Consider the following 124387-nt stretch of genomic DNA (forward strand, 5'->3'; position numbering starts at 1 on the left):
GTTAAACTTGTGATGGAGTTGTGATGCCTACATATATAACTTGTGACCGTTCTAGCGTCCCGGAATTCGGGCATTTGCAGTTTTTGGGCCTGTGAGCGTTATCAGGCAACTTCTGGAACTTCGTGCCATAGCATCTGACATCTCGTTTGCACATCTCTAGCTTTCATTGCTCCGCTCTTTATAATATTGTCGACCATCGCTATTTCTTATCATAACGCGCTACATTGTCCTTTGTTGTGCATCAAATTAAGCGACGTCTTAATTTTTACTTTGAAAATGAAATTATTCAGTTTATATGTAAGAATTTCCTTAATATTCATTGAAATAGTTTTTTTCACTCCCCAACCAGATTAGTAAACCTTTATGATGGCCAATTTCACTATTTTAGACATACAATGAAATTCAAATTCTCTCCATCATCCTTCTTGAACTCTGGACCGTTTTAAAATGCATCTATGGAGATAATCCTCCCTACTTTTTCAATTTCTGAATTATTTTAGGATGCCATTCTCCTATCGGCCTATTTTACTCGGTGATATTATTGCCCCTCATTCCTACTTTTATTATAGTTGCCCCTCCTTGATTCTTCCAGACAGATGTTTTTGGGGAATCGTTTCCAAGAGACATTGACCTCTATCTCTCTCCTCTCTCTAATTGCACCTCGCCAATAAATGGCATTTCTGGAAATTTTCCATTTCCATTTTTTCATCCTTCCCACTTTTCTTCCCAAGTTGTCTCTATAATTTGTTCTACTCCTCATCGGACTTCTTCAATGTAATTGTATTTGTTATAAAATAAATTCAATATTCAACAGAATCGTGAGTGTGATTAACCCCCTTATTAAAAACAGCTACACAAAGAATACTTCGGAGTGTAGCAGATGTGAAAATACTACTCTGTGTAGGTCAGAACTCTAGAGCTTACAACTCTAGAGTGTTCAATCGAACACAGTAGTCAATCAACTCAACACATACTTCGACAGGCTCTTTTTCATCCCGGCAATTTTATATTTATTTTTAATAAAAAAGTGACTTTAGTTGACCATCAACTACCACGTGCAGTAATTTTACGACCATCGGACTATCCTCCCGTAATCCACTTTTAGCGTGGCCATCTCGAAATAATACTCCCCAAACCCGATCTAACCCGCATCTAACAGTCAGTCTATAGCTATTAATGACGATTAAAAGTTTTGAAGAGGTTATTTCTTCTTCAGAAAATATCAGGTGTGTGAATAAGTCTTTCCCATTTTTTTCAAATTTTGAGCCTTTATTGTGAAAAAATGCTTACAAATGAATTATTGAAAGTATTGGCCATCGCTAGCTACAACTTTTTCCCATCTTTCTGGCAACATACGAATCCCGTTGCGAAAAAATTCGACCGGTTTGGCCTCTATCCAGTCATCCACCCATTTTTTGGCTTCCTCGTAGGAATGGAAGTGCTGGTCAGCCAGGCCCTGCGTCATCGATCTGAAGAGATGGTAATCAGACGGAGCAATGTCTGGACTATACGGCGGGTGGGGTAGGACTTCCCATTTGAGCGTTTCTAAGTATGTTTTCACCGGCTGTGCAACATGTGGGCGAGCATTGTCATGTTGCAAAATAACTTTGTCGTGCCTGTCGGAGTATTGTGGCCGTTTTTCTCGCAGTGCGCGGCTCAAACGCATCAATTGGCGTCGATAGACCTCGCCTGTGATCCTTTCATTCGGTTTCAGAAGCTCATAGTAAACCACACCTAGCTGGTCCCACCATATACGGAGCATGAGCATGGCGCCAACGCCATGAATATTTGGCTTGGCCGTCGATGATGATGCATGGCCGGGTAGTCCCCATGATTTTCTTCGCTTCGGATTATCGTAACGGATCCCCTTTTCATCGCCAGTCACGATACGATGCAGAAAACCCTTTCTTTTATGTCGCTGAAGCAGCTGTTCGCAAGTGAAAAAAATATGTGTATAAAATTTATGCACGACAGAAGTGCAACTTCTTAGCCATGGATTGTTAAAAAATTTTGTCTGAATTTTTTGTGATAATTTTCGGAAATTTTTATTGAGCCACACAGGAAGATTTCAGAACATTTTGTCATTGAAAATTCGGGGAAATCTCGTGGAGGAACCAAATAGAATAGTCAATTTCTGTTCCATATTTCCCTGAAAATGAACAGAAAACAAGAAAATTGCTGTCAATGCATTTTGGAATTCGGGGAACAGTGACACCGAAGCCCATTTAGGACAAAAAATTTACGATTTCATTGAAAAATCAAGGAAATTGATCTCCAATATTCATATTAGAGTATATATTTAAATAAATTACGAAATTCTCGTTTTCGTACCGCTTAAAATTCGGGAATTTTACTGAAGGATAAGTTAGACCGGAGATTTCATGATTTTCAAATGTGTAAAAAGCATTTGATGCTACTGGATTGGTCATTCTCAGTGAACTATTCCGATATTAATAAAAAGATTTTATTAGTATTGTTCATCATATTAACAAAATGAGTCATTTTCTTACTCCGAATCTATCGCGTTTTCGTTTCTCTCCCATGTCTCTTTCCGCCCCACTGCCCCGCCACGCGAGCCATCCCGTCCCTTTTCCTGTCGCTTTTTCGTTACATACGATATTGGATTTACAGCCCAACGAGCGCAAAGAAGTTTCACTTCAAAAACGCCGTTCGACGTCTCTCAGCTTCAGTTCGTACGGCACCCAATTTCCTTGCTTTTGGATCATTCCCATGGCTTTCAAACGCTTGGAAATGGTTGTTCGGTCAACTCCCAATGCTTCAGCAAGTTCTTCTTGCGTTTGACACGAATCTTCATCAAGCAAAGTCGCCAATTCTTGATCTTCAAAGATTTGCGGCCGCCCGGAATGCTCCTTGTCTTCCACGTCGAAATCACCACTTTTGAAGCGTCGAAACCATCCGCGAACACTTGAATCATCGACACAACCTTCTCCATAAGCTTCCTGAAGCAATCGATGCGCCGCGGCAGCAGATTTCTTCAAATTGAACCAATAAAGTGAAACTTCCCGCAAATGACGTCGACTCGGCTCAAATTTCGACATTTTCACGATATCAAAAATTTATGATGCGAAAAAATTTCAACTAATGTGTTAGTGTGGAATTGTTGACAGATGGATAAGCTTTGATTATGACATATGTAACCATTGAATACTCGCACAGTATTGGTGGCGGCATCTCTTACAAAAAATGGGAAAGACTTATTCACACACCTGATATTATGTTTCACGTTTATGTGAATTCATAAAACGGAAGGAATTTTCGCATCGGAAAATATGGGCTACCTTATCTCATCGCTCTCAAGGCCACCAATAAGTCATTGGAGAGAATTATTTACTTTAATAGAATTTTGTCACAACGTTCACAACGTTCACAATACATCCGACGAATATAAATGCATAAACATTATAGTATCGATTTTAATTTAAAGAAAAATGTAATTAATTTATTAATTATTATTTATTTCTTTGATGTTACAAATTCTTTTGTTTTACATTCTCCCCAGCCTCTCTTAACAATCTCTTCTATTTCAACTGATATTCACATATACAGGGTGCTCTGAAGATTGAGGCGGATGGTGAACAGGCATGTTTTGGGGATGATTCTGAACAGAAAAGTCCTTTTCCACTTTTTGCTCAGACGCACTCCTATCGAGATATGGGGGTGAAAAGAACGGCCAATGGGGCGCGAGCATTGCGCGGCTCTACGTCCGTGTGCCGCAGGTAAGCGGTGTGCGTGCTTGCCCTTCTCCTCGGGCGGACGTTCCATTCGGCTAGTGAGTGAGAGTGAGAGAGAGAGAGAGAGAGGGGAAACCAATTTCAAGACAATCCTGGGGGGGGGGGGTAGAGGGGGTGATTAGATTACATAATTAATGTTTAAAATCGTCGAAATAATAATAAACGCGTTTTCTTGATTATCAACTAAACAAATGGATTTACGGCCTTTTGTCATGAGAGATTTGTTGCAGAGAATCAAATTGTCTACAACAAATGTCTTATGGCGGGCCCCGTAAATCCATTTGTTTATTTAATAAATTGATTTGAAATTGAAACAAAAAACCGCGATTAATTAATAAAAGAAGACGATTTCGCGATTTTTATCTTAGATAATTAATATTTATAATTGAATTCCTGGCAAAAGAACCGTCTTGAGAAAATGTTGTAAACCCATTTGTTTACAAGATAATTGTCAAAACGTCTTTTTTGATGGAAAAATCCCGAAAACCACGGGCATCCCCCTTGGCATTCCGCAGCTAATTCTTTAAATGTTAATTATCTCATGATGCAGGAGGCCTACAGTATTTTGTTAAGAGATCTTGTTTAAAAGAAAGAGAAAAATCACCCAATTCTCCAGTGAAGATTTCTCGAACATTCCAGAAACCGTAATTCAAATAGTTTTTCTAATCACCCTATTGAGGGATGAGAAACCCACCACGCGCTAAGATTCGTCCACTCAACGGACGTTTCTGACCACCAGTTCTGCTACAACGTTAACGAGCAACAGACGTGCAAGTGGTGGTAGATATTCTCAGTTTAAAATCTCAAAAACCCTCTGATTTTCAATCGCATAATTTAAAAACTCTATAATTATTAGTACATCACCAGAAGTGCGTGAATTAAAATCATTAAACTCTATTGTAACAAGATTTTCTCGAAAGACGCGAGGTTACGCCTCAAATTGTTTCACAATAAATTATACAGTGCATCTCCTATCAGTCTAAAGTGTCTCGTGTATTTTCTTAATTTTCTCATTGATCCCAAATCGGCACCGCATCCTCGTCTACAATTCAAACAGATCTTTTTTATTGCAAATTAAATTTACAACAAGAAAGGTCTCTTGACAAAATCTTGTAAAAGAGCCTCTTATCAGGATAATTAATAATAAACAATGCATCTCTACATTCCCAGGGGATGGCTCGCGATTTTCCCGCGAATGGGGTGCAATAAAGGTAAACGAGGCCTACTGTGACCCCTCAAAATTTTTTTTTATTACAAATTTCTTTTTGTCAAGGATGGGGAAAGGGAAAAAGAGAGTACTCTCACGTTAGATTATTGTGGTGCCCCGAAAAGGGCCGATTTTTTTTTGATGATGGCTCGCGATTTTCCCGGAATGGGGGGCAATAAATGCAAAAAAAGCAGCAAACAGCTACTGACCCTTTTGAATATGAGTTTCTTAAGTGATTTGGCTACGTAGCTGTTGTAAAGGCCGATGTGGAAGGGACGCTGTGTCGCACAGCTTTACGACTTGATCCTTTGGCGTGACCAAAAAAAAGGGATTTCCCACCACCGGTATGGGTTGTAGCTCAAATGTGGGAGGTTGAAGTCCAAATTTCCCATATGCTGACATTGGAACAATGGAACGAGAGGAACAGGCCAATGGAAAGGAACAGGCCATTTTCAGCAATAAAAATTATTATTTTTCTATTGGACAACGAAGCTTCTCCATCAATTTTTCCAAAGCGTCAGTATCCCGAAAATCCTCTTTGAAGACAGAGTTGGATCTGACGTATTCTTGCTCTGTACTCGAATTAGTGTTCTTCCATTGGTGAGAAAAAAGTGCAGTGTGGTGAAAGTGATTCATAGCGTTATTATAATGGTAAAGGACACTGCTGCGTATGGTGTCAATTTATGGTGTTGCGAGGGGTAATGGCGCCCAAGCAGCACGGTTGTACGCGGAACAGTACCCTCAACGAGCGGTACCTGATCCACGTACTTTCCGAGACGCTCTCCAACATCTTCGAGAGGGAAATATTCTCCCGCGATATGGGGGGGAAGGGCGTCGAAGACGTGCTGCTGGGGTTCGCGTGGAGGAGGCGATCCTGGAGGCCGTAGAGGAGGATCCCGAACAATCAATTAGCAGCATCGCGGCTTCATTGGGAGTTGCACAGAGCAGGGTACAACGAGTTTTACGGGAGGAAGGCTTTCGCCCCTGGAAATTCACCCCGGTCCAGGACTTGAAGCCGGAGGACCTCTCGAAGCGTTTGGCCTTCTGTCGATGGCTCCTCGACAGAAGTGAAGAGCCAAACTTCCTCACGAACATTTTATGGACGGACGAGAAACTTTTTGCAAAGAAGGGGATCGTCAACCAGCACAATGAGCATCATTGGGTGGTTGAAAACCCTCGACTCGCAAGAAGTTCCAAGTTCCAATACCGCTGGGGAACGTTAAATATCTGGGGAGGAATCCTTGGCGATGAAGTCCACATTCATCATCTTCCAGGACGTCTCGACATAAATATGCCCCATTGCCAATACTGCTTTTCTTGTTGGACTTCGATGTCTAACCCGATATCATAGGTTTCTGCCAATATTTACCTTCTTTTTATTGCACGGTGGGAACTATTTGGGGTTCCTCCAGGAGCATCTTCCAGGGATAGTTGGTGATGGTCCGGATTCCAGAGATCTATGGTTCCAGCATGACGGAGCACCAGCCCATACCTGTGTTCCGGTGGTCCAGCAGCTCAATCAATGGTTTCCCCAGCGTTGGATCGGGAACCGGAACGACCAGGACAGGGCCGGACAACGCCAACCACCCGTTGCGTGGCCCCCGCGTTCTCCAGATCTTACCCCACTCGATTTTTTCTTGTGGGGTACTCTAGAGTCCCGCGTACACGCTCATCACCCCGCGAATCAGGAGGAAATGGTTGCACTGCTGCACGCCGCAGTTGCAACTATCACTCCTGGTGAACTGCAGCGAATGAGGAGCAATTTGCTTCAACGGGCCCGAATCTCCATCGCCGCTGGAGGTGGACATTTCGAGAACCTCTTATAGTTCACCAAAAAAAAAATCGGCCCTTTTCAGGGCCACCACAATAATCTAACGTGAGAGTACTTTCTTTTTCCCTTTCCCGATCCTTGACAAAAAGAAATTTATAATAAAAAAAAAATTTGAGGGGTCACAGTAGGCCTCGTTTACCTTTATTGCACCTCATTCGCGGGAAAATCGCGAGCCATCCCCAGGGAATGTAGAGATGCATTGTTTATTATTAATTAACCTGATAAGAGGCTCTTTTACAAGATTTTGTCAAGAGACCTTTCTTGTTGTAAATTTAATTTGCAATAAAAAAGATCTCTTAACAAAATACTGTAGGCCTCCTGCATCATGAGATAATTAACATTTAAAGAATTAGCTGCGGAATGCCAAGGGGGATGCCCGTGGTTTACGGGATTTTTCCATCAAAAAAGACGTTCTGACAATTATCTTGTAAACAAATGGGTTTACAACATTTAGTCAAGATGGTTCTTTTGCCAGGAATTCAATTATAAATATTAATTATCTAGGATAAAAATCGCGAAATCGTCTTCTTTTATTAATTAATCGCGGTTTTTTGTTTCAATTTCAAATCGATTTATTAAATAAACAAATGGATTTACGGGACCCGCCATAAGACATTTGTTGTAGACAATTTGATTCTCTGCAACAAATCTCTTATGACAAAAGGCCGTAAATCCATTTGTTTAGTTGATAATCATGAAAACGCGTTTATTATTGTTTCGACGATTTTAGACATTAATTATGTAATCTAATCACCCCCTCTACCCCCCCCCCCCCAGGATTGTCTTGAAATTGGCAATGAGTGAGAGAGAAATATCTTTCCCCCTCTCTCTTCCTCTCATTAGCGGAATGGAACGTCCGTCTGTGGAGAAGGGCAAGCACGCACACCGCTTACCTGCGGCACACGGACGTAGAGCCGCGCAATGCTCGCGCCCCATTGGCCGTTCTTTTCACCCCCATATCTCGATAGGGGTGCGTCCGAGCGAAAAGTGGAAAAGGACTTTTCGGTTCCAAATCACCCCCCAAACATGCCGGTGCACCCCCAACAAAGTCTTATGAATGACCCTGTATAGAACCTATAGTTAAAGCATAAGAATATATTTTAAATCTATAAACAATTTAAATTATTTTAATGACAATTTTTTCGTAAAACACTTGACGTCCTACGATTGAGTGGCTCATGGTCTACGGGTCCTTAATTTTCCCTATTCCCATTGACATCTTGAATGGCATTGTTGTTGTTAGGACGTTTCTTGGAAGACTTGTAATTATTCTTGGCCATGCTCAAAGCTGAATTTAATTCCTTTTCCTTTATTTCAAGCTTCCCCTAATGTCGAGCTTCTTCTGCTAATTGAGCTGAAAATTATTCCAAAAATCATTACAAAATATTACATTATCATTAAAAAAAAGTACCTTTTATACACTTCCACAACTGTAAATCAGTTATCAGTTGTTGGAATATGAGGAACAAAATAATGGGAAAACACACAGTTGATTTTTAATAGTAAACTTTAATATATTATTTAGACCCTAGTTGTCAAGAGGACACTGTGCACTCTATTAAATCCTAGAAGAGACTGAGAACTAAATTATTCGTCAGGCCCCGATTCACCTCTACTTATAGAGGGCAATAAACTTTGCACCCCCTGAATCTCCATTAAGAGATTGCACTTTGACCAGGTCTGGTCACCACATGGTTTTTGGGTAAATCCCTTTGGAAAAGTGCAGTAATAAAAAGTCCCAAAGAAAAGGTTCTGACAATTAATCGATAAAACATTTTCTCTAGTATTCAATATAAAAACTCTGGGACGAGTGAATTTTCTATTTAGGGAAAACCCCAAAATTCAACATCAGTCCTTTCTGTTCCGTTTTCTTCTGGGCAGTGTAATGTTCGAGAATATTTTTATTCATCAAACTTCTCAGTATCTTTCCAATGCTGTATTTTAGTTTAGCACTGAGGTTGATTTGGGCTTTTAAGCCATAGCACTGTAAGAGAAATAAACAATAATGTACATAATATGGGCATATATTTAAATTATCAATGATTTGGGCATAGCCAATATTATTTTCAATATAATACTTACCATCAAATTGCGGTATTCTGGATCATCTCGAAGCATATCATTGTAGGTCGCGAATTCTTCCAGAGTCTCACAGAAGTATTGATGAAGATCTACGATTGGACCTCGATTCGCCGGCATAATAACGGCCTCAGCATTCTGTTGTTTTATTTCATTAATCTCCGCAAGACCTCGGACTAGCTGTGATTGAATCTGATCAACTGCTGCTGTCAAAGATCGCACATGTTTGTCGATACATTGTATACGAGGATCCTCCATCTTCTTGATGTCCTCATCACGAACCAGCGTGGTTGGACTACTCATGGAATGAGATGCACGTGAGAAATCACGCATGCTATGCCTCCATGACGGAATAGAGCTGCTATCTTTTATCAGTTTACTAGTTGTTGCTGTCCTATACTTATTTTTTCAGTGATTGGTGGTCTTCGAACAGTTGGAATTTTTCTTAGGAGGTTGGAATGTAGTATTTGGAGTCCTCAAGTTTTTTTCTGGAAAATGGGACATAGAGGAGGAGCTTCTTGGACAAGTCTCAAAAGTGGAGGGCTCCTTCAATTTGCTTGTGCCCCGAACTGGAACTAGAAATTCCAAAAATGCTAAATTTGTCGAGATGAAGGCAAAGATTCTACCGTTTTAATATTATTGTGCTTTTTTTGCAATACTGAAGAAGTCCAGTACTTTGAAATTAATGACAGTGACCATCCAATTGAAAAAAAATCGATCAACTCCCGTGCATTTTTCTTCCTTAATGACGAACGATGGCCATCGTCATCGAGCTTAGAGTTGAAATTTTGGAAAGGAGAAGTAGATCTGGATCGTCGCAGCTCTTTGTTATTTAACCTTGAGCGGGACTCGAGCTTTCCCTTTGAACGAAAGCCAAGGGAAACTAGGAGGTAAAACAACAGAGAACTTATGAAGTAATAATCCTAATTTTTCCATAAATGACATAATTATTATTCTCACCATAACTATCAGAATCAATCCCTGACGATAAGCCGGTGAAAGATTCGTCAGCGTCTGTAATGACAGAAAAAAGTTCTTCAATTTCGTCATGGTTCGAGATTACTCTTCTTGCCTGGAATCTTTTTCGCAGGCCAGCAATCTGTGTTTGTTCATATGATTCGTTTGAGGTACTGAAACCGTAAGGATCGTCCTTCAAATGAATCAATCATTCCAGTGCTGCTGCATGTGTGTCTGTTCCCAAATGGTTAATAAAATAGCAATATAAATATTTTGATAAATTATTGAAAATAAATATTGACCTAAATATTTTTCTCACTTGCTCCTCCTCTAATTTTCACTGGATATTTTTTCCAATGTTTGGGAGGTCATTGAGCCCGTTTCAATAAGGAAGTGGTCTGTTGTTTTTCATTCTCACTGTCCCCTGCGTGAAATTTACAGTAGAATATGTTGTCTTCATCATTCCAGGGCATTCATTTCTAAAGAGCTGCGTTAAAAATTCCCTCAATTCCGTCTTCATAAAAATGGACTAAATAATGCTCGTAATCCTTTCCTGGGACCCCCTTCGAGATAATTTACAAAAATCGAATTTATTATATTATAACATAATAGGACATATCCCGCAGTCTGAACTCATTACAAATAGGAAAAAAGTTGATTCATCGATTTGGAAATGCTATAATTCATCATAAATACCATTGACATATCACGTATGTTTTGGTGGCGATAGAAATTACCATCGTGTTAGTTTGATGGATTAATGAATATTTATCTTCATCTTCGTTGCATTCAATATTATTGTCTTCCTCTTCCCTCAGTGTAGCATCATTGTAATCCATTTCATTTCCCCAAAATTACCCGATGGATCACTCCGATTCGATTTCATTGAGTCTTCCAACTGCGAAAACTCAGCAGAAAGATCCAGCCTTACATCTCCAGCTGTAGAGTATCGGTTCATCTCATCGGATTTGTAAATATCTGATGCGATATGTTCACCCACATCCATCGCAATGTTTGCGCAGCTGTCAATGCTAACAGATGATGAAGTTCCAGCAGGACTCCTTTCATCAATTTTAATTTCAGATCGAAATTTTCGGAATCGTTTTACACATAACCTGGTCGCGTCCCGGTCATGTGCAACCCTTCCCGTATCATCACTCATTGTCAATAATATATTCTTAATTTAAAAAACTCCAGTTAAATTCAATCAATTCCCTTCACACAACACGTGTATGCTTGGAAAGTTGAGGTTTTGGATAACTATCATCTCGGTGATTCAGGCATATAATAATTTAATATATTTATAGAATTGAGAGGTAAATAAATAAAAGTAAGTAATTTGTCTGGAATGATAAAAATAATTGTATACTGAAACATTCAGATTTGTGATATTCCCTGAAACCATTTACCAAATTATACAGGGTGTCCCAAAACTGAACGTCCAAACTTTAAACTTAAGTTGTGGGTGAAATTCGGAATCGAAAAGTTCTGAGCGACTTTTTGATCAGACGCACCCTCTTCAACTTATTCAGGGTTGAAATTGGACGAATCAGGGGCGTGGGCTAACCGGTCGCACGACGGTGAGGAAAACGTGCGAGTGTGGTGGTGTCCCCACCATACGGCACTACTCCCCTGCGGCGGCAGAAAGAGATGACTGGCGGCGGTGGGCAAGAGGAAGGGGAGTGAAATGAAAAAAATGAACACCCAAAAAAAAAATGATTCACATTTTCCATCGAATGACGTTGGTTTTATTTCTTCCTCTCACTTAGAGGGGGAGAAATGATTTTTGAAATCATGAGTAGTTACTGGATATTTTCGCTCGCCACCATCCAGAACTGATGCGCATCCAGCTGCATTTTTGAAAATTAATACCTCCCCCCCTAATTCGGACTAACAAACGAAACCATCCTCATTCATCAGATATTTAATAAGGAATCCAATGACGTTGGTGTCATCCCTTGATCTCAATTAGAGCGGGCAATATCAATTTTTAAATTGAGGGCGAATCTGCTGTAATCGGCGCTTGAAGGGAAAAGCTTCCCTCAACGCCGTTCGGATATTAAGAACGCCTGCCCAGTCGTTTAATTTCCCCTAACTACTTCTACTCCCCCGCCCCACGCTATCTGCGTAACCGGCTTTTCCCTCTGCTCCGATTTTGCAGCCGGAACGGTCGGTACCGTACCGACAAATCCGGCTGCAAAATTAGTTCCGGTGCTACCGCTAGGACATTTCGTCGTTGATCTCTCGGGGGGCTCCGTTTGTACAGAGACCATGGGGGAGATCAGCAGGGCCAGTCCTGGGAGATCAACCACGAAATGTCCTAGCGGTAGCGCTGGAACTAATTTTGCAGCCGGATTTGTTGGTAAGGTACCGAACATTACGGCTGCAAAGTCGGAGCAGAGAGAAAAGTCGGTAACGGAGATAGCGTGGGGTGGGGGAATGCAAGTAAAGAGGGGAAATTAAACGGCTGGGCAGGCGTTCTGGATATCCGAACGGCGTTGAGGGAAGCTTTTCCCTCATTAGAGGGGGGGGGGGGAATAATTGTCAAAAATGCAGCTTGACGCGCATCAGTTCTCGGCGACGGCAAGCGAGAATACCCAATAACCCCCCACGATTCAAAAAGTAATTACTGCCCTTCTACTGGAGATGAAGAAATGAAACTAACGTCATTCAATTGCTCATTAACTTGTTCATTAATGACGGTAGTTTTGTTTCTTAATCCGAGTTAAGAAGGGAGGGAATAATTTTGAAAAGGTAGCTTGACGCACATCACTTCTCGGCGGCGTCAAGCGAGAATACCCAATAACCCCCCACGGTTCAAATTTCATTTCCCCCTCTGTAATTGTGTGCGGGGTAGTTACCGTGATGATAAACTCAAAGAAAAAATAGAGTCTTCCAGCTTGATCCTTCCCTACGGTTGTAAGTCGCAGGTATACACCTTGGTGCGGCAACACTGTCTCCTGCACTACTACTCACGAAAAGTAATTCGCAAGCAGCAATGTTCTTGTTTATGTGAAGGGAATAATTAATCTCAATCACATAAATTGATGTTCACAAATAGTTAGAAAATCATTAATTATTAGATTAGATTATTTATTCCCTTCACATAAACAAAAACATCGCTGCTTGCGAATTACTTTTCGTGAGTAGCAGTGCAGGAGACAGTGTTGCCGCACCAAGTTGTATACCTGCGACTTACAACCGTAGGGAAGGATCAAGCTGGAAGACTCTATTTTTTCTTTGAGTTTATCATCACGGTAACTACCCCGCACACAATTACAGAGGGAGAAATTAATTTTTGAATCGTGGGGGGTTTATTGGGTATTCTCGCTTGACGCCGTCGAGAACTGATGTGCGTCAAGCTGCATTTTTCAAAATTGATCCCTCCCCTCCTCATTCGAATAAGGATCGAAACCACCATCATTAATGAAGAATTTAATGAGCAATCGAATGACGTTGGTTTCATCCCTTGATCTCAATGACAGCGGACAATATCAATTTTTAAATTTTTAAAAATGGATATTGCCCGCTCTAATTTTTAAATTAAAACAATGGATCTATTGTTTAAATTAAAAAAATGGATATTGCCCGGTCTAATTGAGATCAAGTGATGAAACCAACGTCATTTGATTGCTCATGAAATCTCGGATGAATGACGATGGTTTCGTTTCTTAAGCCGAATTAGGGGGGGAGCGATTAATTTTGAAAAATGCAGCTTGACGCGCATCAGTTCTCAGCGGCGGCAAGCGAGAATACCCAATAACCCCCCACGATTCAAAACTTAATTTCTCCCTCTCTAATTGTGTGCGGGTAGTTACCGTGATGATCAAAGGAAAAATAGTCTTCCAATTTGATCCTTCCCTACGGTTGTAAGTCGCAGGTATACAACTTGGTGCGGCAACACTGTCTCCTGCACTGCTACTCACGAAAAGTAATTCGCAAGCAGCGATGTTCTTGTTTATGTGAAGGGAATAAATAATCTAATCCAATAATTAAAGATTTTTTAATTATTTGTGAACATCAATTTATGTGATTGAGATTAATTATTCCCTTCACATAAACAAGAACATCGCTACTTGCGAATTACTTTTCGTGAGTAGCAGTGCAGGAGACAGTGTTGCCGCACCAAGGTATATACCTGCGACTTACAACCGTAGGGAAGGATCAAGCTGGAAGACTCTATTTTTTCTTTGAGTTTATCATCACAGTAACTACCCCGCACACAATTACAGAGGGGGAAATGAATTTTTGAATCGTGGGGGGTTATTGGGTATTCTCGCTTGCCGTCGCCGAGAACTGATGCGCGTCAAGCTGCATTTTTCAAAATTAACCCCCCCCCCCCTCTAATGAGGGAAAAGCTTCCCTCAACGCCGTTCGGATATCCAGAACGCCTGCCCAGCCGTTTAATTTCCCCTCTTTACTTGCATTCCCCCACCCCACGCTATCTCCGTTACCGACTTTTCCCTCTGCTCCGACTTTGCAGCCGTAATGTTCGGTACCTTACCAACAAATCCGGCTGCAAAATTAGTTCCAGCACTACCGCTAGGACATTTCGTGGTTGAACTCCCAGGACTGGCCCTGCTGATCTCCCCTATGGTCTCTGGTTTGTACTTGCTCAACTGTACAAATGATCAACTGTACAGAAAATTTTCAAACGGTGAGAGCACCACTGTGCAGGGATTCAACCAAAGAGGATAGACCAAAGTAGAGGCCAAAGAGAATAGACCAAAGTAGGGGCTCAGTTCTGGGGGTTTGGCTGACGCCAGTTTCTCCACGTTACCGACATGCTTTCACCCCCGAGGAGACAGGGCGCCACGAGTCCTACTGGGGTATCTGCATATCGGCCAAGCGGGGGGGCTCCGTTCGTACTTGTTCAACTGTACAAATGATCAACTGTACACAGAATTTTCAGACGCTGAGAGCACTACTGTGCAGGGATTCTGTGTACAGTTGAACAAGTACGAACGGAGCCCCTTCGGGATTGCTCCTGCATATCTCCCTTATGATCTCTGTTTAGAGTCGCGTAATCTATTCATCGGCAAATCGAATGAGCTAATGGACCGCCAGCGCCATCTTAATGAATATTAGAGAACCTGGGAAGTTATATGCTCCGAGAACTGAACGCCATCTAAAACTATATATAAAAACATCGTTATGGATCTCAGTCGATTGAATAGATTTCCTCGATTATCAGTTGTTTTTTTTTATTTGAACGAGAGTGAAGAGAAGATATTGTTAATCTTTCGCGAACGTTCAGTTGTATAATGTCAGATACTGATAGTTCGTCAATTCATTAATGAAATATTACGGATAATAAATAAACGTACACGTAATGGCGTTCTTTCAACTGGTACTGAGTGCGAGAAAGCTGGCAAAGGCGCAGGAAGATTATCACGATGAGAAACTCAAATCAATTGAAATATCAAAGGGTGGAAAAGTGCATTATACCCTGATGCAGCGGATACGCATAAAAAAAATCATGTCCGTCCATAAGAAATATATGAAACTACGTTCAAGCAGGCCAGAAACCGAAAAAAAACCTTTTTTTTTAATTTTTCAGGTTGAGAATAAAAATTCGAGAATTTTGGAAAAATTGTCTTTCTGTCGATGACGATACGTGGCTTTACAGAAAGATCGAACTCTTCAAAACCGACGGAACATTTGAGAATTTTCTAATGACGAGTATGATCGGCTTCCTAGGGGGTATATTTTTAACCTATATATTTTTCATGTTCTTCGTATTTCAATTGAACTTCACTCTTTCCTCCGCTACTCTACTGTGTTCAATATTTGGGATAATACTGACGATTGGTCTCGCTTTTTCACATCGCGTAAGGTGAGGAGAATGAAAGAATTGAAAAGAGCAAAGATAAAAAGTAGTCACCCACCAGAATGATCTAGCCGTCTCAATATTATTGTCCTCCAGATGTGTCGTATTCCTTCTTCTGCCGCAATTCTTCTCAAAGCGAGGTCGCCAAGCACTGATGGCATATGCTTTCATATTAGCATTGACGGGTCCAGCCAAAAATACGTTGCACAACATTGGAGTCTTGTCGGAATCGCTAGCCTGTGGACAAGTATGACGAATAAAATCTATTAGTAATCGAGAGTAGGTTGTATATTATGTTATAAAAGGAAAAAACGGACAATGTTAATGCGAGTGAGGTCATTACTTCGTGTGTTTAAAAGCGATCGCAGGACAATTCTCATCTGAGTGGTAAACAAGAGGGGACAACCGAGGTGGCCCCTTGCCCACACCGCTGTTCCTTGTTGTATTGCTGTCAAGCCAATTCTCGTGCAACTGCTCATCAATAGATCAACAAATGAATTGAACGTATCCAAACAAGTCTATGCCTTTTATCCCAGATATAACAGTTGTGTGAAGGTGGCACTCCACTTTCACCGATTGAAGAATTTGACTGCATATTCGAAGCTGATTGACGCGCAGAGGAGTGTGGTAACAATTTTTTCGTATGTAGTTAAAACATTAGGCCAGAAAGTAATTTTTTAAATACCCTAAGGACAAAAGTAATCCATAAGTTACCGGAGACGTGGTTTTCTAAGACGAAATGGTGTGTAGTTGAGTGTAGTTGAAAGAAAAGTTCAATTGGCGGTATGTACATATATTCATAGATTGTTGCATGTCAAACACGCGAAATAGATTTTTGATTTGATATTTTTCATTCCCGTCTTCTATAGGACACGTTAAATTTCTACCTATTGGAATATGGGTGTAAATGAACAAATTATTTAAAAGACACAGTGAAAATACTTTATAGACTATTCTTTATTAGCACGAGGAAGGCACGGCTTAGCTAGAGGACCGTTGTCCAGAAACTAAAAACTATATCAAAGGAAAAACTCTCTCAGGGAAAAGAAAAACAGTTTTTATGACTTAAAGGAACACAGTCCTATGTTGAAATTTCAGCATATGTTTAGGATTAAACCGTCTCGAAAGCGGAATACAACCGATCGTAAATTAGTCCCTTAGTAGAGCTGTTTCCCAGAAAGTAAAAGAGGTGTCGAGTAATTTTTGTGGGACAATGAAAGAACTGTACTCAAATATTCCAACACTACCTTGAGCAAATTCCCCAATAAATCCATAAAAAATTTAAAATTTTCAGGCGCATTGCTTTGAATCTAATAAAACTATAGAATTCTTTCGAATGTTTTCGGAATATTGCTCATTTTATCTTTCAGTACTTTTTTCTTTAAAAATTTCATCGTTTCGTTAAAATAACTCTCAATTCCCCGCACCTATAAGGAACCGCTCTAATCCCTTTATGGACGGTAAACTGCGCGTGGAATTACTTCCTAGATTCTTTTCCCCAAATATTATCTTGTGCACTGCAATAATCATTTTTCGGCTTACTACAAAATTGTTTATTAGCAGGATTATTGCTTTTTTCTCGACTGTAAAACATTTCAATATCATTTTCCCACTTCTATAATTTTTCATCGGCAGTATTGTTGCGACCATCATTGTAGGAACATCTCGACGAAGATGCTTCTCTTTTTTGTATACCCCTGTATTTTACTTCATATTTTACATTAATACTTCTGCTTCCCATTCACCTTTCCTAGAAGATCCCCAATTATTGCTCAGGGTTTCCCCCAATCGCAAACCTCATTTCCAAACTTCCGAAATAATCACCATTCCTTTCTTCATTTCGTTCCTCAAACACGACCCTTGGGTTATACCCAAACTACGTCTGGCCCAAACTCCATAATCTTATCCAAACTCTTAATCCCACCATAAACCCGACGCCACTACGAATTTTCCACATTTCCATCCCCTTCATTTTGTTCTTGCGTCCTCAGGTGAGGAACTGAGGACTCTGACATTATTTTTTGCTAATCAGATTCATTCTGAACTTCACCGAGAACACTCAGTCCACTCGGAGACCAGAGTTATGGTTCACGGTTTAAAAAAAAAATATATGTGAAATTGTGAATTAAAAGTGTTGTGTGTCAATGAAATCAATTTCCATTTTCCTCAAAAGAACATTAAAACAACTACACAAGGAAAACCTCGGGGTAGAGTATGTAGAGTACGCAGTATACGATATATATATCTATATATGTGAGTACGGCGTATAGGACATGTATATATGTATAAACATTGCATATTAGATTGCACGTTAGACCTGTGATATGATAAAATACGGATAATTTATTAGGAAAACCCTACAATTTGGTTTCGCCGGGGACTGTACCGATCAAAATCGCACAATGCCGTTCAAACTCCGTTTCACTGGTGACGATTTATTTGACAAATTTAAAACATGGCATTTTCTACAAGATGGGAAATATTCACCCTACATCCATGAAATATGGGAAGCTGCTTCTCTTGCTACTGAAAAACAAATGTCCAAAGCATACATTTATCAATGTATTACCCAGAATCGATGAATGATAAATAAGGATCCCACAGCAGGCTTGTCGTATCGAACTTACGGCGATGCCATTCTCAAAATTTCCAGGTAGTCAAAAAACTTGAAGAGAGATGTTGACATGAACTGGTCCATGAAGAATCCGAAACCTAATCAACTAGAGTCGAAAGAATTGAGAAAAACAACTCATCTAAGCAATACTGATTGTGACAAACTTAGAGTTCACCTGAAGGAGTACAAAAACAGGACGTATGAAGACTTAGAAGTTGGTTGGTCAGATAAAATTTATTATAACCTATACAGTCACTAGAAACTTCCGTGCCCTTATAATTTAAAGAACACAAAAATTAATCGAACCGAAGGAGGAATTTTCTTGAAGATTTTCGGTCACTGCTCCGAGTGTAAATCAGAGATCAATATATATTGCCTACACGAACCGACCGATGATGGAGCTGACTTTTATGTTTCAACTATGGATGCACGACGTATAAACCACAAAAAAAATCGCAGGTTGCGAAGTACAGCGCGAAGCAACATCAGTAAGGAGTTAAAGGGAAAATCGGTCTATTCATGGGAACAAGAGGTTGCTTATCAGCGTATGAATTTTGGTGACGACAAACCCACAGACCTGTATTCCTCCAATGTTCTACGCAAAGCTGTTCAAGAAACGATAGAGAAAGAACTTGGTGTGAATCCAAGTAAAGACCCAATGGTGTCCCTACAGAAAGCTGCACAATCACCAACATATGCAGGTAGCATCCCAGAGTTAAAGTTAATAGGGCACGAGGTGAAATGATACTCGGGCTCAAAGTGCCAAATAATAATTTAGTTAACTTTGACTCCAATATTAGTAGCGTAGCAAACGAAATTTTGAAGAACGTACCCTCCCTCACTACAATTAGGACGTGTCATGGCTGCAACAAGCAACCGTCGCGAAATTCAACAGCTGTGAATATGAATCTGATTCTGTTGTACAAAAATGGTATTGCAGGCCTTCAAGAATCGCTCAGTGAATTTAATCAGGAATATACAGAACCGTGTAAAACTTACAGCGCAGAGAGAACTACCTCATTCAAACGTGGGAATCATCTTTTCATTGACCTCGAAGCCTGACAATAGGACAGTCTTGCTAAGAAACAAAATTACCACGAAGACTATGAAAAACAATTGTCACTCACACATTTAACAACCTGTTTGAACTTTGATGGTAAAGCCTACAAATGAAGCGGAGCTATTGAATTTATTCCTGGGTACTATCGACCACTAATTTTGAGAAATAACAAACTTCCCAATTTGTGGAAATTACATGATGGCATTTCCAGTTCGTCGCAAATTCGAAAATTGAACAAAGTAGAAATAAAAACAAAAAGATTCATTCATTTGCTTTTTTATATTTGATGTCAATTAAACTAATGACTCAATAATCGATTTTTCTAGTGAAATGATAAATGATTTTATTGCAATAATTATTTTCTCCTCAACTCAATCCTGAAAACTTTTAAATTTCTCCTTCCCGGGGCATTAACAAAACATTGAACTATAAAACACAATGTAATTCGCGAAGTTATTCGTTAAAAAATATTTGTTCCTCACAAACTATGAAAATGTGTTTACTAGAATGCATTACATTCCATTCTTGATACTTAGGGTATTTAAAAAATGAATTCTGGCCTAATGATTTGACTACACACGAAAAAAATGTTACTACACTCCTCTGGGCGTCAATCTGCTTCGAATATGCAGTCAAATTCTTCAGTCGATCAAATCTAGCCTATAGTTAATCATTGTCAGTGATTGATTGATAAATAAAGATGTTGGTCTTCTGAAAACTATGAAAATGGTTGCACTACAATCAAGTATTTTTCATTTTCGATACGCTAGGATGCCGACCGAAGCTCTCGGTAATAATTCTTGCATCGTTTAAAAGTTAATGATGATCCATAAATTTATATAGCGTCAATTGAAATTTTGTTTCAACTACACTTAATTACACACCATTTCGTATTAGAAAACCAAGTGTCCGGCGACTTATTAATTAATTTTGTCCTTAGGGTCTTAAAAAATGAATTCTGGCCTAATGGTCTAACTACACACTTGACAAAAACATTACTACACTTCTCTGTGCGTCAATCTGCTTCGAATATGCAGTCAAATTCTTCAATCGGTGAAAGTGGGGTGCCAACTTCACACAACTACATATAACGTATCACACGTATCACACATACAACGTATATGGTTCGTGGAAAGCAGTGTTTGGGAATATTCTCAGAATTTTTTGGCGCAAGTAACGACAAAATCTTACCAAATCTCCCAATATGCGATGCAGGGCCAAATGAATGACCATTTTTATGCACTAGACGTTATATGCAATTACACTTAACCTTTTATATCACGTCAACTAATAGAATTCACACAATTAGTGCGGAAAATAATTAAATTATTGGCGAGAGAGAATTCAGAACTGTCGAGCATAATGATGTGACGAAGCGTAATGGCGACCCAATGGCGGCAGTGCCCCCGTGGCGGTGGGAGAGGCTGCAGCCAACATGCGAACTAGTGGCGCTACATAGCATGACCGATGTTATTTACACCACACATAGTTACAGGAGTACGGTTGCATTGAAATCAACGAACTGTTGTAGCTTAATTTTTTTAATGATGCGGGAGCCTATGTGAAGGCTCTGAAGGCTTATGGGAATTATGAAAATGAATAAAAAAAACAAAGCAGAAAATTTGTTCGATATTAACCACAATTTTACAATGAATCATGAGCGAGAGGCAACGTTTATCGTGAATAAATCGATCAATAATCACTCGATCACAGGAACAATTGAAGGAAGCTGTGAAAACAATAGTAGACCTGGTGAAGCAACCGTTCTACGCCCTGCGGGACGCACTTGCCGGAGTAATAAAGACCATAAAAATAGTCGCCCAGAGGATAAAACAGGCACTCATGGCGATCAAACGAATGGTTCTTAGCATAAGTAAGTTTAATGAATGTTCATGCCCCATTAAATTCCGAATAACTGTGGAAAACTGAATTAATTTCCCATTAAAGTTAAGGTAATTACCGCGGTGTTCGAGTGGCTGGGTAGTGTTGTGAATATCTGCAATAAAAAACTTGGTACACCGTTCGAGAGATGTCAAAAAGTATTCGACGGTGCTGTTGCTGATTGTTTTGCCAAGCTTGGGCCTTTGTTCGGAGGAGTATGCAATCTGGCTTACGTCGTTGGTACATTGTGTTACATCGTCAAGCCTCTCGACTTTATTTGCATTCTCGTTTCATTTGTCTCAGATGCTATTGTCGGGGCCATACGAAAAAGTAATTTCATTTAATTTCTGAAAAAATTTGTGATATGAATTGTCATAAATTTACTCTTTCACAGAGATACAGAAATTCGCAAAGCACATGAGAGCCATGTTCTATGTTAAAGTCGATTTTTCTCATTCATTTCACTTCGAGACAAATAAGAGTAAAACGCTGGAGGAGGTGGCAACTGGAATTGTCACAGAAATTAGATCCAGAACTGATAAATTTCTTACTCTCTTCGATTGGATGAGCTTTGCCACAAGCTTTTTCGTTCTGTTTATGCTTCTGAGGTAATTCAAATGAACAATTAAATAGAATACAATTTATCAATTGTTTTCAATAGCATTTGTTCTGCTTATTAAACATCAGTGGCATGTCCTTCAAAATTATAATTTTTTTTCTTCATTTAAATAACAAAATCATTACTCTTTTGTTAGGGTGATTCATTACCGTCATAAGTGGCTGACAAACGAACGCTTTGACAATCAATATCTGACCCAAGACCTCCGTCACATTGATTTGGTTCGAGCGAAGCAAGACAAAGAGACAGTACTCCCTCTGAACCCCCGAGAAAAGAGTAAATACATTCCATTGACATCCATCACCCTCATCACAGCGGAGAAGATCCACTTGACAAAATCAGCTGTTTTTCTGAGCCTAACAACCTTCAAACTCTGTATCCACATGATGGTGGACTACAGCCTCTACTGGATCCTCAGTACGATTCGCTACCATGGCAGGTTTGAGACGAAGGTTCAACAAGTGAATTCAGTGGGAATGTATGTCTCTGGGGATGGATATCTAGCTCAGCTCTACAGAAGTATCGTCCGAGCTTTCTCTCCCTCGGATGCCAATATCGAGATAGACACACTGCCTTGCCTGCCCGATCCAATTCCGCCCGATTATGATAGATATGCGCAAATCGGTTCGCTCATTCTCATCTGCTGGATCATGACTATTTTTGAGCCTTACGGGCTGAGGTTGAGGCAGGTTGTAATGGGTTATTATCATCCGGAGAGGGCAAAGCAAAGAGCTGTCTGGTTGTACAATCACATCATTCGGTATTACACTTAAATTTGTCAGATGTAAATGAATTTAATTAACAAATCTGTACTTCTCTTAAAGTCTTATCAGAGTTTTAATGGGGAGTTTTGTGCCTTTTCCCGTCAATTGAATTTATGAATAAATTATTCTGTTCGATTTTTTCTTCAGAAAAAAAATGAAGAATTGAAGACTAAAAACTCCAATAGATCAATCAAAATCTGTTAACTCTTGTTGCCCTGAAGATATTTTACAAGGGACACTGCGAAAATCCCATTGAATGCTGATAGAATTTTAATAGAAAAAAAATTATGAATTTCTAAGAAACGATGCACGGTTTTCTGATAAAATTGCTGATATAATTAAACAATTAATTAACCTTCAGTTCTCGAGGAGGTTTCATAAAATTCGCCAGAAGACAGCTGCGAAGAAAATTCGGGATGAATGGAGACAAGAATATTGAGAAAATCACCTTCAAGGAGCGGATCATGGCGATGTGCCCCATCCTACATAAATTTTTCCCCCAAGACCAGAAGATATGTCTCCTCTGTGGAGCCCCTGAGAGAGATGAGCAAACCCCTCACATTAAATGCCCAACACCGGGCTGCATGGGGATATTCTGCCCTCAGTGTTTCGCTGACCTTCAGAACCTTTGTACCATCTGCAAATCCCCCATGGAGTACGGAGACATGTCTGATATGAGTGAAGAATGGGATTCCTCTGAGGATGAGCCACCTCGAACGTTCAAGAAGATTCACAGGATGGAGGAGACCGAAGAAGAGACTGAAGGCTTGTCAACCGAATTTGAGACCCCGGATGTTGAGAAGACATCTATGGATGAGGAGACGGAGGAGGTGAGGGAGGACATCTCAGATTCATCAGAGTACAGCCAATCCTATCAAGATGAGCCTCCTGGGAGACTGATTCCACTAGAGAAAGCAGGTTACAGAGACGTTGAGGCGCAGAGAATCAGAGACGACGTTACGATTCAGATTTTTAATGAACCATTGATTGGTGACTCCTGTGATAGTAGTGCAGAACCGACGTCTTGTTTTGTCCTTAGGGCCTACCGAAAGCAAAGATCGAGAGTGAGAGCCTCGTGCCCCTGCGACGAAGAGTCTTCATCATCTTCACAAGTAAATGAAGACTCTGATTCGTCCTGCGAGTCAACTCAAGAGATAGAAGAAGAGGAAGTCCTACACATTGAGGTGGAAGATGATGGAACTAGGGCGTTGGTGGGAGCTGGAGGGAGTGAACTACTGAGGAAGAAACGTGGACGAGTGCAGAGAATTGTGGATGCTCTGAACCGAGTATCCTTCATCAAAAACAGAGAAGGGAGAGGAGCTGATGGTACCATAGCTGGTAAACGTGGATCTCTCACTCAAAGAGTCATCAAGATGCTGCAGTCTCGGAACTCTACTGCTTGTCTGCCCTGTCAACGAGGCAGGAGGAGGTCTTGTAGTGATGGAGAGTATCTGGAAGATTCATGTGATCGCCCTGCGAGGAAGAAGAGAGGCAAGAGATCGAAAAGCCATCCGGAGGGTAAACACTGCTGTCCGGATATTTATTCATTGAACTGGGAGTCTCATAGGGAACGAGGGGGAACAGATGAGGCTTCGGTATCACATCCTTTAGCAGGAGATACGAGGTATTACGAAGTTGATGAGACTTCTACTTCACCTGATCGCAAAGAAGATCCTGAAGTGCAGATGGCAAGATCTGCTAAGGCTGTAGATGTTAAGAAGACTGGAAATGTGAGAAGAAACGAGAGAAGACAGGTTCCTTCCAGAGAAGAATATGATCCCCTCGCCGGTCTCGAAATTTACGGGGCAGGATCGAGAAAACCAAAGAGAATTTTCAAAGAATTTCCCTTGATCAGAGAAGAGACAGAAGTCACGTCTAAAGAAAATATCGATGCCGAGGCGGAATTCCCGCTTAATGACAATCGAGAGCCCGATGAAGACCTGGAACCGAGTGAAGGACTGGAAGAGCAACAAGTGGAAGAGGCCACAAGTCTTGAAAGCATCACCCTGGAGTCTGCTCCGAAAAGACAAAGCAGGGGAATCTTCAGCGAATACTCGAGGAAATTCCGAAAAAAGAAGAAGAAATGCAAGAAATGCAAAAAGAGCAAGGATAAAAATGAGCAAACAGAGCCTAAGGAAAAGACCCCGTTGGCTACTCAAACTTCCTGTGAGAGACACGTCTGTCTCTCGTGTGGTCATCATGTTCCAGTATGTCCTGGTCCTAGGTACAGCGTTGAAGGCTGGCTCCAGTGCGATGCCTTTGACGATGGGGGTGATTACTCATCTTTTGATGATGATGAAGGGGGAGAGTGTACTTGCAGAGATGTCCGCTGGGATGATGAAGAGTTCAGGCGAGTACCTCCTCAATGCTATTATCGAGAAGACACACCTCCTGTTATGGGAAGATTTCGACCTGAATGCCAGTGCCATGCCTTCGTGACAGAATCTGAAGTGAAAGAAATCATACCTAGGTTTGTGGCTTGTCAGGAGATTCAGACAGATCCCACATCTATTCCAAAACTTCCAAATCAACAACAACCTCCAAAGATTGTAAGTAAATAATCATTTGGTTTATATTTTTTTGCTTAAAGATAGTAATGATAAGAGTTTATAATTCATCTATTATTTCCGATTACGTTCAGCCAAGAGGAATCGATGCCCTTCCCTATCAAAGTACTGAAGTTTTCCCTAGATTAGTAGCTGAATACAAAAATAAAACACAACCTGAGATTAAACCTCCACTAGCCGAAGCTCCATTGCATGATGAAAGCGATGAAGAAACTCCTCTAATACTCCCCAATAACAAAGAATTGATTCAACTCTACCCACCACCAACTGCAGGCCCTTCCCGTCTCGCTCAAAAGTTCAAAGATAGGGTTATCAGCAAACTCAAAGTAATCAACTATCAATTGTTTTCCGATACATATTTTTATCATGAAAATTTTAGTGTATTTCGTGTCTCTGACAGTTTGGTTAATGGGATAATATTTTTGTAGACAACTAATCTCAGAAAACGAAAGGATAATCGACAATGGAGTGACTCATCATCGCCGTTGGCATCTCATAAGAATACGTCTGAAGTTGACTCTGATGACGAAAGCACACGTTGAAATAACAAATTAGCTCTCATGTGACATAATAACATTGATGAAAATATAGTGATATTAATTGGATTTGAATCGAAAACCCTGTCATTAATGGAATGTCTCCTTCGATACCCAACCACTGAACCGCTGTGAATATTACAATAATAAATGAAAAAATGTCTGAAAGCCGAGATGAATCTCCTGGAGGTTCTCCGAGATCTCGCATTTGTCGGTTTTTCTGTTCAGAGAAACAGAAAAAAGAAAAGGATAAGTCCAGTGATAGAAAGAAAAACGAAGCATCCCAGACGCAAGATGAAACCGACAGAAAAAAGGAAGAAGATCAACCAGATGAATCCCCTATAAAAACCGAACTTGACTCAAACAAATTAACGACATTGATTAATAATTCCATAAAGGAGGCTGTTAAGAGCATCGTGAAGGATGGGGTTTGTGATTTTATAGAGAATGTCCCCTCAATCCCTCAAAAGCCTAAAGATAAACAAAAGAAGAGGTCTTCGGAATTACCTGAGGATTTGATTCCCACGAGGGACACGGCTAAAGAGAAATCCCTTCTCAATTCAGAGGAAAAAAAGACATTCGACTCTCACTCAAAGTGTCCGCGATCTCCGAGGTCTCCCAAAATTCCTAAAACCTTGACGCCACCGAAATTATCAGAAAAGCCACCAGTATCTCAATGTAATAGTTCCATCTGCCCTGCGTACACAGTCCTTGACTGCTCAAAGCGATCTAAACACAAAAAATCAAAGCCCCAGCAGAATGTCTCCACCGACAATCGTCGAATGACAGGCAATGTAAACATCTACATCTGTTCAGAGGCAAATGAGAACGTGAAACGTAAGCCACCGGAGAAGAACAAGTGTTGCGAGGAGTCTGCATCTGAATCCGAGATGAATTCAAGCACAAGTGCATCAAGTCTATCAACAAACAAGCTTATGGAAGCATTGAAGAAGAAGAGAAAGAAGAGAAACGAGGCCCAGGATCTCGAATGTCTTTGTGAGGAGCCTGAAGACATTATTGCAACGGAAAAATCCACGAAAAGGATATCTGAATGTCCCGATGAGATGTCATCCTTCAGTAGATCGAATTCGTCGAACGATAATGTCTCCAGTGAAGATTATCTCGATGGTTGCAGTCTGGAGAACTGTCCAGCACTGTCCAACGACGATTTTGGTGGTCACACGACATACGATAATGATAATCCCTGGGATACTCGGAGAACTGCGACGAAGAATTATACGTTTCTACCAGCTGAAAGGGACATACCTGTTCGGGACACCTCGAAAGAGGACACCTGCTGCCCTTGTCAACAATCAAAGTCGCCTAGAGTGCCTTGTGTCTGCGTGTCTCAACAGAAAGTTCAGTCTGTAGCGACTAATTATCCTGAAAACGGTCTAGTGCGTTGTGACGAACAGCCGAAGGAAGTGAACGAAAAACAGTGCTGTAGGACGAAGAATGATCCTGAAGAATTCACAGTTTGTACTAATGAACCTGTGGAGGAGTTCACGGTCTGCGGTCCTCCTGACATGACAAATGAGGAAACTAATCCAACTGAACACTCGAATGAAGCCCTGAAAACGGAAGGATTATCAACCGAAGGGGAAGATACCACCGAGAAAAAAGAAAGCGATACTTCCCAGGTTCTACCGACAGAGCCGACAGATTCTGGTGATACAAAACGAGAATCCTTCCTCGTTCGATCCTGGAAAAGAGCCATGACGATAGTTAAAAGACCCAGAACGTCCGGGCCCGAAGCTAATGAATCAGATAAAAGTAAGACCTCTCAAGAATCCAAGAGTGCTGAGTTCAAAAACAATGCACCTGGGACAACCAATCAGTCCCTTACAATTGAGCCGAAAAGTAACTCGTCGAGCACTCTTTCTCAGTCAAGTGCAAAACGTCGAGGGAAGTCGAAAATTGTGGCCAAGATATCTGACAAACAGCAGCAGAAGCGTGGTTCCCAGAGTGATTCAATGCTCTCGCATTCGAGTAATCAAAAAATAGAAGTTGCCCCAAGTCCTGACAGCTTGGAAAACCCCCAAGAAGAGGATCCACCGAAAATAGATTGCGAATGTGCTCCTGAAGAGCCAAAAATCGTCCCCTGCACGTTCATCCAAGCGGAGGAACCCCAATCTGAGCAGTGCTGTCCATCTTGCAACAACAAACCGATAAACTGTCTGTGTTGTAAGATGTGCTGCAAACCGCAGGAAGCAGGAGAGTGTGGATGTCGCGAGACTCAAGACGAAATGAAATGCTGCGAATGTCGGCGAGAGACGTCTTATTGCATTTGTAGACAACCGGCTTTTAAGGTACCGAGGCTCCGTAAAATAGCTTGTGAATCCTGCTGCAATCCTATAAACTACTGCACGTGTCGAGCTCCAGCCAGGAAGTGCTCTTGCTGTGGAATGCCCAGCGATTTCTGCACTTGCCAGCCTCCATGCGCAAAAGGTCGACCAATGCTGGACCAAAACAAGTTGGTGACTGCTTTGTTTGAAGTCAATAGTTTTCTAACTCACGTCATTATAAATATTTACTATTTAAATAAGTAAATAATTTAATAACTCTTAAATCGAATTGACACAATGGACTAGATGGAGATAATGAATGGATTTTAGTTGAAGATTAGGGTTCATTCGGCTTCACCACAGGAAAAATTAAATCCTACAAATTATTATAAATTAGACCTCACCTAATTATGATTTCAAATTCAAATAATTTCAATCCTTTCATTTGCCAGCAACAATGGAATCCAAAGTAATTGGAAACCGAGACCTGGCATTCCATCACGTTTTCTAAGAGAACGTCTCAATCGAGAGAATCCAGATAATTGCCACTGCGATCAGTCGAAACCGTACGGCTCAGAGGAGCTACCGTACCAGAAGCTTAACGTCTTCTCGAATGTTATGACTGAGCTACAGCAAAAGATCAGTGACTCAGTCACCTGCGATGAGTGTAACAACACTTCATGCTGTTGTCCAAAAACCACGAGATATTTGAAGTAAATTCTCGACCCTCTCTTCCATACGTGCACTGAAAATGAGACAACAGATACACGCACCCTTGTTTAATTTTCAGTACGATAGCAGAGAGGCCAAGTTCACCGCATCGTAACGACTCCGCCCTTGATTACAAGTGCCCCCGGGCAAAAAGGAAAACGACATTTGCTGTGTGCGACAATTGTCGAACAAGTCCTTGCCGTTGTCGCCGAGATAAGAGGCCTCAAGCTAAATGTTTCTACTGCAAAACCATGCCCTGCCGGTAAGTATTTGCTATAATGTTATATTGTCAACATACGTTTATCAACTAAGCTAACAAAAAATGCCTAGAAATTACTGCGTTGAAAATTCACGCTTTAAATTGAATTTGAAAAAATCATTTCTTCATTTTCGATTGAATTATTTTACGAAATCGGGCTTTCGAGCTAGAAAACAAGACTTAATGAGTTATTCCAATTGCATAATTTGATTGAGACATAAACGATTGAAGACCTTTAATAGACCTTTAATCCTGATGAATTCTCTATCATTTTTAATAATCAAGTTAAAATTATGAATTCTGATCAGATGCAATTGGAAGTACGGACAATCTCGTGCCCAATTTGACGAAGATTTCGGAAAGAGAAAGAGTAGGGGATGCAGGTGTCTGTCCCCAAAAAGAATGGGCCAAGGGAAAGACTTCGTGCCCCAAAAACATAGATCCCGTAAGAACTGGATGGATTGACTAATCCAGGGCATGTGATCTTATGGTGATGCAATCTATGTACGTACTTCAACACATTCTTTCGAAATTGGGGTAATAGGAGATTGGAACAATTGAAGATTTTGGGAAGAGGAAGGCCAGGCGTCGCAGGTGTTCAACCCCGAACAGATCAAACAAAAAGAAAGACTTCATGAGGCTTATGCCGCACAAATCCGAAAAAAAACTGGCTCAATTAATCAATGTCAAAGTATCAATCAATTTTACGATGAGCCATTCTTCTACATAATTTAATACATTATTAGGAAATTCCAATGATACAGTTACAGCTATCACCCAGAAACACGTGTGTTACTACAAACTTGGCTTATCAGTTCCTCGAACATCCACAAAACTCGTGAGAAGAAATAAAATGAAAAGTTATCGGTACTTTTGTGGATTGAGAACCTCTGTTGCATGTTTCTCAGAAGAAATTACCAAAGATCTTGGAGGCTGAGGGAGGCATGCAGGGCTCTCCTGCACCATCAGGTGCGAGCACCACTGAGTGGCAATGTTAAAACCTTTGAACATGCACCTGCACTGTGCAGTCTCGAAGGTAAAAAAAAAACTGCGCCAAATAGTTTACACAGTAACTCGTCGCACATAGGAACGTAGTGTACCATGTGTCGACCTACAATCTACCGGACCATGAGGACTTCCCTCAGGTGTTCATTAGTTAGCTCAATCATACTTTAACGATTCATTTGTTCTTGTTTAAATGTAAAAGCAGAACAATTCTTGGACGTCGAAAGAACAATAAAGCCAGTGATTGTTTCTTTTATTGTTCATTCCCTTAGATATGGTGGTTACCATTCTTTTAAAAGTGCGGATAACAAGGAGTAGGGGATAACTTTTAGTTGTCCACATATAAGATGCTGTGCCCCGACCTCTGTTAGTCTTGAATAAACCGACCACTTGGGTGAACAATCGCTCTCTCGATTTCTCCCTAAGTTTTTATTTAATTACAATTTGTGGCTTGAGGTGTTAGTGGTGTGAAAAATTAATGATGGAAGTGAGTAGTCGTGAGGCAAGAGTGTACAGCCAAGTACTCAATAAATCAAGAAGTGATTCGCCGGATAAGGGTTTAACCCTTGAAGAACTCATTAAAGAACTTCATAATGCATTCAACACCGATATTGTTGACATTGATAATGTTCAGAAATTACTCTCATTGTACAGGAGTAATCCCCACGACTGGAAGAAGTACGCAAAGTTCGATCGGTACAGGTGAGTGGGGAACTGGGGATATTTGAATTCTGATCACGATTTCCATGGATTATAACGGGTTGAGGGTGGATAGTTAGAATGTCACGTGAAGAGAAATAACTTTATTCTCGTTGAATAGAGAAATTAAAAAATTCTTCGTAAATAGTAAACGTAAAAAAATCTAGAAAACCTTCATAAAAATATTGAAATTACTGCGGGAATGCTTAAATTTTATTTCTAATATTTTCAATAATTTTTTTTTCAAATTCTTCTCGTTTAGAAAAGTGAACTCAATTCGTATTTTTTTCGGGTGTTATCAATATAAAGTCAACTCTATCATCATCAACCCTGCTATCACGTCAACACCAGAATAATCCAGAAGCCTCATACAAACAGATCATGGTTCTTATCGTTCCTTAGTAATTCTATTGTTAATGCTGATCAATACACAACTTCGAAATAGTAATTAATTCACGTTCATCAGTAAGTTATTGTTAATCTTTATTTCAAAGCATAATTATTCCTGTGGATGATAACAAACAAGCCAGTAAAAAACCTGCTTATCACAGAAGGTTATCCATTTCCCCTGTATTGTGCAAAGCGATTGAGACAGAAAATCAAATGAAAAAAAAAATTTTAAAACAAGTATAGCATTAAGACAGTTGTGTACCACTTATGAAGCAACATGGCTAGTCACAAATAAACGTATTGAGTAGTCTTACTTTCGTAAACAATTGCGCCCCACCCCCCTCTCCATCCCCCAGGCACATTGAAAAGTGGTGTAATTATCTGCACTCAGTGAATGTCCCAAGTATTTAAGCCTATCATTTCCTTTACGATATATTCCCCTGTCGAGATATGTTCGAAGAAACAGGTGAAACTAGGCAATCACGCTAGTCCCTGGACATGGCTGATAGTTAAGACTAGGATATATGTATTTTCATGTTAAATATAAATGATAATTTATCAAGTGGATGATGTCAATCGGCAGGTACACGAGGAATTTAGTGGACGAGGGCAATGGAAGATTTAACCTGATGGTATTGTGTTGGGGAGAGGGCCATGGATCAGCTATTCACGACCACGCTGATGCCCATTGTGTTATGAAAATCCTACAGGGAGAACTACGTGAGGTAAATTCGATGGAATAATAAGAGAAATTGATGGGAACAATATTTTCGAAATAATTTTGATATTCTTGAGTTTAGGAACAAGAATTAATCCTAGATTGGCCACCCTGGGAGGGAAATGTCGTAACTGATCGTTTTTCATGAATAGACATATTTTCTTTTATTTACCCTTCCCCTTCCAGTGCCTAGAAAATTATAGTAGTTTTGAGACAACATAAATTTTGGAATTACTGAAGAGAAAAAAAATATTTTGAAGATTTTCAGGATTTTTTTCCCCATGCAAAGCGGAAAATTATAGTAATCTAGCAATTGTGGGTTCTTCAACCAATTAAAACAAATTTTGTTATAATAATTTAGACGCGATATGCATGGCCATCAACCGAATTTACCGACTGTCCAGGAGGTCAAGAATTGCAGGAGATCGAGAAGAACGTTCTCCATCTCAACGACATATGCTACATAAACGACTCAATGGGTCTTCACAGAGTGGAAAATCCTAGTGCAATTAACCCCGCGGTCTCCCTCCACCTCTACTCACCACCATTCTCAACGTGTTCGATCTTCAACCAGAAGACTGGCCAGAGAATGCCTAGCAAAGTGACCTTCTGGTCCAAGTATGGCGAACGTCGTAATCGGGTGAGTTTCAGAAATTCTTGGACTAAAATTGTCAATTCCAAGGTGATTTACAATTTTTTTTTTGTTACATTCTTTCAGGAGATACAGGAAAACAGATGTCCAGAGGACAACTGATCCGATTATGCCACGAGGACAAGAGACAAATTGGTTTATGCACCAGCTGTTTCGAATAAAAAGATGAAATGCGAAATTCTCATTTTTTATTTTGACTTTTCAAAGTTATCAAAAACGAAGAAGCTACGGCTGATGAAATTTTTTTTTGCATTCTGTTATCGTATTTGGAGAAATTAAAACAGAAATGATTTTTTAATACCTTTTTATGACTCGGAGAAAGCAATATTGTATAAGATAATATGCGAAACAAAACGACAGCAAATGAACGAAACGTTCGTAATGTAACATAATACTGTTTCTTTTCAGCATTTATCGAAAACATACGTATTGAATATTCTCCATAAAATTTTTACATTCATAAAAAAATGCTCAGAAATGTAATTGTCTATGTAATAAGTATCAATTTTATACTCATGATTATTACTCTGTAATTGCTGAAGGGTTTATCCCCCAATTTGTAAATAAATATCAAAAAATTTAACCTGCATTAGCCTGTCAAATTACGCTTTCCATGAATCAACACGCAAAGTTATCGTACTTTATAAATTGACAGCGTTATCGTATCGACATCCCGACCTGGGGTGACTTTTTGCTGATAAAATCCGGATTAATTTGCCTTGGGATCGCTCGTGCCGATAGCTGGAGTTTCGAAATTTCGCGACGAGTTTAATCAATATTAAACTTTTGTCATTTCCACGAGTGATTAGATGTTTTCAATATTTTAAGGATGTTTGAATGTTGTCGTCCATGACAAATATAAAGTAACTTTCACAATGTTTTTTGAACTTGACAAATGTTTGTCTATTAATTCACGCTAACTCGATCCACTATTCGATGATATCGCTAGTCATACGCCATTGAAAAAGTGAAATGAATCATTATTTCCATAATAACAAATTTTAATTTCCAAATTATCGAAGTTCTAAAAGTCCGTGATATTAAAAAATCTCCACGTTCAAATTACGACCTACCGTACCGACTGTCAATTTTAGTGCTTCTACTGCAGATAAAGCAGGTTTCCTTCTTCGTGACAGATGTCAACATTGAATGGTAAACATTCCATTAGAAGGTGCGCAAGTATCACATTTAAAAATCCTAGAAAAATTTGTAGTGTCCAAGAGTTTCAATCACGAATCCTTCTGATTAGTCAAGTTTTTTTGAAATTATTAATTTCCCTAGGAGTTTTCCCGAGTCCATTAACCCCAGTCGGTAGATTCCGCCGTAATGTCCACCAATCTCCGTCAACCCGAGCCCCCCACCAGCCCCCACGACACAGTCATGGTTTCGTCGGAGGCTTCAAGCCAAGCGCGAGTGGAGCCACTCGCATAACAATTTGTCTCGTACGTAGAGACTCCATACTCCAAAAACCATCTTCACGTGTAAAAAATTATTCTAATTCCCAGTTAATATAAACAATAAGCCCAAAGTGCCCAGTGAAGTGACTTATGTAGACAAAGAAAAATGTAACATGGCGATGGTTGCGTCAAACATGAGTGGCCACATACAGAAGCAACTCACCAGGAGTCTGGAGAGAATCCTGGAGGAGGCACACCTCAGCGGTGAGCTAAGACTCAGCGGTCGAAAGCTCAAGGATTTTCCCAAAGTAGGAAAAACCGGTGGAACAAAATACAATCTGTCCGATACAATAATCGCAGGTGAGACGGACCTTATTTTCACCTGTTTTCCCTCTAATATTATTCACGAGTCCAAATATTTCCGGTCTATCTTTATCCGATCAGAAACGATACATGGTGCAACGCGTCAGGTTTAACGGTCGTTGAAATTCCCCGGGGCTTAACCTCTAAAATTCATTTTTTACGATTCAATAGATTGAATTAAACTGTGCAGTGAAAACTGGCAAACAATTCGCTATCGATGCGTTGATTTAGACGCCTCGTGAGGTGTTAAAATATTTGTAAATCGATCGGGGAACTCGTTCGCAGAAATATGTTTGTTTATATGATTATCGAAACCCGTCACCCTCGATAGCCGCCTGACACGAATTTCTAGCTGTCAACCTCCGCAAATTTTATAACGAAAATTTATCGCGAGTTTGGACATTCGCCAGAAAGAATTTTAATTATTAAAGTTAAAATTTACTCGTAACGGCCAAACTGCTCTCGGAATAATTTCAACGTGTAACTGAAGACCTGGAAAAAACAAGTAAAAAAATCAAATTAGTTGACAAGTGTCGATGCAAAAGAATTTAAACTCTTTCGCAGTTCATGAGAACTTATTGATATTAGAGTCGATAATCGTTCGACTTTAATTTCCTCACGAATCTTTCAAATTCAAATTTTATTACAAAAACATCACCAAAAGTTTTTATTTACATCAGAAATATTACTCATTTGAATGAAAAATTTCTTCTTAACAGCAAAGAATCTCCTTCACTAAAAAAAAAAAAACGAAAGAAATTAAATTTATTAAGAATACTTAGTTCAGGGCAATCTCGTCTAGAGGTATATTCATGCCACAAACCATAAACAAAGTTATTCTCAGGTTAACAAATATAGCCCACCTGTTTGTTCGATCCTTGAGCCGCCAAATTGAATTATTCCTGTCCTTCTCTACTGATTCCTCTAATTCCAGCTTCACTCTTCACTCAATAATGATGTTTTTACCTGTAACAAAAAGGAATCTCAATTATTGAAATGAAAATTGTTTTGCAGCATTAAAATATCTCCCCTAGCAGACGGAAATCGCAAATGAAAGATCCCAAAAAAATAAAATTCGTAGAGAACCGGAAAAGGCTCGGCCGGCATCAGCATACGAATGTGAAGAAGAATTCAACCACCACCTGACATTAAACCCATACAAAAGGCGTCAAACCTCCTCATCTCTAAATTAACAAACCCAACATGATCCCGAGGCGTGTGGGAAACCCCTCGATTTTATTTTCCTTTTTCCTCCATAACCCCACAATCTATGAATAGACTCCGTTCAGCATATCGCGGTTAAAACGTCGCCCTTCTGGAAAGCGTTACTAAGAGAGTCCCAAACAGCTTCAACATTTTTTCTCTCTCTCCCTCCCCCTTCGGAGTATTGAACTCTCCTCCACATTCAACTTCTCTAACAATTAAAACGTTTGTTTCTAATCAGAAAACAAAATTGTCGAGTGGATGAAAAATTGCCGAACAAATTCACCACAGTTCAAATTTCCTGAAATTAATGCGAAAATAATTTCTCGAATTCTCACTGACTTTCACGAATATTCCGTTGCTTTCACGAGTCGTTAACACGAATATGATACTGTGATGTAAAATGGCCCCAGGGACAAGCGTTCGAGAATGGCAATGGAAAAAAAAATCGTGCGAGCCGCTGGCCACCGTTTGCTGGCACAAAGACAGGTGCGCGAAACCGGAAATGTCGATTCCAGCCCTTAATTACCAGGCACTAAAAAAATTCCAGTCCGTTCTCAATTCTCTCCAATATTCCGAAGAAAAGGATTCAGTTGAATGAATCAATGACTGACAAAGATCGTCCACAAAACGCTTTGAAATTCATTTGACACGTACTGTCTATGGGATATCAACATACCTTTTTAAATCGTCATTATTTCCTAACCAGATAGTCCGACTTGGATGAATCACGATTCGTTTTACATTGTAAAAGAACCTTGAAAATTGAGGAAATTAACTCAATCATTCTCAAGTTAACGAAGATTGAATAGGGCGGAAAAAAAAGAATCAGACCTTTTTCGTCATCAATTTTCCCGTACTTGACTTATCGATACTTTCAGCTTAATTTAAACGTTATCTTGGAACACGTAATGTTTATCATATTTTTCGGTAAGATAACAATATGTCCCGCATTGGAAATTATATCTGACCCTTAAGAGCTCGAGTCGAAACCGTTACGAATGGAAATTCCATTAATTCTGATTTTCTGATGGTAACGAAAATGAATGAATGCTATATCCTTTTTTCTGATAAGAAGATAAACAGGAACGTCTTTTCCATCATCTGGACTTCCGCAATCCTAGATTAATTACATTTGATCAGTCATTTTACCAACACTTCCAATCTACAAATCCGTGACTATAATGAACCATTCATCCTAGAACGTAGAAAAGAGCGAGAGAAATTTACGCAGTCGTTTTCAATTAATTAATGATTGAGAACGATCAATCAAAGAATGTAGCTTTTTTTTATCAACAATCTTTTTCGTCGGCCTTCACTTATTAATATTTAAAATGACATTTTAATGTTATCTCGGAAAAAGAAAGTAATATATATCACATTCTTTTGTGAGATAACATATCTTGTATTAGAGAAAATATCAGACCCTTATGAGCTTCACCTGGAACCAGCATAACCAACAATAAAGAATACAAATTCAATTAATTCCCGATTTTTCCGGATATCTGGTAAAACATTAATATTTTCTTTCGCCAAACGCACCTCATCCTGAGGTAGGATCTCCCTCTTAATTGTTTTTAATAAAAAATCTCTTCCATATTGGTCTGTTCAGTCCTAATAATTGTCCTTCATTTTCAATTTTCCCTATCGTCAAGAAAAAATAATTTAATTGAGCGATTCAATGACTATGACACCGCATCCGTCCCCACTGACCCTGGAATGGCTATCAGGCTAGTGTTCACCACTTCCCCACTGGTCGATAAAGCTGCATTTGACAACTGATATAGTCTCCATATAACCGAGAACACATTGCGAGTAATGCATTTGATTCTATCACCCCCTTCAGCACCAATAAAAGTGAAGAAAACTAGTGTAAAAGATGACGCGGATCTGGAGTTTATCGCTCTGCATACCGTTTCCGCTCAATTTCCGCGGCCTTCCAGCGTTTATAATCCCCAGTATTCCCTCCAATTTCATGTATTTAGAAACACAATGGGTAAGGTAAATACTCTTCTGCAACGTGAGAAACATTTCAACTGTTGTAACTCATTGGATTACGACTTTTGCTATCAAACTACGAGAGTTAACTGGTAATATTTTGTAATATTTCCTTTCACCACGTGTACATTACACATCCCCTTAATCTTGATTTCTTTTATTGATTTTCTGATGTTTTTTTTCTGCAGCTAGACGTACTGATAACGTCCAAGGCTTTCCGTGAATTCGTCAAGAATTTCGAGAAATATCCGAGTATTCGCGAGAAATCGCGAATCGTGTTGGAAGGAATTTATGAATTTAATAGTATTTCTTGCAAGTACTATTTTCAGTGCAAGTCCATCAAAATGTTGCGAGGAAGTCTTTAACCCATTGGGGTACGCTACATTCCTCCGTTGCTCATCCTTGCCCAGGGGTCTGCGGATTCTATCGTGCCTCTCTTCTGGCGCACTAATATCCGGATTGACCCCCAATTCCTTCCAATCGACACTTCTCGCAAGCTCCGTGCTGCAACGGGGTAATGAAAGGGCTAGGGAGCCCAAGACATTTTTGCCGTCCTTCACTTTATTCTCATGATCCTTATGCCGCCCTCTTCAAATACCGTGAAATTGCACTAAATTATTGTAATTATTTAATAATTAATTTCCCAAGTTTCTTCAATATTTTCCATATTTTTCATCAGAGTCTCTGTGCATTCGCTTTTTTCATCAGATTACTCAATTCCCTTGACATCTCAGTGAGTGAAACGTACGAATCGACCCGAGTTGGCAGAGAAATTGGTGATAAATGCCAGAGAATGTCAGAAATTCGAGGGGAATGCAACTGCACTGGCAGGGAGATACTAATTCTGAAGCCAGAGTAATTCCTTTCATTCTTAGAGTTGAACATTAGTTTATCCATTCGTCACGAAGTATCGGCACTTTTTCATTCTGGAGTTTGATCTTGGTGCACATCGATATTACGCTTGAATCCTTGCACTGAAGCCAACCGAGCAAATCGTTGACATTTCCTTTGGTAAATTGCTGGGGCCGTGGCTGTATCTCTACTGCATTGCGACGCGATGACTGACCGCGCACGTCATTCATACTCACGCATTTCCGGTTATGGGAAGAAGTTGAGAAAGCTTTGTAAGAATTCTTGAGGAGTTGTGTGAATTTTCATGAGCGCTCAATTCATGTTTTTATTGTTATTCTATTGCTATTCGAGCCATCAAACTATTTCATCATCGATTTCAAGGGAAACATCATGCTATGACTGTATAAAGATTCCCTACACACAAACGAAGTCTAAAATATAAACCATGAAAAGAGAATACCACGTAAACCGAAAGAAGTCACGAAGTCAAAAAATTTAACTCAGATGAAACGTCGAAAAATTAATCGTTTGTAGTTCGACTTCTAAAATGACAGACTAGAATTTATGTTTTCTTTTCAGTTTCAGGATATTTCTTCGAGCTTTAAAATAAAATTTGACTCATCCAAACCCTATGATTGCTCCGAAGATATTCTTGATTAAAGACAGCCTGGTCCAACCATCTATTCCATAAACACACTTCATCATCTATCACCAATAATCAGTAACGTCATCTCCTCCCCAACTCGTAAAAACACACCATTTTGCCTCATTACAACTTCAAGAGGCATCGCAATGAAGTTTAAGTGAAGTTGAACTCTACACGAAGATTCACATTACCGGCGCTAGCACAAGACCTCAATAACTTGAATGGGATTTTCAGAGCGGTTAGCCAAGCTCGTGCCAAACGCCAGTGTAATTCATGACAACGTGTTAAGGCCATTTGATATAGACAAGATATAATTTTTACCGAGGCTCCAAAACGATTACGTCGAAACAATAAATTCAACTCAGCAAATCGGTCACGTCCCACATTCCAGATTGATAGGACAAAGCATTAGGCATGTGCAAATTATATCGACGTAAAAGAATACTCCAACGTATTATTAGGAAATTTTTTAACAATTGAAAACTACATCAAACAGAGCATGTACCGTTTTTTCACAAGCTGAATGATTTAGCTAATTAACTTTGTCCGTTACACACGCACTACCACTGATAATTACATGGAATTCATTTGAATAGATGCGTTCAGAAGATTTTTAATACATGAGGATTTTTTTATCCGGTAGATGAATTACGGTATCACGTACAATGACGCGAGTGTCATATATCGTGTATACGGAACGTATATTTTCAACTCGTTGGGGTTATAATTAGCTATCATCAACCGAATTTAAATACGAAAGGAAGTAACACTCTCTGGTGTATGTGGAGAGGATGAGGCTTTGCAAAGAACTGTTAATTTCCTTCGTTAGAAATGTATTAGATACATCGAATAGCCATGAAATCAATAGAGTGAATGCGCTGAGTTAGTATAGGATAGGAACACTAATAATGATCGCAATTTTTATGTCCAGCTCATTCTATTGAGAGCGTTTGGTAATGAATACTTTCTTTTTTCCATTACCTTCCTCTCTCAAATGAATAAATTGTATTAGCGGTATATAATTTTATAGCTTGACGCAATTACTGCCCAATGGGATCTCCAGTTTCGCCTGAACTAGTTTGCAAACGTTTTTAATTGAAGAAATCGCCCGTTCTCTCTTGCAAAATATATTTACTTGGAATGAATAGGGATTTTCTTCCTCAAAGTTTTTTCTGTTCCAAGACCCAGAGGACCATAATTTTCAATTCCATACCAATATTCAACTGTTTCTTCCTCCATACTGGAAAGCAGTTCGTTCACACTGACACTGAAGGCGTACAAGTACCCAGACGGCAGTAAGTGGTCTTCAACGGGGCATGTCCTTGACGCCATTGATTTCAGTGCATTTTCCGGAATCTCATTTCATCAAACCATTGCTTTTTTTCTCGTCTCATTCTCAGAATGCGTCGTCAAGATTGCCGGGGCGAGTTCACGCGGGATAATAATTAGTAGGTCACAGTGTGATTAAGCGCAGAGCAGAAACGTCCGATGATTCCCCTCTTCACATGGTCCATTAATTATTTCGTTAAAGCCTGTTGGCACGTTTGCAGTATGCATAATTCATCCGCGCATGCAATTTTTTGCATGCCATACGGTGAATTCATATTTACGTTTTCTATCACTCTATTTCAAATTTCAAAGGATTTTTTTTCCTCCACTCGTGGTCCGAATAAACATGAGTTTTCCAGAAAAGTGGAAAAAGCCAGTGCTCACGAATGTTTTCTAGGTCCCTCAATGTAGGTTAATGACTCTAAACACGATGGTGCTTTGCATCGCTGTAGGATACACAATCCTCTGAATTGAAAAAGAAGTTGACTCAACTCATGTGGAACAGGAAAAAAAAAATCTTTGTTGAAGACACATTGCCACATTCACTGAATACAGAGGGATCTCTGTAAAAAATCATGAAGGCTCTCGTTCATAACGATTGGCAGATATCAGCCCAAGATAAATACCCATTTCCTTTCAGCGTAAAAACCTAACGCAGTGCTTCAAGGATATTCCAGGGATACAGCATCTTTTTGTCATTCTCACTACTTGTAATTAAATATCAATGGTTTGCATGGTGTATCCCTAAGCAATTGGTAGAACTTATCCATTATTCATTCTCAAAATAAATAGACCAAGAAATATCCAAGTCACGTGTATGCAAGTTGCTAACGGCGGAAGCTCGACGCCTGTAGGAGTACAGAGAACTTCATCAGACATATATTCCAAGGACATAACGGCAGAACCGAGCACGAGGAATGCTTAAAAAATCCAGTTGCAGAGTATTTCACAACAGCCCTCAGTAGAACCATAAAAAACATAAAAACCACGGAAACGAGGCTAAAAGCGCCCAGAGAAAAAAAAAATACAGCTATTTTTAATGCAAAGACCGATGCACTCTAAACGGATCACCTAACAGTCATACGCAGCAGTGGAGAAAAAGAGGGTGAAAAGCACCCTGTCGGTGGTGCTCCCTCCCCCATTCGTAATATTTGCAATGGGGTCGTTATCGATCGAGACTAGAGATGTAACGATGCGAGACGAGCCTTATGTGCATCCATCACTCAACAATGTCTTCTGTCCCATAAATATCATTATCCAGTAACTATAACTCTTGTACCGCGCCTCTCGATTTAACTCGTTCGCTCCTCATTCACCAAGAGCCCGATGATAGTTTTGAAGCCTAGACTAGTACTCCAGACACTATGGGCGTTAGTACCCGTCGAGTCTCAGTCCTGTCAGCTCTATCCGGTTTCCAGTTCTCAACCAACATCGATAGCCACGTAATACCGTCAATGAACTTCGCCAACGCATTATTTTTATTAATACAAGAGACACAGATATCGATAGGTGGAATGACCACGCCCTTATTCTCTTGGAAGAGAAATTTTTTCACATGGAGTCACATGGATCGTTGTGAAATATTTTTCAAATTCTTCCACTGGGAGAAATTTGAATGCTTTACCGCTGTCATATTTTTATAAAATTGATAAATCCTTCAGAAGCTGTTATGCCCATTGTAGAATTTTAGCCGACGAAGGGAAGTATTGTACTTGTCTAATCCCAAATTTTCAATTTTTCCTTCCAAAATTAATGAATTATTCGGATTAAGTATGGGGATGTAGTAATATATATATATATATATATCCTCAGGAAGTTCCATTCGAAACTGAATGTCTATGAATTATATTGTAATCAAAGTAACTCCCACTTGTATTCGAATGGATTATCCCCACGCCCACCCTCGAAATAAAGAAACCGAGGATGTCATGAGTTTTGTGGAAAACGTCCGTATCGATCGGTGTGGTTGCAATACCGGGGACCTCGACCTTGCTCCTTTGCCAAGGAACAACCCTCGCGTGTCCTAGTACATCGACCCCAGCTGTCCCCCATGATACCCATTGCCAGCAACCTGAGACGCACCAGACACATTTTTATATCGTGTCTGGACAATTTCCATTTTTTTTTCTCTGTTGTATCGATAGAATTGTGAGAAGAGGATCGAACAAGTTAATGGAGGAGTAACGGAAAAGTTAAATGACAAGTTGAGGATTAATGAGGATCGTCGACGACATTCCACGATTACTTCGAGGTATTATTGATCAGTCGACGGTTGCTGGGAGCAGCTGAGCCACCCTTTTCTTATCCACCCCATGAAGCTCATTTTCGAAGCACGCACGTGGCCCTCGCGTCCCCATTCACAATTCCCCCTGGTGAAGAATCAGTCCCCCCCCCCTCCCCAAGAGAGCTTTTCAGCTGTTGCTATGGGGTTGAAGCGTATTGGTACTTCGATGAAGTGTAGACTGAAGCCCAACATTACTGATCAATACTTTTCGAAATAGTCCAGGGATAATGAAGTTTTCAGACTCAAAAATCTAGCAATGACAGTCTGATCACCAGAATTCGACCTTCAAAACACCGAACCATTAATCTATCACCAAATACTAACGAGAATGATGATAATTAGAAATGTTTATGGTTTTATCACTGGGAGAAATTGTCCGGATTATTGCAAGGGAAAGAAAGGAATTGAGATTTCAATTTTATATGTGTGAGGGAGCTGTTTTCCAGGACAGACAAGAACTTCTGAACAAGCCCCTTGACGAAAGGAAATTGTTTAAAATTGTCTGGGCAAATTATTTCCGTGTCCTCCGGATGATAATTTATTTATAAATGGAATTGGGTTATAGATTTATCGAAAAACCGCTTTGGTGAGCTGCCTGAGGAGGTCACAGAGTTTCCATTTCTGGAGAAACTTCACCTGTACCACAATGCTATACGGGTCATACCAGAGACTGTTGTTATGCTCCAGTCACTAAGCTATCTCGATCTCAGGTAATTTGAGTGAACAGGGTAACCGGACATAGGAATGATTGAGTGATTACTTTAATCAATTTGCTTCCGATCAGCCGAAATCAGTTGACGTCATTGCCACGGGAGGTATGCAGACTTCCCCTGCAAACTCTCCTGGTTGCTCACAATCGTCTGGTATCATTGCCAGAGGAGCTTGGTAGAATGACAGCACTAGCTGAGTTGGATGCCGGTTGCAATGAGATTGCTAGTCTACCACCCAGAATCGGGGATTTACCGAGGCTCAGATGGCTGGATCTTAGGAATAATATGCTGGTACATCTGCCTATTGGTGAGTGGATTTATCAGATTAAATTTCCACCCAAAACTAATGACTCCAATAGAAAAAAATAGAGGACAATCAGTTCACTTCTTCAAAAATTCTACTCAAAAGATTATTTCAGGAAAAGTATCCGTTAACCCGATTATAATCTATTCCAGAATTGACGTACCTGAGACTTGTGAAATTGGATATAAGTGGTAATCGCATATCAGTACTCCCAAACGAATTAAGAAAAATGAAGAGCCTGGTGGACCTGAGACTAGCCGATAATCCTCTCACCTCGCCACCTGCCTCGGTAAGACAAGCATTTTAAAATAACTCCCCAACTCCCTCAGTAATTTCCTAACTCATCGATTATTTCTCCAGCTGTGCATTCGCGGGCGAACACACATATTCAAATATTTAGAGAGACAGGCGGCGAAACACGAGAGGGCAAGATCGGGAAGAGTGAGGAGAAGCCCATTGGAGGCAAGAGGGCATGCCACCCTGGACACACGATCCCATAGGCGTCACAATGTCGATAGTGGTTACAGCACAAGCGATGGGGTTGATAAGCGCTGGTCGCAAGAAATTCACAGTGGGGTCAGTTATTTCATAATTATCGCAATTGTTTCTTATTTAATCATCGTTATTTCTCCCTGGCGCCTCTCCTAGTAGATTAATAATTGAAGTAGACTTGATGTAGTTACGAATAAACACTCAATCATGATGAAAACTTATCTCCATTTATTTATAAAAGGTAAATGAAACTGACTCGAGAAGTGGATGGCGACAAGAGTGCTCACCACTCTCGATTACCTTGCCTCATGATATCAGTGTCAATGGATCATTCAGTGGCACATCGACACCCAGCACTATATCGCCAGGAGAACGCACCTCTCTCGAAGATGAATTGGGAAAAGTTAGTATCATTCGTTTTTTTTTTTATCTAATCATGCTCTTTCCCGCAGCATAGTGCTTCAAAAATGTTTGAATTTATTTCTCCAGTGGTAGAAAATATTGGGTCTTTTATCTTAACGACTATTTTCTCAAGTCAAATGACTTTTGAAGAAATGAACGACACGTTTAATTTTTCAATCTCCCAGGAAAAAAATTAATTAGTCTTCAACATAAAAATATTATTTCTCTTTAATTGAAGTGAAAATAAGACTTTATTATTTTTTCTGTTTTTAGTGAACTACGAGTTTTAAGATAAATTTTATGTGAAGAAAAAATTATTTTGAACATTAAAAAGAATCATTTGTGGAGAGTAATTTAAAATTTGACTATTCCCATTAAAATCCAACGTAAACTACTTAATCATTATTTAATTGATGTTTAATTATCTCCAGGCTATGATACTTCACGATCAACTGCAGAAGAGACGATTAGAGCGTAGCGCCTCGGAAAATGGGACTGATAACAAAAGACCAATGGCTCCTGCGCTTCACAACAACTCAATCACCCCACCAGGGTGAGGATAATAAAATAGCGTCTTGCATTCAATGTCATTCTCAAATGAACGATAATTAATGAGTGATTACAAATAGTTCACATAATGAATGGGTGCATGATTATAACCAATTAAAAATCAAACATTCAATAATTGCAATTCGGGAAAAATTAGAAAACTTGAATTTTGAATAACTAGTCTAATGGGTAAACGATGACAGATTGATTTGGTTATATTTTCTAGAAATTTGGAGTCAAGTGGACTTTTAAACCCATCACCGTCACTGGGTCCGTCGCTCCAGTCGAGTCATAGTGTGACAGCTTCTCCCATAATAAATGGGGAGGAGAAGAGGCCCTTGAACCATACTCAAACGTACAGGTAGGCCTCAAAATCAATTAATCTTTGAAATTAATTTGAGATGGAGAATGAAATTCAATTAATTGTTCGGAAATATAGAGAGTACAAGGAGGCACTGAGACAACAGAGAGCTAACGAGGGCTCGAGTGTCTATCGACCGAAGGAGCAAATAACTCCACCAGGCAACGAATCACAGGGCAACGAACCAGACATAAACACGAGCGACGGAATGTTGGGGAATAAGCAAATATTTAATGATGAAAATGGCACGAAAAGACCAGTGCAAAAAGTTACTCCCTCGCGAATCCAAAATTATAATAATTCACCGATTATCAATGGCAGTAATCTCGAGTACAATGGGAAGAACGGAAAGTACCTGGAGCAACCGTACAAGAAACCAAACTCTCCAGTCAAAGGTTCGAGTGGAATTTTGTCCACGAATTCCAGTCCTGCACATGCCACGAGACTCGTTAAAACTAATGTTAGTTACGTCGAGGATCATAGTAAGAGCCCCAACAGGAACAATCTGAGTCCAAAATCTCCCAGGACTGTTACTTGGAACAGCAATATGCCCGAGAAATATTCGTTCACAATGAGGAGAGAGTTCGAGAGAGCTAAAGAGGAGGCTGATTTGATTGATCAATTGAGAAGTGTGAGTTCATTTTATCACTAATCTGTAATAATATCCTTGTCCCGAGATCATCGCCATTTTAACATCGAGATTCACAATCAGATCTTAAAAATCTGAATGAGGGAGGATTTCTTCTACAATTAATAAATATTCCACCAAAATAATTAAACTGCTCTTTCCTTCATTAGAATATCGAAACCAGATTGAAGATGGCTTTGCCTGAGGACTTGGCACCAGCCCTGACAGATGGTGTTGTTCTCTGTCATCTTGCGAATCACGTCAGGCCTCGTTCTGTTGGAAGTATTCACGTTCCATCACCTGCAGTTGTGAGTTTCACATATTCCTTCTTCATCGATCCCGTGATCATTAGTATCAACACTATCATTAACGACATTTTATACTTTTACAGCCAAAACTCACAATGGCCAGATGTAGACGCAACGTGGACAACTTCCTCGAGGCCTGTCGAAAAATCGGAGTTGACGAGGTAATAGATCACAATGTTTCCCTATTTTTCATTCTTCTGAGACTTATTTCGAGAGACTGTGCTTCTAGCCGTTGGCACTTTATTTTTTAAACACCATACATGCATGGAAAGTGAATTCTCAGGCATAAGTCCGACAATAAACCTCAAAATCATGAGATTGAATCAATGGAAATCTCGTAAACTCATGGTGTACCCATCTGTGTTTAACGATATCAATAAAAGTCACTATCATTCATCACTTTCAGATAAAAAAAAATATTTTACGACTGATAATTTAACTTCTCGAAACTGCTGTACAATTTTGTGTCAATCATTTTATCCCACATTATCACATGCTGTATTTCCAACAACTACTAGTCAGTCCCGAATACTGTACGTATCAATCGACCAAAAGTGGGCGGGGGGCGGTGGGTGGGATAATAAAATGCTGAAGAATAATATTGAGATAAAGCTTTAGTTGCATGCGCATTAGATCGAATTGCTTCTGTGTCACATTGCTTATTATCTGGGATTATCCTGGAACCTTGACGTTGTACTATTTCTTAAATCATCCTGAATTGTCATTAACGGTTTTTTTTTGTAAATTATCATAATCTCATCATCTCATAGATAACTACCACTAAATCATCCACGATGATTAATAAAGAACATCACCCACACAATCAATGAATTAATGAATCAATGAGTCGCAAATCATCGAATAATTAATCATTAATTGGTATCTACATGAATAGTTCACTTCATAGTTACTAAAACTTGCTCAGCACTCAATTAACCACTCAATAATTAAGGGATAAACTAGAGTCCTTGGATAAATGGAATAAGGGGTTTTCACTTCACAATAATAGAATTTGAAATTAGAGGAAAGAAATGGGACTGAGTAGTATCGTTGTTGGTTACAGGAGGTGTTAATGGATGCGGATGCAATCATGGACGTGGGTTACATGAACGCGTGCGGGCTCCCGGCTCTGGCGTGTCTCGTGTCAACTCTTCTTCCATTGCGACGCGGTGAAGAGGCTAACGAAGAGCCAGTCCCAGGTTCACATCGTACGATACAGGAGCGCGTCCTAACCGCGATGCTTTTAGCTGTATTTTTATCAACATTGGTTCTGCTCTATATCTTCCCAGTGCCTGATTAGATAATCCCAGGCGATTTGATGTGATTTCATCAGAGTCAACTTTATAATTATCAAAATACTTAAAAATCCATCTACTGATTCTTCGATTCAGAGAATTCTTTTGAACACTTTTGAGGCACCTCGTGATGGAGGATTTCAGTTTTGTTAATTAGTGCAGCTTTGATAATTTAGTGAATTCGTTATGGAGAAAAAGTTTCTAGAACAGAAAAAGTTGGAGAAGACAATTTTCCATAATAATTAGAAATAGAAGAATCGGTTGAATTGAAAAGAATTAAAAGTCGATGGTTCTTAATCACTTTGTTATCATGAAATCAATGGCTTCCAGAAGCTTGAGCTATACTTAATTGTCCCAAATTATTTTTTTTCTGAATCTGGAATCTCTTTTTCTCTGTAATGAAATGCACCATTTGGCTTACGATGGCCTACGAAAGTGTTTCATACGCGATAACTATCGAATTACTTAAAAAGGTGCTTAAACAACAAGGCTGTTACTTTAGGTTGTTTATTATCATCAGAAATTTAATTGTACTTGAATTTTGAGGCATTTACCTAGTGCTGCAACTGCGGTTGTGCATTTATTTGTTTAATTTTTAATCAAAGACAGCATTTGCTAGATGTAGGGTAATTAGTGGAAATATCGTAGGTGTTTTTCATCATGATTAATAGTGTCAAAAAAACTTTTTATACGATCTAATCAAAATTAACAGATTAATCACACAAATGAAATAACTACATTGGCATTTACGACGTGATGCAGATGAAAATAATACATGATAAATTTCAGAGGGGTCATATCACCTATATATTCGACAAGGAGATATCTTGAAAATTATATATTTTTTGCTAATTAATAATCCTAATCAAAACGGCAGGTACCACTGTAGGGAATGAAAATTACTTGAAGAATTTTCAGTTATTTCGTTGACAATAATTCTCGATGCAGTGCATTGGGCGTTAAATCAAGGGAATTGTGGGTAACTCATGCTCGCAGCTGTGTTTAGTCTACAAAGTTAGTTTTCCATTAATTTTTTTTTTCATGGGTAATTGGGTGAGCGGCTACCGAGAATCTCGCTGTTTGATCATTGAATAATATTTATTTCCTATGAAAGCTTCTAAATGATAAAAGTATATATGCATGGAGCTAAAGTGAAACTTGGGAGTCTCTCATATTTAATTATTTTTCTTTATGAGGTTTCAGTAATTCACGGTTGAATTACACTCGGATTTATGATGTTGCAGCATGTGATTGTACTTCATAACGGGAGTCCAGTAATTTATTCATTTTTTCGCCTTTTCTTTCACGTGTTATGTTACTTATTTATGCAATTTCAGTCTCTAGTCCCTAATTTATTCCTCTAGTCAGTTTTTTTTCAACAAAATTATTCGCTATCAGAGCTATTTTATTATGCGTTAAATTATCAACCTTATGAAATAAAAATGTACTTAAATTGTTCATGGGAGCATAATAGCAGTATTACAATTGGCCAATTTTTGTGTCAAACACCGTATAAACCGATCAGAAAGACTGTTTTTTTTCGTTTCTCAGCGAAACCCACAAATTAATTTGATAAGCAATTTGTACTTAATGAGGAGGAAAGATCATTCCTTGGTTTACTTAGGTGATAATTATGATGTATGACGCAGTAGTCGCATATAATTCCAATGCCAATCTCCGTACGCGCGTCCTGATTATCACTCGGTTTGCCCTTTCTAGTATTAGTGTTCTTTGCGTATTTATTTTCTCCCAAAGTTTTATCATATTTATATTTCAATTGCCAGTATCTCAATACATTTCTTTTTTGAGGACTCAGCATTAAATTGTAACTTTCATTGTATTGGGTATAATAATGATTGTAATATCGTCTTTGATAATAAAATATTCTTCGATACAATCTCATGAATTTTTCGGTTTATGTGACGATTTTCAAGAAGAATGGCGAGTCGAACTTAATTTATTTTGACGAGTTATTTTGACAAATGGGTCAATAACTTGGATTGAATAATTTTTGTTACAGAATTTAGTCTGCTGCGCTAGTGACGTATTAGAAGGTGGTCGTGGAGTGGTGCGTGTAGCAGTAACAGTATCCGAACTGCTGCGATTTCATCAAACACGTTCACCAATGACAACAACCCCCCCAATAATGAATAGCCACATGACAGCTTAGCGCCAAACTATATAATTTTAATTAATATAAATCACGTATCCCCAAGCTCAACATCACCTGAACGTTTTCCCATACGTTCCCAGGTGGTAATTATTGAAATCAAAAGAGAGAAATAATCGCGATTGAAATTCAGGGGAGTCTAAAATCATCAGGACTTGACGGTCATTAGAATATTCATGATTAATTCATGTCAGTCATGAGTCAAAAAATATTGACAAAAGGGGCGTTGATTTCGCGTGTTATGAACGTTATGAGCATCTGGAGAAGTCAAGTGCTGATTTTTTTTCCACTCTCCCCTATCAAAAAGACTGGAGTGGTGAGCCATGACCCTAGTATACTAATTAATCTATCCATTAGTAACTAATGGAACAACTCAGAGTATTACGTACGGTGTACGTAATAAAGCGTGACACAGTGATTTTGATAATTATAATTTTCGTCTTATAAGGATGAAAAAAAATAGACGAGTGTATCAGTGAATGGTAAAGCAACGAAGTCGGTAAACTAGATAGGAAACTGTACGAAAATACTTTTCAGACTGCCAGCTATCGATAAAGTTGTACTCTCAGGATGCATAGACGGCCCTTTGGTCATCAGCATTATCAGAAAAAAATTCAAAAATTTAAATAATAAAAATTTATATTCATCGATAGATTTCTAGAGGTAAGCTCGACGCATAAATAGTGATTTTTGTTAAATCGAAAATAAAGCTGCCCGTGTGAATTCGTAAAACGTGTAACGCATAATCGTGGTAAATCACTTTTGAGGATCTCAAGCATAATTATTCTGTAGGGTATTAACGAAAAAAATTCGAAAAAATAATCATCAATTTATATATTTTCGCAATGACATTTGACTTGACGCGTGGATTTTTGAAATGTGAATTTAATGAAAATGGCTTGATGCATTATTTATTGTGCCAAAGATTAAGATACCCGTACGCCGATCACAAGTACTCGAGAAAGATATTAAATCGTCCACAGAAACTTCTCTCAATATATCAGTAAGAAATTTTATCGATTTGTCGATATATTTTTTTTCTTGAAATTCATTTATCACGACTTGTCCTCAAATTTCTTTACTGAAAAACAGTTCAACTTTCGTTTTATTCATCACGAATGAAGTATTTGTGCACTCAAATTTTTTATTATAATATATTACGAACGATTGGGATTGAGATTTGTAAGATGGAAAAGCCAATAAAGAAATTTTAACGAATTAGTCTTCTCCAGTGAGTTACAATCCTGACTCGGTTATTGCCAATTAAAAATTCCCCCTCTCCATAATCATCATTACGCTGAGGGGCATAAAACACTCAGAACCTCGTAAGGTCACTCATTTCAATTATAAACCCATCTATTCAATAGTGCCTTAATTTTCTATTGTTGGTGACTTTCCACACAAATAGTATCTGATCAACCTTGATAAATTAACCCTTCTAGATCCTTCACATAATAGTGAAGTCAGTCCCTAATAATGCTTTCCTCAAAGAAAATCCAATAGACAAATTTCGACGAATTGATCGTTTTGAGTAAATTGTATATCAGCTTGACTCCTTTCCAAATAAAATGTCTCCCTTCATCATCATCATCAATTTCACGAGCCACGAACTCTGAGGGAAACCCCCGCAAGGCCATTCTCTTCAATCTTAAACTCATCAATCCAACAATGACTTTATTTTCTATTATTAGATTTAATTGTTGCCTATTTTCAAGAAAAATTGTGTTTGATAGGTCTTCGTAGTTAGGGTTTTTTCGGGTTGTTTAGACATTGTTTAATTTAATTCTTAATATTTTTTTATCAAGGAAAAAACCGATAATAAAATTTGAAGCAACTCCCCATTATTATCATCATGATCATTTTCACGGGTATGATATACTCAGAGGGAGAAACCCCTAGAGTTCCTACGTCAATCATCAATTCATCAATTCAACAGCAACTTAATTTTATATTGTTGTAGTCAATCGTCCTTGTGGAGTGTTCCCACCTTGTTAGATTCAATCCTCAATCATTTTGCCCTCAACAATAAGGTTATTGTGAGAAATTTGAGAATTAACGACTTGAGATTGCATGATACTTAACGACTCTCATATCAATCTGTACATCAGTTATAAAAAAAATACAAGGAACGACCCCACAAGTTCAATCACCTCAATTATTCACTCATTAAATCTGCTATAACTTCATATCTTGGTGTTTAATTTAATTGTAAAGAAATTCCAAGGAAGGTCGTATAATTTTCAAGAGATATTTTTTATGTCTTTCGTAAATAAATTTCAATAAATTCTCAGTCGTTTCACATGACAACCAGACTCTCCTTAACGTCATCACTATCATGAAATTGTTGGGAAATCTAATAAATTATCTTGAAAGGTCGATAATCTTGGTTATTAATAATTAAACTTTTCATTGCAGATGAAATTTTCAATAATTTGAGGCCAAAAAAATTGACTAATCCAAATGATTTTCTGGATAATCGAGAAGCAAATAATGTCTTAGATAATTCAGGAATTACGTTCAAACATGCCCTATCGCTATCACATTCTTTTCCAACTCCTCAATGGAAAATCCTCCATAATGTTTCCAGAAGCAATGGCCTAACCAAAAAATCCTTTGTGATCACAATTTTTGTCAGATTAATTCCCTTTCCACCCTATCTACACTCACATCAATCTCAAAATCAACCGGAAAAACCCAATGCAATAAGTTCCAGAGACGGTCGACTGCGACTCAACAAAATCCGTACAAAAAACCTCATACCTGAATAACTTACAAATAAATAACTCAACGCAGTTAATTAATTTTCACCAACAAATACCTCCCCGTGTCAATCAGTATGCCCCCACCTTACTCATCCTCTCCAAAAGCCCTAAAAAATTTCAAGAGATGACCCTTCAACATCAGTAACTTCAATATACTGTACCAACATGGACAACAAAAGAAAATTCTATTGTTCATGGCAGATTTTGCCACATCATTCTCACCCAAAATTGGTTAGTTTGTCTCAACCCGACTACCTTCGCATCTAGCGCAATAATTTACTATTGACTACTCAATTCCTAATCAGTCGTTACCACAAAAAAGTCTCAATCGTATCCAGAAACCTCTCAAGCCCTTAGGAAATCCTCAAAAATACTGTAGAAGAACGCCCCAAGGTCGATACCCTCAATCATCACTCTAGCACAAAGAAACCCCGGAACGATTCCATGCTACTCTCCTCATCATTACCCCCCAAAGGAATATAATAATCACTCACCACTTCCAGCACCCTTGGCTCTTCATCCCCCTCGAAATTGTACGACACCAGATGACAAAAGCCGCATCACAATCCCCTTCAACTCAACAGTGGGCGTTTACTGCACCGCCATTTTGTAAAATGGGGGCGTTGGTAAGGAGGGAAAGGTACCTTCCCTTCTCTCGTTATACCGCCAACATTGACTCGCTTAACCTCACCGCGGTAGTTGTCCAACTCACGGAGACTCGCGAGTCGTCAGGTAAACCGCCAGCCGGTGAGAGCCCGTGCACAATCTGTCGAGCCGGTCTTCATCGACACCATACGCAATTCAATCGTTTCTAAAAATTTCTCTTGCGCACATGACCACGACCGTCGATTTCCGACTGAATAAAAATACACAAAAGTGATTCAGTCCTTCAACCATTATCCAAAACAATTACAGTCCAATTCTGTTCCATTCCCCCGTGTTTTGTTTGCGTCCCCGGTTGACCCCCCCGCGCTTGTGTTGACACCAGTGGTCTTTGCTAATCCGACTCCCGCAGTCACTCTAGTCATCCTTCTGGCTCAGTGATGAGTGGTAGCCGGACGCGCGGGCAAACGACAAAATAACCGGCGTCGATTCCATTGTTTTATGGAAAATCCGTGGTTAAACGTGTTCTGCGTGGCCTTTAGCAACTTGCGATAACGCTCGACAAGCCATTCTTAATGAGTAATTTGTGGTGATTTGTGGATTAATGGCGGTGGGAGACGCTATGAGTGAAGGAATTTATGTGTGCTGTTGACAAATCATTTCGATTGCCAACAAAATTGAAGAGGAAAAAAAAAGCGGCTCAACATGTCTGCTCGAGACTTCCCCAGCTCGTAATTAACGAAACACGGTGAATCTAATTAGTCCCCGAAGGCAAGTGGATTGACGTTATCAATATTTTCATTCCCTATTTTTTTTTTCTCGAGTCACTGTCGCGCGTCGCCACGGCCCGTTGCGTCTGCCCACCAGTGTTGAGCGGGAAAAAAAAAATAACCTCGCAAACGAGTTGTGAAATAATGAAACAATGATCGAAATGTCGAAAAATGTGTGTATGAGGAATGATAAATTGATTATCGCGAAAAATACGTGCAATCTGGTGTCATGAGTCGAGACAATTCATGTTTGACACTTATCAGTGGTACATCAGTCGAGTTTTTTGGTAATACGAGATCGTCCGCGCGTGCTACGCACGCGCCATCTTTTCCAAATCATAAGAATTGAAAACTCTAGAAAATGAATGCTCTTATTCTATCTTCGAAGTTAAAATTAAAACTCATGGAAAAAGACAATTGGGAAAATCTTAATATATTTCGATTGCTCTAAGATTGCATATACTATACAGTGCGAGGCAGCATACGGTATACAGAATCGAGAACATTTCCGCAAATTCGAGATTTAGCTATAATAGCGACAGCAATCAGTCAAGTCAGGAAGAGGGCGTTCTTAGTCTCATAATAATCTAATCTAATAATTAAAGATTTTCTAATTATTTGTGAACATCAAATTATGCGATTGAGATTATTTATTCCCTTCACATAACCAAGAACATCGCTGCTTGCGAATTTTTTTTCGTGAGTAGTAGTGCAGGAGACATTGTTGCCGCACTAAGGTGTATACCTGCGACTTACAACCGTAGGGAAGGTTCAAACTGAATGTCTGCAAAAAAATCGCGTTTTAAATTTTTATTAATGAAACCATTAACTCCAAACCTATGCCACTTGCGTTCAATAAACATTTACAGGAGTGGGACGGATTTTGAAATGAAAACAAAAATAATGTTCCAACAATTATAATTGACATTACAACATATGTTAAGAACTATGAACAAACATTAACATGAATACATCCTTTGTATCACTTATCTGTGATTCCGGAGAGCTTTATCTACTTTAATCATAAAATTAATTAGTCTTCAGTTTTCTCTGTTATATATAAAAAATACAAATGTTTAGTAATACTTTTTCTTCAAAAACAGGGCCATATATTGAAATAAATTCTGAATAAATACTAATGTTCATGAATAGATTATTATAATTCCATCTGTTTTGGTTGTTAAAGCTAAATGAGTATTAACGTTACTGCTATGAAGTTGGCAGTCTTTAAAAGTAAAAAATCAGATTCTTAAAGAGCTCAAGCTTGTCAATGTTTCATTTTTGTGTAAAAAAATAACAGTATTAAACTTGTTATAGAATTCAATTTTTGCGTAAAAAAATAACAGTGTTAAACTTGTTATAGAACTCAATTTTTGTGTGAAAAAATAACAGTTTAGAACTTGTTATAGAAAAAATTTTCAATTTTGCAATTGAACTTCCAGAGTAAATAGCCCGTCATTAAAGCTATTCAGCTTTCAGTTTCTGAAACAAAAAAGATTATCTGTTCTTAATAACTGTTTAATGAATGATTCAATGCATTTTCATTTATATTTCCATAGAAAATTTTTTTTATTAATGTTCTAATGAAAATATTATACTGAATTCTGCTTGAAACTAAGCCAACATTAGATGAAAATATTGCAATATTCTCTTGCATTGAAGGGAGAATAGTGAAAAATTAAAAGTAATTAAATTTGGATAACCATAACCATTAATAAAAAAAAGTACCTTATTCGCGACGTCCATCGCCTCTCCAGATGCAGATTCAGCTGCCCCTCGTTTGAGAATGAGAGGAGGTGCTTCGACAGCATCATCCAACTCATCTTCATTGAGGGCTACATCCTCAGTCAGGACTGCAATGTCATCCATGCTGTTAATATTCAGAACAAAACCATCCCCACGACAATCAACTCGACCTTTAATGGTCATTTTGATTCCCTCGATCAAATCTTCTCTCGGGATGTATGTTACCACATGAATGGTCATGCGATGAACCCTTGTACAAAACATGCCAGATCCATAACTCGAACCACTTACCATGGTAATGCTTCTGAATGGCTCTTTGAGCCATCCAGTGATCTGGACTGGCCCGCGAGCAGCACAAACTTTCTCCATCTCAATTTTTTATATGAGATGACCTTCGACCTTCCATTGTCAGCTCCATTCGTAATGTTAAATGTGCCAAAGATGTCGAAAGTGCTCCTACGTGCAAATTGAAATTCTTTGTCGCTCACAGTGTCCGTTGATCGCCGATACTGTGGATTGGCCGCTTTAATAATCCCTCCAGTGATTTTTATTATCTAAAAAGTAAAATTTCAAATTTTTCATATATTCTCATAGATATTCATACAGATATTCGCATAGATATTCATATAGATATTCATTTTGTTTCCAAAACAGAAAACTGACCTAGAAAACTGAACTGGGCATTTATGTTATTTATTCGTTGATATTTTTTTTCCCTCAAGGTTCCCTACAAATAAATAACGTACGTTCTTACGTTCATTTGTTTGCAACGAACCTATCGGGAAATATTCGATAATTTCGGAGCTCTTGTGGTATTATATGCGATAATTTTTTCATAATTCTGCGGGTAGGCTATATATAAAAAAAACAAACGATAACTTAACCAAATAAACCTCTCTTCATTTCATGGCACAATTCTCTTTGCCGAAATTTGGATAGGAAAAATAATCTCCTGAATACCACTCGAGCTTCAACATTATCGAGTATTTCCCTCTAGGTTCCCTACCACTCTTGTGGTATTATATGTGACAATTTCACTTTTTTTCTTTTTGAATGGAAATCACCTGTACCTGATACATCTTGATCTCATCCTTGTATTTGAGAGCATCATCCCCCGAGCAAAGTATGCGAACCCTTCTGCCATCATTGTTATTTAAAATGCACTTGTAAATCCACTTAGATGGAGACTTTGGCAACTCTCTCAGGCCTTCAATGCAGTCGACGTAGCCGATGATTTTCCTAAGAAAAAAAAAATGAAATTACTCTCCGAACACGTGTCAATGATAGGTTATGATGATTGAATGCATAATAAATTTTTGAAATATGTTCATTTTTTAAAAATAATAATAGGAATACTTACATGAGTGTAGCTGCAACATTGAAATGATCAATGGCTCTGTTGGTCGTATATTTAATAGGTGGAGATGTCATGATGTTTCACGATTATAAATTATCTCCTTTTTATAATAGGATAAAAACACTCAAACACGTTGCCAAATGTGATGGTTTTTACCGGTTCATTTGTTCCAGCCCAATGTGCGACTAATATAATCGACAGATGTCGCTTCGGTTTCTGTCTTACGCTTACGCATTTTCGAGATATTTCTTCGAGAAATATCGATATCGATCTGTACACGGGTCTCCTTTTTATAATAGGATCGGTCACAGTAATAATCCATCAGTGGATAATCAGATGGACCTCAGCACGACAACCCGACGCCCGCCGGATGCCGGCGCTGCTGATCACATTGTTCAGAAGACAACGGCCAATCATCGAGTGGCTAAGAGTGTCTTCAGCATACGCAGTCTCGTGGATGTCGAGGATGCTGAATTGCCTGGTAATGATGAGAGTAATCGCACCTATGGTGAGTAAACTCCATCACCTTTTGCATGATTAAATTGTTCCATTGAGCAATTGAAAAAAAAATTTTTTTTTCACTGCTAAATATGCGAAAAATGCCGATAAAAAGAGGCATTATCTATCAACAATTCTTGAGTTACCTCGGAATTTCATGAAAAATGGAAAAAAAAATTCTTGAAGGAGTTATTGAAACGATAATCATTATCAAAGTCATAATTTATACTCATTTTTTTTTTCGCGTAATCCCGATAGTCTAAATACCTGAGAGGTTGGGAGGGTCAGGGGTTTTCTAAAATAAGTTATTGAAGAGGCCAATTGTCGAAGTCACGCGAGTGTGTATCAATGTGTATTTCAGGGGTGCCACACACCGACAAAAGGATACAGATATATGTTTAAGTTTTGAGGTATATCGTTTCGCATGTACGCGATAACCTGTATTACTTTACTTTTCAAGTGGAAATAAATACGCGAATTACCATTTAACCACACTGAGTGATAAGGTAAACGGTGTGGGAATGCTAACGGTGATAGGGAAAATTTCATTCCAACGTTTTTTGGAGGGGCAGGGGGGCTGGGGGGGCTTATCGCGCCATGGTCTTAAGGATAATTGACGGTTTGCTCGAGGATAATTAGCGAGTTATTGATTCAGGGGCTTTTCACAGAGGTATTGTTGCAAACCACGTTCATAATGTATGCATTTCTGTATTTATTTATTTATTCCAGCATTTTAACATGCTATCGATGGCCTGGGGTAAGAATGCATCCCTTAAGGGGAACTATTTCTTTTTAAATCGTTATGCATACGAAGAATAGTCGTTCGCATTAGTTGGGGTGAAATGGAAGAAATAATTTGAAAGATCTTTTGCACTGATAGAATGATTAATTTATTCCTAACGAGATTCGTTAACTACTAACAGACCTACATTTGGAGAAACCGAATAGATTCTCACTGACAACCAAAATCCAATGATAACAATAATAATATATCGATTCCATTTCAAAAACCCATTACTATCTGAGCTCATAATGGAGTTTTTTTGCTAAATAAAAAAATCTACTGATAAATCAATCGTAATTAATTGTGAAAAATTGTTAAAAATAGGTAAACTCGTTGTAGCCACGTTTGCCATTTTTAGGCGCGAAAAAATTATTTGACAATAGTACATCATGCAACGAGAGTGATAAAAATATTCTGACGAGTATGAAGGTTGAAAATCGAGCCGCAGGCAAATTTTATAATCACCAGAGTCAAAAAATCTATACCGCGCGTGTTTCGTACAAAATTTCACATCACGAACTGCGTAAATGACCAATAACACACTTCTCTACGGCTCGTTTTCCCACCCTTACATTCATCACAAAATCTTCATCGCACTTGATGCGTAATGTACTATTTTTCCTACTAATAATCGATGACAAGGTAAACATTTAGGAAAAAATAAGATTAAGAATAACCTTAAGGAGTATAACGGTCAAATAACAATTTATTTCGACCGCAAAAGAATTTGCACATTCCTATCAGTTTAAACAGATTTAATTATTCATTCAGAAATAGAGAATGTTTTAAAAATGGTAATATTTCAAAATGCAATCGACCTAAATTTATTCAAGTTTTCTCACGCAACTCATTTCTCAAATTCATGACTAAAAAAACTCACTTAAATCTTCTTGATTCTCCCCCTAATATCGACTATTTTCTCAACTCTCGAGAATATTTTCCTTAATTAACAAAATTTCCTCATTACCAGCAGCCATCACTTCTCATTCCCCCAACATATTCCCCTCGTTTAATCAGGAATAGCATTGGCTTTTTTTTTTTTAAATCACGCTGGATGATACTAATTGCACTAAAAAAACGAGAGAAATGCATGGTTAAAAAAAATTAAAGGATGGACGTAGCGAATGATCGGCTCACCAATAATACGTGGCAAGACCAGATCATAAATAATCTCGCCTGGAGGGGGCTTTTACGCGTGCGTTATACGCGCCTCCAAGTCCCTGATTGGTTGACCCGAGAGCCGCTAATTGTGTTTTATTAGCGCTCACCAAGCACTCCTCCTCCTTACGGCCACTAAAACAATTTTCTTTTACTCTTTGCGAGGGATTTTTTTCCCCTGTTCAATTCGACATCTGCCCCCCTCCCCTCCTCCTCCTCCTCCTCCTCACTACTTTATCCACCCCCTCGTCACCACTTCACTCAGGCCATATCCCTCCCCCCATTCTAATAAAGCACAAGTGCGGAATGAAGATGAATAAAATTGTTGAGTCAAATGAGTCTTTGAATGACTTCCGTGAAATAGTTGTTGCTCCATTAGGAATCACGTGTTGTCATTTTTATAGTATCATTTCGAAATGTCATGTTGGTAGCTGATAATCATTAAGACGATTTAACTAAGCACAAATGAGGCTTTGAATTATTTCTCAGAAATTATTGCTTCGAGTTCCTTAGGTATCATGTTTTCTCATTTTTATTGGATCATTTCGAACTGTCGTGTTGATTATCACGCAAATGATCGAGCAGAAGCGTCAAGGGATCCCTTGTGATCGCACAAAACTGAATTAAAAAAAAAAAAAAAATGTTTGATGTACGGGTGGTTTATACAATAGGCCATAAACACAACGTTGTAAAACCCTTGGGTTGGTATTCTTGCGTGACGACGGTATTAGCCAATTGGCCCATTAATCGCTCCGTCGGTGCGAGACAGCCGAACGCTTCCATTTTGAGGAAGTAATTGCTAATCGCTAATTGCGAGTACAAACACTCCATCCAATTAACTGGATCCATGCGTTGAGGGCACAGTGTCATGAATATATTATGAGAGCGTGTGTATGAGTTGTGGGGATTTTAGCGAATCATCGGTGCATTGTTGAAAAATTAATTTGTCAAATTTTCCGTTGTAAAATTTCATTGGTTTGTTGGAATTTATTGATTTGAATTTTAAATTATTTCCTTAGATAATTCGCTGAGAGATATCAATGTTGAATATAATATTCAATTTTAGTGATTAATTTGAAAATTCAATGTGTTATCAAAATTTTAATATTTAAATATTCAATTTCAATTTTTTGAATAAAATATTACTTGTTGTTGAAAAATAATTAACAAGGACTAATTTATTAGAATTTCATACGCATATTATCAGATGACTAGTTTATTCATGGCATAATCAACGGAATTTCAATTAATGAAGTTACACAACAATGGAAATTATGGAAGATAATGAATATTTACAAAATTTATAGATAGGTGGAAAAAAAAACGGCCGAAAAATCATCGGTCATTTTGCCGTCGAGCACTCATAAGACATTTTACTACTCATTAATTATTTTTCCGTACAATGAGATTTGAAAAATTATGGAACAGTTTTGGAAAGTAATTTGCAAGATAATTTTACCAATTAATTTCATCAGCATCAATTTGTTTTCTCAATCTATTTCAACCTATCAATCGAATGTAATGTTCAATTTTCATGATTCATTTGAAAATTGAAGATGTAATTATCCTATTAATATTCTAACATTCACTTATCATTGAAAAAAAAAAATCAATTTTCTTAAATTGAATCCATCAGATAATCACTTATATTCAAAGATACCTATCAATATGATTTACACGTCCCGTGAAAAATAATTTCCCAATAAAAAGTGTTTCTCCAATTACTCAACCTCAACCAATGCCTAATTTATTGATTGACACCCTAGAATAACTTACCACAAATTTATTCTCATCCCGTGTGCATAATCACAAGAACAACCACGTTAAATTAAAAATGAAAAAAAAAATGAAAAGAAAAGAAAAGAATACGATTATGGAAAAAAAATTAATGAGCAATAAATAAGACTGGCGTTTCGTTTTTCTTAATGAAGTTTTGGGGGCCCAGCGGAGAAATTTAGGAGAAAGGGAAGACCCCTTTCGATCAATTAGGGCTAATAAATGGGTGCTGAGGAAAAAACCAGGATGAGAAGAGTGGGGTACGGGTATTAAAGGTGAGGGTGGAATGAGACGGGCCACGCGGCTCTGTGGGTTTATGCTATTAAAAATGTAAATATCTCCTGGCGGCCTCGTTATCGGATGTAAATACGGCGCGAGCCTAAAAAAAATCCCCACCTCATCCCTCTCTGCCCCTCGCCAATGTGTCTTGGTCTTTTGTGCGTCTGTTGTTTATTTCCCAGGATCGTGTCACATTCAACTTGTTAATGGCACGGTTTTTAATATTTCTCGTTGGTCGAAAAATTCAAAATTGAATATTTGTAAAGAAAAAAAAAAAAGAAATGAAGAGAGTAATAAGAGAAGTATAAATAATGTAAAGTAATAATCATCGATGTCCTGAGGCGAGCTTTATATAGTATATACAGTTGACCTCACAGTCGTTTTGCGTTTGGATGTTGAGATCTCCTCTTTTCCTCCCTCTCCCCTTTCCCCTATTTCTACACCCCTCTCACCGCACTTTCCTTCGAACGTTTTGATATATGACTCAATAAAACGGGTCCCGAGGCGGAGACCCATCGGATAAATATCAAACGTAAAATGTTCACCTCGTTAACTCGTTTGCCCAGACACAGCATATGCCCCTCAGTCTTGAAACCTTCGTACACCCTGTGTTATATTTACCCCCACTCTACCTATACAGCCATGGGATAATTAAGAACTCATGTAATTAGAGACGGGAATATTAGGGGAATTTTCAAGGATTTTTTACGGGAAAAAGTTATGGGATTTTTTTTTGGTAATGTCAACACAAATTATATTTTAGTTATATGTTTTTTTGGTTTATTCTCAGAGAAATTTTTTTGACGAAATCATTGTGTCGCTGGTGATACTATCTTATCCAGTCAAATTTAGGAAATGACTGGAGAATAATTTTTTTATAATCATCATTCATACATGGACAATTTTCTAATTCCACAAATGGCTTTGCAAAATTTTAAATAAAGTTTTTTGTGTAGTTGAAACGGCAAATCCTCCTGACATTCATTTAGAGGAAGTTAATAACTCACGTAACGAGCCGGTAGTAGGATAAATTTGAAAGGCAGTTATAAGGGAAAGTTATGAGTTTCTTTGGGTAATGTCAACACATGTCATTTTATTCATTATAAAGAAAGATCTTTTTTGTTTATTGTTAGTAAGAATTTTTCAAACAGTACGACTGTTCAATGAGATGTTGTCAAACATTGATAATTTGATAGATTATCTGGAATTAAATAATACTGATTAGTCATCTGTCGAATGAGAGTGTTAAACGTAATGTGGATGAATTTTTTCCACATTTTTCTCACGAAAATCCTTTGGGGGACAGTCTAGGATCATTAATAACTCACGTAATTAAATGAGGATTAGGGCGAGTTGTAACGGATTTTTTATGGGAAAGTTAGGGGGTTTCTCCAGAGAATGTCAACACAAATTATATTATTTTATTCATTAATTCACACGTGATGTGAATTTAAAAAAAAATCATATTTTTCAGACTGATTTTTTTGTTAATATTTTTTTCATGAGGAATTGCTTAGTCCAATTATCATAAATGCTTATGTGCATTTAATGAATGATTTTAGCTGTAGCTACATCGGTTGCAGCTCATAGACAATAAATACAACAACAGGTTTCTCATAGGATTTTATTTTTCTTGGGAGAATGGAGAATATGTGGGACCAACCTACGCGGCTTTACAACACCTCTCACCCATACATATCAACTCTTATTAGGTTTATTATTTTTCCGCGATAATATCATGGAATCGAGTGGAGGGATTTGAGAAATTGATTCACTTGTTGTGTTCTTCATCTGTTGAATTCCGGTTGTATATTTTTTTTTTCATTTTACCAACTTTCAAGAGCCCTCTCTTTGCCGCACGCGCTTTTTATTTCCTCATCAATTTCCGGCTTGGCCGCAGACTTGCTCCGGGGAGGAAATAACTAATTGGCCCTCACCAATGCCGGAAATTAAATACCGAAATATTACATAGAGACAGTTTTAACGAATTGATAAATATAGGGACTGAAGATTTAAAAAATCGAGTTTTTGTTGGATAATTGTTCTTCAGGTACGGTAATTATTGGTATTCAAGCTGCGTGGAGTTGTGGAAATTGGGATTAATTGGGAATTAATTTGTTTTATGCAACCATTTCTCTTTTACACTGCAATTGATTTGAGTGAATGGAATTAATTATTGTCATTCGATTTCATATATTTCTTATTTATTATTTGGATTTCTAGAATCACGCTGTGTTATTCTGCGGTGAGAATTACTCAGTCACAGATAATACTTAATTCTGAATCTTTCGAATGTGAACAGCCCTTCAGCATGAAAATAAATATTAATTGACTAATAAATTGGGAAGTGATTTTATGGAGACAATGTGGAAATCAAATCTACAAGAATAAATGATAAAATCTAGCAGCTGATGATATTATATTGAAATATCGAAGACATTTGGAACATTGTCATTAAATTCCACACATCAAAATTAACCTCTGTCTAATCTTCAAATATTTGATATTGATTATTCCTCGTTTATCATATATCCCATTCTTATCATAACTTTCTCTGGCGCCAAGATAGCAATTAGTTAATGACCATTAATTTTTTTTTTAATGTTGAAATCACTTTCTCACGGAGGAGGGACACTGTGATTAAAATTGAAAAACACTTTTATGAGGGCAATGGAAGGACTGAATCTATATCTAGATTTTGTGTGACATTAATTAGAGCTCCAATGACAATTTTATGATCGATTGATTGATCATAAAGAAAGCAATTAATTATTTTCTTCGAGTCAACGATTTAGTTCCCAATTTCCATTAGAACATTGAGAACTTTCCTCATAATAATGTTTGATAATGTTTCTATTTATTGCATATAATAGTCCCGCCATTTTGTTTCTGGTATGTTCCTCGTCATAATTTATCTGTGTAAAAATCTATGATTCGTAAGTGCAATTCCTCAATTCAAATAATTGGAATCTTCTTCAGAAGGAAAATTGATTTCAGTTCTTGAGATAAATATTTTTATTAAATATTTATGCACCACAAAAACATGATTCAATTTTTAGAATGGACTAATGTCGGTAGACTATTGTTGAAAGAACGAATTCCAAAAAAAATAATTTAGGATTAATATAGTTGCTGTAACTCATTCGTAGAAAGTAACGAAGTCGTGACTGTTGGCAAATACTAATATAAAATTGAAAAACATTTTTATGAGGCGAGCGAAATCAATCGACGTCTAGACATTGTGTGACAATACTTATCAAACAATGTCATTTTTATGATCAATTAATTCATCGTAAAGAAAGTAATTAATTGTTTTTTTTCGAGTAAACGATTTGATTCAAAATTTCTTTTGGAACATTAGGAACTTTCTCAATAATAGCGTTTGATAATACTATCATTTCTTTTATTCTACATTTTTCTATCGTTTAATTTTAGATTTATTATTTATGACTTTGATTTCTATTAATATACCTCGTTTTGCTATTGTAACATCTCCATTAAAATAATCATAAATTGACATGGAAAGTTTGACCAAATGAGAGATTATGAATTGAGTGGAATGAACCTGGGACATATTTTCAATGGGGTGGGATAAATAAACATTTTTATTTATCCCTAGACTTTCCGACACCGATTAACACAGCATTGTTATAGTTGGTATAACTATTGATTGTAGAAACTAAGAAACTTCTACATTTTCCCAAGAGTTGTGAAACGAGTAATAAGAAAATTTGAAAACCGCTTTCATGAGAAAGAGGAAAGCGTTCAATCGATGTCTAGATATAGTACGACAATAATTATCAAAAAATGTAGTTCTTACGATGCATTAATTGGTTTTGAAAAAAATCATTACTTGTTTTTACGATTGAACAATCTCATTCGACATTTCTAATCCGTAACTCTTACTTTCATAATCATTTGTGACGTGACAATTGAATTTCTTCTCTCAAAAAAAATGATAAATGATGTTAATTCAATAAAATGAGTGTTTCCATTGAAATAGCCTCCTCTGGAAGATAATGTTCCCAGTTATTTGATAAAAAAAATACCACCAGAAGAAAAAATAAATTAACTTTTCTTTTCGATCGTAAACCACCCAGCAACTGTAATTATCAGCATTAAATCTTCACGGAGTAAATCTCACAAAAACTAACCCAGCATTAATAAAGCTAATGCAACTATTGATTGTAGAAACTAACGGACTCCTAAATTTTCTCGGAACAGTCAGTTTTTTTTTTTCTTTATCGCTGGTGTCACAACATCGTCTCTCTCCCTTGTACACCTCACCAAACATTGCCGGGAAAAATTCTCTCTCTATCACACCTGAATGGTGTGTTTATGGTGGTGGAGTATTTCAGAAGTTTGTCGCTCTGAATAACGTTCCACCAACTACGGTGACCACACTTCTTCGGAATAAATTACAGGTGGGGGGGCGAGTGTAAAAAAACAATGAGACCCGCATTTTTATTCTCTCAAAAAAATTATCCACCAGCCTTCATATTCATTTGTCTGTAACGGAACAGTATATACGTTGTTCTCTCATTTTCTCAAGCCGCATTTACGACAGAATTTCATGTTGACATTTTTATTTTATTTTATATTATTTTTTTTTCGGGTTAATAAAAAACCCAAGTTGTTAGTTCTGCTAGATAACTTCAGAATGGATTATTTTTCGTAATTTTCTGATGTTTTTCAATGGTTTTATGAGTATTTCTATCGCAATCGGAGGAATGAATTTTCACTTGTAATGACATTTTCCAATGAGTGAACTGAGAGTTATACAAGTGCAAATATTTTTCCTCGACTTCCGGAGTTCACTGAACTCATTTTAGTAAACTCCGCGCCTTTCGTTACTTCATTAGTGAGCGAAGATTCCTCACAGTCAATGTTCCAAGGCTGATCAAGTTTATTGTGTTAAGGATTGTGGGGTAGTATGGGGGCTTCTTCACGCTGAATTAATTCCCTCATCAGTTCCTTCTATCTACTGTTGATTTAAAATCTGGAGAGATTAGTTGCGGTGGAATAGACTGTTAATTCGTTTTGATTAAACCTCACTCAGCGGGATGTAAAAAATGGGATATTCATTCGATGGGTGGTATTAATCTGTATTGGAACTTGATGCAACATTTTTTTTTTATCAATTTCTTGAAAATTATATTTGAAGTTTATTCCTATTGACTAATTTTTAATGGGGCGGTAGTATTCTATTTATGTCTCAAAACAGTTTAAATTGCATTTTTTAAATTTTCAATTTGATTTTTTGTGATGTTTATCGGTGATTGATTCATCTCTGATTAAATCATAAAGTAAATATGCGTCGGCTTGCTCATTTCCAATTTTATTTTTGACATTTTCCAATAAGGATTCAGTGATTTTTGATTAAATCTCAATCGTCAGACAACAATTCTTTATCAATTTAAAATAAAAGAGGTCGATTGTGCTGATAGCAATATTTTTCTAGCCATTTAAAATGAGAAAAGGCATAATAACGATAAATAAAATGAAATAATCCCAGAAACATCCCAGGAATTCAAGAAAATTTCGATAATACCACCAGTGGCACTATTTACAAGAATTCCACCAGTCTTTGTCCTGAAGAGGAGTGCCCCCTCGTATTCAGACCCGGTTTCCACTCCAAATTCAGTTAAGATAGTAGTTATAGTGGCGAACCTCACAGAAGTGACCCACCACGTAGTAGATAAGCCGTCCATGAACCGAGTAGAGGTCGGTGAGAGAGAGATTTTAAAACTTGAGTAGCTCGAACATGGAAAGAAGAGTCAACTTCAAAGCGAATATGACCCTTGAATTTTAACTTTATTTTTATCATTGAGTGGCTCTTCTAGGATTTACGACATGACGATGAAAGCTCACATCGTAATGAGCCATTAGTCCACTGACCGAGCCTTTCACCAATTGTGTAAATCTTCTATTCAGTAATTTCCGTAAACCCATAAAAACTCAATTTCGACAGGTATTCGACTCTTGTAAATCACTATTCAAATATCGGCCTATTTAAATATAATAGTCTGAGTCAATATTTACAAATTATATTATGGAGTTGTGAATGATCCCGACGGATGTAATGTCAATACTGCATATAATTATCATCATTTAACCACTACAATTCGTCGGTTTCCTATAATTCTGTATACATGTACGATAACACTTTATGACCGCGAGATATAGGCGGAGACGCTTAATGGATTCGCCGAAATTTACCTTTTTTTTCAGTGATTAATTCCACATGAGTTACTCTTTTTTTTTCCCCTTTCTCTTACTGTTTCATTCTTCCAGCGAATTTCTTCTCTGCTGTATACGCGTGATTTTACCCAGTCCTATCGGCCAAGACCACTTTGCTCAGAAATGCTCGGACACACTATTAATATGTGCGATAATCTGGAGACGATAAAATTATTTGAAATGAAAAATTTGGCGAAACTATTCTATGACAATTTTTCATTTAATTAAAATTTTCCCCGATGAGGCACTTTTGTTTCCCGGCGCTGTACGCTGGATACAACTATAGAACACGGTGATTTGTAATCAGTGGAAAATTAGGAAATCGTTATGCAACTTAAGCTACTGTATTTTACAGTAATTTTTTTTGTCGGTTGTTTATTTTTTGGATAAGCAAATTTTTCGTTGGTTTAGAATAAAGCAGTTTTAAAAGAAGTCATTTATATTTTTATGGGTCTGTGCATGGTATCGATACGGTATGCCAGAGGTTAACGATCTTCAGACATTTGGTAATTTATTTATGAATGTTACAATTAGTGACTGATTAGTTTCGTCACAACTATGATTTATTGTACTTTTCAAATATGTTACATTGCTCATTATTTACTCATTTATTTATTATCTCAGTCTGCCACTGAGGTTTTTTTCTGCATTGTATATATGTGCATAATTTACTCCAGTCCTGTCGACCAATACCACTTTGCTCAAAAATGGTCGGACATACTATTAATATTTGCGGTAAAGTAAACACAAATTAATTTATTTGACGTAATAAATTCTTTGGAGTACTTCTAATTCAATTTCATAATCTCAACACGTCTGATAATTTATTAATGAATGTTGTAATTAGTGACTAATTAGGCTTGTCGAAAATTAGTTCCTGCGATAGATTTCAAATATTTTACAAATTTTTACAGTAATTTATGACAGATCAATCTCCTTTCGGCAACATTTTCTCCCATTATTTTAGTCTTTCAATGAGTTATTTAAGTTATATTTGCCATCAGATCAAGACGAAGAATAAAATTAATCCATTAAGAATTCAATTAAATAGTTAAGGACCGAAACATCCAGTCGACAGTAGCAATTAATTATCGTTTTTTGTACGGAATCGTCATGAAAAAAATATTGCCATACACATTACATCGACATCCCTAAGCACTTTTTAAAAATACCTCACCATATTTTACCCAATTATTTTTCCAACTCTCTGAAAAAGTGGTTTGAACATTTCCAAAAGATTCATGGGAATTAACTAATTGCCACTGTCGACTGAAAGAAATCAATGATAAAAATGAGAATAATAAATATAAAATGTTTGAAAACCAGACGACAGGAGCCTCCCAACCATCGAGAATCAACTGTGTGAGATTAAAAAGAAAATGGTTGCATGACGAAGATAAAAAAAAAAAAAATAATATAAAAAACTTGATCCAAAGATGGTGTCTCCACGTTACCTCTTCAAGTAACATATATAAAATGTGAAATAGGATTCAGGTGATATTCCACGTTCGACATATATAAATACCTATTGGTATTCCAATCGAATCGTTCCCTCGTCGCCGGTACTGTGGAATTTAGCGGACCCTTTCGCATTAGTTCGCGTGGCTCTGGTGGACAGCAGCAATTACTCTTAATTGACCCGGAGCGACTGAATTCCACCGGCTTTCATATATATATTCAATTGTAAACTATTCCATCTTCATAGAAATCGGGTACAACCTGTTACTAATTATAACGTTCATTAATAAATTAACAAAGGTCTACAGATCATTAAATCAAATTAGAAATTGCTCCACGACATTTTGAGAATATTTTACAGTTTAAATAATTTTTTTGCGAGGTCACCATCACTAGAATATTCTACACACCGTGAATTATATTTTCTGAAAATTATTGTACTGGAATTTCCGGAGAAAACTTTTCTTCCTGTTAAACATTCTTTTTATTTTTATTTATGAACAATCACTAATTTCATATTTATCCGTTTAGTTCTCCTTCAACACATAAATTTATTTAACATTTCAATTCCCTCATAATTTATCTCATTGTTCAATATCTTTAATACCGAGAACAAATACAAAATCGATTGAAATTCTCTGTACCAAGATAAATAATGAGTTTATTCGTAAACGGCACCGGAAGACCACACGTTGGGCAAGATCGAGGGTTCACCAAACAATTTATCATTCTGTATTCGAGCTGCAGCGCCAAACTGCTTAATGGATAGAATTTCAATCTGTCGATCATTACGCGATTGCTAAATGCATACATTACCCCTTTCACTCCTCCCCTCCACCCCCCCTCTCTTTCCCGTCTTCCTCCCCCCTCCCCCCCCCCCCCGTGAAGGTATATTGCCACTTTGTTTGAGATTGATAAGAAAATGATTACTCGCATTACTCCCAATGGCTCGGTTAAATTAAATTCAAATTCTTCATAGTCGATTTTTTTTTTTGCAACTTCCTGCTGGAGATTTATAATACGTCATACACTGGTACGATGATATACTTGTGGACGGGACATAGTATCAGGGTTGCACACACGCGGTGTAATTGCAATTAGCGTATATCACCACTCGGTGGTAGTCGTAGAGTATTACACACGCGAAGAAAGTATTTCTCGTTTCATTCAAGTCGAGTTTCGCAAAATGTTGTTAGCGATGAAAATTCGATAACATCGCGCTGTAGTTAATTGCACGAAATTAAATAGTTTTAATTAGTTTTTATTCATTAGGTATATTTGGCGTCTAGTATTGAATTATACTTTCAATAGGAATAATTCATGGTAATTTTCATGTCAATGAAATGCCTTGATTTTTTTACCGATAACGAGAAAAAAAAAATCAAGTGAATTAGTTCTATTGAGCGTTAAATTAGAGTTTAATTCAGTGAATAACGAATGTTCATGTTTTTTATCTGTTCCGGATATTAAAAGAAATGTGTCGAATCAATTAATTTCGCTGAGAACTAAACTAAGTTATCCTTCTTGTTTTATTCAAGTTGAGTTGCACAAGTTGTTTGAAAAAATAAAAATTTCATGGAATCACTCTGTATTTTATTGCATTAAATTGAATAGTTCAATTCAATTTTTAAAAATAAAAACTTGAATGAATTGATTTCGTTGAGTCTTAATTTATACTTTAACTCGATGAATAACAAATGATCACGCTTTTTATCAGTTATACAAATTGTAAGAGATATATCGTATTAATTATTTTAATTGAACGTTAAATCAAATTTTTCTTTTTATTTCCTTTATATTATTAACGATGAAAACTCGATAAAATCGTTTTGCATTAAATTCAATACTGTTAATTATTTCACATTCATTATAGTTTCGAAGAATAACAAATCCTTCTTCTTGTCATTCGTTTCGAAAATTAAAAGAAATATCTGGATTAAATTAATTACTTGGCGCATTAAATTAAATTCTCCCATTAGTTTTCTTGTCGTTATACGTCAAACATAAACGATATTGAATCATATAAAGTTGAGGATGAAAATTGGTATTCACCCGCAATATGAAACAAATATATTCACAATTTTTTTTCATTAACCACGATAATTAAAAAAGGGACATAATCGAATCAATTCTAGGAACATCATAAAATATGTATTAACACGATCACTGCTAAGGCCCGAAAGAAGATAGTCGGTTAGACCCAGCGGTGTCACGCTCTCTCGTGTGTCGCCCCCCCAATGTGAAACTGAGACGAATAAACAACACTGGAAGCCCCCCAGAGCTGCCGTGTCCAAGCGCCCTGATGCTAATTGTCCAATGTGCTACTGAATTTTAATTCCTAATCCCTTTCGAGTGAAAAAAAAGTCCTCACGCGCACATAAAATTGCTTAAAACACTGCTGAGTAGTTTTGAACATTTGGCAGATGATTGACGAGTCCAATTTGCATTGAAAATCGATGCATTGCATTGACTTTCGTGCAAGAATTTCATTCAATTTTGGATTAAGTCCGAAACTTGTGATTTTTTTTATTTCCATTGGAGATCCTATTGGAGATATTCAACAAAAGGAATTATTTTATTTCACCGTAATTTTCTTCTCATTTATTTTTCGCTTCATAACATTGAAAATTCACAGCCATCATTTGCATGAATTGCAATAAATTAACAATAGTGGAAGGTGAAAAAAACTGTTGAAAGTATAACAATCATTTTTACCTGCTTCCATGAGAGTTTTTAATTGCACACGTTCTACTCATAAAATATTACAATGATGAATTTATATCGGTATTCGTGACCCACTGATGCAACACCACCGTATCAAAATTCAGGAGTCAATCATAGGCTTTCGATTGATGGAAAATTCACTACTGTTGGACCTAAATATTCACATTTAATTGAAATATCAATTATTACTGCAGAATTTCCATCTTCTGTAGCTCAATAATTTAAGATACCCCTGAATTCGAATTGAAATTTAAAATTCAATCAATCAAGTCAATTTTTTAACAATAAATGAACCATTGTACTTCACGCCAATTTCTCTGTCATTTTTTCAGCTTTCGAAACATTGAAAATTCACACGCATCCTTCGCATGAATTGTAATAAATTTACAACATTACATGTGACAAAAAAAAACCTCTGTTAAAAGAGAAAAAAAAAACATTTTTACCTGCTTACAACATTGAGTTTTAGGTTGCACACGTTATGCTCGTAAAATATTACAATGAAGAATTTATACTGGTATGCGTGACAAACTGATGGAATATCACCTTATCATACACTGTATATGCTAACTCCGCGGCCATGTTGACGGCAATTACAATTAACAACAACAGGGAACGTCGTAAAATGCAATTAAATATTATTACCCTACCCCTCTAATGGTCGGAGAGACTGAAGCCGAGTTATATATGTTCGCTCTTTTATATTATCGTTTCGTTTTAGTTTACAATTTTTTTTTTCCTCATTGCATACAGCATAATTCAGCAGTTACGAGGTAAACCATCCGGAAGGGGGGGGGAGGGGAGGGGGATGGAGAATTGATGCGATTTCCTCGAGCTCTAGTTCAATTTTTGAATAATGAGAATGAATGGGAATATCAGCGAAGGATTGCAAGGTCAAGTAGTCGTCCTCTCTACATTGATTTATTTTTATTTTATATTTTTTTTTCTACTCTCGAGGGTATGAGAGGGAGGGGTGGGGCTAGAAGCACCAGTTCTCTCAGCCCCTCTTTTTATATTGTGGAATTAGCTGGCCGCAGTTTCCGGTCTGAAGTTCTTGTCCCCTTTGATTGTGACCATCATTAGGTACACTAGGTATTTCGTCGAGTCAATCCTCAATTTGTTGCAAATTTGTTCTTTTAAATTTGGTACAGCGCCGGGGAAGTATTCAATGAGTTGGTAGTAGGGAGGGAATGGGACTCATCAATTTGGAAGGATAATTGGGTTATGGAGACTAGACCCGTCATCATCATTCATCAGGGAATTTTGACGTTCTAGGACGGGTTGAGTAGTTTAGGGATTTCTTTGGTTTAATTGAATATTTTGATGATTTTTTTCAATGACCGACGGACGGTTTTAATGGATTTGGTCGATTAAGGGGATTGATGACCCTCAGTGAATCAATTTATTGATTTTCTGCGAGAAACAATGAATAAAATTTAATGTTTAATGTAGAATTTATTATCTACTTATAATTTTGTTGATGAAGCAAGTCCTCGTTTTCATGATAGAAAATGTGTATTTAACACTTCATCATCATTCTTGGTGCGAGAAATCATTAGTTTTATTAAACTCTTTTCATTGAATCCTATATTTTAATGAGCATTTACGTTCTTTTCATGGTTCGAACTAGTTTCTATGCACTCTTTGGTTGGTAATTGAGAATTTTTATGACTTTTTGAAGGACAGACTGTCAGCTGTAATGGATCCGTTCAATTATAGATCTTGATAATGCCAAATGATTCATAGTATGTTAATTTTTTTGTAAGTGGTCACAGAAATTTAATGGGAAGAAACAAATTTAAAAAACATCAAATGAAATCGCTCCAGTGATTTTTTTAATGAGACAAGTCCTCATTTTCGTAGCAGAAAATGTGTAATTTAATATTTTGGTCAGTCGGGAAAAATCATTTCTATCTGAAAGTCCTTTCTTTGAATTCTCTATTTTCTCATTTTTTAAATTGCTAAAAGTGTTTGTGTGCAGTACAATAAATTGATTCATATTCAGAATTTTCCTAGAAATCAATTTTATGCAAAAAATAAAAATCAGCATTCGTGATTTGTTTTTTTCATTTTTTCTCGCGATTACGCGACAAATGCGATGGGTAAAAATGCTTGACGCTATAGTGCAGTTTGTACTAAACTGTAAAACATCCTTGGATCTCTCCTTAATTGAAGGAAAAAAATGAACACTAGCTCTTTTTAATTTTATCTTTAAAGAGAATTTTCCTGCGTATGAATTTCTAATTAAGGATCCCCTGTTACTCTTGCGAGTCCCCTCGTTTTATGCTGAAAAAAAAAATGTATAATCTAACACTGCATCATCATTCTTTGTGCGAAAATAAGGTCCATAACAATTTTTAACCTGTAACATTCTGTATTAAATCCTATATTTTACGATCCACTGGAGGTGATTGTACACCATACACTCTCGTCTCTCGATTATTCGAATCTCGTTAATACTGTGCGGACGGGAGTGAAGTCCTAACTGGACATCATGTGCAGTTTGAGAACACCTCTGATTGGCAATAAACGATCGTTAACGAATGAGGAATAATTCGTGGCCACCGGTTTGTTCATGACTATATAAATTTATAGCTCGAGGTTCTCACCACTTTTTTATAAACAAACCTGACCGATTATTTTATCCAATTTTGGACAAAGGTTCGGAGTAAATATTTCCATTGGCTTATTTTTTTCAATTAATTTTACGTCATTTCTGTTGAATTTTTTTTTCTCCGTGAGAAAAAAAAATGTTAAATAAACACTAGTCCATTCTATGATTATTTACAATTGAATAAGAACATGGGAAAGGCAAATGAGACGTTACAGAAAATCATTGCTCAGATTATTAAATTTCTCATGTTGTTTTCACGGATTACGAGCACAACACACAATGCGGAATAAAGTGCTGTCGTGATTGGGCTTTAATGCACTGAGATTTTGCTGCACAACCAGGTGTTACCACCCTCCATCCGAAAACGATCATCCTCGTGGCCACCTTTGGATACTGATGTACACTGCTGGTACGTTTATGGGATTCAAAGGCTTAGCCACTAAGAAGATTTCAACCGCAAATCGATGGGGAGATTATCGAAACCGCTGTACTTGATATTTTTCATAATCTCTTTGGATTATGGGGATTATATACATTAGTAAGAATATTTTGAAATTCATACGGAAATTTTTAGTGTTAATTTGGTTGGAGCGTAATTCATTGGTACAATTATTTATTGAAAACCTATTAAACAAGAGATTGTCACGGGAATTCATCGATAAACTTTGGTAATTAGAATAATTTAGAGAAGTTGACCAGAAAGTTAAATTTTTCGGTAAAAATTCGAAGGAATATTGGTAGCTTTTTTTACCGTCGGCGGAGGTTGAGTCATTAGGGCATGCGACTGACATTTGATTCCCATCCCAAGGGTCAAAAATTGTAGCATTTTCAGTCCCAAACAGGAGTATCATAACAGCGAAAGTTTATGCGAAAGTTAATTTTTCAAGATTGGGACAAGTCTTTCCCTTCAATACGGTGTCCTCCACGAGAAAAAATTTCGTACTTTTTCTCTTAATACTGTTAAAATTTCCACTAAATTTTCACCGTTGCATAGTTTTTTACTGCAATTAAACTGCGTCCGAAGCGAGAAAATCAGCGAAATTGCTGAATATTTTTCCATCTCATACCGTCATAAATATCCACCCGATACATTAGGCTTAATATAGACGGTTAATATTCGGTTATATATCCTTCCCAGGGTGTACAAATTTGGCGAGAGTAATAATTATAGGCTAGCTCGCATACATTGCTGCATGCCGGCCACTGTAGCCGGAACACGCCCTCTGCTCTCCCCTGATTAAGGTGCGCGCAAACGATCTGCGGGTCAACCGGTAGCCGCCCTTTATTTCCATCGTGTATGCACACAAGTTTAGTTTATAAATCTCAGGGCTTTCGTGACTGTAGCACGTCCTATCAGAATAATCTTGAGCCTACCGTGCAAGAGAAAACAATTTTTCCATTTCAGAGACGAACATTTGATTATTTACGGTTATAAAAAAATTAGTGAACATTGGTAAATTTCATTGAAATACGATAAATACGGATAAATTATTAGTTTTGCATAATTTCTATTCTCATGAAAGGGACTAGATAAAAGAAGAATATAATTTTTGTAAATAGAAATGCCCGCTCGGTCTTTCTATCTATTAATAAGAAAGCCGCGTGCATCGTTTTCCATCGTAAGAACGATCGAATCGATTACCGATCCCTAGAGGTAGAAGAGTAAAACGAGGGAAAAAAATTAAAGGGAGAGTGTGCGTCAGTGACGTAGACGTCCTTTAAGGATACTTGGCCGTGGTTCAGCCTACTCTCTTGGGCCCTCTATCATTTGTTAAGCTGGACAGCTTAGCCCCGTCATTACAAGCAATCACACTTGATTATTTTTGTCTACAGAGCTCTGTGGATGATTGTTTCTGTTGGACGATTGGTACGTGGTGTTGTGCCACAGCTATCGAAAAGCGTGTTCCTCTTGTGAGCCCTTTCCATCTTGATTGCCACGTTCAACGTTCGAATATGAGTGATACGATATTTATGAACGAGTTTCACGCATTTGAAGTGAAATGAACAGGAAATTAGTACGAATTATCGACGATTTATCATTGAGACGGAAATAACTTTGAATTTTTGATTATTTAATTTGACAGTTGATACAGAACCCACGATTTTCCAGCAATTTCAGGCTATTTTCATCTAATTTAATTTCAAAAAAAAAATCGTCAAGTTATTTTAATTTACTTGACTCAAATGCAGGAAGAATATTGGATGGAGTGAAACAGGTTCACTTCAGGAAAATTAACCAACTGGAGGGAGAGAGGAACTCAATGTTTTTTTTTATAGAAATTAAATTTTTGTCGGAATCAACACACGTTCTCAACTATTTTAGAATTTAGAAAAACCCAAATACATGAAAACAAACGTAATATCCTTTGTAAACATCAAATTTTAGTCGGAATCATCAGACACATCTGTAAAACAATTCGAATTATTCTATCTAATCTGCATAATAATAATTCAAAATATTTTTCTCTACAAATTAACTGAACTCGACATAAGGTATTCTCAGAAAAAAAATTATTTTTTGACAGAAGACCTTTGATGATCTACTGCGGCATCGCATCGTCACTAGAGAAATGTCGAATATCTTTCACTAGATTGACGATTTATCAATCATAGAAAGAGAAAGACAGCAAGAGAGTTTTATTCATTCTAATCAGATAAGCAGGAAATTTCTGACATAAACAAGAGTTATTCGTTGATAAGAAAATAGGCAAGATTTATGAGAATTGTTATCAAACGATGATTACAATAGAATTAAAAAAAATTTCGTCAATTACAGTGTCACAAAAAAACCATGGAAGCTGTACCTTTTGATTAGTTATTTCATGTGAATTCAATTCCATCAACTGATTTCATTCCATTTTCCTTCAAATGGAGATTTAAAATTTTTATTCGAACCCTAATGAGCAACAAAAATTATCAATAATTACTTGTAGAAGGCTAAAAATATCACCGGAACGTCAGACGTGGTTAATCCATTTCAATTATCCTATTCCCAGTCTATCATATCCCCGGAAAAAAAATTAACTCTATTTCGGAAATACCTGACCACCCACTGAGTTGCCAGTAGCCAGGGCAGCGAAATTCCTCTGAGGTTTGCCAACTCAAGTGCGATTTTTACACATCCTAACCAATGTTTCTTTTCCCGTACAGTATGAAAAAGGAAAAGAGGAATATCTAGATGCAGGGAGGGACACTGGCTATCCATGAATGGTTATAACGTTAGTTAAGAGGCTGTTCGTGCCGGCTTTGACGATCCCAACTCGGGGGACTAAGATAAATGGCGCCAGACCATATAGTGACGAAAAGGGGAATCGAATTGCCTCGGTGAGGAGTCAGGTATACAGCCAATTTGGTCTTTGAAGTTTTCTTCGACTGCAATCGTCTCCTTAATTCGGTTAAAAAACGAGGATACATTTTTTTACCTCATCATTGCGACCACATATTTGTCACAATCATTACGGAGAACAGGTGATGACAGGTGTAACGAAAATTTGTCAATTTACCTAGTTACATCGAGGTAAAACACCATATAATGCAGTGAGAATCATTCCTTGAGGTGATAAACCAACATGACATGAGTAATTTGCAATGAATTTTAACTGAAAAATTAGTGCTGATCATTACTTCCAGCGAAAAATGATGATTTTTTTATTTCACGTCTCCATCCAATTATTATTCCATGTATTTCATAAAATTATAAATTATTAACTACAAAAATCCCCTGGAAAATTCCCAAGAAAAGCGTATCATGAACTTAGTCCAAAATATTTCAACAGTACAAATTGACATTTAAAGTATTCCATAATAAAAATTAATGATTATTGTATTAGACGTTGCCATTTCTCTCAGAAAAATGTCATAAGCAAAAGACATTAGTTTCATGCAAATGAGTTCCGCTCACACAAATATACTTCACACACAATTGCCCATAAAGGGGATAGGGACGAAGGGATAATGGTACAAAGAGCGAGTCGGGGAGGGAGGGGAAGGGGGGGGTGGTGAGGGAGAGAAAAACAGAAATATACGGTTATAATGGCGGCATAAATGGCGCTCACTCGTCTCGCGAAGCCACGGACGATTGTCAAATTATCGATAATATCGCTAAACCAACAATGGCCGGGTTGAGAGCATATGCTCGATAAAAAAGAGGAACAAAAAATACTTTGTATATATGGGTATAATACAAGATACTCGGCTGGTGAAACCGCAAGGTAAGATTACCTACACTTTTCAGACATCACGCACTTTTAAATTTACATTTGCAAAGAGATTTGCCGGTGAGTGAACGAGATAGATGGATATACAAACAATTGAAATTGTGAATGTAAATCAACGATTGGTCAAATTGACGAGGCATTGTTTCCGGGCATTCTGTACCGTTTTTCTAGAAACAACTAGACCGGATGTTGTAAATTTCTGGGAGTTCAATTGATCCTGTGAATTTAACTCTAAGAATTGTATTTTCTCAGGGGCTTAAAGAATTGATTGATACGTTAGAAACTTGTATTTGAAGGGGAAATATCGTTCCTTCCATTTGAAAAGGGGATTTATTATATTAATCGACCAAACTATTTGAAGTTTTTCCATTTCCAATGAATTGAAAAATTTTGGGCAGCTCCTCCGCTCTCGAAATTCTTCGGGTTTTGACCAAATGAATAATTTCCTTATTTGACATAAACTCAGCCGTAACAAAAATCATTCAAAGAACAATTAAATGGGGTGGTTTTAATAAAAAGGTAATGAACAAAAGTAATGATGATAGAAACAAATAAAATAGTGAGTTCAGCTCAGCGTCGATTGGTGAAATTGACGAGACATTGTTTCCGGGCGTTCTCCGCAATGTTCTGGTCAGAAACAGACCGGAAGTTGTAAGTTTCTTGGAGCCCAATTGGACGTGTGGGGGAAGCAACCTGCTGGGTCAATAGAGGTGGGGAGTTTCTGCACTTAGCAAAAGCGGAAACGGGCCTTGTCTAATTTACCACCGGCAAGTACGAAACAACAAGGGCTCGCTTAATGGATGTCTTCTAAACAGACAGTCCGAGGTGTACTCTGTCTCTATTAACGATCGTAAAAGCGGTAAAGAGAGGTTCAACAGTGAATACAAAGTAGTCGGGATATGATTTAAGAATATCCAAGTATTTCTTTCAAATTAGTAATTTTTCTTCGAGCCAATAGAGCCCCAAATTCGCTAAAACGTCACAAAAAAAATATCGTAGGTACCGAGGGGCTATTCATTCGTGAAATCACTGTGTCACTTCGGGCTGAAATTATGTTTGAAATCACATGAAATCTCATGAAATCGGTCGAAGTTAATTGCAATCCGAGAATTTCTGGCATTTCATCGATTTCACGTGACTGCAAATGAAATCACGTGAAATCAGTGAATTATAAAACTTGTTTATTAGGATTGGTGTTGAGTTTTGTTTATTCGGATGGGAGAACAATAAAATCTCGAGAGTTCTCAGGATCATATGCTCGTGTACAGGGTAATGTTAAAGAAATAGGTGTACTTTGTACTTGGTATATTTTAAAGAAACAAAGATTTTTTAAATGCAGCCAATGACTACTCATGGCTATATAAATATTAGTTAATACCGTCAAACAATTTCCTCTCCAGTCATTTCCAAAGATGGCCTCCGAGTTGATGAGAAAATATATAAAGACGTTGTCAAATATTTTTAGTTCTAAATTGTTTGTCCTTTATTGAGACGTGAAGATTTTATTTCATTTAGTTTAATTCAGTTCAGTATGTCAGAGATATACTTTATTTTACTATGTTGAATAAATGATTTATTGAAAAAGATATGCCATATTTCTCCTTGTATTTGTCATTACATGACTTGGATATAACTGCTGCTAGTGCTAGTATTTTATCCGGAGATCTAATTGAATCCAACTTATCTCCCCTTGCTGCCCCATTCGCATTAAAGACTTGAAATCATATGAAATCATTGAAATCGTGAAATCACCGGAAAAAAATCCCTGGCAATCACATGAAATCAACGATTTCAAGAAATCATTGAAATCATCTCGAAATCAGATGAAATCAGCAATCACTGTGTCATCGAATTTTTGAATGAATAGCTCCTCGGTAGGTACAAAATTATTGGTACATACAACAGTATATTTTTGCTCCTCATAGAAAGACTATCCCAACCCATTTAACTTATTTTCCACTTTTCCTTTGGTGCAAAGATTATGCCCAAGGAACGTCATATACGGTTATGTGCTAACCAGAAAATGCGTCAATGTGTACCCCTAGTAAACCCGTCTATCTTAAGATTGTCCTCATGTTTTTCATAGATAATATTTATAATAGTCTTCGGATATTTGAAAAAATCTAACTAGCTGTGCTATACAGTTTGAGAGATAATAAATAATGAAATGCGTACTTCTAACACGCGAGGCATCGGTTGAGCCAGCATTCTGGGCCCCCGGTAAGGGGTTCTTGGACGATAAATATTCTTACAATATAACAAGCACTGAAAAACACTAAAATTTCACAGTTTCTAATATCAATTTCTATCATTAGATTTTTCTAAATATGTTTTTAATTGAACAAAAATTTTCTTCATTAAAAATTGTTTCAACTTGTTGATGAATGATCTTACGCAGTATGAAGGATAACTAATTTATGTATTGATTGATCAACTCATTACGATCAACTCTGCGGTATCATCGAGATTTATTTATCGGTTCCATCAACAATGGACGATTCAATGCACCTGAAAATAAGTATTTAATTGACGATTCGTTGGGGTATGTATACACATGCCGTCATCCAAATATTGGGACTACCGATTTGGTGGGTGATATCGGGGCTTTATTCAACGGTGTATCAAAAGGGCCGATGGGGCCTCTCAAGAATTTGTATGTGTGTATTGGGATCAAGGATGATTCGGCGTAAATCGAGTAGCTATGGATCAGTGGGGGGCGTGCCGGGATTCAGCTAATGACACTGTCGTGACGCAATTATTTCCTTTCAGCGGGCATCGCAGGGCATTATTGACGGGTCCAGGGGGAAATTCCAACGGGACTTGAGGGTTAAATACGGTTTGGTTAATTAAAGAGCAAGCCCTATTTATGGGTATACGCGTATGTGCTTTGTTTATGGCATGTATGGTGAAATCGGTCGTGATATTCCGAGGTAAAATTAATATTTTTATTTTGGAGAATTTAATTCTAGCGTTGAACGGCATCATGGGGGTGAGGATTCATACTCAAAGGGGGAGGATGGATTTTGTTGAAGGACTAAAAGTATTTTAGAGAGGTTTTCGGCGATTTTTTCGTTTCCTCTTCGCAGGAACAAAGTGTAGGTAAAGAACATTATGAAATATTCAGTCTCTAATAGCACTCATTTATTAAATGATTGAAATCATTTAATGATTTATTAAATGATCATTTGAAATATCGAAGAAAAAAAGTTATAAAACAATTATTCACTTGAAACCTGTCGTTCCATTAATTCTAAAAATCCTTAACATCGTCCTTAAAAGAATATCCAATTAATACAAATTTTTGGTTCATCAATTAACACTGACAAATCAAGCGTTATCTCCAAAATGATGCTATTTCATAGCCCATGGGATGACCATGGCGCCTATCGTGAAAATTTCACTTCTCATCCTTTAAATCTCAGGAAAAATTAAAGCCACTAAATTTTTAGATTCTCACACACATAACCACACATGTGTGTACCCTCGGCACTCGAGTAGGTGGGATTCTCGATAAGTTGGTAAGTTCAGCCATTGGCCATGGTGATGGGCCGATGGGCGGTAACTTTCATTGGAACAGCCACCGCTCTCTATAGTATTAAAACCCGTACGCTACGGGTAACCAACACAGAAAACTCATCCACAAAACGGGGGGATAAAATACGAGAGGTAAATAAAATGAGTAGTGGGGGTAGACTGCCGTGGGTTCCATCCAACGTTCCATGGCACACCGTTCGACGCAGCCGCGGCGAACAGCTCTCTCAACCACGCGCAGTCGTAAAATTCCGTATAAAGTTTCATTCGGGTGCGTCCATTCTTCTGTGATTTTTTTTTTTCGGCACGATTTTTTTTTTCGCCCTCTTCTCGTATCCCCCTTGTAATATCATCCTCTCACTTGTGATAGTCTCATTACACCGGTCACGTGACCCACTGGAGTGACATACGGATGATTGATCAGTAAATAGACGAGGAGATAATTAATTTCCATCGTCAACCCCCCTCCCCTTCATACTCGCGTTCAATCGCTAAAAAAGCTTTTAACGAGTTTTGATTAAATAAATAACCCTCGACTCGTGAAGCGATATCGGTATTAATAGTCACCATAAAACGCAAGGAATTCACTGTTTAAATCCACATTAAATTCGCCTATGTGATACATTTTACATACATGTGCGTGAACGTGAATGGAAAATAACAATTTAAAGTTTATGACACCATTATACCGACATTGGAGACATCATTAAATATTTAATCAAGTGGTTTGAATTAATGCAAACGGGAGAATTTCGTTGCTGAATACGTGTTTCTGGGTTTCAATCATCAAACTCAAGCCGACGGCGCGCGTTATAGCGCCAGCTATATGTAATCCTGTCGACCATTACGCAAGGTGAGATTATTTTCTAATTGGAATTTTTTTATTATTTATAATGTGATTTTTAAAATGAAGTGAGACGCGGTTGTGATGCGAAAAAATTTTAAAAATCGACGTAAATTAGGTTTTGAATTCACGACTATTTGCGCTTTAATACGAGGGATTACACTCGTGATTATATTTTCGCAGTATTTTAAATTTCTTTCGCGAAAATACCATTGAAATATAAATCGAAGCAACTGAAATATTTTTATTTCATTTGAATGGAGTATTTCTTCGGTCAGGGAACTATTTGTATAAATTAATAATAGACGATAAAAATGACGGTTTATTGATTGTGAATATTTTAAAATCAATCCGAAGTCTTATCGATCATGATTCACTTTACTGTGATTTTTTTATTATTATTAAAACTGGTCACGGCAGCCGGAGAAATGATTTGCGTGAATTAAATGAATGAATTGGCTAAATTGAAGGAGATGTTTTATTTAAAATAAAAATTGACTTCACATCTACTTTAAATTCAAGCGAAATAATAGAGAAAATTAAAATAAAAGTCGTTGTTTTGTCCCAAGTCATTCTTCCTTTAGTCAAAAGATAAATTATCAGTAATTCCAATTACTGATAAGAGATGAAAAAACTTTTTTCATTACAATTTATTAGTTTTGCATATTTTAAAATCAATCATCTGGAAGTTGTAATCAAGAGCCATACGAGACTCCTTCCGGAGCCTCACCCTGATCCACTTTATTCAGAATTCCTAATAGGTAGGCGTCGCCTCTATTAATTGGATTTTATCATTTTTTTTTCTCTCCATCAGAAGCACCTTTGACTGTCGCACCGGAATAAATCCGGATTAATAAAGTATTTTTCATTTATTCTGGATCAACTGCAACTCACAGTAAATGTGATGTTTCAATTATTCCAGGATTAACCGATAACGTGGGAAGCTACACGATTATGCCAGTGACAATGATAAGAAATCTTAATTAGATATCACTTTTAAAATAAGGGGTAATGAGTGTGGCGAGCGCCAATTACTCGAAAACGAGGCAATCGATGATAAGTAATTTTCAATGGCTTCGGTGACTGATAAAACATTCATTAAAAATTATATATTGTGTAACGAGTGGAATCGAATGACTTCAACATTTTGTTTAATCGTCTAACCGAGCAAATAGTGATGAAAATTGCAGTTTTTTTTTTTTATTACGAAATAACCGAAGGAGTGAGCAAAGTTCTTGGAGATATTTATTAGTCATTTCCGTTCATTTGTTGCAAACGACATTAGCGTGATTATAACTGCAGTGATTAAGAATCACATTAACAGTGTAAAATGAAGCGATAAAATTGACGGTGCGCAGTGAAAAAGACTATATCACAATGAAAAAATAAATAAATAAATACAGAATCAAGCAGTTGTGTCCAATGACGAATTACAATTGCTAATGTACGAACGATAAGGTGAGAGCATACTTGTTTTTACAACTCCTCCAGCATCAAAAGAAATCGCGGCGACAAAATCCTTTCGCCGTGAGATTATGAGTAATGCGCCTTCTCAAGGATTCCCTCTTTTTTTTTTCTCTCGCTCTCTCTCTCTCTTCATCTTCGGGGATTTCTCTGTCTCTGTTTGACATCTAGGTAGTCACTGTTGCATTTCTTTTCTCTGGGTGCCTCTACACACTCTTACAAAGTCATCTCTACCTCTGTTTTCTGTTATGTCTTTCCACACACAGCTGGGATTCTCTGATAGAGACCAACTTCTCTGCCAGTCGTCCCATTAGCGTAATGGCCTTCGTATAGTCTTTCGCACCGCTATATTTCCGACTGTTTTTACGGCTTTCTATCTCTCTCTATCAGTTTCCTTTGATTGTGGGTTATCAGGTACTCTTTTGGCGAAATGCTCTTTGGGGATTTGTATTTTATTATAATGTTAATTAAACTGGAGGAGAGATTGGGGGGTGACATTAATGATGGCGAGGGGAAAATATTCCACGGATTTATACCTTTATTCACAGGTGCATTACTATTTGCACGACTGGTAATCTCAAAATCAAGTGACATCATTAAGGCAAAATACAGATTATTTGTCACTCAATGGCATTTGCGAGTGTGTGAGTCATGATTTTATTGACTTCGTTCAACGAAAATCAAGTAATGATGTCAGGAGAATCAAACTGGAGTGTCATTGAAGTAATTATTTACCGGAAAAATTGATTTTATTATCATAGGACATGTTGCATATGATTAAATTTTTTTTTTGCGACTCTTGTACCTAATGAGCAAAATATCTTCTAATAAACCTCGTAAGTAGTAAAGACGTCGTGGTATTTCTCAAATGTTCTCATTTATCATATCGCTAGGGACATGAATTACAACGCGATGCAATAGCCTCTCAAACTTCCACAATCTCTATTACCACATCAAATTAAAATTGAAATTCCCCAGCGATTAATTGAATTTTTGATCAAAAAAAAAATATATATCTGTCGAAATTTCTAGAAAATAATCCGTCATTGCTTAATCTCTTGAGAATTTTAACTCGAAATTCCAGGTGAAATTTACTATCATGTCTAATGAACTGAATTTTTTCTAATAAACCTCACAATTAGTCATGCCCTTTTTTTCCCTTCTTTCTTATATCAACAGAGGCACGATCTAATTTAAAACAGATCCAATAGAGAATCTCGGCGCTCGTTCTATAAAACTCAACGTAAAATCAAGCATAGTCTCCACCCAGGGCGAAAAAAAATTGATTGTTCATGGTCGAAATACCACTCTCGATAGATCACAGTCCATAGAAATGCTGTAACATTGTGTGTTCAGATCAATTTGTCCCGCTGTACACTGGAGTAATCCCGCCATTGGTATTGCATTATTAATTAGATAAAAATTCCCGAATCATAACTACTAAAATGAAAATACTATTAACAGGTCGAACTAGGTTAAAGCCAATCGTAAAAGCACTAAAATCGCTCCTTCAATTATGAAAAAAAAAATCGATTTAATAAGGTGCCCCAACTTGGGAATTCTCAGAATTTCAGTTTATTTTCTATCTTTCGTATCTGGGTGACGTTTACAACTGAATATTTTACTCCCCTTCAACATTCTAAATTATTTTACAGTCTCACAGAGAATTCATGATGTCACTAACAGACGAAATCAAATCGAAGTTGCTCATAACATCCCTGGCATCTCTATTATATTCCATAAATTTTCCAACAATGCACATGAAATTGTCAATCCCCATCAGTTGTAAACAAAAAATTGATTTAATGATGTCCTTCAACTCCGGAATGCTCAGAATTCTAGTTTACTGTTATATTTTTTGTTTCTCGGTGACATTTACAACTGAATGTTATATTTCATTTCAATATTTTGAATTATTTTATAGCTAGACATACTGAGAAATCATTATCCCACTAACAAATGCTCTCGAATCGTAGTCAGCCATAAAATCACTGAAATTTCATTATTTTCTGTCAAGTTCACCGTGTCCTTCGTTTCCATGGACATAACATGGACGGTATCTTCTCGTGAAGGTAATCGAGACGTTGAATTGTAAATAATAACAATTCCGGGTTAATTACATTCTCAAAATTTTCAACAATGCACATTAAATTTAATAATCTGCCTCACATCCTCAATTGCCAAACTTTGTCACAATTTTATCGTTTTGAAATTAAGTTGAAACGACTTTAGTCAACGATAAATCCATTACCAAAGAGCGATATGTTATCGTTTGAAGAATAAATAGCCCTCACTTGATGCATTTTTGAATTCCTGATTTTTCCCCCTTCCTTCGTTCTGAAATGCGTTTCTCTAATTTTTTTTTTTTCATTCCTTTATTTTTAAATGCACTCAACGATGCAGGGAGAGAGGAGTAGAGCGAGGAAAATTAGCTCCGCGGTGGCAGGTAGTGGTTATCTCGAGTGAGCTCCCAGTTAATGACAATCCCCTGCCCCATCGGCAACCTATCTTCTTTCTTCCCGTGGATCATCGTATGTCCCGGGTGTTTTATTCAGTTTATTTTATATTTTTCGTATCTAGGTGGCGTTTACAACTGAATGTTATCCCTCATTCCGACATTGTGAATTATTTTACTGGCAGTCATTCACGGAATGATTAATAAATGTAATAATAAACAAGTATCAGTTGTAAAGTCCAATTCGATAGTCAATATTCCCGTGAATATAAATGATTTTCGAAGAATTTACAAAATTCTACTTCCATTCACTCTCAATTCGCAATAATTACATTTGTGTTCTCTAAAATTCACTCGACGAATCAATATTGTCATTAAGATAATTCTCTGGGTATTTTCAATGTGTAATAACCAGATCTGTTTTCACTGTCGGTGATATAATTGCCTCACCTCACGCACGAAAAAAAAAATGTTTCAATATAACCCACGAGAATCAGGCTCATTTGCTTATCAGATCTTGTTGTGCATCACCATAATCATTAAAAGTGAATTAAGAAAAACAGAAAAGCTTGGGCATTAACAATTTATTATTTTGAATAAATACCGCTGGCTTTCCCAGAGAACCACTAACGATTCCCCTGGGAAATACTAGTGGAATTGAAACAAGATAAAATAAAATTATTGTGTTTGAGACCGTTAGTACATACTCGGTGGCACGATAAAACATAGATGGATAATTTTATCGATGCTAGTGTCCTTGTTGAGAGGACTGGAACGTCTTCATCATCGGTCAACACCGAGAGGGGACTGTCTCTGACGTATGTGAATAACAATAAAAAACCCGTCTTGTAATGCCAGTTGAGACAGTGAACTTCACTGGAGTCTCAGGAAGATGGGAAAAGCCTTCTCTCGATGTTATCTCCCGATAAATACAAAGTAGAATAAACATTGAATAACAATCATTTAAATTTCAGGAACATCTTATTTCAATCTCATACTTAATTAATTGCCCGTTTAATCACAGTCAACTCTTAAAAAGAGCAATCTGTAAACTATTACTTTGAAATGGAATTCGATATTTGAATTCCGGCGTTTCTCGGTCTTTTACGGACTCTCAAAAATATGAAAAATGCCTTCTCTCACCGCAATATTCCCTCTTAAACACAACATTGAATAAACACCAAAGAAAAAACATTTGAATAACAAAAAACTCGTTTCTCTAATCTCACAGATTGATTATTAATTAAATCATTCAATCACATGTAAATGTGTGTTGACACAGTCGGGGTAAAATTAAAAAAAAAAAAGAGCAGTGAACTTTAATCCCACCAAATACGTCATGAGAATATTTCACGGAAATGATTGACATTCACCTGATGAATTACCTCGACAAAGAGGAGAATGAAAAAAAAAAAAAATTAATGGGAAACAGTGAAAGGTAATTACCCGGAGAAAAGCGACTAGCTGTTTATTCCCACACATTAGCCATTGTGAAAAACCACGGAGGAAGGTGGTATACCACTGAATTAAAACGTTGGACACGGGACATGATCCGGTACAGTGTCCAGCAAGAACTTCCACTTATGTGACGCCAACTTCACCACTAAGTGGAGTGGGGAGGGAGAACGGGTGTAGAGTTGTTTAATTCATGAGATACGATAACGTGAAACACTGTGTTAGGTGACTTGATATGGCACTGTTGGTCGAAAACTATACAGTCTTGTGGTGTACATCGGGATTCCTTACAACGACGACCATGTTAGGATATGAGGGGTACATGCCCCGGACAGATGAAACACCTGGATTTCCTATAAAAGGATGCCGGTGGAATACAAGGAAAGGATCAATCAGCAATTTAATGCTTTATCGAGCAAATTGTTGTCGATGCTCATTCACTCTAGAAGTTGTTTTTTAATTTATTCAGTTATTATTTCTTCAAGCTCTTGATGTTTTTATTATTTAAAAATTACATATTTGCATATCTACATCTGCGATTGATAATTATTCCTAGTTTATCATCTCTTTCAATGATTCACGATTTTAAAATATTTTGAATTCAGCATGACTCGATAGAGAGCAATCAATTAATCTATTTCACCAGGAAAATTACACGCATAAAAAATTTTCACAATTTCGTATTTTCTCGCGATAGTTCCTGATACTTTTCCCATTAAAAAAACTAATTATTCAGGTTAATTGATAATTACCTGAAATCACCGAATTCCATGACTTATCCATGATATTTTCATCAACTTTAAAATACCGAAGAATTTCCCCTCTCCTAAATTCTCCGAAACCGTACCATTTTCCCCCCTAAAAAAAGTGCATTCCACTTTTTTATTATTATATAACTGACCCACCGCGAAGTAACTACCGGCTTTTTACACGGAATCGGTTGAAATCGACGCGCGCGACGGCTCATCAACTCTTTCTCTCTCTCTGCCCCCAAAGAGAATTTGATCGCGAGTTTATGTTAAATGGATTAGACATGGGAATGTGAGCAGTGGATGGATTGCCAAGCCATTTCGAGAAGGGAGGCTGCGCGACGCGTTCCAAGAACGACTTGGATAGCACACTTCCCCGGTCGATGGGTTTTACAGTCTCTTTGGCCGGGACATCGTCACCGAAGATAGAGGAGCCGCAGGAGTCCTCTATCCAATGCGAACAAAAAGAAAAAATTGACAAGAGAGTAAAAATATGAGAAAAAAAAACAACACGATATTGAATGTAACCTGGAAGCTGGAATGGACTGACTCGCATCTGGTCCAAACCTTCATTATCCAAATGATGAAATTATTCCCAATATTTTTTCCCAACCATGTATTTGTCCCTTCCTCTTCTCTCTGCAGTCGGGGTTCAATGATTCAGGGAATCGGAGAAAGTGACTGGCGTCACGTTAATTTTCCCATCCTCACAAATTTACAAAAAACCTCACCGGAGGATCTGAAAATCACGCGAGGTGGCACATTCGCAATTTATTACCCCATTTAATTTGCTTCTCATCCAATAATTCTCCTCATCTCAAACTAGTGCCCCACTAAGCAGTGCGCTTCTGAAAAAATAAATCAACGGACATCAGAAGCTGAAAGTAATTGGTCCACTCGAAATGTTTGACGGGTTAATCCCTCCGTACTTCCAGGAAGCCAAAATACGTTTGAGTGAAAAAGATGGCGAAATATCTCGGTGGACATGATGGAATTCCACTGAGGTTTGGGGGAACCGGAGAGCTGGTTTGCCAAAGAAAGCACAAGTATTTGTGGAATTGTACCTAACCCGGTCTGATACCACACAGGTATATGAGAGCGAGATTGGAGGCAATACGGAGGGGTGGATATGTTAGGAGATTTCTCACTGTAAAAAGTTGAATAGTTGTTGGAATTAGGCAATTATTTAGGGAGAATAATCCAGACCTTTGGGGGAATAATCGATGGTGACAACTTTCAACCGCAGCCTTTAGATTCGTGGGAATAAATATTTTGTAAATTATCAAATGCTCTAATGTACATTTCGCGAAAAATTATAAGACCAGAAATGTATTCACTGTGAAAAAAAAAATCAAAGTAAGCAGAGTATAGCATTCAAGTCAATGATAAAGTCTCCCCTCTAATGACCCGTCAAAAGTAAAACCACCGCGGAAAAATGACCCCAACAAATGACATTTTCATTAAAGGATATAATCTACCCGTTACCCAGTAATTTGATACACGTTGGCGATTGCCATACAATGTTGAACCTCACGGAGTTAAATACTCGTGGAGGAGGTTGTGCGATAGCGTAAAGCGATATAACCGAGGTACTGATTACACGTGTATAAATACGATATAGCCACAAAGGGCGAGATGTCGACGGCCTGACAGGCGTGCATGGCTGGCTGTTGTAACGATACCACCAATTTTGTGAATAAAATGGTGTCAGGAGACGTGGAAAAGCCATGAGAAGTGGACTCGGGGGGAGAAAAATGAATGCGACTGAGGAGGTTGAGACGTTCACTGGGGTGTAAGAATGTCAAGGGTGTCGGTTACTGGGAGAGGGGGGGGGCAGGGGGAGAGATCCGTCGAAAATTGCACCCGAGTAGTCGCACAACGTATCCAGTCACGCCAGGATCCCGCTAATGGGCTTTAATTGTGTGCCGTGGTGCGCGCAATTGCCCTTCTACCTCTTGTATATACAACAAACGGCATCTCTCGGTCTCCTTTTACTAATGCCCGTGCACTGTTGAGCCCTACCGACACATTGTGACATCAAGTTAAGATAAGTGCAGTTACGGAAATTGAATAATAATTGCGGCACAGCTACGGGTGCCCGCGGAACATATACATTCGTTGGGTTTATGAATGTGGAGAACATTCTGATATTGTTGACTTTTCTTTTTTTCTTTTCTTTTTTTTTTCTTCCTTTATGTAGTGCTCTGGGATGGGCTGGTTCTTGGAGGTGTATGGGTGCCCTCCAAGGGAGCCAGTGCTCCCACTGCCTTTTGTACCCTATCTCCACAATCTCCTTAATTACAATTCCGTTGGAAATTCTAAAACAATGGACTCACTGGTTGGCTGACTTAACACTGTGGAGTTATGGTTGTGGTTAATCGTCATCCGTTTGACGTTTATTCTTTGTTATGAATTGATGCTTCTGGGAGGAGGCTTTCGAGGGAGTTTGTGGAGGAATGGGAGAACATTTTTGTGGGATATTCCATTTAATAAAGTGGTTTTTTTTGTGCAATTATCCAGGATTGAATATTGCGGTACATTTTTTGAAAATTTATACGGGGATAATTTTATTTCTCAATTCATGGAATTTTATAATTGAATTTTACTTCAATTATTCCAAAAAATATGTGAAAATCCAAAAAATTGAGGTAAATCTTTATTTGAATTCTCCACTTATTTGGAATTTGCAATTTCGGGTTTTTGTGGTTGTGCTTGTGGTTTATCGTCATCCGTTTGACGATTAGTCTTCGTCATGGATTGGTATTTCTGGAATGAAAATTTCCAGAGGGATTGCCGAAGGATAGGAATTTAGCAATTCAATGACCTATTAATTTTCATCATCATATTTAAGTGAGCAGTTTTTTCTCAATTTCCAATTACTCCTGACACTAAAAAATTTTTCCCTGTCTCATTGACGAATTCCTAATGAGGCACACTGCACCTGAATTCTTCCACCGCGCATCACTTGAACGTGAATATTATTTGAATAATGTAAGGCCTCAGGTGGATGCTACTAGGACCCTGTTTGAGCTTGAAAATACTCACTTCCGGTCTGTCTATCTTCAGCAATGTTTGTCATACGGGCGTTGGTTAGTTCATTCTCTGGCGTTGCGCAATGGGGCCTCCATACATTGGTTCACGATGTACACTAATGCGATTAAAGTCACAATGATCACCATCAATTATAAACAATTATCTCCAGGTAGGCGGTGAGGGAAAAAAAGGTAATTACGAGTCATTAATCAAGCTGACGTGAGAGGGCAGATGAGCAGTACGATGATGTACACGTGTTTTACCATTCGACACATGCACACTCATAATCCAATATCTATTTTTCAACTAGACCTATTTACATATTTATTCAATTACAAATGTAAATTTTATAATTAAATTTCCCATCGATATTTATGTAACAACTTGGGATCGTTGAATTTTTATATGACTGTAAATAATTGAAAATTACTTGAGTATTTTATTAACCTCAGTCAGCAAACGAGTAATACCTTGTACACATCTATCCATGTACAGATTATAATCCCCAAGCATTGCAAAGTCCGCGCGCTCGCAATTCAATTTAGTAATTAGAAGTGACATTGTGTGTAATTACACTCTGGATGGATAATTGTAATTGTACTCGGGGATCACTCCACCGGGGAGATGTAATAAAAAGAGGGGGAGGTGAAGGGGAATGAGTTTAAAAAGAGGCAAAATACGTATATATGGGCTGTGGTTGAAAGAAGAAACGACGGGAAACCTCGCGTGCAATCGCTAGTTGTTCTTGGAATCATGACAAGGACGAATTTGCAATGTGAACATACAACCGAATGTCGGGCCCAATTTTATTGCTCGCGACCTGTCAAAATGTGTTTGGGTTATAGCATTTGGGGGGCGGGAGACATTGACATTGTATTTGATTGTGAAATTTTTGGAGATTGCAAGAGAGAAATGAAATTTAAAAAACAAATTTTCCAGTGATGTAAATATAATTATATGAAATATAATTTTTCATGCAAGTCAGACCTCAGAGTTTAATGAATGAGATTTGATATCATAAATAACCACTCAATGAGCTCCCAATTATCATAATATGATTCATTGAAATAAGTATCAATTCGATAATTAATCCAAAATGAGTTGATTATTTATTTTCATGAATGAAACAATTATCCACATATATCAGCTTGATAATTGATTCTCTGTATCCATTAGCTATCTCGAAGGAGACTATCAACTCCCATGCATCAGTGAAATCTGATCCATTGGCTTTCTAATTGAACGCAACACATTCCCGTTGACAGTGTAATTTATAATTACGCGTATATAATGCACTTGAGATCTCAAGGAGTTTTATATTGAAGTTGCGCTTTCACTCGAATGAGGGGAATCGGTGAAAATTAGAGCGGTAGAAACTTGACGGTTGCTCAATTCCACAGACCATTTTTATCCGCAAATTGATCAATTAAATTGTAAATATCATGGCTTCATTTCTGTTAATATACGGGAATAAAAAAAATGAAAAAATTCACGATGGGTTGGTATCATTATCTCGAATTCTCATCAACTATAAATAGTGTTTTTCGGTGCAAAACGTGTGAGTTTAAAAGGGACAAAAAACATTGAGAAAATTACCGATAATTCTTAATTGCCGGGGTGTTATCTAGATTCTGGGAGAATATTCTACCAGAAGCTTGTTCCTCATGCTATGGTGTATTCATCGATGCGTCTATTAGTCGGTCGACGGGAATTTGCAAGTATGATGGAATGAGAAAAGATGATACGTGAGTTTTCATGTATCTGTGTGTATTGGTGCGCCCCGGAGCTGAATAAATCTCTCGATGCCACTAGACTCAAAACATCTCGCATAATAATATGTAATGAAACGTGTTGAGGCAATACAGGTGACCGCAATGAGTTGGCTAATTAGTTTTATTACGACAAGGAGATGATTTGCATAGACATAAATCACTGATCAATTTTCATTTGCATAATTCAGAGAATCAAGTCGGTGTGACCTTGATCCTTAATTAATTCTTGGGAAATACAGGGGTTTTGATACATCACTGAAAATAAAATATCGTCAATTGAAGTCATTTTTATATTTTATTATTAAAGAGGTCATTTTTACAATCATATTTTTCAATCGAATTTCAAGTTTCTTATCGAAAAATTGGTTAACATTTTTCTAACACTGCACTTTCCTTGAATATAATGTGGATTGAATTGAACAATTCAAGTGTCGCATGGAACCTAAAAAATAGACTTATAATATTCAAGCTCACGTGGGAGTTTCAACAAATCGATTTGGCAATTTGTGAATCGTTTGATCGCGTGCCTGTGACGATTATTATGTGCCTCGTCGCCGCGTGATCCCCCGCCCGATCTCCCGATTGATCAGATTGATAAAACACAAGTTGGATTTTTTTTTTTTTTCATTCTCGTTTGTTTCTTCCTTCCATCCAAAAATTTCAGTACACGATGGAGAGAGAGATAGAGGGGAACGAGGTGTCGATTTCCATTCTAGTCGTATCATTAATACAAAAGGCAAGGTCGGTGAAAGGAACGCCAACGGACGTATAACAGCTACCACATTAGTCCACGATAGTCATCACTCATCCACGTATTTCCATAATTTTTTTGTTTATCTAATTTACTGTCAGCATCAATGATTATTTTTTTTCCCCTCCGTCATTAGTTTTTCAATTATCCATTATTGTTGGTGATGATGGTTACGTCGAAAAAAAAAATTCAATCAATTATGAAATGATTATGAAAATGAATGTAGAAACAGCCTGATTGGTGATTGTGTTAAGCAATTAGTGGTGGTCATCCTTTAACATTTCCTTATGCAATAGCGTAGTTTCCAGAGGAAACCAAAATGCGCGTTAAGGAAATTCCGCGAATGTTTGTGATAAGGATGATGGAATAAGGATATAAAACCGCTCTTTCCTGCTGGGTGGATTTGTGGGTTTTTTTTTCATATAATTGAAATGTTTTATTTTGCACTCGTTTCGTTCATTAATGTTCCAGTCGTCAAATGAATCGGTTAATTCGATGCCTTCATCAGCACTCGGTCCACTTTTTTGGTATTTTATGAAGATATTAGGACAGGCATAAACGTTGACAAGTCATTAAGAGGTATTTCGATACGTAATTAAAAATAATCGAAACAATTGCAGACTTTTATGAACTTTTCGCCAACGTTTTTTTATCTTTTTCATTTATTATGGATGGAATGGTGCGGATACTGCGGTTGAGTGTAATTAAAAAATTTTGTAATTCTAATTGATATTTATGTCTTAATTGCAGAGAATCCAGGGCGAGGTAGCAGCGAGGCCGTCTCACAGACGAGCCCAACAAGTAGTACAGGGAGTTTGGGGCTCAGCCAACAGAGCCAACAGCAAATACAACAGCACACGAATCAGGCACAGATGGGAATATCAGCAACGGAGGAGAGCAGGCACGAGGATGAAGGAGTTCATCCCCGTGCTGCACCCACTAGTCCCGAAAGTGATGCTGAGGTTGATGATTTTGCACCCAAAAGAAAGCAGAGAAGGTACAGAACAACCTTCACCAGTTTTCAGCTCGAGGAGCTTGAAAAGGCCTTTTCAAGAACACACTATCCTGATGTGTTTACCAGGTCAGTACAATTTGTCAATTGAATTCTTCGAAAAATATCAGGTAAAGGGAAAGTAATAATCGAATCCATCGATTCATTCATCATAATGTAAATGATTTAATGGTATATGAATAGTTAACGGTATTGGAAAACGAAAAATAGGCGAGAAAGTATTAATTTTAATGAAGAACAGAACTAGATTCCACTTCCTTGATAATTCATCAATCATCAGTCACTCCCCTCAGGTAATCTCGTAAAGACACAACAAATCATTGATGTATTTTCCCTCGGTCTTGGTCATCTCTCACGCCCGGATCGTTATGCAAATTTTATTCTCGCACTCGTTGATGCGTTGCACGCCACCAATCAAGTACCAGAGCACAAGCCCACCACACATCCTCACCTTTTATTACATTATTTTCTCCCTCTTTCCCCTTCCTACCTCACCACATGAGTTGTATAGTCCCCCTTTATTCATAATTTTTTTTTTCACCATCGGCGGATATGCAGACCTGGCGTCTTCTCCTATTATCCTACATTGAAATTAACTTTGAACCCCACTTTGAAGAACACCCAGTTGGTAACTAATAGCAGTGTAATCGCTCGTAATAGGTACAGCTCTCTTTCTCCTTTGCGTTTATCATGACTGCAGTGAGACTATTTTCCATGCACTTTAATGCACTTTACAATTAACGGATAACTGTATTAAATGTTAATGGAGCGGGGATTGGGGCGGGAAGGGGGGGAGCGATATTAAATGATCGGAGATACAATTACTTGTTTTTTCCCAGTTATTGTGTAAAAAAGTAACAAATTACGTGCACTTATGCACAATAATAGAGAATGAAAAAAACATCATGTAAGATGGTAATCAATGCCTTCTTGTGAGAAACCAATTGTCATGTGAAGGCAATCCTCAACAATTTTCCATTAATTTTTCTCCAGTTCTATTATTTATGAAATTGCATTATTACGGGTGGGTCTTGTTAATGCTGTACATCACTAATATAGTATACAAGTTAATCGTCGTAGTCTCTGTTCTTTCAACTCTATCCAATGACCGCAAGCCTGTTTCACCGGACGCTAATTGGATTTTATGGCCGTTCGAGTTTATTGGCTAGTCCTATTCAAGTTGAGGAGTATTAAACTGTTGATGCATATTCAACGATCTCTGGGAGGTTAGGTGGATCTTACATCCTGGCAACATTGAAATCCTAATGATTTTTCAGGGTTTCATCTTGTTTAATTGCTTGTTAAGGGTCCTCCAGGCGATTTCGTGACACATGTTAGTCATTGGTTTGAGATTTCATGGGAATTATGGGACACGGGGGGGGTGGGAGCCATTAGATATTAATGTTTATGAAGATAATCTGGCTGAACTGATGATTTGAGATGAGTAGTAAAGCACCGTAGTTGAGAGTGCATCCTAGCAAATAGTACTTGTTCAGGGATCGTCGGGAATTCAAATGATTTTTCACGGTTTCGGTGTGTTTCATGGCTTTTCAAGTTCCATCAGACTATTTTCCAACGAATTATTAAATAATAGGTATTACGAAGATAGCAGCGAGAAGTTGAGAAGCTTCATTACCGTGATTAATCTATTTTAGATGCTCAGTGGCCATTTGGAAGATATAAGAGTTGAAATAATGTCTCACCGCTTATTAAATCTCGTCAAATAATTCCACGACACACGTTAATTCAGAAATTTTAACTCTCACTAAAAATTATGAAACCCAAGGCACCAAACTAATCAAGCATTATTATTAACAAAAATAGTCTGGCAAAAATGATGATCATGAACGGGTTGTAAAGCATTTTGCCTCCAAGTGGACGCTCGGTTTATATCGATTATTATCCCAAACACTACTGTGCAGGCCTTTCAAGATCTAATTTAGATAAGAAAGTATATACCTCCGTGAGCTACTACCATAACCCAAGCGTATCCAACAACCAGTCCACGTAAGTTGGCCTCATAATAAATGCCACTTTAGTCATGTCAATTTTCAGATAATAAATAATCAATTTCACTTGGTAAAATTTTCCTCCCCCTTGCTCTACAAGCCCTTCTCACAATCATAATGGAACGCCAATTTCTAGTTTAATCATTATCCATATCCAGTGCGAATACGTAATTGTTAATTTCACGAGTATGAGGGAATGACTTGGCATCGAGTGTCGATTAATGAAGGTGGATATACTGGGGGCCCACACAAAGGCCCAACGTGGGCCTCCTTGGGATCGCGGAAACAATCATCGTTATTAAGTTTCACCGTTCCACCTCTCTCAACCAGAGGCCTCCTCTCTTCCACGATTCTTCTTTTTTTTTGCCCCCCCCCCCTTCCTTTTTTTCTTATTTTTTCGTTTCTACTTTAGGCTGAGGGATATACTAAAATATATATATATATATCTATATAACCAAGTCGTTTCTCGGGAAGTTGGTTAAACCTTTCCGGTCGTAAAATGAAATTACGTTCAAACAAAGGGCTTGGGGTTTCTCGTTTTCATTCGTTAGGTCTATTAACACGCCGTATAAATTTACAAATGTTTCATGTGTATTAAATAATCATCGAGAAGCATAAATTAACTGTGACAATGGATCGAATTATGTTTATTGCTGAATGTTATGGCTGTGTAGGGGATGAAGTGTTTAAATGATCTTTCGTCATACGTGAGATGATGGGATGAAGGTATGGAGAATGAGAGAGACGGGTATATTGAATAACATGGTGTGTTGGGGGAAAGTGGGAGAGAGGTGAACGGGGGAATGAGAGTGGTCGAGTTGCAGGAACTCGGTCCATCCCTTCTCCGATTGGCGGTAGCGTAGCCAATCCGTAATTGACTCTCTACCAAGCATACGCGTATTAAGCGCACATTACGCACGCATTTATTGCACTTTGAGATTTCAGCTACTGCTCGTCCATTTCGTGAACGTGGCCCTTTCATCTTCTTTAATATTGAAGCGTGTCTCACATGATGAGGTGCATTGAGGGACTCGCGACTAAAATCATGGCGCCAGGTGGATAAAAAAATACATTTTGGGAACTGTCAACTATTGCTTATTGTTTATTAGGAATTCACTCGAGCTGAGGGTAAATCATAGTGGTGATTGCCACTGATTTTGAGGGATTTCAAATTCTGGGACTTGTCCAACAATTTTCAATTACGTTTTCTTTAATTTCCATTGACGCCGCCAGTAATTACCACAATAATACCAGATATTTTCGAGAATTCATTTATAATTTTTAGGAATTTGTCATGAAATTTGAGTGATAAAAAAATGTCGTCAAAAAGTCATTTTACTCAAAGTCCAAAGTCAACATTTTCTGAAGAATTATTTTTTTCTATTTACCGACCGAAGTCTCATCACCCAGGTAGGAAATGCCAATGTCCACGAAACGGGCCAGGTCTGGCACGAGACTGGCTTGCCAGATCTGGGCCACCAAGCTTGGCCCGAGGCATGGCCAGACCGGCAAAGAGCATGGCTTGCCAGGCTTGGGTCACTAAGCTTGGCCCGTGGTATGGCCAGACTGGCAAAGAGCACGGTTTGCCGGGCTTGGGCAACCACGCTTGACCCGAGGTATGGCCAGACTGGTAAAGAGCATGGCTTGCCAGGCTTGGGTCACCAAGCTTGCCCCGAGACATGGCCAGGCAGACAAGGGGCATGGTTTGCCAGGCTTGGGTCCCATATGGAACAGCATTCCAAAAATTGAATTCTCATGGGGAATGTTCCTTCACTAAATTTTTCGTCCTTTGATTCTCCTTCTTCCGAAGGTACCATTATTTCTTCTGAACATACTATTTCAGGGGAAAATATGCGTGGATATCACCGTATACCACACATTCTATGACAACAGCCCGTAAGATGGCGTGTTGAGTAGTCTGATTGTGGCAGTAGACATGAGTGTCGTGTGCGGCAATTTATTATTTTAATATTACTCTTTTACTATTGTAATATGTCTCAGAGTTCATATTCACGGGTTAAAAAATACAGACATTTTCATCAACTGAAGAAAAAAGAATCTGTAAACGTAGAAGGCGCTAAAGAAAAAACTCCGGATTACAGTGAACGCAATAATGCCGATGAGGAAGAGGTTAGTTTGCCAACAGCCAATGAAATAACTATCCGTAGTGGATCTATTGTGGATCAAATTAGTGGAGATGTCGATGTTCGACATCTCGATGATAATGCTAGTGCTTGTGGTGATAGTTGGTCGGGTGGTGATGGTGATTGTGGCTCGTATAAGCATCTTAATGATTGCATCAGTGAATCCAATAGCAGCGTTGGAGACAGGGATGAACCAATTCTTGGGGGCTCAGGTTGTGATGGTGATTCAGATGACATTGACAATGATTTCAACAAAGTATTCACTGACAGCATTGGAGACAAGAATACACAAACCATAGCGGAATAAATTATCCATAATATTGCTATTATAATGACTGTTTTCATGCTTGAATTGAAGCACGATAATTTATCAATTCTAAACTACTAATTTAAAAAATAACATTGGTGCGTTATTTTGTTGGATATTTTGTTAATACAATCTTCGAATTCTGAAGACTGACTGCTAATATTATTAGATTGTAAGAGAGAGTTTATTAAGACTTAATATGGTATGTCGTATTAAATTTCGGATTCAAATGATCTACGTAGATTATTTATTTTAAAAGCGGATGAAAATAATCCACAAAAGATTTTTCTACAATTTATACCTGCAATCATTTTTTTGAGTTTTCATATTCTGTTCGCGGAAAAATCTCATAGTTGTGATTATCTTTCATGAAAATTGGAGATACAAACACTGCATATCTTTAACTGTTCAACCAAAATCGGATGAAAACATGTACTATGTCGATAGGAGGAAAAAAGTTTTTGATTGGCTGAGTTTTTTTGTCAATAGATTTAATAAATTTAAATATAAGTTTTGTCACATAATAAAACTGTTTTCTGTATAATGTTGAAGGTAATAAATACATGTCTGCTTATCAGATATACCGTTCATATATTTATTGGTGATTCTGAACCCAATACAGGCAACGGTTGGAGCCTGGCCACAGCTCTGGTCGTAAATCTGGGCCAATTTCGGGCCGAATGGTCAGCCCAGAATGCGGCCAAAGTTCGGCAATAGGTCTGGGCCAATTTCGGGCCGAATGGTAAGCCCAGAGTGCGGCCAAAGTTCGGCAACAGGCCTGGGCCAATTTCGGGCCGAATGGTAAGCCCAGAGTGCGGCCAAAGTACGGCGACCGAAGTCTGGCCAAAGTTCGGTCCCAGGCCTGGCCCCGTGTTATCATCCCAGGGTCTAGCCAAGTTCGGCGCGAGTTTGGCTGGAGCCCGGGTGCCGAGCTACGGCAGCTCGGCGGCCGTGCTTGTACCAAGGTTGGCCCATTCGTTTTTTCCTACCTGGGCAATTCGGTGTTATCCTCCAGTAATGATTTATCCAATATCAATCATTCCGTACTGCCCCGACTCCAATGGCTAAAACCAGTGTTCTAATGACGTGAAACTACCTTAATTCGAAAGTGATGTGGCTCACACCTCACAAGCGGACATTTTATAATTAGAGGGAAGAATTTCTAATGAAAACAAGACAAAAGAACAAGACAAATTTAATAAATCACTGACAACCCTGTAAAAAAAAAAGATAAATCCCAAGGAAAATTGGCTTGTAAAGTTCTCGTTACACTCCGTTATTCCTGGAACTCGAACAGGCGTTGAATTCCCGTGCGCTTTGCGGACGGTGTCAAACAATGATAATTAAGATTGCGCCATTGCCCCAGGGAGACAATCACAGGAGGCCCCCAACGCGTTGAAGTGTACCTCTCCTGACCTCACAGGTTAATTAGATAATGTAATTGTCCTATAATTACACGAATTACCCGCGCGCCTAACCTCCAAGAGGTATCACGGTGATGATGTTGGCCACGCGATTCCTTTCACTCTGTCTCTCTCACTCCCATTCGACCAGCAATAAACATTTTCTCCCGCTCACATTACTTATTTCATTTTCCATCGGTTTTCGCGCACCTTCAAAAGGAGACGTCTATGTGTGCACACTTGGAAATTAAAATAATTTCAGAGGAAGATATATTCGAAAGGAATCGTTTGAGCGCACGAAGGACATGCGCACAACTGTTTGTGTTGGAAAAATGGGAAAAAATACGAAAAGAAAAAAAAAAATACGAGTAAGACCCCAAGTAAGTGCGAGAATCGAGGTTACAAACCAGTAGCTTACGCCTTATCTTGCGGTGAATGGAGGGATAATTAGGAGTGGCCGCCTAACCGCGAAAATTCGTGATCTTATTAAGCCAGCGAGTGTATAAAGCACTTAAAAAAATATAGTTCACAATGAGTCATTTCAAATTATAATAAAACATCATTTTTTCCACAACTTCAAAAATGGTCATATTCGATAGATAATATCAGTTGGGAAATGGCAATCATGTAAGTAATTGTTCCGAGCAAAGTTTACCAAGAAAGGAGATCAAAGTGAAAATATTTATTCCCCTCTATTTCTCATGTGTAATCTTGTGTTTTATCGTTAATTTCCTCTTTCCCTACATTTGAATTAAAACCCGTCCGGGACGAGGTAAAATGAAACAAAAACACCCTTGAAACATCGTAAAGTGCGCAAAACTCTCCTGTAACTCGCAATTTCTGCCACGGACCCATGGGTCCCCTGTCATTTATTCACTCGCCGCTTTTCCGAATCCATTCGGGCGTGAAGGAATATTACGTTTGTCGGACAAATGGGGCTCCCAGAGGATAATTGAATCGTGCTTCTTTAAATGCGAGCCTTCATATTGATTGCCCTCCCACTTTTATTTTTCTACATCTCATTCAAGTGAATGGACTTGTTTTTTTTTTCTTTTTATTAATTATTGAACACAGTTTTACCTGGAAACTATGTAGATTGCGCGGCATATCCTTGAGTTGGAATTTTCCTCGAGATCATTGAGCATAACCGAGGGAAATCATTGAATTAATCAATTTTTTTTATTATTGATTTTATTTCCAAGCAATTGAACAGATTAATTAACAAGTGATTATTGTTTCAGGGAGGAACTTGCCATGAAGATTGGTCTTACCGAGGCTCGTATCCAGGTGAGTAAATACATTAATTAATAATGAACATGAAATAATACAAGATATTTAATTCGTCATGCATATCAAGTGACGAATAACCCCTCGATGTTTATTATTGTACGTTGAAAACTCTGATGGTAGATTATTCAACGTGAATACATGTTGCGTGAACAGCCGGCTAATTTGCTCAATTAGTTTAATTTATTCTCAGTACATACACGACTTTAATACACAAGAGATTTTATATTTACCCTCCCCTTTTACTCCATTAGTTCACTTTCTTTGATAATACCACTTCCATGCTAACTGTGATCTCCTTTTCCCCACCACTGCCATCATTCGTCGGTTAAGACTGCATTTTTCCGTGTTATTTTGAGAGTACTTGCGAAATTATCGCGTGACGTTAAACATTCTGGCATCGTGACCGACATATCTTCAAATTCAATGAGGCAAATACTTGGATTAAGAGAAAGAAAGGAAAATATATTTTTGCAGATTACTGGCTTTGCAGGAATTCTTTGCAAATTAAATTTCTAAATTGTCAGTATTTTTCGAAATTTGAAAGTTTTTTGTCAATCTCAGATAATCGAACAGTATTTTCCCAATTTCCGTGATAGAGATCATTGATGATCAGACCGATTCTAGGGAGATTTTTCAAAATTACAGATCGATCGAGTTGAAACGAATTGAACTAATAAACAATGATTATGTTATCCCTGATCGATGCCAGCTACCGGCCGTCATCGCTCGTAATGAATAAACGTGAGTAGTTGAACTTTTATAGAAAGTGAGAACCACTGAGTGAAAAGAATGACACGCATCGAGGCCTGTAGTTAATCATTTCGTAGAAACTTGATGGCGAAGAGGAACGTACCCAAGGTAGCATCAAAACCGGTGACCATTGACCATACACAAACGGTAGCATTTTCCCTGTATTGGTATATCATGTGCATTACAGTTCGCATGTATTTACAGCGGTAATTCGCGATAGTCATGGCTGGAAATTAAAGAAAATTGAATTGTCAGTGCGCGTGCGCGTGCGCCGCTACGATTAAACCAGTCAGTGAGAAAAACTTAATTCTTAATTGCGATGGTAATAATTAATTACACTTCAATGCTGGGTAATGCGAATTGTAGCGAATGCCAGCTGTTGGTCACGTAACAGAATAGTTGATTGAAAATTATTATAAAAAATTCACTTGTTTTTGCAGTAACAAGGTGAAAAAGTGAAGTTTGACTTCGTAGAAGTTTTAGTCCTCCCTCGCATTCCTCAAACCCATCAAAAATCTTGTGTGAGCGGGAGAAAAACACGACTCCCGGCCAAGGTGGTCTCTCTCCTCTCTTCTTTGGACCCCAAAAGTCCAGGAGTCCCGAGCGTTTGTCGGCAACTGGGGGTCCCTTTTTCGTGTTATATATACCTTTCCGCGACTCAATGATCGTTCGAACAGGGGTTCCGGGAAACACAACGCATCGCGTGAGCCCCGGGCCCTTGATTTTATTTCGAAAAATTGTGTACTCAAGACCAACTTTTCCCGAGGTATCCCTCGATCATACATCCCAGGTAGGAAAAAACGAATGGGCCAACCTTGGTACAAGCACGGCCGCCGAGCTGCCGTAGCTCGGCACCCGGGCTCCAGCCAAACTCGCGCCGAACTTGGCTAGACCCTGGGATGATAACACGGGGCCAGGCCTGGGACCGAACTTTGGCCAGACTTCGGTCGCCGTACTTTGGCCGCACTCTGGGCTTACCATTCGGCCCGAAATTGGCCCAGGCCTGTTGCCGAACTTTGGCCGCACTCTGGGCTTACCATTCGGCCCGAAATTGGCCCAGACCTATTGCCGAACTTTGGCCGCATTCTGGGCTGACCATTCGGCCCGAAATTGGCCCAGATTTACGACCAGAGCTGTGGCCAGGCTCCAACCGTTGCCTGTATTGGGTTCAGAATCACCAATAAATATATGAACGGTATATCTGATAAGCAGACATGTATTTATTACCTTCAACATTATACAGAAAACAGTTTTATTATGTGACAAAACTTATATTTAAATTTATTAAATCTATTGACAAAAAAACTCAGCCAATCAAAAACTTTTTTCCTCCTATCGACATAGTACATGTTTTCATCCGATTTTGGTTGAACAGTTAAAGATATGCAGTGTTTGTATCTCCAATTTTCATGAAAGATAATCACAACTATGAGATTTTTCCGCGAACAGAATATGAAAACTCAAAAAAATGATTGCAGGTATAAATTGTAGAAAAATCTTTTGTGGATTATTTTCATCCGCTTTTAAAATAAATAATCTACGTAGATCATTTGAATCCGAAATTTAATACGACATACCATATTAAGTCTTAATAAACTCTCTCTTACAATCTAATAATATTAGCAGTCAGTCTTCAGAATTCGAAGATTGTATTAACAAAATATCCAACAAAATAACGCACCAATGTTATTTTTTAAATTAGTAGTTTAGAATTGATAAATTATCGTGCTTCAATTCAAGCATGAAAACAGTCATTATAATAGCAATATTATGGATAATTTATTCCGCTATGGTTTGTGTATTCTTGTCTCCAATGCTGTCAGTGAATACTTTGTTGAAATCATTGTCAATGTCATCTGAATCACCATCACAACCTGAGCCCCCAAGAATTGGTTCATCCCTGTCTCCAACGCTGCTATTGGATTCACTGATGCAATCATTAAGATGCTTATACGAGCCACAATCACCATCACCACCCGACCAACTATCACCACAAGCACTAGCATTATCATCGAGATGTCGAACATCGACATCTCCACTAATTTGATCCACAATAGATCCACTACGGATAGTTATTTCATTGGCTGTTGGCAAACTAACCTCTTCCTCATCGGCATTATTGCGTTCACTGTAATCCGGAGTTTTTTCTTTAGCGCCTTCTACGTTTACAGATTCTTTTTTCTTCAGTTGATGAAAATGTCTGTATTTTTTAACCCGTGAATATGAACTCTGAGACATATTACAATAGTAAAAGAGTAATATTAAAATAATAAATTGCCGCACACGACACTCATGTCTACTGCCACAATCAGACTACTCAACACGCCATCTTACGGGCTGTTGTCATAGAATGTGTGGTATACGGTGATATCCACGCATATTTTCCCCTGAAATAGTATGTTCAGAAGAAATAATGGTACCTTCGGAAGAAGGAGAATCAAAGGACGAAAAATTTAGTGAAGGAACATTCCCCATGAGAATTCAATTTTTGGAATGCTGTTCCATATGGGACCCAAGCCTGGCAAACCATGCCCCTTGTCTGCCTGGCCATGTCTCGGGGCAAGCTTGGTGACCCAAGCCTGGCAAGCCATGCTCTTTACCAGTCTGGCCATACCTCGGGTCAAGCGTGGTTGCCCAAGCCCGGCAAACCGTGCTCTTTGCCAGTCTGGCCATACCACGGGCCAAGCTTAGTGACCCAAGCCTGGCAAGCCATGCTCTTTGCCGGTCTGGCCATGCCTCGGGCCAAGCTTGGTGGCCCAGATCTGGCAAGCCAGTCTCGTGCCAGACCTGGCCCGTTTCGTGGACATTGGCATTTCCTACCTGGGATTTTTTACCTCTTTTTCTTATTATTTATTTTATTGTCTTTCATACACCCAAGAGGCGAGCCGAGGTCATCATAAAAAAGAGGAAATTTTGTGATTGAGAGGATTGAAGGCTGCAGGAACAAACGAACCGTAGAGGGAATAATAGAGTTTTGAGAAAAGGGTGTTAAGCGTGAACCGCACGGTTGGCCTGCGTGTCGAGAACCCCAGGTGCGAGTTCCTGTGTTCCGCAAGATAAAGTGTCTCTGATAGTACAAATTACACTTTATTCAGCAAATAAAATGATTGAGTCTCGGCTGTGTACAATTCTCGGCTTTTCTCACTTTCGGTCTTCACGCTCGTGTATTGATTGGCAGAAGTGCTCGCCATCCAACGATGGAACACCAATTTTCCAAATTACCCCTCCCTTTTCTTCTTCTAATATTAAACATAATTTTTCAAGTCTACACCCTCATACCTGGGTATCAGTTACGAGAGACCGTGGCCATCTATCGGTGAAACATTGATTCTAAAAATACGCCATTTAATTTCATCTAATTTACGTTCTCCCATAGATCATCAGCTCATTATTAACTCATTATTTGTGACTATTCTTAATCCATACATTTTAAAACGAAAGGGCAAAATAAAAATGAAAATGAATTCGACAGATTAACGATCGTTATATCTGCGTTCAATCTGGCCGTACAAATCGTATTGATAATACATCCTGAATGCTAGCGGCCATTATAATTAATGTGCCGCAATTAAGGTGAAACGAGTGGATTTCGTGGTGTGTGCGTCGGTGCATTTTGTTTTAACCCCGTTGGATGTTTAGCTTCCCGCAGGGGGGCAATCGTCTTCGCCATGGGGGGGCACCGCCCCCTCAGCCCCTTCCCTCCTCCTCCCCTCGTCATTCTCCTCATTCCTCTCGTTACCAACTTCCCAATCTTCAATTTTCCTTTCTCTAATAATATTGCATGCTCGCCTTGTTCAATTCAACTTTTAACCAGCCATTACAAAATCATATCTGATCATCGCTCTTGTACAAATACTAAACAGAAGAGCATCGTCATTCTATTCTTACGTGCGTGACTCGTGCTGTACTGTCCTTTTACATTAGAACGTCTCGTGGTGTACTATTCACCGGTAGTCGGCATCTCTTTAACATTGGAAACAACTTCTAAACAATTTAACATATTCAAGTAAATGAAACTATCGTAAAAAAATATATATACATATATATATATATATATATATATATATATATATATATGTATTAGAATGCATCAAGTATTTATTGTTCCTTTTTCATCTTATGAAAAAACATTGGATGAAATTTTACAACTTCAACTTAATCTCTTTTAGTTGAATTGTTATTATAAAGGACAATAAAATGTAGCTGGGGAGAGATGGGTTTGAACTGTTTCTAGGAAGTAGAGTCAGGAAGGCCACAGCGAAATTCCGCAGGTGCGCTCTCGGTCACGATCGCTCCCGTACCGTGGATGATTGGATAAGTTGAATTGTTGTTGACGAATAAACTCTGGATTCATTGCGTTCTGTCACGATAGCCCGCACGCGTCGAGTTTAAGCCCTCAAGAGACGAAATATCCTTCCCTTCCCCACCCTCCTCCCTCCAACTGTCTATCCTCGCCCATTTCTTTATATTAAGAACAAAAGAAGAAACGATAGTTCTGAGAGTTTTTCGTATTTGTTTGCTTTTTCGTACCGGTGTGTTCAACCCAACAACCGGCACGAGTCCTCACCTTATATTTTATAACTCGATTCCTCTTCATCTTCTATCTTCTTTTCCCTTCACCTCCCCCAGCATTCTCGGTTTTACTGAATTAGTGGAGATATTTCTTAATTAAAAGTAGGAAAAAAAGAAAGTATTTATTTTTACTCTCCAACTGGAGGATGGAGAAGATGAAAGAGAGAGGTTTGAGAGGTGAAAAAAAAATATGAAAGGGAATGGGGAGAAGAAATAAAAGGAGATACTTCACGGAATGAGTCGGGTGTAATAGTAACTTCCGTTGAACTGATTAGAGGCCCTCTCAGATCACTTCGAGGAACTGATGAAAACGGCATCATCAATTGTTCCGCTTCAACTTCCTTTCCGAGGTGAATAAAATTGTGCCTTTTGCGGAGGATCTGTGATACATTTATAACTTGAAGAATATCAATACACATCCACCAGCCGTCCTTATCCTGCTTCAAGAATATCCCCTTCACAATCCTGACCCTAAAACACATCATACTTAATGTAAGTTCACCATACTAATACTTCTCCAAATCTACACACAACGGAAGCCCTATTTTCGATTTTTTTAACATTATTTTTATGGTCTGCTTCAGGTGTGGTTTCAAAATCGTCGGGCCAAATGGCGGAAGCAGGAGAAGGTCGGTCCTCAGGGCCATCCATACAACCCATACTTGGGTGGAGGTGGTCCACCGCCGTCGGCAGTGGTGGCACCAACGTTGCCCAATCCATTTGGTCACTTGGGATCGTTTGCCCTGCGTAAGCCCTTCGAGGCCTTCCGATATCCACCACTGGGTCACGGTCCAATTTTAACGGGTGGATATCCCAATCACCCCTATCATCGAGCACCACCTCCTCTCCTGCCACCAGGAATGCCACTCCCCTACAGCTCAGCTGCGTCATTTCAAACACTACTAGCTAATATATCAGCAGCACAAAGGCCGAAAATTGTCAGGAACTCACCACCACCTCAGCCACCACCACCACCTCAATCATCGCTATCGGCACCAGTTCCACCGCCTACAGCAGCGCCTCCATCGCCTGTTGTTGGACATCCACTACCTCCCGCATCGTCGACAAATACGAGTTCACCAGCTGGCTCACCAACAGGCAGTATAACAACATTACCAGATATCGATAGACGTACCAACAGCATTGCCTCCCTGAGACTAAAGGCACGTGAATACGAACTTCATCTTGAAATGCTTCGAAAAAATGGTGATCTCATAAGCTGAAGAATCGTATAACTGTCATTATGTTTAACATTCAATAATGTGAAATTGATGATCAAGCATAATTGATCAAGCCCCGATGATTTACCAAAGACAGGCTCTTTGGAATTCATTTCCTAAGCTAGCATGACGAATGAATTTTTAACATGCACACAAAAAACGAGAAGTGTTCAACTCTCCTCTATGTGGGGGATAAAATGAACCTGTTTATGCTTTATTAACATCGAAGGAGGATAGATCATCCTCCGAGAAATATGATGAATTGACCGTACTGTAGAATTATTTTATACCCTAGATGAAAAAGCCTTCAATGAGGGCTTGATTAGTCTTGTCGTTTTTTGTGACAGACGAGCTTGAAACTCAATTTGCTGCTCTTCTTTTTCAAATTAACTCTGCAAGATGATCAGGGGCAATTGGTTAAGTTCCGATGATCTACCAAAGACAGGTTCTTTGGAATTCATTTATTAATCTGAATAGATGAATGATTTTTTTTTTGCACATCGACAAAAAACGGAAAGTATAAGCTTGATTCTATATCTAGGGAATAAAATGAACCAGTTTAAGGGAAATTGCACCGAAACAGGATATATTATCCTTAGAGAAGAATTATAAATCCTGAATTCGATATATATTGTCCCCTAAATGAAAACCTACCTGTCATTTTTTGTTACGACTGAGCTTGAATCTTAATTTACTGCTCTTGTTTTTTTTAATGATCTTTGCAAGATGATCAAGCTCCGAGGATCTATTAAAGACTGGTTCTTTGAAATTCATTTTGTTAATCTAGGTAGATGAATGATTTTTTTTACATATGCACAAAAAACGAGAAGTGTTCTACTCTCTTCTATTCTGATTTAAATTGTCCTCAAAGAAAAATGATGAATTAACCCCTCATTCTTCATGCATTATCTTCTGAGTGAAAATCCCTTGGTAGAGAATAGAATCCACTTGTCATTTTTTTATATGAAACGAGCTTGAATTTCAATTTGCTTCTGTTTTTCAAATGATTTTTGTTCAGAGAGTTTACATCGATATATGCTGTATCAATGTATTGCAAGATCGCCACTTTGACAGGTCAACTAATGAATGATAATGATCATAAAAAATTTAACCATCGATTCCTGGAAATGTCGTCGCTTTCAAGTGGCGGTTGCAAAATCCCCCGCTGCAAACGCAATCCACTCAAGCCTTAATGAACCAATAATTGCGGTTTTAGAAATTTCAGAAATATCTATTCAATCCGGATATTTATTGGTTTATTCGTTATACATTCTCAATCCTTAATTTTCATAACTTAACTATCACCATGACCCGAACATTCAGGCAACTATTAATGATAGTTTATCATTTAATAATTGTCTAACGTTGCGTTACGGTATAGCTGTATATGGGCCAATGAATGAAATTCAAGTGTTGAGGATTGAAAGTTTAATGATATTTGTAACATCCGGTTAAATGTTGAAATCGTGTATTGATATTAATGTCGATCTTTGCAAAGAAATATTTCTTATATTGAATATATGTTTCCGTAGGATATATGTAACTAATAGATACGTTACAAATATTTATACTTATTGTATTAAACATATTATATTGTTATTGAAATTTTACATAAGTGATGAAGAGAAGAAGTAATTGAGAAGTAGCTTAAAGTTGTAAATACAGAACATTCAGGGCCTCTTTTCACTGGTTCAATCACAACCTTCTTATTTTTATGAACATTCCTGTGCTTCTCCATTGCTATACGCAATAAACAATACATACCAATCCAAGTGATGGAGATTGGAGGATCGACGGTTCGAAAGAAAGGGGAAAAAAATTCCCTATCTCAATTACTTAGACTAAGAATAAAAAACAAAATTTTGTGCCCTTACCAATCCAACATTCTAATTAGCTTGTTAATATCATTATCAGTCTCCCATTACCATTTTTTTTCTTTCTTTGCGACAAATGAAACATATAATTGCCAATAAAGAAACGAGGATTTTCGAATGTAAAATGGAGTTTTATTTATAATTTTTGATTTCCCTATTGTTCTAATTGACTCAAGTAATAATTACCGGATTATAGATAACATCCCATTCCTGGTAACACTTCAGTTTTCTACTATTGTTCCTCACAATAAAAAATGATTTTTTTAAGGATATTAAATCCTTCATTAAAACCCGCACTTTGCAGAGCAATCTTTCTTTTCTCACGATGACCGAGATGCAAAAAAATTCCTACCGCGACGAAATAAATTGTCTCCGAGTCACATATTATCAAAGACAAAGCCTTGAATTATCATCGAGGTCAAGAGGATCTCCGGAAAGTGAAGTATTGTTCATATTACGTGGACAAACTTAATACAAATTACCATTCAAAAAATAGTTTTTTAATGTAGAGAGATATCTGAGTTTTAATTTAGATTTTTCTCCTAGTTTAGCTGCTTCCAAGGGATCTAACTTACTTATCATTTATTCATCAATCCCCCGAAATTCTGGCGGTCAAACCCATACCCAATATTACCAAATTACTACGGTGTAAACAAATCAGTAAAACTGAGACAACATCAAAATGTAACTAAAGGCCGAAGAAAGAGATGGCTACAATACAGGGAGCACAAGGCCTGCGGCATCTTTGCGTTCTTCGGTTAGTTAGTAAAACCCGTCATTACGAGGACGTTTTACGCCCGCTTCTAGCCACCTAATAAGCGCGTCCCATCGGTGGATGATCGTCGACGTCCCGGTAAATTTTACGCTTTACCAAACGTCTACACCCATCCTACCCCTTTATGTATATTATTTAACATTAAACCTCGCTAATCGTGTCCATAAAGATCATCAGAACCGGCTCAGCATGATTAAAACATGCGCGGTATCTCCTCACCGACTATGAAAATCAGTGAGATTGATCAAATGAATAACAAGTACTTTTGATTATGAACAGCTTGGTGATAAGAGATGAATAACAATTGATAAGATTTTTTTTTTTATTCCACACACGGGGGTATCAATTCAGGGAAAGGGAATGGGGCAAGATGAAAGTACTACTATACCAGAAGATGAGAGATGCACGGCGTGACGGCCTAATTGAGGCCTTCTTGATTGCATTTACACCGGCAAGCCAACCTTCTGTATCCCTCGCAACATCCACCAGTAGGCATTTCCACTTCTCCTCTTTAGTATCGCGCTTCATCCTCATCCCCTCCCCACCCCTCCCACTATATCATTTTTTTACATTTATTTATTTTCATTTATTACCTTTTTTTCAACTATCTCTTGTAACCGCCGACGTTATTATATAAACGTAGAGTCATTTGTAGGGACCTTGACGAAAAGGATTGGGATAATTTGTCCACCTGCGTCTCAGAAAAATATGTCTAATGAGAGGGATAAATTATCTCAGGAAGCGGAGATATCAAGTTGAGGGAATGTGCAATTTTAGTTAATCTTTTGGTGTAAATTTCTAACTGTTTGTCAGTCAGTTGTTTTATATTCTGTCTAATGTGGTTGAATTTTTCCTTGTGGTTTTGCACTTTGTGTGGGAACATTTGTACTCCTGATGGCGGTTGAATAACAATCTAACACCTCGTTGCAACAATCTGAATAATTGTTTTTCATGTTCGGGGTAAATTGGTATGATTTTAGAACAAAAGAGTTGTCTGGAAGATTACTTGATTCATGCTGTTTCAGCAACTTGAGACTTTGCAAATATTGCGGAAATAAAATATATGCAGAGACTGTTTCTCTTGTACAATTTATGCAAAACATTATTTATATGTTTTGTATGAATATAAGGAATAGTATAAATTTCAAGGCGCTGCGATTTGAAAACTGAAAAATATTGTCACGATAAAAAAAATTGTTCATCTCAATTTATCATTGTTAGGCATTGTAAAATAGGGGAAAGGATAATTAGTAATTTATAAGTGGAGAGACTATTCTTAAATTATCATAATGTTTCTGCGACTTTTGACTGATCTCCGTAAATCATCAACATGAATAAATCAAAAGTCTCATTCATTCTTCAAGTTAACACAATTGTTTCATTGTATTTTGTCAATTTTGAGATTAAAAATAATTAAAAATATATTGAAGTACAGGTGTTCCCTATAGTTTTTACAAGAATCACCACTGTGGGAAAAGAATTAATCCAACACCGATGAGACGATAATAGTACCTGTCCCATACACATGTAAACCGGCAAGAGGGACTCTCGGTGGCAGCGACCTTGTTTGCCATTTGGCCACACCACTCTCATCCTTTTTTCATCGTCATTAGTATCACCCGGCTCTGCCGCAACATCACACGGGTAATTTGCTCACTTCTCCCTCCTCCCTCGGTAATCCCCCAGCATCTCTTCAGCCATTTGAAGGATGAATAAGGACGGAATAACTGTGCAATATTGCGGTGTCGCGCAATGAGATACAGTACCATCTCCGTAAAACAGGTGTTTGTGTTGTACGTGGTGAGGCTCAAGTTTAAATGACAATCTTCTCGAAGGTGAGAAGGTGAGAAGAGATTGCTTACGTTTTGCGTTTAATAGCCGGTGAAACAAAAAATTTGCGGCGGCAGAAAAAAAATTATCAATTTCGTGGAACTGCCGAGGTGGACTGTTGGAAAATATTTAAATTTCATGGATGATCTGATCATAATTGTTACAAGATTGACGAAAATTTCCAGTTTCAGGTAGAACCCGAGGGAATTTATAAATTCATAAAATTTCACCAGCGAAAAAAGGAATATTTTACTATTTATTAATTACGAAACAATCAATTCGCCATTTCTACGAATAGGACATAGAAAATAGTTATAAATTATTCCAATTTGTCTTCAGTACAGTGATACACTTGTTACACTACAATTTCTATAAATATATTTTCCGATAAAGTTTTCGGAAAATTATAACGCAACGCATTTTATGCGCAAAATTTCGATAAATTTTTCACGGGAGTGTAGTGGCGACAGGTGGAACAATAAACCAGTCAAGCGTTAAATTTTCATGCTGAAGTTGCTTACAACGACAAATAAAGAAAAATAATTAAGAATATAAAGATAAAAAGAAAGATGAGTAAGGAGCGGTGGAATTATTCTTATTTTTCCCTTTGAAATTTTTATACTTGCCTGGCTGGCACACGTACTGAAAATTGCATTTGATTGGCGATGTGAGAGAAAAGAAATGGTGAAGGGGGGAAAAACGAAGAGTCGGCGTGTTGGTGCCGCCGTCGACGCCGCCTCTTGCAATTGCCCAGTGAATTGGTGGTACGAGAAGAGGCGGGGAGGGAGGGGTTTTGAATTTCGGTAATGACGCGTTGATGCTACCGGTAGGATAGAAAGGTAAGACAGAGACAATGTGAAATAAAGACAACAAGCCGTGGGGATGGGAGTAAAACGGCAGAGGGGGAATAACAAAACTAAAGGGAGTGGTGGGGTTTTTTTGAAAATAAAAGAGAGGAGGAAAGTTGGAAGGCAGTTAATCGGAGGGCATTATCTCAATCACGTAAAACGGCAAAATTGCATTTACCTTTTTAAATGAATATTTGGCGGAAGATCCGAGGGACTAAAACCGGCGAAGGGATCTCTGCGCCCCTCCCGTCCGCTAAGTTAATTTACCGTGGAATGCCGGGTTACGCCCTCTCACTATATGTCTCAACAACCCCCTTTTTCACCTAGTCTCAACCCTTTCGGGCCTAAAACTGAGAGACACTGTCTGGCAAAACAGCTGATAATAATTCAACGAAAACTGAGTGATTTATTAATTACCAAATAGACCAGAGAGATATTATATTGCCCCAATATATGAATCTATTAATGCGAGGGGGCTAATTATGTTCAACATTTTGGGTGAAAATTTAATGGAATTCCAAATTCTAGAGTCAAATAATACAGACAAAATTCAATAAAAGTCAAATTTCATTCCTTCAGCTGAGTAATTTTTCCCGAAAATGCCTCCCCTCTACTGAATACAATTACGAAACTACAATTAACCAGTTAAATAAATCCATCCGTTCAATTAAGTCCCATATAAATCCCAGAATCGGATGAATTGAAAATAAATGAAAATAAATGTATATGATTTGATGAGCAACGGGCTGAGTGGAGGACTCCTCGGGTTATATTCCACCACGATATCCCAAGTTCGAGCATCGTATCTCAGTATCTGATAATTGGAGCGGTAATTACGCGATGATTAACAGAGATGGCTCCCGCGCAATCGTGCACTCGCAGCCTCCTGCTGGCTGCATGTCCCGCCCCTCAACGAGAAAAGATCTGTACATCGAGATACAACCGATCCACATATCTTCCCTTCCCCCCCCCCGCACCCACCTTCATCATTCTCCATGCATCACCCAAAAGACACTGATCTCGCTATCCACCTCCGATGGTCGATTAAAATACCCCAATTTTTCATGAAATTTCATTAACCCCACCGAGACATCGCGGAAATTTCTCTCACAAGTCCAATAAAAATTCCCGAAATCATTTCAATTCTCTCTTTCCAAATTGGATTATCCGACTTAAATCATAAATTCATTGGAAAAAATTCAACTCTAAAAGTCAATTTAAATATTTCAGTTGAGAAAAAAAAATAATAAAATTGAAAAACATCTCTTTGGCGCCGCCATAAAACTGCTACGAATTATCAAATTATTTCCCTCTGCATATTTTCGAGAATAAAACGAAAGACCCCGTCACCTTACCAACAAGACGATGAGATACCTCGTAAAGTCTAATGTTTAACGGATAAAGGATCCAACGCCGTTACATTCTTATTCTATTGGAAAGACTCACTGCGGGAGTTCTTCAACTAAAATGATAGAGAGGAGTTCCAATGATAATACAAAAAATCATTTCAACCAGAAGAAAATTCACATAAATTATTCCCCTTGATTCACACACACACACACGAACACGACTATTTATTCCAAACTACTTTCGCTGAATTTCACATATTAATAGGACAAACTCCCCTCTGAATTAATCAATACGACATTCGGAATATTAAAACTCATAACAACCAATTGGTGGTAATTAAATTAAGAAATTCCTGAATTATTCCGAAACCTTCATCACAATATTATCTCAAAAGTATCGGAAGAGCGGTTTCGGGGAGGGAGGGGGTCGACCGGGGAAAGGAGGCGTGTCGGGATTCTCGAAATGCTCATGCCTAGGTTTTTAAAAAACTCAATAATAATTAATCTATTCAAAAGTTCTCAGAGCCTGCTTCTCGCCCAGTTGTGCTTGATTTGTAGCTCATCCACGCCTTCCTTTTGTCGAGTCTCTTTCCTCTTTAGTCAAAAAACATTTTTTTTCATACCCCCAACGCACACACCATTCAACGAATAATATTCTCATCTTTTATGTTTTAATGAACGAAAAAGAAGTGCTGGCGTCTCCGTTGATTTTTTTATTTTTGAATTTTACGATTCTCTCACTTCCCCCCTGACCCTTTTCTCCCCCCATCTATCCTTGGGGCGCCGTTCATTCAAATATTTAGACTAGACCGAGTCATTCTATCGTTTGGAAAACTATACTGAGGAGCAAAAAATTTTCAAAAATTTATCAATTACAACTCGTCTTAGCAATTTTATTCTGATGAGTCAAATTTCATTTCCACCGGTAGGGTATTTTCTATCAAATATTTCTCTCCATCCTGCGATCCCATAAATTCATCATTCTCAGCCTATAATAATCCAATAAAATTCATAAAAATAATTATCGGAAGAGGATCATTACAATCGGCCAAGACGTTGAAGGGAAAAGATGATTAGTTCACTTAACCGTAGCCATAGTGATCAGTTTAATTGGCATCCCGATTGTACATGAAAAAATTTACTCGTTGTGATACATTTGATGAGGAGTGAATGAACACATGAGGTATATTGGACAGGTGGTAAACGGTGGTGCATTATCCCACCCCCACCAATTCCGTTCGATCGAGTGGGCTGCAATACCTACGGAATTCCATTCCGCCTAATAAACTCGTTCGCTTCCCCCCCACCCACCCATCAAATATTCCTACATTAATTTAATAACAAACCGGCCTGTCATCGTTTCCTCTTCACAATTATCGTTTGTAATTGGCTTTAACAAATCGACTGTGAAATCATTTCTCCGTCTGTTATTATTATTTTGAAAATTTCATGGAGGTAGACGAAATAATGTATTCACCTGGTGCGTGCTCAGCTCATATTCGGAAATACAATCATCATTGGCCATGTGATTTTCCGTTTTCCAGTAATAAAAATTCCAGGAAAGGTGGATAACTCGATCGTTCTTGTTGCCTTATTTCCGCGATAAATGTACCTAACGCATTTCTTAATTTATGAATTTCGTGAGACAACACGGCGTGTGGGTGTCAGAAACCCGGTGTGCACCGCGGGAAACCGGAGGGGTAGTCGGGGCCCTCTTGAATATGCGTAACATCCTCCTCTCGTCCACATGAAAACCAGTCCCCCTCCCACTTTCCATGAATGCGTGTCGCAAAAACACCTCGATACTATTTAAAACTGGGATTCAATCAAAAATCAAAATGTGCCGGGTTTTACGTTCCCGTCTGGGTTTGGAAATATTCAAATTGCCACTTTATTCGGGGAAGGAAAATATTTACGGGAATGAGCGATAAATAGTTAGTCGAGGCATTTGAATGAAAAGGTATGGGGTGGAGTTGGCTGGTGGTCGTAATGCAGAATCACCGCTGTCATCTCGCGTATGGATATAACCTCGAAATGTTTATTGGGCTATTACAGGGGCGCGAGGATGAACGCTTTCTACTGGCTTCGGAGATGCCATACAACACGACGGGACACGCAAATTGACAAATACTGCATTATTTTTTACTTATTCTTCACGAAGATATGGTAGATCGAGAAGGAAAAAATATCACTTTCGGGAACAGGTGACTGATTTTTAGGAATTTACCCGGCCCAAATCAATATCTAAATTTTGCACACCTTTTGCAGACATTTTTTATCCATCACCGGTGATATTGGTGATTGGCGTGTGATGTTCTAATTTCCACTAATTGTTTCGCTATCGTTCTGCGACGCTACCATTAATCTCTCGTTACATCGTCATTAATTTTTAGAACAATGCCAGTGATTATTTTCATTAGTATTCACTGACGCCTGTGATTCTAGACTTATTTTCCTGCGACATTATAAACAGCTAAAAAAATAGTTTTCACATTTCCAAATAGAGAATGGAGAAGAAGAAAATTAATTAATTGGAGAACACTTCCAATCTTCTGCATTATTATCATGGGCTGAAATTTTATATAATTAACGGGACTTGCAATTCCAGAAATCCTGGCATAACCGTCTTAACGCACATAAATTCACTCAATTTTAGACTATCGGACGGAATTGAATATTCCACACGAAGAGAAAAACCTTTCTCTCCCTTCACTATGAAAATGAATTTCTTAAAGGACTTGATCGGTCTATTTCAGTGCTAAGTGGGGTTGAGAGACTTGCGCAGGACTGAAAATGACCCACAGCTATCTAGAGGATTATGGCGGCTTAGCCTCACTAACTTTAAGGGAATTATTGGGACTTACAGCAGGTGATTATCGACTAAGATGACGCCGGATATATCCAAATAGTCTTGAGAAGGATCAAGCTAATAGCTCGTGGGATTGAAAGGAATCAGATATGTGACTCGGGTGGCACTTATTCATCCTAATCGAGTGTAGACTTCCTGCGTAGAGTAATTATCCATAAAAAATTGATTAGCAGTGGAATTTTCACGAGCTACTGCTTCGCACATTGGACTTTCCGAAATACCGATTAGTATCACAGGAGAAAAATAAAGGATATCCTCCGGAAAATCAAAAAAATATTTTCTGTAATGAAAATAAATGTGGTTGTTGCGTCGATTGGGGTAAATACATATATCGAGAGGCCGGATGAGAGAGGAATGAACGTGGAGAGAGTTATACCAAGGGTTAGGTGCAATTCACTCTAATTCCGTGGGTCCAGCAGTGATTTGGCCTATCTGAGGCATAATCGACGGAGCCCGCCTCGCGCCCAGCCGGCAACCCCGAAGAGATTCCGTAATGGGATGGAATTAAGAGGAGACGTGCCCTTCGCTAATCTATTAATTCCTGCACGCGAGATTGCATCGGGCGTTGAAAGAAACGAGTTTTTCACGTATTATCGGGTTGAAGTCAATGGAGATGCGAGGTGCATATCAATGACAAGGAAATGGAATAATGATCCCCAGTGAGGGAAAATATTACATTGTCCTGTTTCATGACAGTTGAAATTCCAAAACCATTCGGTATTTAGGGGAGGATAGGATGTGAAAATTTTATACTCGATATAATACACAGTTTAATTGGTTGGGTAAAATTTCGAGTTGAGAATCTTTCGAATTTCAAACACCGGAGGTCTATGGAGGTGCCCGCACACCGGGGAAATTTACCAAAATTGATTATTTTATATTAGATAAATCGACCTCATCATTATTTAATGGCTCACGAAGTTTCGTGATGACGCGATCATCTTTACCGATTCCCCATTTCGAAATATGGCAATAATTTCGTCACTGATTTTCTGCAATTCCGGTGCGAGAAATCAAAATGCCAATTCTATGGCAATGTAAATTAACCGGTAGTCTGAATATAAATACTCCTCCGCATAGAACTAAAGAGGCAACAACAGCGCAAGCTGACTCATCGGAATGCGGATGATGGCCGGCGTAAAGAAGATACAGAGAGTCCTGGGGACCTCCACCTGAGTGGGATATTTGTCTCGTGTCGCCTTATCGGGACTACTTATGCCACTTCGTCCCTGGTCACTGGTGCAATAAGTAAAGGCATCGATCTCCCAAATACCCACACACATTCTAGATAATGCGTGTAACACTGGCGCCATTTGAAATTCGTCGAATTTTCGTTGTTTCCCTTGGTCCCCTCTTCACCAAATTTTCCGACACACTTTCATTTGTAGTAATCGACAGACTCATTTAATATTGAGAAACCAATGAACAAGGTGTAATCACTAATGGGAGAGACACGAGGCCAGCTGGCGCCACCCAAAATTCCTATAAAGTTATTCTTTTTTGTAGTAGAAGGGAGGCGCGTGCTCATCCATCACTTTATATATTTCTTACTTTTCTTCTTTCAAATTTTCCATTTATCGATTTTTATAGATTTTCGAGCCCGTGATTACGCGGGAATCCCGGAGGGAAAAATAATATTTGAATTTCAAACGTGAATTAAGATATTTGAAAACCTTTTCATGTCATGCGGACTTTTTCTCATCTCTAAAAATGATCTGCTAATAATATTGATTTAAAAAGTAAATTAAATGCAACAATTAATTTTTACAATGATTCTGAGAACTCAAACTTCGATTGAAAAATCATTTAACCTAAAAGTCCCAATTTTTAAATAAATTTCCAGGTGTATATTTAATTTAGTAAACATTATCAATTGAAATTCAATTTCCAATCATTTAAAAAAATATCGACCAGTGTAAGCACTAGATTAGTAAAATTATTTCATTATTATTTCTTTCCTTGATGTTACAAATGTCTTTCTTTGCTTTACATCCTCCCCAGCGTCTCTTAAAATCTCTTCTATTTTAACTTTAATATTAACATATATATCTCTATATAAAAACAAATGGCCTTATTTATATATAAACACAGCCCCGTAAGCCCCCATACTCTACATTAGTAAAATTATTTGTTGACCAAAAATTTTCCACCGATTCGTCAAAGTAAAACAATCAATGTGTGATCATTAATGAGAGAGACACGAGGCGCGCTGGCGCCACCCAAAATTCCTAGAGTGATTTTTAAAACATCATCGTTGGCCAGCACCGGTTTAATTTTCCACCCATTCAAAAAGTTTAAAGACTAGCAGTAGTATTTAAGAAACACAAACCATTTAATATGAGGATGAACCAGCGCGGACTGGTGAGTTTGCCCTGTGGGTTGATTATGTGTGCGGCGCTCTCGGTGGAGTATCTCCTCGTTGGGCCCCGGAGGTGAGTTGCCCCGTGCTCATTACGATGATTGGCAGATTCAATTAACAGACAAGGGCTTGGGCCCCTCCACGTCCCAGGGTCGAGCCGACTTAACCCCGTCGACTAAATATTATTAATAATAATCAGCTCATTACCGGCTCCATTAATTATCCCGTGTACTAGCCAAAGTGGTTGATGCCCTTCTTTCCCTCCCCCTCTTCTCCTCTGTTCACCGATTTGACTCGGTGTATCATCTCATTAATAGAAAATACGCGGTGGTCCAGGGAGAGATTAGAGAAACAAACTGAATTACTTTCAACTTGTGTGAATATTACAACAATTATTCGACCTTGTCATTATTTATTTGTCTTCAGGGCTTTTATTTCATTCAGAATATTTTTATGAAAATCCTTCAATTCAATGAAATAACTTCAGACGAAAGGAGTAAACAAACAAATAAACAATTCATATTACACCCAAATAAATGAATTATTCGCCCTACGCGCACATTCTAAATACTATCAATAATAATTAACTCATGATCGACGTCATCAATTATCGCTTGAGCTAGTCCATCACGATCACAATCACGATGATAACGAATGAGAAGAATAAACATATCAGCGACGCGAATTATCTGACATATTCGTTTCATACTTTTATCAAAAGTTTTATTGCATTCATGAGATCAAGGGGGTGATTTAAAATCCAATGGGATATAGCGCCAAGTGGGGGCCAAAAGCCACCAACAATATTAATCCATTTAACAAACTTATTATCGATGAGATATACTGTGCGTTTGCTGGTGTCCGCATTGGGTTTTTTTTACATGTGTGTAAAAGGTGTGTATTCACCCAAGAACGCGCTAACGCTTTCGCTTCGCATGGAGGGGCCAGGAGGGGCAGAGGGGCTCCTCTCTCGGGTGTATTAGCGGTTGGCACCCCTGCGGTTTGATTTACGGACGCGCGCTAACGAGCCAGGAGAGAGAAAGAGGGAAGAGAAAGAGTTCAAAGCCGTGGGTTATATGAGTATATACCATTATTATTATCATTTTAAACGGTGGATGGTAGGTTTGGGGGGGGGGGGGCGGGAGTTTGGATAATTCGGCCAACGAAAAATCAACCCTAGAAGAATTTTTTGCGTTCCGTAATGTCATATTTATCAGACTAAATCAACTGTTCTAATTACAGAGAAAATAATTTTCTGATTTCGATGAAATCCAGATTCCAACGGGGAGACGATGCCGACAAAAGTTGGAGGGGTTGAATCAAAATTAAAAACTAATATTGACTGTAATTAGAAATGTCAATTTGATTACGTCCCTTCTGGAGACGACCCTTATGTCGAATTTTATTTTTATATCGATATTTCACTTCGTGCGGTTGAATTCCATTGAGAATTTATGAAGTGTAATTAATTTCTAGATAATTCAACAATTCTCAGTTGAAAATTTCTATAAATGGAGTAATTGATGCAGTGGAAAGTAAAAGGCAAACATGAAAATGTTTTGCCATTTTATTTTCGCTCCTCTCCGCCTCATCATAATGAATTCAACGCAGTTATTGAGAGTCCCAGAGAAAACGTTAAATCATTATTTGGAGTTATTTTTTTCCGGTTACATTGACATGGAATTGGGAATAAAATGGAAAAAAAATTGACGGGTATAACCGCAGGGTGAAAGTCATTCGTAATTATATACTTAAAACGATTTCAAGTGTTCTGTTTCCACGTTTGCTGTGAGGTATATCGCGTGACGTATAGTTATCGTACCCATACAATTTGAGATACGAAATGAAAAAATAAAGTGCAAAAAAAATGACCCTAAAAGGAGAATTGTACATACATATTCGAGTGAGTATTGCTCTGAGAATTCGGTGAAACTGAGTTCTGAAGAAGAAATTCTTACGAGTCTGACGAAAAATTTCGTGATTCGCTCCCGTCGTTTAACGGGCCCCAAGAAATTGATTGCGCTCAACTAATATTTAATTATCGCAGTGAAAGCAATTGACAGGAATTCAACTTTCCTTCAGATGTGAAATAAACTCAAAATATTCTCCTAAAATTTATTCACTTCAGTAAATTAAAAATCTCAACCTCATTTAAACTTCAATCTCCCAATAACATTTCTGTGCAAAATATATTTCTAATGGCGCTGGATCTCGTCAATTTTCGTCAAATTTCTTTACGCAATTAAATTGATTAATTTGACGCTTGAAAATGGTGGTGCCATTACAGCGTCAACTCCATAAATAAATTCCTCTCACGACAATTAAAAATAAATTGAAAAAAATGCGTAAACGCAGAATGGTATCAATGAAACGACAAAATAGCAATTTATCGCCTCGAAAAATCGAAATTGATTCTAAAAATCTCTCCGAAGATTTTAATAGTTCAATCCGTTTCAAGCCCCATAACATAGTAGTATCCCCCTGCATATAATTGGCGCTATGGGATTTATCCCAGGGTCAAAGTGGCAGTGAGAGGGGATTGCGACGGAGGGGAGAAGACGAACGAAGATGATGCCCTGGGATGAAGAGATTTACAATGTTCCCGGCCGTAAAATAATCAATAAAATCCGTGCAATGTAAAGAAACTGACGTGCCATTGTGATTTAGTGCGGAGTGGTTGGTTCGAGTGGGATATGGAGACTGGCGCGCGCTCTCCCTCACCACCAGAAAGATATACATAAGATGGGGGCCCTTCGGGGCACCATGGTTATGGATAAAGGGGGAACGGTGGGACTGATAGAGAGAGAGAGAAAGAGCAAGAGATACCAGAGATAGTGGGTCGCTCTGTGAGCCATACCTGGAGCAGAAGCCAACTGTTGACGAATTTACGAGCAACTTACGAGCTGCCTCTTATTTTCCCTCTTGGGTGATAAAAAACCTGAGTATGAATGCCCATACTATTGAACAGTGGTAAGGCATCGGCGACAGGTTCGGGAGAAACAATGTTTGGCTTTTCACAGGGCGAGGGG

The 124387-nt window shown here is 38.0% G+C and overlaps 5 protein-coding genes and 1 long non-coding RNA gene across 10 annotated transcripts; 4 read left to right on the top strand and 2 right to left on the bottom strand.

Annotated features, from left to right (window-relative positions):
- Positions 1–7773: 7773 nt before the first annotated feature.
- On the bottom strand, positions 7774–39242 carry LOC135162834 (uncharacterized). The gene is made up of 10 exons (XR_010299023.1): positions 37293–39242; positions 35040–35142; positions 34619–34911; positions 15715–15893; positions 10146–10250; positions 9830–10060; positions 9545–9752; positions 8873–9444; positions 8202–8774; positions 7774–8144 (listed from the first exon to the last, which is right to left on the bottom strand). It is a non-coding gene; the product is annotated as an uncharacterized LOC135162834 (long non-coding RNA).
- Positions 15061–25761, top strand: LOC135162827 (uncharacterized). 2 transcript variants are annotated; one of them, XM_064121714.1, is made up of 10 exons: positions 15061–15307; positions 15387–15662; positions 15753–15903; positions 21044–21203; positions 21278–21541; positions 21606–21819; positions 21967–22590; positions 22956–25143; positions 25236–25487; positions 25590–25761. In XM_064121714.1, exons 1-10 carry the CDS (start codon positions 15159–15161, stop codon positions 25701–25703), a joined length of 4392 nt encoding a protein of 1463 aa, XP_063977784.1. In that variant the 5' UTR covers positions 15061–15158; the 3' UTR covers positions 25704–25761. The 2 variants fall into 2 exon arrangements, with proteins under 2 accessions (XP_063977784.1, XP_063977783.1); XM_064121713.1 differs by lacking the exons at positions 15061–15307; positions 15387–15662; positions 25236–25487 and having other exon boundaries at positions 15763–15903.
- LOC135162831 (cysteine dioxygenase type 1) lies at positions 29804–33003 on the top strand. The gene is made up of 4 exons (XM_064121721.1): positions 29804–30659; positions 31630–31771; positions 32126–32404; positions 32483–33003. Exons 1-4 carry the CDS (start codon positions 30436–30438, stop codon positions 32516–32518), a joined length of 681 nt encoding a protein of 226 aa, XP_063977791.1. The 5' UTR covers positions 29804–30435; the 3' UTR covers positions 32519–33003.
- LOC135162828 (leucine-rich repeat and calponin homology domain-containing protein) lies at positions 33787–50925 on the top strand. Of its 2 annotated transcripts, none has more exons than XM_064121715.1 (12): positions 33787–34173; positions 43054–43198; positions 43273–43505; positions 43655–43791; positions 43863–44078; positions 44236–44397; positions 44828–44949; positions 45172–45306; positions 45385–45937; positions 46105–46242; positions 46326–46403; positions 47306–49434. In XM_064121715.1, the coding sequence occupies exons 1-12, from the start codon at positions 33987–33989 to the stop codon at positions 47540–47542; spliced, it is 2343 nt and encodes a 780-aa protein (XP_063977785.1). In that variant the 5' UTR covers positions 33787–33986; the 3' UTR covers positions 47543–49434. The 2 variants fall into 2 exon arrangements, with proteins under 2 accessions (XP_063977785.1, XP_063977786.1); XM_064121716.1 differs by lacking the exon at positions 47306–49434 and adding an exon at positions 49558–50925 and having other exon boundaries at positions 33789–34173.
- A 2016-nt stretch (positions 50926–52941) lies between these two features.
- Positions 52942–111453, top strand: LOC135162829 (homeobox protein aristaless-like). 2 transcript variants are annotated; one of them, XM_064121718.1, is made up of 5 exons: positions 52942–54134; positions 57246–57453; positions 95498–95828; positions 102864–102909; positions 108819–111453. In XM_064121718.1, exons 1-5 carry the CDS (start codon positions 54072–54074, stop codon positions 109455–109457), a joined length of 1287 nt encoding a protein of 428 aa, XP_063977788.1. In that variant the 5' UTR covers positions 52942–54071; the 3' UTR covers positions 109458–111453. The 2 variants fall into 2 exon arrangements, with proteins under 2 accessions (XP_063977788.1, XP_063977787.1); XM_064121717.1 differs by lacking the exon at positions 52942–54134 and having other exon boundaries at positions 57147–57453.
- On the bottom strand, positions 54242–57088 carry LOC135162832 (uncharacterized). 2 transcript variants are annotated; one of them, XM_064121722.1, is made up of 5 exons: positions 56949–57088; positions 56659–56827; positions 55880–56142; positions 55571–55695; positions 54242–55324 (listed from the first exon to the last, which is right to left on the bottom strand). In XM_064121722.1, the coding sequence occupies exons 1-4, from the start codon at positions 57017–57019 to the stop codon at positions 55686–55688; spliced, it is 513 nt and encodes a 170-aa protein (XP_063977792.1). In that variant the 5' UTR covers positions 57020–57088; the 3' UTR covers positions 54242–55324; positions 55571–55685. The 2 variants fall into 2 exon arrangements, with proteins under 2 accessions (XP_063977792.1, XP_063977793.1); XM_064121723.1 differs by lacking the exons at positions 54242–55324; positions 55571–55695 and adding an exon at positions 56252–56315 and having other exon boundaries at positions 56005–56142.
- Positions 111454–124387: the final 12934 nt, after the last annotated feature.

The sequence above is a fragment of the Diachasmimorpha longicaudata genome, chromosome 5 (genome assembly GCF_034640455.1).
Source record: "Diachasmimorpha longicaudata isolate KC_UGA_2023 chromosome 5, iyDiaLong2, whole genome shotgun sequence".
Taxonomy (NCBI): Eukaryota; Metazoa; Arthropoda; class Insecta; order Hymenoptera; family Braconidae; genus Diachasmimorpha; species Diachasmimorpha longicaudata.

Coding starts and splice junctions, on each gene's coding strand:
- LOC135162827 (XM_064121714.1), top strand. CDS start 15,159: ATGGCGTTCTTTCAACTGGTACTGAGTGCGAGAAAGCTGGCAAAGGCG. Junction 21,820..21,966: donor GTTCTGTTTATGCTTCTGAG/GTAATTCAAATG, acceptor CTCTTTTGTTAG/GGTGATTCATTACCGTCATA. Junction 25,144..25,235: donor AACAACAACCTCCAAAGATT/GTAAGTAAATAA, acceptor GATTACGTTCAG/CCAAGAGGAATCGATGCCCT.
- LOC135162831 (XM_064121721.1), top strand. CDS start 30,436: ATGATGGAAGTGAGTAGTCGTGAGGCAAGAGTGTACAGCCAAGTACTC. Junction 30,660..31,629: donor GCAAAGTTCGATCGGTACAG/GTGAGTGGGGAA, acceptor GTCAATCGGCAG/GTACACGAGGAATTTAGTGG. Junction 31,772..32,125: donor TACAGGGAGAACTACGTGAG/GTAAATTCGATG, acceptor ATAATAATTTAG/ACGCGATATGCATGGCCATC.
- LOC135162828 (XM_064121715.1), top strand. CDS start 33,987: ATGGCGATGGTTGCGTCAAACATGAGTGGCCACATACAGAAGCAACTC. Junction 43,792..43,862: donor TCACCTCGCCACCTGCCTCG/GTAAGACAAGCA, acceptor TTATTTCTCCAG/CTGTGCATTCGCGGGCGAAC. Junction 44,950..45,171: donor AACTCAATCACCCCACCAGG/GTGAGGATAATA, acceptor TATATTTTCTAG/AAATTTGGAGTCAAGTGGAC.
- LOC135162832 (XM_064121722.1), bottom strand. CDS start 57,019: ATGACATCTCCACCTATTAAATATACGACCAACAGAGCCATTGATCAT. Junction 56,828..56,948: donor AATGTTGCAGCTACACTCAT/GTAAGTATTCCT, acceptor TTTTTTTCTTAG/GAAAATCATCGGCTACGTCG. Junction 56,143..56,658: donor ATGAGATCAAGATGTATCAG/GTACAGGTGATT, acceptor TTTACTTTTTAG/ATAATAAAAATCACTGGAGG.
- LOC135162829 (XM_064121717.1), top strand. CDS start 57,147: ATGTCGCTTCGGTTTCTGTCTTACGCTTACGCATTTTCGAGATATTTC. Junction 57,454..95,497: donor TGAGAGTAATCGCACCTATG/GTGAGTAAACTC, acceptor TCTTAATTGCAG/AGAATCCAGGGCGAGGTAGC. Junction 102,910..108,818: donor TTACCGAGGCTCGTATCCAG/GTGAGTAAATAC, acceptor GGTCTGCTTCAG/GTGTGGTTTCAAAATCGTCG.